Source organism: Notechis scutatus, chromosome 1 (genome assembly GCF_049901735.1).
Source record: "Notechis scutatus isolate UNSWTSFEM ecotype Mainland chromosome 1, rNotScu1.2, whole genome shotgun sequence".
Taxonomy (NCBI): domain Eukaryota; kingdom Metazoa; phylum Chordata; class Lepidosauria; order Squamata; family Elapidae; genus Notechis; species Notechis scutatus.
In genome coordinates, this window is record NC_142009.1 from 260,414,799 (window position 1) to 260,535,503 (window position 120,705).

The 120,705-nt window shown below is 37.6% G+C and overlaps 1 protein-coding gene across 12 annotated transcripts; it reads left to right on the plus strand.

Moving 5' to 3' along the window:
- The first annotated feature begins 44,434 nt into the window (after window positions 1-44,434).
- CD44 (CD44 molecule (IN blood group)) lies at window positions 44,435-120,413 on the plus strand. 12 transcript variants are annotated; one of them, XM_026664691.2, is made up of 19 exons: window positions 44,435-44,634; window positions 84,830-84,995; window positions 89,082-89,218; window positions 90,646-90,717; window positions 91,844-91,984; window positions 93,880-93,975; window positions 97,715-97,843; window positions 100,854-100,982; window positions 102,251-102,409; window positions 104,024-104,215; window positions 105,232-105,420; window positions 106,999-107,136; window positions 107,684-107,860; window positions 108,375-108,548; window positions 109,542-109,694; window positions 110,545-110,703; window positions 115,301-115,399; window positions 116,493-116,571; window positions 118,836-120,413. In XM_026664691.2, exons 1-19 carry the CDS (start codon window positions 44,565-44,567, stop codon window positions 119,050-119,052), a joined length of 2,676 nt encoding a protein of 891 aa, XP_026520476.2. In that variant the 5' UTR covers window positions 44,435-44,564; the 3' UTR covers window positions 119,053-120,413. The 12 variants fall into 12 exon arrangements, with proteins under 12 accessions (XP_026520476.2, XP_087807359.1, XP_087807361.1 ...); XM_087951233.1 differs by having other exon boundaries at window positions 107,002-107,136; XM_087951235.1 differs by having other exon boundaries at window positions 97,715-97,837.
- Window positions 120,414-120,705: the final 292 nt, after the last annotated feature.

A 120,705-nucleotide genomic window follows, 5' to 3' on the forward strand; every position in this document is an offset into this window, starting at 1 on the left:
AACCATAAGATATTATTAATAACATTAGTAACAAATAAATTATTTATTTATTGGAATAGAATGTACACTTAAAGCTGTTAGAGGCATCTCTTTGGTTAATTTTGATTTAAACCATTGAAATTCTTTTTTTTTTTACCATTACAGTTTTTTTAACAACTGTTTTCATTTTTAAATTATTTATGGAATAAATAGTTTATGGAATAAATAGTTTATGGAAAAATGTTTTCCCTCAGCTCCAGCTTTCAGCACTTTTTTTGTATGTGCTGCAAATTTGTTGATATTAAAAAAGCACCCATCCATCAAGAAAGCATTCTTCCAACATAACTACTCCAAAAAATAAAATCCTATGGTATCTCTGGACAACTGAATAACTGGATAGAAGCATTCCTGGCAAACAGACAACAAATGGTCAAAATTGGGAGCGTCCTATCAAATTCTGTACCTGTCAATAGTGGTGTCCCCCAAGGCAGTGTTCTAGGACCAACTCTCTTCATACTCTACATAAATGATCTCTGTGATCATATTAAGAGCAATTGCGTTCTTTTCGCTGATGATGTAAAGCTGTTCAATACCACAGACAATACTGCTACCCTACAAAAAGATCTTGACTATGTATCAGAATGGTCAAACAAATGGCAACTTCAAATCTCAACAAATAAATGCTCTGTCTTACATATTGGCAAAAAAAAATCAGAAAATAAAATACAAGCTGAATAGTCAAGATCTTGTTGATGACCCAAGCTCTGTAAAGGACCTTGGAATACTCACCTCTAATGATCTAAGTGCTAGAGCCCACTGCAACTACATAGCCAAAAAGGCATTAAGAGTTGTTAACCTAATCCTACGTAGCTTTTCTCTGGTAATATCACACTACTAACCAGAGCATACAAAACATTTGCTAGACCAATACTCGAATACAGTTCATCAGTCTGGAACCCACATTACGTATCTGATATTAGCACAATTGAGAAAGTCCAGAAATATTTCACAAGAAGAGTTCTCCACTCCTCTACTCATTGTAGAATACCTTATGCCACCAGACTTGAAATTCTAGAACTAGAAAACCTTGAATTACGCCGTCTTCGATCTGATTTAAGCATGGTATATAAAATCATACATTGCAATGTCCTACCTGTCAATGAATACTTCAGCTTCAACCATAACAACACAAGAGCACACAATAGATACAAACTCAAAGTTAACCGCACCAAACTTGATTGCAGGAAATACGACTTCAGCAATAGAGTGGTCAATGTCTGAAATACTCTACCCGACTCTGTAGTTTCTTCCCCAAACCCCAAAAACTTTAACCTTAGACTGTCTACTATTGACCTCACCCCTTTCCTAAGAGGTCTGTAGGGGCGTGCATAAGCGCACCAACGTGCCTACCGTCCCTGTCCTATTGTTTCTCTTATTCTTCTTTTATTTTTCTTATATGTACCCATTTCATGTATTCACAACTATGTATACACTTATACTTATTATCTTGTAAACAATTGGCAAATCAAATAAATAAATAAAAATAAATAAAATATCAATTTCTCAATTGTTGTGAAAGAATCCAGCTAGTCCAACCATTCATTTAGTGACTGTCCGAAATTACAATGGCAATGAATGAATGATAGTTTCAGCAGTTCCTCAAACTTTTGACTTCAACTTGTCCCAACTTGTCCCATCCCATTTCTGCCCATTGGTCTACCATGCTCTCTGCCACGTGCCTCTGCCACACCCATGCCAACCCTAGCTGGACTTTGCTAACTTCTTCCCACTGCTGAAAAGGACCACCTGGTTAAGGTAACTGGTGGCTCTTCAAGAGGCCCTTGTGGAGTCTCCCTGAAGCTTGTAGGTGCTTCATCACTGGAGGTTTTTAAGAAAAGACTGGAAGCCACTTGTCTGAAATAGCATAGGGTCTCCTGCTTGAACAGGGGATCAGACTAGAAGACTCCAAGCTCTATTCTGAATGATTGATTGATTCTGATTGAAGCCTTGTTTTGCACATCCACCAAGCATGATAAAATTACCCTTCTTGTTGTCCATATTTTCAGCATAAATTTGAAGTACCTTTATATATTCTAGATATTTTTTTCTTGGTTTGATTGGCCAAAGAAGATGCTGTGGCAGCCTTGTGTGAGAATGCCTTCAGATAATTTGGGAAAAAATCCATGGTCCAAAAAACAAGTAGGACACATTTCTGGAAGCAGCATAGCATTTTTGCATTCCATACTGGAGAACTATAAGTAAACAACCTTGGACCAAATACTTCTTGTCTGGGAGGTTCAAACTATAAAAACAACTTAAAGACATATTTAGATATGTGTAGATATGTGGATCTAAATCATTAGCAGATTTGGACTGCTGATATTATTTTGTCTCATTGGTTTAGGATTTTAAATAATTATTAATATCCACCATGGTTGTTAATTATATATTCTTATATGGTTGTTAATCATCTATTTTTTAAAGTGGCCACGTCTTCAAACACTTAGGTGACTGATCTTGATTAATCTGCATACTCTCATCTGTAAATTTTATTTCTCCTAGCTTTTCCATTTTTAAAAATTGAAGTAAGTGATATCTGTTCATTTATTAAAGCCAGGCACTGTTTTATTTCCACCAAAAACATTAAGTCTCTTTCCAGGTTAACTATTTGAGTTTCAATTTTTATTTTGTAATTCCTTATTAATATTCTGCCTTTATTCCAGGACATGAAGCTCAATTACCTTCAGTTTTAAAACCCCACAAGAGCCAGCCTAGATGTTAAGCTAAACTGAGAAATAGTGGCTGGCCACAATTACTAAATAACTTTGGCACCTGTACTGTGTGTTCCTGGTAATAGTCCAACTCTAGCCACTAAACCTGTTATGACCTAGGCTTCCCAAACCGCATGAAGCCGACCCTGCATCCCAATAAACCCCTTTTATTTAGTTTACAGTGAATTCCTCTCCAGCAAAGTCCCACCCAACAGTCTTTCAAGATATTTCACTATTACAGACCTTTATCAGGCTTGGAGAGTTGCCAGGCTGATATCTTTCAGATGCCACACTGTAGCAGACAATAAATGACAAGAATGCAGGAACAGATCTTCACCCAAATGAACTAATTGTCTCCTGCGAAACCCCACTCCCCTTTTGCTCCTCTTTTATTCCCTATGGGAGGGGCTATTTACCATCCACCTGTGGCTTTACTCCCAAGTTGACCCTTAGCTGTTCCCTTCTTTTGGCAGTTCTGCGTATGCACACACTGAGAACAGGCTCCAGCTGTTCTTCTGCCTCACTGATGTCTGACTCAGAAGGCAGCTGATAACTGTCAGATGGCCCTGGCCCCATTTCTGCCTCCGATGCAGAGCACTAGTCAGAGCCTTTCCCCGACTCCAGGATTGGGCCATGTTCCTCCCCAACCTCCTCACTGTCCAAATCTGCTGCCAGTTCTGCTGGCCTCTGGAGGGCCACAACAAAACCACATGTCTTTGATAATCTCAGTTCCCTGTATCTTACACAGTGTACATTTTTCTAAAGGACATTTGTGAATTGATATAATCCTTGTCAAAACAACTGCAGAAAATAAGTAATTGTCCTTAATTGAGATATTTAAGTTTTTATATTAGATTTGCCTTAGAGATGGCCATTTGTATGGTTCAGACCTGGTTCAGACCTTCCTTCCTCCAATCAAGAGGAAGGTATACTGCAATAGCGCTTAGACTTGTATACTGCTTCACAGTGCTTTATAGCACTCTCTGAGTGGTTTACAATGTCAGCACATTGCCTGCAACAATCCTCATTTTACCAACCTCAGAAGGATGGAAGGCTGAGTCAACCTTGAGTTGCTCAGGATCGAATTCCTGGCAATGGGCAGAGTTAGCATGCAATACTGCATCCTAACCATTCCACCACCATGGCTAATGTCAAAAGTAAGGAATGGCCACTGCGACTCTTAGTTTGGAGACAAGACCCATTCCAGTCCTTTTTGCCTGTTTGAAATTGTTTCTTTAAAAAGAGAAATGGGGGGGGGGACCATTTGAACTCAAGTCAGAAGTGACAGGTTTTGGTTTCTATATCACTGGCTCTTCTGGATGAGCCAAGTGACCAAAAGAAAACAAGCAACCATACCAAACCAAACCAAACCAAAACACAAACCAAATCACCTTCTCTTAAATAACTATCTGTTCATTTACCTACCCAGAGACCATCTGTTCAGCTATCCAGAGACCTGTTGGAGACACATGGCTACCAAATTGTACATTTTAAAATCACACCTGATTTTTAAAAGGATTTCTTGGAAAGGAAAGGGAAAGATACATGTAAACTCAATTAGTGCAAGCATTTGGTTCCTATAACACTGGGTGAGGCAAAATGACAAAGTTATGAGAGAAGAAATAATGCAACAATTACTAAGGTGGAATCTAATGAGTTGTGATCCAGTCCTGGCAAAACTGCCTACTCTGCTTCCAACGCTTGAACCATTTGGTTTTACAGGTTGGATCAGCATCTGAGGCAAATGTGGGAAGGAATCTCCAATGTTTTCTCAGTTGCAGAGAGCATTAATGGGAATGTCACATAGAAAATCAGTAAAATTTATGCTTAATTTGTTTGTATTTACACTAACATAATATGAAAAAGCTCATAAAGAGTTTATGAAGAAAAAAATATGAAGAAGTAAAAATATTGAAAAGCTCTTGTATCTTTCAGGATGAGTCCCAATTACATTACACAATTACACTAAAAATATAATTTAGATATGTCACATTGCTTTTAAGTTGTTTCAGATATATCTAATTACAATCCTTTGCTTTCAAGTTGAAATCAGCCAATGAAATCTAGAGATGTAACAAAGTCTCAGGAAGGGAAGTCTGGCTATATTTTGAATTTCAGACTCTATGCCAGGCCTTTACTAAACTTGCATGAGAGCCTTAAAACCAGCCGGACTGAAGCATAGCATTAGGCTATCTGTTAGGTCTATACAGTACTTTGCAACTGATCTCCCACAAGTTTTTCCACATTCTGGGACAGCTTCCCAGTCTTCAATTCCTCGCTTCCTTTTCAACCCATTCACTTGCCTGTTGGAAAGGGAAGGGAAGGGAAGGGAGGGAAGGGAGGAAGGAAGGAATATGAGTGAGTGGATGGGATGGGAGGGAGGGAGGGAGGGAGGGAGGAAGGAAGGAAGGAAGGAAGAAGGAAGGAAGGAAGGAAGGAAGGAAGGAAGGAAGGAAGGAAGGAAGGAAGGAAGGAAGGAAGGAAGGAAGAGGGAGGGAGGGAGGGAGGGAGGGAGGGAGGAAGGAAGGAAGGAAGGAAGGAAGGAAGGAAGGAAGGAAGGAAGGAAGGAAGGAAGGAAGGAAGGAAGGAAGGAAGATTAGTGAGTGGATGGGAGGAAGGAAGGAAGGAAAGAAGGAAGGAAGGAAGATGAGTGAGTGGATGGGAGGAAGGAAGGAAGGAAAGAAGGAAGGAAGGAAAATGAGTGAGTGGATGGAAGGAAGGAAGGAAGATGAGTGAGTGGATGGAAGGAAGGAAGGAAGGAAGGAAGGAAGGAAGGAAGGAAGGAAGGAAGGAAGGAAGGAAGACTTCCAATGTTCCCTGTCAGATTTCCACAAAGAAACTTAATGGGGAAGTTGGCAGGAAGTTGGAAGTAACTCCTGTTCTCATTGCTTTTTGCCAAACTTCAATCATTCTTTTTTCTGTTTAAGTAAGGAAATATCTCTGAAACAATGACCCAATGGGGCATATGTTGTCTAGAATACATCCATCCATCCATCCATCCATACATACATACATACATACATACATACATACATAAATGTCATTAGAGCATTATGCTTGAGTGCAAGGAGGCTAACATTTCTGTAATAGAAAGATTTCAGGCAGAATTGGAATAAAGCAGGCATTTGATCTTAGGTGTACACATTCATAGAAGAGTCCATGTGAGCTTTAGCTATCTGCCTTTCTGTTAGAGGTAAAGATAATTTTTGTTCCAATCCAGAGAAAATGAATAAAATGCTGTGCAGCCTACTTAATTTCATTTCTCCTGGGTAAAGATCCTATAATATTTTTTGTTATAAAAAAAATTGACTTGCTATCTGTAATTAAAGCCTGTTTGAAAATGCTTAATATTTGTTTAATGACAGAAGAAGTGGGGGGAATCACTGGTGGCTTCCAGGCAGAGCTAAATCTCTCCCAACTAACCAATTCTTCATTGACCTTATAAGCACCCCTGGGGGCTTTGGATGCTATATTGCTTCCAGAGCCTATATCTCAAAATCCAATAAAATGCTTTTAAAGGGGCTCTTACAATTAGTGTATCTGATTTGTTTCCACCTTCTTAAAAATGAAAATGTTACAGAACTGTATGCAACTGTTTTCCACTGAAAAAAAAGGCTACAAAAATCTCATGTGAAATTTGATAACCATTCAAGAATCTTTTGCATGTGTCAGAATGCTTCCTGTTCTCTTAATCATCACTAAAAACTTCCTCTTTCGGGCACAGATGTTTGTTGTTCTCAAGAAATGTGTCTCAACTTGAAAATGCAAAGTTTGGGCAGCATTGTCTATTATTATGTCATTTCTCAATTTGGGTAAGGGTATTTTTTTGGGGGGATGATGTTTTATGCAATTTTCTGTTCATAATTCTGAAGAACTCCACAACTTGCAATATACTGTTTTTGATTAGGATTAGATTGTGTATGACTAGAATGTTAACATTAGAAAATATATGTAGGATTACAGGACTATAAAACAGGTACCTATATGAGAAATATAGGGTGTTACTAAGAATGAACCTATTTGTTTGTTCCCACTTTGGAAAAATTGGATATATCTTCTATTTCTTCTGTGCTAATATACATTCAAGAAACACAGGAGGCAAAATCATACAATAAAGCCTTAAAATTAGAAAGTATTAACATGCAGCCTTAGAGCCTTTGATTGTTGTAAGCCATTTAAAGTCATTGAGATTCAGGCGGTATACAAGTATAACAACATTGTTGTTGTTGTTGTTGTTATTATTATTATTATTATTATTATTATTATTATTATTATTATTATTTCTACTTTGTTTTCAACATACCCTAATTTCATGGGGGTTGTGGCAGGGCCCTTTTAGCTGTGCCCAGATCCACCCAAGAAAGACGAAGAGAGCTCCCATCTTGCTCTTATTTACTGCTTGCTTACTATTTGGTATCATCAGATTAAATTATTATAACATTAAGATAAAATAAGAAGATAAAAAAGAATATTTGTAGCTCAGGACTGAACTGTAGGATAAAACTGAGAGAGCATCAAGGACCCCATAAAATACATCCCTCCACACAGACATACATAACCCAGGGTTTGTGGTAAAAGTTAGAGAAATGAAGATACTGGTGCAAAGTTCAAGAGAAGGCAAGGAAAATGTTTGGGTGCTTAGAAATTTGAGTGCTCAGGTTTTATACTCAGTTGAGCAGGAGCAAAGGATGATATGGAACCTGCAAGAAAATCTGAACTGGAATCTTTTGCTGGGAAGGGAAGTCTTCCACGAAGTTGAGAGAAAGAAATGAAATGTAGAGTTTGGACAAGATATTGTAAGCAATTGACAAAATAAAATAAAGTATAAATAAATAAATAAAATAAATAAAATAAAGTATAAAGTAACTACCTCAATTCCAACTACTGCCGGCCTTAAATGCAAACTACTCAATGCAAGAAGCCTCGTGAATAAAATACCTGAATTTCTCATCCTCCTAAATATGGCTAACTTTGACATTATATTTGTCTGTGAAACATGGCTCAATGCATCTCTCCCGACTCCATTACCACAGTAAGAGACTATCATGTTTACCGATCAGATCGTGAAAATCGTCGAGGAGGTGGTGTTGCTATCTTCTATAAAAATCCTTACATCTAAAAATATCCAAGTTACCCAGGAGCTTGCTCTTCCTGAGACCATCATCTGTGAACTATCCTTAAATATCACAATTCGATTCTTACTATGTTACAGAGCACCTGATTATGACATCGAACATGTAAACAAGCTAAATACATTACTAACATGGGCTGCATCCTGCCCATACCCTTTTATCTTTCTTGGTGATTTCAATCTACCTCATATTGACTGGACCCTAAATGATTGTACAACTGAAATCATACACACAACCTTCTACAATGCTACTACAAATCTGGGACTGGAACAACTAGTAACCAACAACACTAGACTAAACAACTGCCTCGATCTCATCTTCTGCAATAGTTTGAATTTAATTTATGGAATACAAACTAAAGAACCCTTTTCCAGTAGCGACCACAATATGATTGACTTTTGTCTCAACATACGTCCACACAAAAATCACCACAATGATGTAATTCCCAATTGTAACTTCAAAAAGGCAACTATGATCTTATACACAACGATCTCTCATCCCTTGATTGGCAATCTCTATTCACTGGATGCAATACTGTTGAAGACCATTACAACATATTTTTACTTGAAGTCAAAAGAGTCATCAAACTATATGTACCAACAACAACTCCCAAAACAAAACAAAAAAGCAGATTACCCATATCAATAAGGAAACTTCAATCCAAAAAGAGATCACTCTGGCGGAAAAACAAATCTGGTCACGTTGCCAATTTCAAAACCGATACAAAAATTTATGCCACCAGATAAAGACCGAATGCACCAATTATCACATTAAACAAGAGGAAAACCTTCTAAGCACCAATTCCACCTTGCTTTTTACAATTTTGTAAACAACAAACTAAAAGACTCAAGGTCCATCCCTCCCTTGATAGGACCTGATGGTAAAGACTGCAACAACGACACCATTAAAGCCAACATCTTTAACACATTCTTCGCTCAGTATTTGTAAACAGCAATGGATCATGCCCAGTATTTCCTAGCCGTACCACAGATAACAACAATGATCTAATACATATCGATTTCACAGAAGACAATGTTGAAAAAGCACTACGCAACCTAAAACCATCTCTATCTATTGGACCGGATGGAATATGTGCCTACTTCTTAAGAAAGCTATCCACTGCCATAGCCAAACCTCTAAGCATAATCTTTGAAAAATCTTTCAGAACCAGCTCCTTGCCTAACCTATGGTCACAAGCCACAGTCATCCCCATCTTCAAAAAGGGAGACCCAAGCCTAGTTGAAAATTACAGGCCAATCTCCTTATGCTGCGTCATCTGTAAAGTCATGGAATCAATTATTAACCAATCCATCATCCTTCACTTAGAGACAAATAACCTACTCTCCAATAAACAATTTGGTTTCAGAAAAAAACTATCCTGTAATCTGCAACTCTTACACTGCAAAAACATATGGACGACACAACTCGACCAGGGCAAAGCAATAGACGCAATCTACATAGACTTTTGTAAAGCCTTTGATTCAGTGGTACACGACAAACTACTCCTAAAAATAAAATCCTATGGTATCTCTGGACAACTGAATAACTGGATAGAAGCATTCCTGGCAAACAGACAACAAATGGTCAAAATCGGGCGTACTATCAAATCCAGTACCTGTCAATAGTGGTGTTCCCCAAGGCAGTGTTCTAGGACCAACTCTCTTCATACTCTACATAAACGACCTCTGTGATCATATTAAGAGCAATTGCGTTCTCTTCGCTGATGATGTAAAGCTGTTCAATACCACAGACAATACTGCTACCCTACAAAAGATCTTGACTATGTATCAGAGTGGTCAAACAAATGGCAACTTCAAATCTCAACAAATAAATGCTCTGTCTTACATATTGGCAAAAAAATCAGAAAATAAAATACAAGCTGAATAGTCAAGATCTTGTTGATGACTCAAGCTCTGTAAAGGACCTTGGAATACTCACCTCTAATGATCTAAGTGCTAGAGCCCACTGCAACTACATAGCCAAAAAGGCATTAAGAGTTGTTAACCTAATCCTACGTAGCTTTTTCTCTGGTAATATCACACTACTAACCAGAGCATACAAAACATTTGCTAGACCAATACTCGAATACAGTTCATCAGTCTGGAACCCACACTACGTATCTGATATTAGCACAATTGAGAAAGTCCAGAAATATTTCACAAGAAGAGTTCTCCACTCCTCTACTCGTTGTAGAATACCTCATGCCACCAGACTTGAAATTCTAGAACTTGAAAACCTTGAATTACGCCGTCTTCGGTCTGACTTAAGCATGGTATATAAAATCATACATTGCAATGTCCTACCTGTCAATGAATACTTCAGCTTCAACCATAACAACACAAGAGCACACAATAGATACAAACTCAAAGTAAACCGCACCAAACTTGATTGCAGGAAATACGACTTCAGCAATAGAGTGGTCAATGTCTGGAATACTCTACCCGACTCTGTAGTTTCTTCCCCAAACCCCAAAACTTTAACCTTAGACTGTCTACTATTGACCTCACCCCTTTCCTAAGAGGTCTGTAGGGGGCGTGCATAAGCGCACCAACGTGCCTACCGTCCCTGTCCTATTGTTTCTCTTATTCTTCTTTTTATTTTTCTTATATGTACCCATTTCATGTATTCACAACTATGTATACATTTATACTTATTATCTTGTAAACAATTGGCAAATCAAATAAATAAATAAATAAAATAAATAAATACATTATTACAAAGAACATGCATACATGCAAACCCAAGGCTTATGCTTCATAAAAATAAGGTTTAATCAAGACACAGACCAGATCTGGAAACAAACTTCAATTAGTGAAGCAATGTGAAGAAACTAAAATGAGCTAAAGATTTACAGAGATAAAAAAAGCTACTGACAACAGAGAGGGGATCACAATAAGCTTTTTCTCTGCTGAGCCTGCTTGCAGCTTGATTTTGAGGGAAGTAGCATGGCAGACAAGTCCTACCTGTGAAGGAATCCACCCAAGGTGAAAGCTGCAGAGGAGGCTGAGGTCAAGAGGTTGTGTAGTGCCCAGAATAAGATAGCTTGGAGAACAGTTCCTGAGAGGAAGAACTGATGAACAGCAGCCTGGAATTGGACTGAGGATTGAGGCCAGTGAGGTGGAACTGCTAGAGTAATTCAGAAAAGCCAAGATAAGGGAAGAAGAGAAGAAACTGTTCCATGAGACCTTTGCAAGGCAATTCAGGTTGCTGAATTGTATGAATAGCTGTAAGGGTTAAACTTGTGTTGGGGTTCAAAGAAGAGCCTACATGGTTGTTGAGTGATTGAAAGAGAGAAGACGCTGCCTTCCACAAACAAGTTCCTCAGGACTGGGGGAGGTATGGAGTAATTCCCACTGAATTAAGTAATTACTTGTAAAGTTATTGTTACATCTATGTAAAAGTGATTGTATATCTGCATCGAGGTTGTTTAATACAAGTAAAATTGTTCACAATCTTTAATTCTGAAAGCAATAAAGTAAGATATACTCTCTGTGGATAACCAGAAGATCCAGGGGTTTTACTTGATCTGAAATGGATGTGGGAGAATGCTCTCTTTGTAAGTAATAGCAAATTGATGAAAATACACAAGATGGGAACTAGAAGAGATTTTGTTATGTTGGAAGAAATATCCTTCTGGGTTCAGTTCCAAGTGGGGGAAAAGACACTGGAAACATGGAGGCTGTTTGGAAAGATGGTTTAATGGTGGACAGGATTACATGCCTGGGATGAAGAAAGAAGGAAGGGTTGATATGCTGAGAATGCCTGGGTTTTATACCCTCTGTTGGGATTTGAATTTGAGCTTGTATTCTGATTGGTTGTCAGACTCCCATGGGGCCATGCAGGGACAACTCTGAGTTCCAGGCTTGGTTAAGCCTTGCTGGATGATGATGTAATGAAAGGGCTTTTGAGCTCTACCTGGAGATCCTTGTTATGTAAAATAGGCTGGCCTAGGCCAGAGTAATGGCCTATTAACAAAGGTGGGGTGGGGCTGAGTTTCTGCTTCTGAGGTGAGTTTCTGTTTCTGAATTTCTACTCTTTTTAGGGGAAATATTCTGCCTTTTTAATATTTCCTAGGATATTCAATTTTTCTAGGAGAGGGGTGGGTTTTAACTTCCAACAGTTAGATTTAAGCTCTGGAATCCAGAACTGGCTTCTATGTAGCAGCATATTGTATTAAGTATAGAGTAAAATGACTATGGGAAATACTAAATTGAGGGCATGACTTATACTATCAGCAAACAAGCAATAAATAAATAGAAAAGAACAAAGTAGCTGCATGGTGTGACATTTTCTGGTTTAACAAATAAGGGTTATATACCATTTGAAGTTATCTGTAGTATCACTTATTTCTTATATGCAAGTCTTAGTGTCACTTTAGTTTAGTAATCTCAGTGCTGAGTAGTTAATACCTCTGAAGCTAATGCCTTCTGCCTTCTGCCTTCTACTGCATTTGTATGATGCCGGGGAGTTGTCTATAAATGTCTTTAGAAAAACCTTGGCATCTAAACTGCTTGGAAATTCCAGGACCATAAAGGGAGTAACTCTGTGTGGTGCCCTAGATCAAAAATATAGTTTTATAAGATAGGATCAGTGACAGCAATTGAGAAAATTTTGCCATCTACACATGTGACTCAACATTGCATTTACTTTGAACCAATTAGCTGGCAGTTGTCAGACCAACTGATTGACTCAGTAAATGACTAATATTGCTCAACTTGGATTGTCCTGAATTAACTGGTAAATATGATATTTCATGCATTTTTTTTAAAAAAAGTTAAAATTAAATGCAAGGAAATATTTGAAGACTTACAAAACAGAGTCTGCAAATCAGCACAGGTCAAAGAGCTTTAGCTGCCGAAAAATAACTTATGCACTACTTTTCTATACAATGCCTTGTGCAGAAAATGGTTTATTATTTATTTTATATCTCACCTTTGTCTTTATTCAAACTTTCAAAGTAGCTTACAGTAAACATTTTAGAACATAAAACAAAACAAAGTCAATACAAGCAAAACCCAAATGAAACAGTCATCAAAGCCATCAATAGTTCAAAGCTTGACAAAACAAACATATTTTTAGCATCTTCATAAATCCTGAAGAATGGGGAAATAAATCTAATTCCTTAGAAAATGCTTTAATATCAATTAGAGGAAAAGTTTCTGCCTTTCTATGCCATTTTATGTTCTTATATACAGTACCTGCCAATTTACACTCCATTTTTACAGTATGTAAATAATTCATTGGTCTGTGAGGTGTTCTGTTTTTCTTCTTCTTTATTTGAACTACTTTGTCAGAGTTAAACTCAAATGTAAAATTGATGTGTTGAATTGTACCAGAACCATGCATGAAACCTTCCATTTTATTCATGGGATGGCTACGAAATGGAATGGACCTCTCCTCTCAGATCTGCTGTTGGATAAAGGACTTTCTTACTAATAGACACCAAACTGTTAGGATTGGCAGCTATTTTTCCTCCACTCTTGCTCTCGGCACTGGCTCTCCACAGGGTAGTGTGCTGAGCCCCCTTTTGTATTCACTCTACACCTACGACTGCACTCCCTCTTGTCCCACTAACTCTATAATAAAATTTGCAGATGATACCACGTTGGTGGGACTCATATCAGGAGAAGACGAGACGGCCTATAGGTCAGAGGTTCTCAGACTGGTCTTGTGGTACAAGAGTCATAACCTCGCCCTGAACATCAAAAAGACCAAAGAATTGATTATAGACTTCAGATGATGCAAAGCAGAGCCTCTCCCACTATATATCAATAGAGATTGTGTGGAAAGAGTTCATAGTTTTAAATGTCTAGGAACTCATATTTCCGACAACCTTACTTGGTCGCTCCACACTATGGTCACTGCAAAGAAGGCCCAACAGCACCTGCACTTTCTGAGGCTGCTGAAAAAAGGTGGTCTGGGTGAGAAGTTGCTGGTTGTTTTTTACTGTTCTACAATCAAGAGCATTTTGGCATACTGTGTAATGGTGTGGTATTCTGGATGCTCTGTAGTGGATAAGAAGATGCTCCAGAAAGTTATAAACACAGCACAAAAAATCATTGGTTGCTTTCTTTCTTCTTTGGAAGAGATTGCGAAGACCAAACTCCTCTCTAGAGCTCTAAAAATCTCCACAGACTGTTCTCATTCTGGTCATTCATATTTCAAACTGTTACCATCAGGGAGACGCTATAGGTGTCTTAAAATGAGGACTAATAGACTGAGAAACAGTTTCTTTTCCAAGGCAATAATTGTCTTGAATCAAACAATGCATATGTGATTTAGCCCTATGTATATAGTGGCATTTTTAAACTAAACTTACTATATGTTTTAGATAGATTTTAGACTAGGTTTTATTATTATTACTATAATAATAATAATAATAATAATAATAATAATAATAATAATAATAATAATAATAATAATAATATAATAATTATTATTATTATTATTATTATTATTATTATTATTATTATTATTATTATTATTATTATTAAATTGTAGTGTGTGATGTGGTGTTTGGGGCACTGTGCTGGAGTAGTTTCATTGTATTTGTAGAATGCAATGACAATAAAGGCTATTCTATTCTATTCTATTCTATTCTATTCTATTCTATTCTACTCTACTCTACTCTACTCTACTCTACTCTACTCTACTCTATTCTATTCTATTCTATATTCTATTCTATTCTATTCTATTCTAGCTAGCTACTTAGAAAAGACAATCCAATCGTGACCTTCAGGATACAATGCCAGGCATCTCTTGTTTCCATGGGAAAGAGTTAATCACTGTATTTCTCCTTCAGGGCTGATGAGAGAATTTGTTGGATGCACTGTTCATTTAAAAATACAACTTTGGCATAGAGAACAGGAATCTGGAGAGGTACAAGTCTGAAGTATTGTTTGGCAAAATTTATTTTGTATATTTAAACTATTAAACAGCTATTAATTAATTAATACCAGTTCTGAGTAACAGCTATTTAATACAATATAAATACATCAATTAATTAAAATTAATCAATTTGGTTTATTAACTCACTGCCAACCAAAAACATTTTTTTCTGTTTGAACTGGAGTTAAACTTTTCCTTTCTATCCCATTATAGCCAAGGCATTTAAAGTCTTTTTGTGTTGTTTCAGTGCCTGATTTAGCTACCATTCCTCTCAACATCATCCTTCTAAAATAGGTCACTTCATCCTGTTGCCTAACTGGGCTTTGTTTCCTTACACAATGATTTTCACCATGGCACTTATTTTGTATAGTAAAAACAATATATCATTGTAATTATATTGTTATATCTTTCACAACCTGCTTGCAATCTTCATGTCACCTAGGAGTTAAAATTGTGTAATAAGACTTGATGTCAGAGACAAAAGCAAGGAACTGAACAAAAAATTAAGGTTTGTAGTTATTTACATGTCCTTAGTACCTAATTGGGCAAAATGTTGGTTTATAGATCTGCTTCCAATTGAATTAACTTTATGAATTGGATTTTTGGTTCAGATTGAATGGTCAATCAAGATGGTTGCCTCCAAATTAAATCAAAGCCTTTTCCTCATATTTCAAAAATCCCATTCCCCCCACTGATTCAGCCTTCTAATTAGTTTAGCTTTATTAAACTATTTAGACTCAAAATCCAAATTGTATTGATGAGCTGAGTAAAATCATTTTTAACAATACAAATTGAATCGATGATTCAAATTGGATGTGATCCAATTTGTACATCCCTACCTACTTTGAATAGCCTGCTAGTAGGTCTTTTTTTGTCATCAGGATTACTGTAGCAATTATATCAACATATAATCAACATATATATCATCTATATCTATATCTATATCTATGATATATATGTTCAGCTTTGTTCGGGTATTTTCCCACATCATTATAGTTGTGCTTTTAAAGTTGTAGCAACGTTTTGGCAGAATCTCATCTGCCATCATCAGGATTCTGTATAGTGTACATTATACAGAGTGAACACTATACAGAGTAGTGTATATATATATATAGCATTCAGCTTTGTTCAGGTATTTTCCCACGTCATAGTAGTGGTGCTTTTAAAGTTGTAGCAACGTTTCAGCAGAATCTCATCTGCCATCATCAGGCTTTTGTATACAAAAGCCTGATGATGGCAGATGAGATTCTGCTGAAACGTTGCTACAACTTTAAAAGCACCACTACTATGACGTGAAACCCGAACAAAGCTGAATGCCATATATAGTACCATGAAAACTTAAGAATATATATATATATATATATATATATATATATATATATATATATATATATATATATATATATATATATATATATTTGTTTTCTGAGGTTCTCTGGTATTTGTATGTGGATCTTTGGTTATTCGGGTTTTCCCCGCGTAAGATTGGAAGTATCTAGGCAACGTTTCGATGAAGTCTCATTCATCATCTTCAGGCTTCTGTCTTCAGCTCTGTGCTTCTCAGAGTGATGTGAGCTTGCAGCTGCTTCTTCCTTTTAACTGCTAGTGGGGTGTGACTTGATTGGGTGGGGGCTTGGCTGTGTTCTGATTGGGTGGGGGTGTGTTCTGATTGGTTGGGGTTTGGCTGTGTTCTGATTGGTTGGGGGTTGGCCATGTTCTGATTGGCTGGAGGTGTGTTCTGTTCAGGTGGGGGCTTGGTTGTGCTCAGGTTGGTCTCAGTTACTGGGGATTTGAGCTGGTGAGCTGTGATCTTGCTGTTTGGCCCGAGTTCATGGTCGTGCTGCATCTTCATGGTGGGGGTCAGTTCGCTTCATGTATGGCTCAGAGGGGTTTGAAGTGGGTAGTGATGCAGCTGCAGTGCGGCTTCTGGTCTGTGGTCGTGTCTCATCTTCTGTGTGGGTGTGAGTCTGCTTTTTACGTGGAATTGTGGTGGTGGCATCTTGTGTGACCCTCGTGGGTGTGGGTCTGGTGTCATTCATCATGTTAGGTACTCGTCTGTTCATGAGGCGGGTTTCCAAATGGCTGGTAAGCGGGAGGTGTCATCTCTTTTATTCATGCTGTGTGGGCGTTTTTCTATCTCTATGGCTTCTCTGATTATTCTGTTGTTGAAGTGTTCGGTTTTGGCGATAGTTCTGGTATTTTTAAAGTCAATCTCATGTCCTGTGGCTTTGAGGTGTTGGACCAGGGAAGAGGTCGGTTCTTCTTTTTTGATTGAGTTCTTATGTTCTTCAACGCGTGCACTTATGGTCTCCCCAAGATACACAAAGAAGGAACTCCACTTAGACCAATAGTCAGCTCCATAGACTCACCTCTACAAAACCTAGCCAAATTTCTCGCCAAACAACTACAGCCCTATGCAGAATCCATCAACTCACATGTAAGAACCTCATTCCAGTTCATCGAGATCATAAAGAAACAAAACTTACAACCCAGCAACCTACTAGTGAGCTTCGATGTCATATCCCTCTTCACCCAAGTGCCAATAAAAGAAGCCTTGACAGCCATCCAAAACAAATACAACCCTCCCCAGCACATCCTAGATCTGACCAACCACTGTCTATCCAATACATACTTCACCTACAACGGACAAAAATACAAACAAATAGAAGGAGCACCCATGGGATCACCCTCTCACCTGTCATCGCAAACCTCTACATGGAACACTTTGAAACACAAGCTCTAGAAAAATATGATCACAAACCCAAACTCTGGCTCAGATACGTAGATGACACTTTCATAATCTGGCCACACGGGAAAGAAAAACTGAACAACTTCCTCACACACCTCAACAGCCTACACCCCAAAATACAATTCACCATGGAAACAGAAGCTAACAATCAACTTCCCTTCCTAGATGTCTTGGTATACAAAAACCCAATGGCTCCCTAGGACACACCATCTACCAGAAGAAAACACATACAAACCGCTATCTACATGCACTCTCACACCACCACCCAGCACAGATCAATTCCGTAGCTGAGACACTCATCTCCAGAACAAAATGCTTAGCTGATGAACAACACCTAAAAACCGAATTAAACACTCTCACCAACGTACTCACAGCCAATGGATTCCAAAGAAAGAAGATTACCCACCTAATCCAAAAAGAAACCCCAACCAAAATCCAAGACAGACAACAAGAGAATGGCAAAGCCCTCCTCCCATATATAAAAGGCACTACAGACAAAATCAGCAAGATCCTCTAAAAACACAACATTAAAACAGCATTCTGCACAAACAGAAAAATATCCACCATCCTAAGAAACCCTAAAGACAAAATCGAGTTAGAAAACCAAGGAGTATACGAAATCCCTTGCACCGCCTGCCCCACCACATACATTGGACAAACTAACAGAAGAATAAGTGCACGCGTTGAAGAACATAAGAACTCAATCAAAAAGAAGAACCAACCTCTTCCTGGTCCAACACCTCAAAGCCACAGGACATGAGATTGACTTTAAAAATACCAGAACTATCGCCAAAACCGAACACTTCAACAACAGAATAATCAGAGAAGCCATAGAGATAGAAAAACGCCCACACAGCATGAATAAAAGAGATGACACCTCCCGCTTACCAGCCATTTGGAAACCCGCCCTCATGAACAGACGAGTACCTAACATGATGAATGACACCAGACCCACACCCACGAGGGTCACACAAGATGCCACCACCACACTTCCACGTAAAAAGCAGACTCACACCCACACAGAAGATGAGACACGACCACAGACCAGAAGCCGCACTGCAGCTGCATCACTACCCACTTCAAACCCCTCTGAGCCATACATGAAGCGAACTGACCCCCACCATGAAGATGCAGCACGACCACGAACTCGAAGCCAAACAGCAAGATCACAGCTCACCAGCTCAAATCCCCCAGTAACTGAGACCAACCTGAGCACAACCAAGCCCCCACCTGAACAGAACACACCTCCAGCCAATCAGAACATGGCCAACCCCCAACCAATCAGAACACAGCCAAACCCCAACCAATCAGAACACACCCCCACCCAATCAGAACACAGCCAAGCCCCCACCCAATCAAGTCACACCCCCACTAGCAGTTAAAAGGAAGAAGCAGCTGCAAGCTCACATCACTCTGAGAAGCACAGAGCTGAAGACAGAAGCCTGAAGATGATGAATGAGACTTCATCAAACGTTGCCTAGATACTTCCAATCTTACGCGGGGAAAACCCGAATAACCAAAGATCCACATATATATATATATATATATATATATATATATATATATATATATATATATATATATATATATATATATATATATATATTGAACACTATACAGAAGCCTGATGATGGCAGATGAGATTCTGCCAAAACGTTGCTACAACTTTAAAAGTACAACTATAATGACATCGGAAAATACCTGAACAAAGCTGAATACCATACATCCACGAAAACTTAAGAAAATACACACACGCACACACACACACACACACACAGAGAGAGAGAGAGAGAGAGAGAGAGAGAGAGAGAGAGAGAGAGAGATGCAATCCTATGCATATACATCAGAGAAACCCTTCTGCTGAGTGTAATTAAAATGTGCCTCTAATAGCAGAATGCAGTGTTTGGATTGTTTTGCATGAAGATTCCGTAACTGTGCAGCATCTTGTATGACAAGATTATGCAAATTAGATAAGTTGCTACAGCTTTATAGAAAGAAGCTCTGAAAGTTACACCTGCAGATTAGCCCATTAACTATTGATGTTGAAGCTTATGATGATGAGTCACAGATTATTGTCCAGGTTATCAGATGTTTACTGGGTAATCTGCTTTTTTGTTTTGTTTTGGGAGTTGTTGTTGGTACATATAGTTTGATGACTCTTTTGACTTCAAGTAAAAATATGTTATAATGGTCTTCAACGGTATTGCATCCAGTGAATAGAGATTGCCAATCAAGGGATGAGAGATCGTTGTCTATAAGATCATAGTTGCCTTTTTTTGAAGTTACAATAGGGGATTACATCATTGTGGTGATTTTTGTGTGGATGTATGTTGAGACAAAAGTTTATCACTACATCTTTGAGTCTTTCAAACTGCAGAAGATGAGAAGTATGTGGGTTACTAGTTGTTCCAGTCCCAGATTTGTAATAGTTGTTTGTGTATGATTTCAGTTGTACAATCATTTAGGGTCCAGTTAATATGAGGTAGATTGAAATAACCAAGAAGGATAAAAGGGTATGGGCAGGATGCAGCCCATGTTAGTAATGTATTTAGCTTGTTTACATGTTCGATGTCATAATCAGGTGCTCTGTAACATAGTAAGAATCGAATTGTGATATTTGAGGATAGTTCACAGATGATGGTTTCAGGAAGGGCAAACTCCTGGGTAACTTGGATATTTTTAGATGTAAGGATTTTTATAGAATATAGCAACTCCACCTCCTCGACGATTTTCACGATCTGATCTGTAAACATGATAGTCTCTTACTGTGGTAATGGAGTCGGGAGAGATGCATTGAGCCATGTTTCACAGACAAATATAATGTCGAAGTTAGCCATATTTAGGAGGAAGAGAAATTCAGGTATTTTATTCACGAGGCTTCTTGCATTGAGTAGTTTGCATTTAAGGCCGGCAGTAGTTGGAATTGAGGTAGTTGGGGCGTGCGTGCCTAGTCTTGGGTGATGGTTACTGGCGGATTTGAGCTGGTGAGCTGTGATCTTGCTGTTTGGCTTCGAGTTCGTGGTCGTGCTGCATCTTCATGGTGGGGGTCAGTTCGCTTCATGTATGGCTCAGAGGGGTTTGAAGTGGGTAGTGATGCAGCTGCAATGCGGCTTCTGGTCTGTGGTCGTGTCTCATCTTCTGTGTGGGTGTGAGTCTGCTTTTTACATGGAAGTGTGGTGGTGGCATCTTGTGTGACCCTCGTGGGTGTGGGTCTGGTGTCATTCATCATGTTCAAAGTGTTCCATGTAGAGGTTTGCGATGACAGGTGAGAGGGGTGATCCCATGGGTGCTCCTTCTATTTGTTTGTATTTTTGTCCGTTGTAGGTGAAGTATGTATTGGATAGACAGTGGTTGGTCAGATCTAGGATGTGCTGGGGAGGGTTGTATTTGTTTTGGATGGCTGTCAAGGCTTCTTTTATTGGCACTTGGGTGAAGAGGGATATGACATCGAAGCTCACTAGTAGGTCGCTGGGTTGTAAGTTTTGTTTCTTTATGATCTCGATGAACTGGAATGAGTTTCTTACATGTGAGTTGATGGATTCTGCATAGGGCTGTAGTTGTTTGGGGAGACCATAAGTGCACGCGTTGAAGAACATAAGAACTCAATCAAAGAAGAAGAACCGACCTCTTCCCTGGTCCAACACCTCAAAGCCACAGGACATGAGATTGACTTTAAAAATACCAGAACTATCACCAAAACCGAACACTTCAACAACAGAATAATCAGAGAAGCCATAGAGATAGAAAAACGCCCACACAGCATGAACAAAAGAGATGACACCTCCCGCTTACCAGCCATTTGGAAACCCGCCCTCATGAACAGACGAGTACCTAACATGATGAATGACACCAGACCCACACCCACGAGGGTCACACAAGATGCCACCACCACACTTCCACGTAAAAAGCAGACTCACACCCACACAGAAGATGAGACACGACCACAGACCAGAAGCCGCACTGCAGCTGCATCACTACCCACTTCAAACCCCTCTGAGCCATACATGAAGCGAACTGACCCCCACCATGAAGATGCAGCACGACCACGAACTCGAAGCCAAACAGCAAGATCACAGCTCACCAGCTCAAATCCCCCAGTAACTGAGACCAACCTGAGCACAACCAAGCCCCCACCTGAACAGAACACACCTCCAGCCAATCAGAACATGGCCAACCCCCAACCAATCAGAACACAGCCAAACCCCCAACCAATCAGAACACACCCCCACCCAATCAGAACACAGCCAAGCCCCCACCCAATCAAGTCACACCCCCACTAGCAGTTAAAAGGAAGAAGCAGCTGCAAGCTCACATCACTCTGAGAAGCACAGAGCTGAAGACAGAAGCCTGAAGATGATGAATGAGACTTCATCGAAACGTTGCCTAGATACTTCCAATCTTACGCGGGGAAAACCCGAATAACCAAAGATCCACATATATATATATATATATATATATATATATATATATATATATATATATATATATATATATATATATATATATATATATATTGAACACTATACAGAAGCCTGATGATGGCAGATGAGATTCTGCCAAAACGTTGCTACAACTTTAAAAGTACAACTATAATGACATCGGAAAATACCTGAACAAAGCTGAATACCATACATCCACGAAAACTTAAGAAAATACACACGCACACACACACACACACACACACACACACACAGAGAGAGAGAGAGAGAGAGAGAGATGCAATCCTATGCATATACGTCAGAGAAACCCTTCTGCTGAGTGTAATTAAAATGTGCCTCTAATAGCAGAATGCAGTGTTTGGATTGTTTTGCATGAAGATTCCCGTAACTGTGCAGCATCTTGTATGACAAGATTATGCAAATTAGATAAGTTGCTACAGCTTTATAGAAAGAAGCTCTGAAAGTTACACCTGCAGATTAGCCCATTAACTATTGATGTTGAAGCTTATGATGATGAGTCAGATTATTGTCCAGTCAAATGTTTACTGGATTTGGCATTTTTATCCATCTTTGAGTCTTTCCTAAGTATGTGGGATAGGTAGATTTTGTTGTTTGACAATGTTTAATAATAATAATAATAATAATAATAATAATAATAATAATAATAATAATAATAATAATATAATAATAATAATTTACACAAAAATGTGAAATCACATCTACCGGTTCTTTAGCTGGTATGATTTTCCCAAGAACCTAGGTTGTTGTAATGTATTGATGTAATATATGTAGGGATTGAAGCAAGGTGGACTTTTGTAATTGACAGATGAAAATTTTGTCAATGCATCTAAGGGCTGTCCAATATTTTTTGATATGGCACCAGTGTGCTGATAACCACTGACACCACTACAACCAGTTGATGCCTTCATCTTTTGATCTTGATTTCCACATCTTGATACTTTGTGATCTTCTCCAATTTTTAATCTGAATTCTTAATTATTTTCTTATTAATTAATTATTCCTATCCAATCTACCATTGTCATCATTATGGTTGGTTGCACAGACAGCCAAATATTTAGATTGGATTTGGCACTTCTATTCATTTATCAAGTCTTTCCCAAGAACCTGGGGCAGGCAGATGTTGCTGTTTGAGGTGTTAATCTTATTTTACAGAATGTATGCTGATGGTGATTTTGGGGGATTGCATCCAAAGTGCCTATTATTATTGGTATTATTTTTGCTTTCCTTTGCCACAGTCATTCTATTTCTATTTGCAGATCCTTATATTTTGTTATTTTTCTCTAGTTCTTTATCTTCTCTTCTGCTGTCTCCAGGTACTGCCAAATCCACTATTTAGACTTCTATGTCTTTCTTATTGATATTAAGCCTGATGTGTTATGTGGTAGGAATTTGTTTGTTGAATTCTAAAATCCCAGATAATTTCAGCTTCATTTTCTAGTTTTGTCTTTATTATATACTTTATTCATTAAACATGAAAATCAGCAACTGAACATTCAAAAATGCCTCACATTTATACAAAAATGAATAATGTTAATACAATCAGTATATCGCGGTTATAAAACTGAAGCTGTGATACAAAATGAAGAAAACGTATAACAAAACTTTATTTTTTAAAAAAGCATCACAAGTACCATTGACTGATGCTAATGGTTGATATGGGTTGCTGCCAGCGCACTACTGTAAGTATCAACCATGTACCTTCTTAAGATGTATGAAGTTCCGAGTAGTGCAGTTTTTTGCAGTTCTGCTGCAATTTGTTGTTGTTGTTGTTGTTGTTGTTATTGTTGTTGCTGTTGTTGCTATTATTATTACTATTGGTTGCAGTAGAAAATCTATGGTTTGGACATGGAAATCCTAATTTCAAAGCCTTGCTTCACTATGCAGGAAAATTAGTTGTGGATGTTTTTATCTATTATTTTTACAAAGCTTGATAATAACATGCTTCAAATTGGGGGGGGGGGGCATATGGAACAAACAAGGATATATTACCATAGTTTAAATAAATCATTATAAACTAATATTGAATTACCAATTATGACTTCCTGTGTTGTATTTTGTGTTTAATCTTCAGTGTGATGTTAGCCATAAATGTTGGTGTTTCTAGCAATTTACAGTATGTTTATCCTCACAAATATCCCTTTCCTCCTCATAAATTAATTTAAGACAAAGTGAATTTCAAATTACCCACTGAAATTAAGGAATCCGCACCTACATGTTGCTACGTTAATTTTGCCTATTCTAGTAAACATTGCCTACAAGAAAATGGTAGCTCCTTTGTTAACAGATGCATTCACAACAGCCATTTGTTATTGTGAGGTGGAGGAAGTTTTCTGAAGTCTATATCAGAGGTGGTATTCAGCAGGTTCTGACCAGTTCTGGAGAACCGGTAGCGGACATTTTCAGTAGTTCGGAGAACCAGCAAATACCACCTCTGACTGAAGATTTTACAGTATCCTTCCTCTGCCACGCCCACCAAGCCACGCCCACAGAACCGGTAGTAAAAAAAAATGAATCCCACCACTGGTCTATATATACCACACAAATACCCACACAAAATGTGTACTTTAATGTTCTTAATACGCACAGCAAATAGTGGGAACATTGATAGATACTGATAGCAAATCAAGCACCCCCCCTCCCTTTTCTGAAACTTTTCGAATCTGCAGCAGTACGTTAGAGATTGCTTTAGAAACTACTGTATATACTCGAGTATAAGCCGAGTTTTTCAGCCCATTTTTTTGTGCTGAAAAAATCCCCCTCGGCTTATACTCGAGTCAGATTCCCCTCTGAAAAAAAAATGGTGTGGAGCTCCGGAGCTGGGCAGGCGCTTCCCTGCTTCCGTGTTTCCTTTGCAACTTTTAAGCATGGGGGTAATTGGAAGCAGAAAAGTTCTTGCATGAGGATATATTTTTTCTTTTTTTAACTGTTTTTTTGGGGGGGAAAGACCCACTGTCATGTGAGAATGCTCAGACACAAAATCTATCCGCCCGAAAATAAGTGTGTGTGTGTGTGGGGGGAATTTTAACAGAGGGAAGATGTAGGGAGAAGGCAAAAGCGACGGAAGATCCTTCAGGGGAAACTGAGGGGAGACTCACCCTTGGTCCAGATGAGCCCCCTTCCCCACCCCTAAGGAAGCAGAGGCAGCCAGCAAGGGCAGGCAAGCCCCACTTCACAGACTCTGTCCGTCCTCGCTCCCACCCAAAGCCACGAAGTCCCCCAATCGCGCAGGCCAGAATTGCCCTCCCCTCAGGGGGCAGCAACGACGGCCGGTTTTCCCGAGACAAGAAGCTCCGCCATGCAATGAAAGCGCCCTGGCTCTAGGCTCGCGGGCTCAGAAAACAACGCGAGCCGAGGTGGCTTCGGCCCGCTCGGCTTCTCCAACATCCGGCACCGCCCTGTTCTATGTGCTGGGCCCAGCAAGTCCGAGCAGCCAGCGCATGGAGCAGCCAGCGCCGGACATCGTTGGCTGCCTCTTTCACAGCACGGGAGGCCTCCCGGCTGGCCAGCTGCTCTCCTCCTTCTCTGCCTGTTTGTTCTGTGTGGCCGAGGAGGAGGAGACCGCCTGCTGCTGGTTGGGGAGGCTTTCTGCGCCCGAGGAGGCGGCTGCTGGTCTCCGGCTTTGCTCCGCTTCTCCGATGGTCCGGCGCCGTCATGTTCGAGACTTGGGCAGCCGGGCCCCCTCGGTGCCCACGGCGGCAACAGGCAGTTCCGTCGGCTCCTCCTCAGGTCACACAGAACAAACAGGCAGAGAAGGAGGAGCAGCTGCCGCCGGTGAGGCCCAGTCCCGTCGCCTGCGGAAAGGGCCAAAGGCAAAAGCGCTGGCTGCTCGGACTTGCCGGGCCCGGCACATAGAACAGGGTGCGGCCGGATGTTGGAGAAGCCGAGCGGAGCCGGGATCATTAGCCACCTCTTTTGCAGCACAAGAAGCCTCCCCAGGCAGAGAAGGAGGAGAGCAGCTGGCCAGCCGGGGGAGGCCTCCCGTGCTGCGAAAGAGGCAGCCAATGATCTCCGGGCGCCATCCTGCTCCACGCGCTGGCTGCTCGGACTTGCCGGGCCCGGCACATAGAACAGGGCGGTGCTGGATGTTGGAGAAGCCGAGCGGAGCCGAAGCCACCTCGGCTCGCGTTGTTTTCTGAGCCCGTGAGCCTAGAGCCAGGGCGCTTTCATTGCACGGCAGAGCTTCTTGTCTCAGGAAAAACCGGGCGTCGTTGCTGCCCCCTGAGGGGAGGGCAATTCTGGGCTGCGCGATTGGGGGACTTCGTGGCTTTGGATGGGTGGGTGGGTGGGAGTGAGGACGGACGGAGTCTGTGAAGTGGGGCTTGCCTGCCCTTGCTGGCTGCCTCTGCTTCCTTAGGGGCGGGAAGGGGCTCATCTGGACCAAGGGTGAGTCTCCCCTCAGTTTGCCCTGAAGGATCTTCCGTCGCTTTTGCCTTCTCCCTACATCTCTGCTCAGGTGTCCGGCTGGGGCTGTCGGGAGTTGCTGCCGCCAGTGCAGCTCCGGTCCCGCGTTGCCTTGGGAAGGGTGGGGCAAAACCAGGAGCCGCTGAGCCTGAGCCTCCGGTCCGCTGCTGCTGTTGCAAAGCGCTGCCGCGGCTCTTCCTTTTTGCCTTCCCTTCCCGAGGCGACGGGACTGGGGCCGCGCCGGCGGTAGCGACTCCTGACTCAGGGGGCCTCCGAGGGAGGGGAAGAGAGTGACTCTTGCCTCCCGCTGTCATCATCATCTTCTTCTTTTGGGTTAGTGAATCAATTAAACCTTTCATGATAGTGAGATCGTTTCCCAAATTAATTATTTTTATTTTTGAAATTTACCAGTAGCTGCTGCATTTCCCACCCTCGGCTTATACTCGAGTCAATAAGTTTTCCCAGTTTTTTGTGTAAAATTAGGTGCCTCGACTTATATTCGGGTCGACTTATACTCGAGTATATACGGTATTTGAAGCCACACAGAAAGGAAAAGTAGAATACATTCCTATTGAATGAACAGATATTATTTTGCTCATTTTGTCCATATGCAATCATTTATTTTATACAATCATTCCTAGTGCTAACCAATAATTTGGCTTCTTTTTGTATCAATAAGAAAGGAAAGTAGAGATGTTTACTGGACCACACTTAGAATATTAGATCCAGTTTTGGTCGCCATGATATAAAAAAGATATTGAGACTCTAGAAAGACTGCAGAGAAGAGATCATTAGGGGACTGGAGTATAAAACATAAGCAACAAAGATGATTATGGAACTAGAGACTAAAACATATGAAGAACGGTTGCAAGAATTGGATATGTTTAGTTTAATGAAAAGAAGAATTAGAGCAGTGGTGGCTAACCTTTCCGTCTTCGCGCGCCAAAAGTGCCCGCGCACACATGCCAGCACCCATAAGGCAATGCACGTGGGAGCCCCCACGCCCCCTATGCATGTGTGCATGAAACCACATGTCCACTGCACTTCTCTGTGCATGCGCGCACAACCCCCCCATGTGCAATGTGCATTTCTGCACATGCGTGTGCATCTTCTGCGCATATACTGCACGGCAGCTACCTGATGATCAGCTGGTGGGTGGGCGGCAGGCGCGGCCTGCACAGTAGACCTGCTCTGGGGCGATGGCTCACGCGTGCCATAGATTCGTCATCACAGGACATGATAGCAGTGTTCCAACATTTAAGGGGCTGCCACAAAGAAGAGAGGATCTCTTATTCTCCAAAGTTCCTAAAGGCAGAAGAAACAATGGATGGAAACTAATCAAGGAGAGAACCAACTTAGACCTAAGGATAAATTTTCTGACAATTAAACAATGGAACAACTTTCCTCCAGAAGTTATGGATACTCAAATACCAGGGGTGGGTTTCTACCGGTTCTGTCCACCTCTGTAGAACCGGTAGCTCTGAAGAGCAGCAGACATAGAACCAGTTCTATGTCTGCTGATGTTTTTGCCCACCTGCCCACCCGGGCTCTTACTTGATCTTTATTTCCTGATTTTTCAACTTCAGCTGCCAAACAAGACACAGCTGCAGTTGAAAAAACAAGAAAAGAGGGCTGTTTCAAAGGCTGTTTCTCGGCAAGCAGCGTGCTAGGCTCACAGCTCACAGCGGGCAGGGAAGCTCGTAAATCCTGAACTGGTAGTTAACCCTTTCGTATCCCACCCTTGTCGAATACTAGAGGTTTTCAAGAAGAGATTGGATAACCATTTGTCTGAAACGGTCCAGGGTTTCTTGCCTGAGCAGAAGGTTGGGCTAAAAGATCTCCAAAGTCCCTACCAATTTTGTTATTTTGATATGACTTGGGATGACTTAGGCATGCCTTTCTTTTTAAGTAGGTTTGTGTGCTGGCTTGTAGCTTAAAAACAAAATATATTATATTGTAAATACAATTCTACCATATCAGCAAGCTGAACACAGATGACTTAATGAAATTCACTACTTTATTTTACTTTTTATTTTGATTAATTCAGGCCATTTAAAATTGCAGATTGGTTCCTTAAAATTGTGGTTTGCATCTCAGAACTCCTCAGTCATGCTGAACTACAGTATAAATAATGTCCATTGCCCGGCCAGGCTTTAAATATTTCACCATATCTAAAGAGTAGTAAGATGGGCAAAGCTGCCTTATGGTATATTTTATTATACCAGAATTATCTTTATAATAACAAAAGATTATTCCCAGTGACGTCTATGAGATTTAATCCCGAATAAGCATGCCTATGATTGCCACACAGAGCCATTATAAAAATATGTATTGGGTATTTCATATCACATTTATAATTTGAACATAAAAGCTGTATTTTAGCATGTACAATTGATTTTAAAATGTTCTCTTCATGAATACTATTTTATATTAACCATATTTACAAAGTCATTTTGCTGGCTTGGATATGAATACAGTAAATTTAATTTTTTAAAACTTCTTGGAATTTTACATAGCCCAGCCACTTTTATACACTTGAAATTGATTCTTTAAACTTTATACAATTAATACAATTGCAATTTTCCCTTCTTTGTTTGTATTTAATTAAAGCTCTGCTATTCTCATCTGATGTGCGATAAGTTGACTATAATAGAATACACTGACTTCCAAACTCTTGGCAAGGTTATTTATTTCCTTCCCGGACTTGTCATGTAATTACATGCACTTGAAAGACAGGATTGAGCTAGGAGGAGATTTGAAATGTGTGCTGTTCATTTGAAAATCGGATTGCTGTTTGTAATCCCTGAAGCAAGTTTAAGTTAAATTGTCAAAGGATACACTGTGTGTATATTTGTGTGCATGTGTGTACATACACACACACACACACACATATTTCAACCATAACACAGTCATTTCTTGAAACGTTGCCATTTTTCATTGACTTTATGGCACTTGATACTTCCTCCACTAGGATATCTGGCATTTTTTCTTTCGTGAGTGTTGTTACTTTTGAGTAATCTTGATCTTTGTACTAGCATTGTGGGCCCAATCAGCAAAAGAAAGTTCAGGACCATATTGGTTGGAAACATGTGGAAGAGGCCTTCATCCTGCAGTGGATAGACAATGGCTGAAATAATTAGACAGATAGACAGACAGATAGAGATTAGAGATGATGGATGGATGGATGGATAGATAGATAGATGGTCAGTCAGTCTTTTACATAACAAATTTGAGGAACTGCAGTCATCATTGAGTCATCATTGATACTTTGGAGCATTTCGGGTATGTAGCTATGCAGTTTTAGGATAAAGACTCATTGAAGCAACTACTGTTTTAAAAAGCTTGACCCACTCCTTTTAGTTCAATGAACTTATTTGCAAGGTGGCTCTTTAAATATGTGTGCATACGATAAGAGGGACTGATAATCAGATACTAAGAATCAAGAAGGCCATAATTTCATCCACCATGCTAAAATAATATGATTTCTATGTTCCTAATTGCATAAGATATTTCATTTGGAATATTGCATCCATTTTTGGTCGCCAAGACATAAAAAAAAGATGTTGAGACTCTAGAAAAAGGGACTATCTACTTGTTCTTATTACAAGAGTCAAATGTATTCCCGTGGTTTTACAAATAAAATTTATATCAATGCTACCAAATATTGAGAATATGCTAAGTATCACCTGTTGCAAAGCATATCTTTATGTGGTGTATTATGTATCTCAAATAGCAGATATAAAACTGCTTAAATCCTAAATGTGAATTTTAGGTATCCATCAAACACAGGAACAAGATATTCTATTTGGGAAAGCCTATGATAATTTTAGTTTGTTTGTTTGATAAAACTAATCTTATAGAAATAATTTCACATATAAGGGACTTAAATAAATAGGGACTTAAATGGGGATATCCTTTAAGTTATTTTTCTAGAGTCTCAACATCTTTTAAGTTATCACTAGTTAATTTTTTAGTTTGTTCCTGGAATTAAATAGGCAAACCAAAGAAGAAACTGAAGAAATAAGCTATGATTTATTTTTTATTATAAAATTCTGACAGCTGAGTTTTGGGCAACTGCAGTTCTAAACAGGGGTGGCATTCTACTGGTTCGGACCGGTTCTATAGAACTGGTTGTTATGATTCTGTGCAGTTCGGCGAACTGGAAAATCATGCCCTTGGCTGGCCCCACCCTTCTCCACCCCCCTGGCCAGTCAGTCCTTATCGCGCATGCACAACATCGTGCTCATGCTCAACATCCCTCTTCCTGCTCTTAAGGTATTTCTTTTTTTCCCCTCCCGACAATCAGCTGTTCCTAGGATCAGGTGTGCCAGGATTCCCCTCACTGTCTTAATGCTTTGCCTAGGTGGCTTCCCTAAGGCTCAGAAGGTCCAAAACAAAGTGTGTGTGTGGGGGTGCCCCCTCCAGGCTGCATTTATTTCTTCTTGAGACCCAGGGAAGCCTTCTGGGAGAAAAAAATGCCCCCCCAGGAGGCTTCCCTGAGGCCCAGAAGGCCCCAAAATGGAGCATGGGGGGCTGCTGCACGCCCCTCCAGGCTCCATTTTTTTCTTCCTGAACCACAGGGAAGCCTCCTGGGAGCAAAAATGCCCCCCATGAGGCTTCCCTGAGGCCCAGAAGTCCCAAAAAATGGGGGGGGGGGTTGCTGCAAAAAACCCATGCCCACCCAGTCACATGGCCATGTCCACCTAGCCACGCCCACAGAACCAGTTGTTAAAAAATTTGAATCCCACCCCTGTTCTAAATTATAATATTGCCACATTGGATCTAGGTTAGCCAAGTCTAGTTCCTCAAGTGCATAGTCATAGGAAGAAAGGAAGCACAAACCAGAATCCAGCACTATCCCAACTTACATAATATATGGTATTTTTTCTGCTTGTTTTTGAAAGCACTAATACCATCAACTCATCCAAAGCAGGGGTCGCCAACCTTTTGGACCTCAGGGACCACCAAACTCATAATTTTAGATACCAGGGACCACTAACCGGTTCTGTGGGTGTGGCTTGGTGATTATGTGACTGGCTGGGCATGGCTTGTATGTAAATATTATAAATATTTATATAAATATTGAATTTTTTATAAAAAAGAGCAACTTTTACCCAAAATCAGGCAAAGCAGGCAGATTGAGTTGCTCACAGAATCACAGATTCATTCAGAGATCTATCTATCTGCCACTGGCTAGCTCAGTCTGTCACATAAAATTTGCTTGCAAGCAAACTCACAAAATTAACTCACAACACACCATGAATGTAAATATTGAATTTTTTAATAAAAAAGAGCAACTTTTACCCAAAATCAGGCAAAGCAGGCAGATTGAGTTGCTCACAGAATCATTCAGTGATCTATCTATCTGCCATCGACTAGCTCAGTCTCTCAAATTTGCTTGCGGTGAGTCTGCACTGAATTTGCTTGCAAGCAAACCTTCAGTCCTAAGGGAGGTTTGGCTGTGCTGAGCCGAAGATCTAAAGACTAGCTAGAAAGCAAGAAATCCAACCATTTTCTGCTTCCTAGCTAATCTAAATCTCCTGGCACCGCAGAACAGATGATGGTTGGAAAAAGGAAAAATAGCAATTTAGCAGGCAAGTTTACCAGGTAAGGAGTTCCATTGGGTCATGTGGGCGGCGCAGCCTTGTGTTTCTGAACAGCCTGGTTTAATTGCTTTGTGGGGGTGCTCTGGGGGTGAGATTTCTCTGCAGCCCACCAAAATTTTCTCATGGCCCACCAGTGGGCCGCGGCCCACCTGTTGGTGACTGCTGATCCAAAGTATTTTATTTTTTTCTGCATAAAATGAAACTATGGTTTAGATAATTTGCTAGCTTCTTTTTCACAAATGGTAATGTGACAGATTATGATTGGCCATGAACTTTTTCTAGCTACATTTGGAAAAATGAAATGAAATACAAGAATGCCAATTATCTGTCAATGGAATGACTTCGGCCTCAAAAATATAAAGGGTTGGATGCACTGCAATAATGTTTTTGTATAAACTGTCTGAGAATTGTAGGTATAGAGTTCACCTTTCAGCTTGAAATTGCTACCTGGGGATTCCATAAAGAACCTCTAAAAGGTCCAAAGCTGTTCTCTCTCACTTTATATTCTGAAACACATATATTTCTGCCAATAGAGATCACCTACTAACTATTGAAATAGAGAGACTTGCAATCATGTTGAAATTATTCAGTTCTATAACAAAATCTCTTAATTTTTAAGGTTTACAATAAATATCTGCTGAACAAAAATGCAATTAGCCAAACTGTCAAAGAGCCACTGTTCTGGCATTAATAAATACACTACCTCATTCCTTACAAATGTTGCACCTATTTAAGATGCAGAACAGTTTGATGAATAGAATGCCAATTTTTAACAAGTGATACCTGCTGCTAGGGTTTACAGTTTGTGATTCCACAGACAAGTACATAGATCACTTAAACATAAGATAGCTTGATTTGGCTTAGTGAAAGGCCAGCTATTCATGCCATAGGAAAATATTTTACTATTGAAGAATTGTGTTTATCTTCTACTTAAATTGACTCTGAGGCAGGTCTTCTGAAATATTTTTATTTAGAGATCTACAAGCAAGGATAGTTTATGTGCTTTGGATCCTTTAGAGGTGCTTTATGGAATCTACAGGTAGCGATTCCAAGCTGAAAAATGAACTTCTATACCCATAATTTTCAGAAAGTTTATACAAAAATATTATTGCGGTGCACTCAACCCTTTATATTTTTGAAGTCAAAGTCATTCCATTCCAACCTAATTTAGCCCATTTTTAAACTCAATCTTTATTTTGCTGGCTTCTTCCTCCCTCATACCAGATCTGGCTCATAGGTGCTCTTGCATATTGTTAGACTGAAACAAATTGAAAATATAAGCAACTTCTTTATTGCAGAAAGCAATGAATAAATCTTTCCAAAACCGGAAGGATTTTCTTAGACCTCCAAAACGTTTTTATGACAAGTCAAGGTCACAATAGTAAAACTGTTCCTTTGTGATAAGTGAAAGTGTTTTTCTTTGATCTTTGAAAGTGAGCTGTGCAGATGTTATCACAGGTGAGAATAGAGAACAAACATACTATCTATCTATCTATCTATCTATCTATCTATCTATCTATCTATCTATCTATCTATCATCTATCTATCTATCTATCATCTATCTATCTCTTTATAGCACTGTATATTCAGTTGCACCCCAGTCCCTTTTTACTGCTTTTTCACTTTCCACATTTAACTACTTCTTTTACTTTTGGACTGCACCCTAACTCCCACATAATTTTTTTTATCTAACATTAAGTTTTATTTATTCATATGGGTGTTTGCTTCCTCCCCCCTGCTACTGTCTCTGACTCAGCCTGACCTTTAGCCAGCCTTGCCTATACAATTTGCTTTGACGTTAGACATCCCTGTAAAAATGTAGAGCTAGACTATGGGCCCTGGGCCTAAGCAGTACAGTGGGTCTTTCCATGTCATATGAAATCAATAAGCTGGTGATATTTTTGGAGCTTCATGAATATTTATTTCAGACAATTATTTATTCATTAATTATCTAACTCCTTCAATCTAACAATATGCAAGAGAATCTATGAGCCACATCTGGTATGAGGGAGGAAGAAGCTAGTGAAAGAAAGACTGAGTTTAAAAAAATAGGCTGCATCAGGTAGGTGTTTATGGAGAAAAACGTTCCTGAAGAAGAAATTCCCAATGTATTCCAATGGGATAGACAGTTGGACAGAGGATTGGAATGTTGTCAACTACTAAATTCTATACCCCATTCTCTCCTGATCAAATAACTCAGAGTAGAATACATGTGCTTAACCATGTACACAAACTTGAGAGGAAAACACAAACATGTGTTTTTATAAATAAATCAAATATGTTAGTACCCTTTTGGATGCTGCTGGTACAGGCTTAGAAAAAAATTTCAAATGTTATGCTCTGTTTGTTTTTTCCTCTCTAAACCTAACCCAATTCTAACCCTAACCCTTGTCTAGCAAAATCAGTGAAATTAGTCAACCCAAAATATGATATTATATAACAATGATTACATTTTAATTTATTATTTTCACTGTCTTGGGTGAAAAATATAATATTGTATAATTTCAATTTATTTAGGGCTGCTTTAGATGGGTTTCCCTCCATGTATAGGTTTGGGAAAAATTAAGAAAGGCCTTGGATATAAATAGCAGCCTTTATTCATCTGAAGGCTGACACAGTTGTTCCTTGAGTCATATAAAATCCTTTCTGATTGCAAAAAAAGGCCTGTGCTATCTTCTTCCCTCAAAAATGGAAAAGAAAAAGAAACTGCCAAAAGTGTCTTTAGCCAAGGGATGGAGTTGAAAGAAAACAGACATTCTTCCTGTCCCTGAAAAATTAGGTATCATTTGACACCAGTTATATCTCCCACTAATTCTAAATTCATTCCACAAATTCCATTTTGGACCCACTTCAGGAGATGATGTAATTTTTAAAAAAATTGTTTTCCCAGAACCAAAACAGTTACAATTTTTTTTGTTTTTTTTAATATGGCTGGATATTTTCAGGTTATAATATAATTTGTACTATTTTAATGAGGACTGAAAAAGGAAATTATAGAAAGAACAGAATTATGATATAACTTTAGATAGAGAGGTTAAAATATATTTATAGAGTCACTCATTCTGTAAGATGGGTGGCTATATGAATTTGATAAATAAATGTACTTTTAACTTCTGTGAAGAATATTAGAATTTACTACGTGGTATCTTTTTTTTCTTTCTTTTCTATCTTTCTATTATTCCCCCCCTCCCCCCATATCTTAGTTTATATTATTTTTAATCATCCTTTTTAAAGGTGTGTATATGTATATATGTATAATATAGCATATATGTATAATATATTGTAGCATTTAGTAAAAGGTGTCAAACTGGATTTCCTTGAGGGCTGGATCAGGGATGGGGGGGGGGGGGAGATGAAACAGAAGCCTCCTGCAGCAGTTTGCCAGTCTTCTGCAGCACTCATGACCCCCCTGAGCCCTGTTTTGGCTGGCAGAGAGCTGCAGGAAACCCTCCAGGCCAAAAATGGGCCACAGGAGGCTGTGCATGACCCCCCCTATCCCATTTTGGCTGTCAGAGACACTGTGGACCAGTCCTTTGCTATTTCCAGGCCAGCCCCGTGGGTCAGATTTAAGCACCCCGTGAACCTTGAGTTTGACACCCCTGATATCATAGCATCAAGGTAATCTATTTTCTCCAGTCCTCCTTGAAGCTATATACAACCTTCTCAACAACCATCCCCCAAAATGGAGTTTGGTGAGCTGCCCAAAAGTTTTCCAGAATTTTTCAGTTCAGGGATAACTTCTTAAAGAGGGAGTATGTGTACTACTACTACCTTGGTGGCGTAAAAGGCCAAGATCATAAGGCTGGTGTTCAGTAGTTCTATAACCCTTGATGCCGATCATTCATTTTTAAAATTTGAAATCGGGAACATTCAAGAATGAGTATTGTTTCTTTCCCACTTACACATAGTTATTTGGTTATTATGTAAATAAAGCATTCCTTCTTTCTCTATATTTTAGAACTTCACAAGCAAAATTACTTCACGGTGCTTGATGACATCCCCAAAATTTTATGGGAGGAGGAGTTGGGAACTGGAAAGGAAGTGGAAAATGGGGAAAAAACTTGCATCACCTTCCAATAAAATATACCACAAGCATAGTTTAACTCAGAAGAAATGTGGACTATACTCTGCATGTTTTAAAACAGCTACCTAATCATTTTATCTAAAAACTTTCTCTCATTAAAAAGTTGCACATGCATCTATATTTTCCCACATCACTTGGCTAGTTTGTTTGAAATATATGAGGAAAAATACAACTTCATGTCTGATTTAAATTTCACATTAGTTTGAAATCTGGGAAAGAAAGGAATTTTAAAATTACATACAGTCCAGTATGAAAATGTTGATTTCTACTTTTATTTGAAGTGAATAAGGAGCATAGGGTTTTTATAACAGGATCTTAAATATGCTCACAGAGTTTCAATCATATATTTGTATCTTGCTATTATTCCAGTAGTAATAGGATATATAGTTCCCCTTCCCATTTCCCCCCAAAAACAATTGTCAGTTAAAACTATAAGAAAGTAATAATTTTAAAGTAAGTCCAAGAAGTCAGCTATACCACAGTCCTTTACTGATTCTTACTTCATCAATGAGCATGAAAGAAAAAAGTAAGATGATTTTTTTTTTAAATCAACATCTTGAATAAAAAAACTAAAGTCTTTAAAGTCTCTTTTTAACTCTTATTATATCCCTCATATGAGTCACTGGAATATGTTTTTAGTCAGCACTGCACATAACCAGTTATTACCTGAGTCAGTGGAAGCAAATGAATGCTTATTATTTTCCCTAAACATATAATGCACTAACCCCCCCATCTTTTTTTCTTTTTCTTTTTTTCTTTTTCTTTCTGCACTGGGTCACACACTGAATGCCAGCCACAGTGGCTGTTTATATATAACCTGTGAATGGTCTAATGAAAACAAAAGGCTTCAATTCTGTATTCCATATATTTGTTAATATAAACAAGCTGTATGGATTGGCTAGTAGAGGAACACAGGGTTCTCTTCTATATAAAAGTCATTTGAATCAGTTGAAACTGGCTTTTTCCCAGCAGTGAGGGAATGACAGTTGCAGTAGCTGTGCTGTATTTCTTTTCTTTTCTTTTATGAGTTCACACAGGTAGACAAGAGTTAGAGTCCGACTACCATCTTATCTGTTTTGAAAACACTGAATTGATACTGCACGGGATTTGGGCAGGTGAACAATGTTCATTTTAACTCCTCTACCTCTAAATGTTAGAAATAGGAAGGGTCTTTCTTAAGCAATGACCTTTACATTTTCCAATCCTTGATGGGTGCCTACTACAGAGAAGGACAACATTCCTTTGTTGTTCCTTATAGAATCTTCCTTTTTGTCTATTCAGAATGCCCCATTGCCTTGTAGCGTTGTAGAGGGGAATTATACAATATTGCGTATGAGGCAAAAAGGTTGGGAATTGTGGGGGACAGCCACCTGATTTAGTGCTCCATTTTCTTCTTAATCATGAAGAATAATGTAATAACAAATAGAATAGAATAAAAACTTTATTGTCACTTTAAATGTACACTTAAATGACACAGAGAAACATCACAGTCTAGCTCAGATGTATACATATACATGGCAAAAATTTTTACTGCGAGTTTACAAGAAGGATGGCTGTTACAGAGTCTAGTAGTCCTGCTATAGATTCTTTGAAATCTGGTCCCAGAGAGGAACAGAAACAGACCATGAAGTGAGTGTAGGAGGCTCTCTAACTTCAAGCTCTAAGCTCATAGCACTTATACTCAGTAACCTGAATAATGGGAAGTGAGTTTCCTATAATCTTCTCAGCTGTCCTTACCACTCTCTGTATGGATCTCCTATCTGAGGCACTGCTACCACAACCAAACAATGATGCAGTTTGTTAAAATGCTCTCAGTCGTACCTCTGTAAAAAGTGGCCAGGACAGAAGGAGAAAGATGTGCTCTCCTCATCCAAGGCAGGAAATGCAAATGCTGGTTTGCACACTTCACTAAAGATAACGTATGAAGAGACCAGGTCAGATTGTGAGGACAAAGGTGTTGGGACCTGAAATATAGTGATTATTTGATAGGGATGCCAAATAAGATTAAATACAGACTGTACAAAAACTTTGTGAAAAATCAGTCTCTTATCATTTTGAGTTGAATTTTGGTTATTTTCCAATTATTGTAAAACATAAGAATGGGCAATATGTGACCCTTGTAGAGCTGAAGATTATCCACTCATTTTAACATTTCATTGCCATTCATCCACACAACGCTTCGTCACATATGGAGTGAGGACAGCAAAATTTGCAACTGAGAAATTAGCTTTTTATTTAAAGTTGTGTTGATCAGCTTTCAATTCAATATTTTTCAGATGGCATATAAGTTATAACGTCCAAAGATAAATGATATCTTTGTCCATTTAAAACAGCTTGAAGGCCTGCATTTATTAAAATGTCTCATTAAGCCTTACCCCCTGTGCTGTCCTCAAGGGACATACATCCAGCACCCTCACACACACCAGTGGAATGAGAAAGACCCTGAAATACATTTTGGCTAAACTAAATGAAGATATATATGCGTAGAAACCATCCCATCCAAATTTAAAATTGCTTAAACTCACCAATATCTAAACTGTCATACTGTACATAGCTGAATTCACCAGAAATTAAAATATATCATTTCAGACTGTGACCTATTTTTTTTAAATTCCCAATCTAAACTTGTCATTACCATTTTCATCACATTTCTTTTAATAGAAAAGCAATAAAAACAGCAATGTAATTACAATAATGTATAACTAGGGCGATGTTCCTCAACATACTGTATATTAAATAGCAAATTCATTATTCACAGTCCTATAGGAATTACCTCCTATTGACAGGCATGGCAGACAACAGATTGTGTAAAATTGTATGGAATAAGCAGCCTCCAAATGCAATTCCCTTGATCTGCAAATATTTACCTATATGAGTTTAACTAACTTAGTATTTGCACACCCATGCTTGGTCTTAGTAAAACTTTAATGGAAGAAACTTTCTTTACTTGGCAACTATGAATAGATAAGCAGGTATGCACCTAACAGGGTAAGCAACAGAATCTAAAGGTAGTGATGACAGTCCTATTCTTCCTTCTCGAAAGAGAAGTACCGTTTTTCTCCAACAATACGGCCTCCACCAATAGGAAGACCCAGCATGTTTTCTAGGCATAAAATCAAATTAAGCCCCTCCCCCCAAATTTAGGCCTAGTTTAAAACATGCAAAATAGGGGGAAGGGTGGGGGGACTTGACATTTGGAGTGCCGTTGGAGCTGCCACCGCCGTTTGGAGTGCCTTTGGAGCTGCTGTCGCCGTTTGGAGCTGCCTCTGCCGTTTGGAGCCGCCGCCGCCGTTTGGAGTGCCGTTGGAGCTGCTGCCACCGTTTGGAGCTGCCTCTGCCCTTTGGAGCTGCCTTTGCCATTTGGAGCCGCCGCCGCCGCCGTTTGGAGCTGCCACTTCCGCGTTTGGAGCACTGCCGCTGTTTGGAGCACCACCGCCACTCCAAACACGGCGGCAGCTCCAAACATGGAAGCAGCGGCTCCAAACGGCAGAGGCAGCTCCAAACGGCAGAGGCAGCTCCAAATGGCGGCAGCAGCTCCAACGGCACTCCAAACGGCAGCGGAATGGGCAGAAGGGAAAGCAACAGCGGCAGGTGCCAAAGGTCTGGGGTCTGCAGCAAAGGTGTTTGGTGGGAGTAGGGAGCTCTCTGCGCTTCGCCATGATCGCCCGTTAGGAGCAGCTGGTGGCAAGGCTGCCGCGGGGTGCTCTAGATGAGGATGAAAGGGGGGAAATTAAGTTACCCCCGAAAAGACGGCCTAGCCGTTTTTTCGGGGCTCAAAAAAAAGTAAGGTTCGGCCTTATTATGTGAGAAACACGATAGTAGGAAAGAGGAATTTATGGTGTAGCGAATTTACTCATCGCTTAGTTACATAACACATTATTTTCCTGTCTACTCTAATAAAACCCATGGCTTTTGTGAAACTTTTCAGATTTTATCCGCTTGTCTTAATCAGCAATTGAAACAATGCAGAACTGTGTACATTGAACTCAGTGACCATGTATAACTGTGATTGTCTCCTTTCACAGCTTATTACCTTGTATTCTTTCCTCTCTTTCTTTGAAATCGTTGGTAATATCCAAATAATCCAAAAATGAAAAAGGTCTGGGTGGCTGTCAGTAAAAATAAAATGGCATAAAAATGACTAAAACCTTTAGTGGATAATATGTGTCAATATATGAATTAAAATACTGGGATTCTGTGCACTACAATCCCAACTTTAACAAAGCCTTAGGAACAATAAAGTACAAAATGGGATGAATGCAGCAGAATTCACAATGGTATTAAGATCCTTGCTTCTGTCTTGCTTAAGCGTGCACGGACATTTTTTTTTAAGCTTATGTTTCCTTGCAAATGTTATGTACATAGATGGTGTTATTTATCAATTAAAACCCCAAAAGTATATTCTAAGTTTAAATCAACTACCCATTCATATATGGGGATTTTTGGCAGCTCTGTAGCAATGGCTATTATATTTTACAATATTCTGTTAAATAGGCTAGACTGGAAAGTCAAATAACTTCCTGGAAAATGATCCCTTTTGTACTCAGTGCCAAGAAAACTATATGGATATATCTATGTAGTTACCAGGATAAGAGGTCAATTTAAGGGCATCTTTATCTTGATTTTTACAACTTTTATTGGAGGTATCTGGGATTGAATCAGAGATTTTTGTATTCTTAAGATTCATTGCTCTATCATGGAGCTTTTTTCAAGTAATACTGTATCCAAATAGAGTAACAGGTTGGAAAGTTTCCTGCTCCAATGCAATTGACAGATGAACATTTTGATTTATGTTGCAATTTAATGCATGTTTTCATAGTAATAGATCTTGCTGCATTGGGAAGCACTTATGTTCAAATCAGTATGAACATCAGAACTTAGACTTATAAATGCCATTCCTTATTCCACTTGTTTATATTCTGTAACATTTACAAGATATGAAATGGTCCATTGGGACTATGATTGTAGATAACTGAAGAGAATGATATAACTTTTTCCTTTCTTAAGCTGTGACGTAAACTTAATAAATTGGTCAGAGTTGCAACTCTTTTGAAATCTTGATTATATTGACAAATTATAATGGTGGAATGATCTTTGAAATAGTTTTCTCTGCATCATTTGATGAACAGGAACTCTGTACAAATGTAGACTGGAAGAGAAGGACATCTGAGGTTATTGCTGGTTTTCCCTTTTGAACATAAACTGCTCATCTCTTTAGTGCTCTGCAGGACTCAGGCCATAACTTACATGTCCGAACAAAGCAGCTGGCAGAAAAGAAAAGGGCATCCAGCATTCCAGCAGACTGTTTTCTTCTCAAACCAAGAAAATAGTTTCTGGCACTAACTAGATTGTAGATCTTATTATAGAAAGTGTTTGGCGCCACCAAATACAAAACTTTTGCACTATCTGCCATTAAAAAACTCAATGTTCTTCTTGAAAAAAAATAGAAAAGAAGTCTAAGTCAATAGCCCATCCTAATGTATCCAGCATCTATCTCCATAAAGGAGAGAAAAGATGGCATTGAGTAGCCGTGTTTGTCCATGATAATTTAGTTGTAAATTCTTGTCATAATATGGATATTAATGACCTGTGTTCCAAAGGAGCTTTTCAAAAGGCAATTGGACTTTCTTGGTATTTTTTTTCCCTTGAAAATGTTCCACTTCTCATCTACGAAGCTTCTTCAGTTCTGGCTAAATAATTGGTTGTTAACTCTCTGAGAGTCCTTAAGGCCACTTGGGCGTGTATCTGTACCCTTGGGGTCACCTGAATTGGGTGCAAATGGGAGTGAAACCTTTTTTGGGATTGCTGAAAGGACTGTGTTGTAGACAGGAAATATGTTTTATATCCCACCACCACCACCACTCTGTTGAGAGAAGGCTGTTCAATTTTAATACAGATGGCCTCTTTGACTAGTTTTTAGAGGTCGTCAGAGTGGACCACTGGTTTGAAAGAGGCTATGTATACTAAAATTGAATAGCCTTCTCTCAACAGAATGAGAGGGATAAACACCATCTATCTCCTGTCTACAACACAGTCTTTTCAGCAGTCCCAAGAAAGTTCCACTCCTATTTACATTCCAATTCAGATGACCCCGAGAGTACAGATAACTCCCAAGTGGCTCTCAGAGAGCTAAGGACTGATCTTCAGGGTGCTAACATCCAGATGACTGCTAAGGAATGATTCCCCACCATTCAGCCAGAACCAGGGGTGGGATTCAGCCGGTTCGGACCAGTTTGGGCAAATTGGATATTAAACTTACATCTGGTTCACCGAACTGGTAGTTGAACTGACTGGCTGGCCCCGCCCATCTCTCCCCTCCGCTCCCCGGAGTCTCCGTGTGGCCCGTTTTGGATGCAGGTAAATGCAGGGTCCCCGCGGAGGCTCTGGGAGAGTAAAAAATGGGCCTTCTGGAAGTCCGGAAACGGGCCTGTTTCCAGCTTCCAGAGGGCCTCCAGACACCGAGGGAGGCCATTTTTACCCCCCTAGAGGCTCGAGGGAAGCCTCCAGACCCTGGGGAAGGCAAAAAACATCCCTCCTGGAAGTCCTAGTAGGCCACGCCCACCATGGCCATGCCCACCCAGCAACTGGGAAGCAAACCAGTTGCTGGGATTTTTAAATCCCACTCCTGGCCAGAACTAAACAAATTTCTTCGATGAGAAGTGAAACATTTTCAAGGTAAAAAACAAACCAATCAAGAAAATCCAGTTGCCTTTTGAAAAGCATCTTTGGGACACCTATGACCTGGATGATTGAGAATCTCCATAGACATTAGTGACCTATGTACTTCTGGTACAGATACTAATGGTGGAATATCTAGCTTCCCCTTCTGCCCCTTTTTCCTCTAAGGTTATTTTTTCTTTGAAAACTGTTAAACTTTACTTAAAATAGGGGACAGCTTAACTGTAGGTCTATTCCCCATAAATGAAAATCATCAGGCACTCTCTTTTAATAGAGGGATATTTTTAGATGTACATAAAGCTTACAGAAGGAGTCTATGTCATAGTAACAAGAAAGTGGAACGAAGATTGTCTTCTGCTCAGTAGTTTTTGAGAATTTATCCTCAACAGCTCATCAGTTTAGGGAACTTGTACACATCAATGACAGAAAAGCCATTCAGTTTCCATCTTGTAGAATTGTTCTTGTTGTTTTCAAATTTCAGTCTTTTGTTATTTAAAATGTGGTTAGTCAGTTTTAGTCTTTCATTGAGCTGTCCTCATTCTTGAAATGTACATGAGCTTAGACTATGTAGTATCATCCAAAATTGTTATAACCCTTTGGAAATATGGACTATATACCTAAATAATAAAAAAAAATTCCTTCACATTGAGTGACATGTGGACACCTGGGGAGGTTGCAGAATGGGAAATTTAGAAGGTGGCTCTGGATTGAAGAGGCTATTTTAAACAGGCATTTAAATACCGTATTTAGAAAAACACTGGACTATTTCAAGTTGCAGGTTCAGAAAGGATGCGGTTAGGGAATGAAGTGTGTAATTTTATGGATACCAGATAACAATAGTAAAGAAGCTAAGAGAAGACAAGAGGGAGAAGAGCAACACCTGTGGTTACAGAAAGAAGAAATCCAACAGTGTTTGTTAGTTTCCTGCTTTCTTCTGCCTTAACAATCTGTTTTGAAATGAGTTTGTGGGCGGTAAATTCTGAGGGCAAAGCAGGGCAGAAAACACCGGGCCAAGGTTTTTTTTTTCTTTGCATTCTCGGTGTAATGTTTAAAGTCCATAATGGCACACGCAGAAGTGTTTCATTTATTAATCTAGGATTACACCAAGAAATCTTTGAAAAAAAATAAACAAAAACAAACCCCAGAGGTTCTCTCCTTGCCTTTTTGAAAAGCGCAAGCACCTCTCTGATGATGTTGCAGTTAAAAAAAAAAGCATTCTAAATTTAATCGGTTTATAAGGTCTGGCAAAAGAGGGCTGGGAGAATCCCGGAGGAGAGGGGGGGGGGAACATTCCTTGCTTAAACTCTCTGCCTTTCCAACGAATACACAAAAAGAGGGAGGAAAGCTGGGATTAGGAAGCCTTGCTAAAACTCAACAGTTGCAGCCCAGCCTGTCGCGCTCGTTTTTCGGGGGCCGCGTGCCGCGCCGAGCAACTCTTTCCACCCCGCCCCCAGCCACGAGGTGCTTTCCAGCCCAGCTGCCTCAGGGGGAGCGCGCAGCGTTGAGTCAAAGCCGTTTGGAGCCTGCATGAAATATTAGCGGCAATTGTGCTTACTCATAAGTAGTAGCCTTTTATCTCCTCCTCCCCTTTTTTGTTCCTTTTTCTTTTTCCAATGCCGTGTCATTTGTGTTCCAACAGGGGTGTGACTTCAGATTCTGCTCTCCTCCCTGTTTAGGTCCCTCATTACTTCAGGCGCGCTTCATATTGGAATAGAAGTGGTAGCAAAACTTAAGACGCCGGCTTTCTGGACAGATTTGTGTGAGCTGCGAGAGGAAACTCCTTCGTCCTTGGGTACAAGATCTGGAAGCGGGAGCAATGGCCAAGTTCTGGTTGTGTGCAGCCGTTGGATTTTACGTGTTGCTGCCGCTTTGTGCAGCCCGAATGGGTAAGTGGCGGGTGAATGGGAAATCTATCAGGAGCTGAGCTGAGTTAGAGGAAAATGGTTTGGAAAATGGAGATGAAGACTTCTCCTTGCCAGTGCCTCGAGTGTTAACACTGTTTAATCCCAGTGGCGTTTTACTGTTGGTTTGTCCGTGTGCGTTTTTTCCCCCTTTGGAGAGCTGAGGCGGTTGTTGGACCCCCGTACAGAGACGTCTGAAAAGTTAGCCCTGAATGGGAGAAATACTGATCGGTAAAGTGAACGGTAAAGTTTGGCAGAAGTTTTGCGCATCTGGTGCGCATTCAGCAGTGGCTAAGGCACTTATGGATTCATTTTCCCTCCCTTCGTTGTGTAAAGCAGATGGGAGAGGGAGAAAAGGGAGGGAGAGAGCGAGTGCAAACCCTCCTGGCTTGGACTTAGGTCTCTGCAGTGATGGGAAGCCAATTGTCCCCATAGGAGATGCAGGAAGCATTGTACCTCCAACGTAATGAAAACTGAGCAGTGTTCGTTTCTTTCAGACGAGACTGCTGCGACCTGGAAGCAGATTTTTAAGCCCAGTTAGCAGGAAAAGAGTAGCTTTTTTCAACTTCATCCTATTTTCTCTAGTATCCCCCCTTCGTCCTTTCTAGTTGTTCCGTGAATAATAAAATGAAATGCTTGTTTGTGAATGAAAGTGGTTTTTGTGTTTTTAAAAATCACATGCCCCAAATGTCAAAATGCTCTTAAAGTTTGATGTGATACAGAGCCATAAATAGTTGCAGTGAAATAACTGTGCCTTTAACAGAGACTCATTGTTAATAGTAATTGCCCTGAGCTGTTTTGAAGGGAATCTATTATCCTTTCACCCTTATTTCTTCTCCCCTTACTCAGCACCCTATACCTGTTCTTGGAGGCTGACAAAACACTTTTAACAACTGTGGCCTCCTCAGTACCTTTATATTATTTGAACATGAAGAAATGAATTAGGGAAAAGTTGCTTGGCTGATTTGTAAATGGGTGTGTCAAATTGCACATTTCTCAATAAATTTTGGAATCACCAAGATAAAATATCCAGGAAAGCATGAACAAATATTTCTCTAATGATTGTTATGAATTTAATTAAACACTCTATGAGTTTAATTAAAATAAATTCAAGGTGTTGAGTATGTCTTTTTAAGGTGGTAGAAAGTAATCCTTATACCTGTGAGATATTAAGTTTTACAATACATGTAACATATGCATGTGCACAAGTAAATAACATAATATTTCCAGTTTACTATCCACTCTCAACTAATACCTTATTTTATGAACTGTCAAATCTTTGATTCATAATAACAGCTTGCTATTAGTCTTGGTGCAACCTTTTGTAAGAAAGATAGAAGGGCAGCCTCGTCCTCCATGTATATACGCCATTCCTTGTTAAGGTTAAGGGAGAAAAAGAGATTTCATGTACATCTTAAGTAACTTTATATAATGTTTTAAGATGGTAGGCAGTGCAGTATATTCCAGATGAGTTTTGTGGGCGGAAATGACTGTGCAACTATGGATTATCCCTTTCCTATGTTCTGAGATGGCAATAGTCTAGGCAATAGAAATAGGGAATAGAATCCCTTCACTGGGAAGTAAGGCTGAATAAAGTATATAGTATCATGATTTGTGATAAACGTGTTCATTGACTAGTGAATAGTTTTGTAGGTTTCAAAACCCTACAAAACTTTATATTCAGATGCCAAAGTAGTACCAGAAATTCTTGTATAACAGATGCAAGGCATGCCTCTCCCAAGCCACTTTCAACCTAGTGGGAGTAAGTTAAAGGATTTTCCGGAGGATAGATGACATTTGCCTTGCATTTATATTGCTTCCCTAATAGGCACACTAATGGTTTATAGAATTTTAATCCTGATATTGTTGTTACGGGCCAATAAAACTTCACTATGAAATCTTGCTTACCCAGGAAACTTTACTAAACACCCATGGGCACATTACTTTCTTTAAATTTAATCTAGATTCTATGCTATAGGAGGCTGTTGTAGAATTAACACCCCCATGCTTACATAAGTTATCCTAAAATGAGTAGATTATGATGTGACAATCATAATGTAAAAAAAAAACTACAAACATCAGATCAGAATTTTATAAGTATTTGAAGATGCCAGTGATTGCAAAGTTCTTGCCATCTTAGAGGATAATAGCTATATGATGTAGGTAATACTGTATTGTACAAATTTCAGAAAGTCAGTCTAGTAAAATATAGCCACAGGGATCATTTCTTCCAGTTCTCCATTCTTAGTATTTATTGGAACATGTGTTTCATTCATGTGTTGAATTGAATTCACGTCCATGTATGATGGTGAATCTCCAATACTTAACTCATTTAAGATTTTTTCTGATAAGCTATTTAAGTTGACAGTTAGATTGAAGTTAACGTCCGTGAATGTTGGGCACATGTTTCTTAGCTTCTCTTTTTTCACTTTATTTCTGTATGAGGTTATGTCTTCCATTTCCTGAAACGTTTGATGTGTTTGAGCCAGAACTTACTTTTAGATTTTCCTTTAGATTCTGTGTACAATTACTTGATCCACTTTGTATTGTTAGCTTATAACTTAAGGTCTTTCACAGCTTGGGACAGGGTATCTAAGGGAGATAGATGATAGATGGATGGATGGATGGAGAGAGAGAGAGAGAGAGAGAGAGAGAGAGAGAGAGAAAGAGAGATGCATTACCAAGCTCTGATTCTGAAACATTTCTGTGGATTAACCCATTATGTGACAGTGATAGATAGCTAAAGGCAAAGAGACCTTCTGTTGATAGTAGTGCACTTACAAAGCACTTTCTCCAAAGCAATTCCTCTCAATCATATCCTATCATTTTATACCAGAAGATCTACTTTTATTCCTCCTTCAATACATAGTCAGTTTTTTTGTTTTCTGGTTGTTTTTCTGCCTCTTTTATATGTTTTTGGACAGCTTTAACATGTTCTTTGTATTTTGATCTTATTTTTATGCCTTGTCCCATAGAAATTTGACCATAACTGAGAGAACTAAAAGACTCAATACCCTCTAGTATCTTAGAAAAGAAAGTGCTGATCAGCAAAGGGCTCTGATCTCTTCAATCAGCTTCCGAAGTTTTACCTCAATATGCAGAGCTACTTAACTTAATGTATGACTTGTATACATTGTAGTTGTATTTCTATTATAGGTAAAGGTAAAAGCAGATGAAATCAGGGGGCCTGACAGAGATAGAGGAAGTGAGAAAATCTAGTCCAATTTGTGCTCAGTGAACAATAGGTAATGAGGAAGCCCCTTCAACATCTTCAACAGATGTCTGAGGATAGTTTGCAAAGTAGAATTTGTCAATTTCCATGGCATTTTGTTCAATTACATTTCACAGATGTAGGAATTTTTTGTTATGTTTAACCAGAGTTTATTCTTGCAATTTCTACCTATTGTTTTGAGCTCTGTTTTAGGAACAATAGAACAATTACGTTGCATCTTTTGCATGCCATGTTTTTAGTTATATAAATACAATTATTGACCTTTTTCTGGCATTCATCTGGATACATTAAGACTTGAAACAGATTTGACCTCCAAGCAGGCTTCAAAACACTTATAAGCAGATGTAAGCACAACTCTTCTTCAGACTTTATGGCTGAATGTATGCAGTTTGCAGAGCTGCCTTCATGGCACCATTTTACAAGCCTTCACGTGTTCAAGCTATAATCCAGCAGGCTAAACTTTTTCAAGTGTTTCCGTTAGAACTTGTTATTTATCCCCCACACCTTCCTGGTTGCTTTTCTGTGACGTGCTTCAGTATGTTTCTTGAAACATGTTGTCTAGGCTGAGCTTTTTATTTTTTAAAAAAAATAAGTGTGAAAGTATACTGAAATGCAATGTTTTTAATTTTATTTCAGTTGAATATTGTTTTGGTTTTGGCCTACCTTCTCAGAATCCTAAGAAATTTAATACAACTCAAGTCCAAAGGCAAAGTGTGAGACTGTTACAGGAGTTAACTGTGGGTTCAGAAACGGAAGGGGGGATGTGATAAATGTTTCTGAAGCAGAGTCAAGAAATACGAGAAAAGCATGAGTAGTGAACGAAGAAAGGGTAAAGATCCTCAGAGAGCAATGTAACATATAAACTTGGTTACTTATGAATGTCCATAAACAAAAAAGTGTAACATGCAATAAATTTGAAAAAGAAAAAAATGGAAAAGAGAGAATAGCAGAATGAAATGTATTATCACCACACTTTATCAGTAAAATACATAGCATACACAAGCATAGAAATCCAGATCAGATATAGCTGTTCCAGAGTTGAATAATAGCAGAAGAAAAATACTTGAGAGACATTTTAGAAATTTAAAATACTAGGATTATGAATCCAATATAATGAATAAATGAGAAGGGTTAATGTCCCCATTATCAAGGAATAGAGATCCAATAGTCATTCGGAACAGTTGCAAAGGATATTTCAAGGTCAGAGCCATTTGAATACTGATTTAAATGAAAAGGAAAATTAGGATATGTTCCATTCTATAAGACAGTTATAAACCTCAGATTCAAACATTTAATCAATTTATCTTTTGACTCAGTTCTAACAAAACAATATACGCTTAAATTATAGTATTTGGGTTTTTTTCTCCCCATTTCTGAATATATTTCATAAATCATATCAAATTATGATAAAGTGAACAAATTTGAAGATTTCAATTCTCTTACTCATTAACATTTGTCTTGTTCTTTAATGAGTTCTAGTTAAATAAAGAATGTAGCAAGAAAAGTATTTGCTTTACGTTGGAAAACAATATATTGTCAGGATATATCAGCTATATGAGATATTTTAAATACCAAGTATTATAGTAACTGGAAAACAAAAAGAAAAGGGGGTATGGTTTAGAGCAGGGGTGTCAAACTTGCGGCCCATGGACCATCATGCGCTAGCTATGTCTGGTTTAGTGAAGGAGGAAAAAGTCGTAATATGTAACGTGATGACGAAGTGATGCTGCAAGTTTGACAGCCCTGGTTTAGAAGGATGAATTGTAATATAATTCTGAAATATGTGAGGATATTGTTTTTACTAAGGTCAGTTTATTTCCAATGGATTCACTTTTTGACATTTTGATTATACCCTACTATATCCAGAATTCAGTAGAAGACAAACATTTTCAAAGTTACAGCTCATGCAAAGAATGTAATAGCAGGCTTAAACATAGGTTTCACAGTTTATAAATACACATACATTTGAATGATTTTCCATTCTGAAATATAATTTCTTAAGCATCATTCTGTAATATTTCTTGTCTCAGATTTTTCTATCTTGATGGGACAAAGTTTGCTGTACTTCTTCTCATGGAACTTTTTCTATGTGGTAATTTTTAATTATAAAGGTAGTCTAAATACCTTTAAAAACCAAAGGTGCAGATATAAAATTAAAATAGCATGCAACAAGGCATTTATATCTAAACAAATACAAATTAAATCTACTCTTTAATTTCATCTGTTTCAAAAGGAAAATGTTGAGAAGCAGAAAAGAAATTTAAGCATTCATTTAAAACATAATACAGTTGTACATGCTTTAAAAGAAGTGCCGGCCTATTTTTAGGCTTTTTCATGAGCCTTAAAAAATGAGAGATTGCATTAAGATTTGCACCAATCCCTGAGGAACCTCACAAAGCAGAGGCTAGGGTCAGACCTCTTGTTCTCAATCAACAATGACTGTAAATGGCCTTGAAAAAAGGGAGACAAACCAGGACAACACTGTGCCTCCAACTCCAGTTCCCAAAGTTGTTCCAGGATACCATGATCAATGGTATAGAAAGCTATTGAGAAGTCCGTTAGAATAAGGATGAACACCCCCCCCCAACACGTCCTTTTCACCAGAGATCATCAAAATCAATGCCATTTCTATTTCATATCCAGACCTGAATCCCAACTGAAAGGAATCCAGATAATCTGCTTTTTCAGGATCTTTTGGATCTGCAGCACAACCACCTTCCCAACATCCTTTCCCAGAAAGGGAAGATTGGAGATAGGAAGTTAACTGTCTGTCAGAGTGGGAATGGTTTCTTAAGAAGGCAAACATCATCTCTCAGGAAGCTTTTATAAGCTAGGGGGAATGCAGATCTAAAACATGTGGCTACGCTCACATTCCCTAGGATCCTGTCCATTTCATGAGGACCAACAGAGACAAACCATTCCCAAATAAATGGGAAAACATTTGTCCCAGGTATTTCTACCAGACCAATGGCTCCATCGACATCCAACTGTTTGAACTGGCATAACACTGATGATGGACAGTATCCTTCAGCCACTGCATCTGAAATCTAGTTGGAGACTGTAGTCGGGTGACACACAGCTCTTTCTCCCAATACTTGAGTGTTCTTCCCTTCATCTGCCTTGTCTTGAGAGTCATCACTGAGACAACTACCTGTAATATTCAAAGCAATATGTTAACTAAATATAGTTAAATAAAGAAAAGCAAAAGGAGAGAAATTATGTCATTTGAAATGTTTGTCTAATTCACACTATCACCCTTATAACTGTGATGGCGAACCTATGGCATGTGTGTCACAGGTGGCACGCAGAGCCATTTGTGCCAGCATGCGAGCTGCAGGTAAACTTACCTCACTGCGTATGTGCATGCCTCACAGCTGATTTTCTGCTGGTTTGAAGTCTTTTTCCGCCTCCTAAAAGCTTGAGGAAGGCTTCTGCAGGTTTCTGCAAGTTTTGTAGGCCGAAAACTAGCCCCGTTTCATCACGGTATTTTCGGAAAAACAGGAAGTGACGAACGGGGCTAGTTTTCGGCCTGCAAAGCTTGCAAAACCTTTCCTCAAGCCTTTGGGAGGCTGAAAAAAGCCCTCAAACCGGCTGAAAATCAGCCGTGAGGTGCAGTGCAGGCAAGGGGGCGGTGGGTGGGTGGGATTGCACACGCATGCGCAGGGTGCATGGGGGCACGCATTGCCTTCTGGGTGCTGGCACGCGAGTGTGCAAGCGTGCGCACAATTTTTGGCACAGGAGCCCAAAAAGGTTAGCCACCATTGCTCTATAATAATAGAAGTTTTTAAAACTATCTTTAAAATCAGCCTATAGGTAGTCTTCAATTTACAACCATTCATTTAATGACTGTTTGAAATTACAATGGCACTGAAAAAAGTGACTTATTTTTCACATAACGATTGCAGCATCCCCATAGTCACATAATCAACATTCAGATCAGAGGTGGTATTCAGCAGATTCTAACCAGTTCTGGAGAACCGGTAGTGGAAATTTTGAGTAGTTCAGAGAACTGGTAAATTCCACTTCTGACTGGCCCTGCCCCCATCTATTCTCTGCCTCCCGAGTCCCTGCTGATTGGCTGGGTATTCTGTGGTTGCCCTGCACAGGAGAACAGAGCTGGAAAGCAGGTTAGTGGGATGGGGAGAGAATGAGAGTTTGCAGTACCCTTGCCCCAGGAGTGGGGTGGGAATGGAGAGTTTACAGTATCCTTCCCCTGCCACACCCACCAAGTCACACCGACAGAACCGGTAGTAAAAATTTTTGAATCCCATCATTGATTCAGATGCATGGCAACTGGTATTTTTGTGACCTAGGCTTATGTGATCACCTTTTGTGACCTTCTGACAAGCAAAGTCAATGGGGAAGCCAGATTCATCTAACAACCATGTTACTAAGTTAACTACCGTGATTCACTTAACAACGGTGGCAAGAAAGATAATAAAATGGGGCAAAATTCACTTAACTGTCTTGCCTAGCAACAGAAATGTTGGGCTCAATTATGGTCATAAGTCAAGGGCAACCTGTGTGTATTTAGCAATATTAGTCTTATCTGAATTTAACCAGTGGTGAAACAACTTAGGGTAATCTGCCTTCTCAGGTCAGATCAAAATTGGCTTTTTAACCTAAGCTCATAAAAGACACTCTTCATCATTACTACCTGCACTACTACCTGTGACAATCTATTTTATCAAACCAGGATATTTTCCTGTTCCAGTACTAAGCACAACTTTTGTCTTTTAGAAAATTCTTTATTCAGTTAATCACCAAATCAAGTAGCAGTAGCTAACCAACTTGAGAATGAGGGAGTATCTAGAACAGGGGTCTCCAACCCCTTGGGCCGCAGCCTACTACCAGGCCTTGAACAGTTTGGAACTGGGCTGTAGAAGTAATGGGTTAGCGTGTGCGGCCTGTGCCCGGCGCTCATGTGGGACATTCCCTCCCCCTTCTGCGAAGCCGGAAAGCTTGGGGAGTTCTAGAACTTCAGTATTATTGCCAACTAAATAGATACATTGATTCATTTTCAGAAGTTGTGTTCAACTCAAGGAAGTCATTTTCCCTTTATCTGGATCTGAATTGTTTATTTGAGCATAAGGTAGTAATAAACCAGAGATCAAAGAATAGTATCATGTCTTTACAAACGATCCCAGCGAGCATTTTTTTTTTAATTTTACACCTTTTTGTTTTCCTAGCAACCATTACTGGGAGAGATTTTAACAGTGTAGTGCTAAGTTTGCAGTTTAAAAGGCAATTAGGAAAGTTCAAGGTACTATGGGTTGTTTAGTCATTGGCTCTTAGAAAGATAATGTATTACAGCCTGCAAAATTTCCATAACGGCTTACATCCTCTGCTGTAATAGAACTGTGAAACCACAAAAAAGGTGCGTTGTATATTTCCCAAGGCATATAGATAGACTTAAAATCGTATAGATAGACTTAAAATCATATAGATAGACTTAAAATCATTTGTTTAGTGACCATTAGAACCTAAAGCAATGCTGAATGAAGGGACTTGTAACCTGTGCCTGAAGTTAAGCCATTGCAACCTCTCTGGGGTCAGTCACATAAGCAAAATTCAGGCTGTTGGCAGCCCATCCACACTTAACTGCATGACTGAAGGAGGCCTTCAACTCCTCCCACACAGAGTTCTGGTTCTGCAAAGTAAATACTCTTCAGTGAAAGTACCATAAAAACCAGCAATGGTTCAGCTTTTCCAGTGAAATGGTTAGTGCATATGATTTCCCCAGCTGAGTAGGACAACACAGATAAGAATGCAACAAATAGGAAGGGCTGGAAACAGTTTTGCCCAGTGGGGAAATGCTGGAGGCTGGCTCAGGGAGCATGATAGGAATTGAATCTGCACTCAAGTGCAGCCTTTTAGGGACAAATGCTCTTCCATTGGGCCGTGAGGCAAAGAAGATGGGAGATTCCCCTTGCTCTGTTTATCCTGGAAAAAAATCCAACAGCAATTGTGAAGAGAGATGATAAAGCACAAGGAGGGCTGGGATGGCAAAATCAGATTCAATTAGCTCAAGTCCACTGGATTCTTTCATTGCAATTACTAGGTAATGTAGCTTTCAATATATCAAGGCTCTGGGGCTGCTTACCACCTCACAATGCATGGTGATTGATCAAAAGAGCAGAAATGGGGAAACATAGGCAGAGGGAGACAGCTGGATGCAGTTCTTTACCTTACTGAGGCTTTGAAACTGGGAGAGACTAAACCCAGAATGCCTTGGGTTTGGGTGGGTACTCGCTGAATGGGGTCTATGACAATTTGCCATGGTCAACTCACCACAGCCAACTCGCCATGGCCAACTCGCTATGGTCATCTCACCAAGGACAATTCACTGCAGGACAAGAGTTACACTAATATCAAAGAAATTGTGAAATAAAATCATTAAAGAAAGGATGCAAAAGGAGAGAGAATGAAATGTGAATGGAAAAAATTAAAATATTTTTATTTATTTTAAGTAATTAAATATAATTGTTAAATTGTTATGCAATGAGTTGTCTCACAATGAGTTGCCCGTGACGAGTTGTCCTATGCCAAGTTGCCCACAGTGAGTTTGCCACAGCGAGTTGGCTGTGGAAAGTTGCCCCATTCCTGCTGAATGTCCCGTGATTCTCAGTTGACAATTGCAATGAGAAGTACCGAAATAGCTGCTGTAAGTCATTATGGTCACGTGACATCTTGCTTTACAGCAGCATTGACTTAAGACAGCAGTCCTGTTCTCAATTGTAGTTGTAAGCCAAGGTTACCAGTATTCATTTGCTTACCATATGTACACACTCTGTGATGACCTGGGGCGTGGCACAAAGGCAACACCATCACATAAGTAAGAAGAGTCCCTTTAGCACCTCCAACTTTGCCCCCTATGTCCAGGTTACCTTCGGCTAGAGAAAAAGCTCTCCCAAGAACAGTCTTTAAGTGGAGGAAATTCAGTCTGAAAACAAAGTACATACAAACTCTAAATAAAAATCCACATAAACCACACTGCAGTAATTAACCTGACAGGGTCGGAGAAGGAATTGCAGACTTGAAAGGCCAGCAAAACACACAGTTGGAAAGATGCCAGGAACCCAGATAAGCCTCAACAATACCAGATAATTCATGATTTGCTCCCAACAGTTTGCTGTGTGCAATTTCCCTTTTTAAACACTGTGTTCCCAGCTGTAGCTAATGAAGGGAATCAGGGCCCTTTCCTCCCCCGTAAGCCACACAACTCACCTTGCTCCCTTCTCTGTTCCTCCCTGCATGCCCTAAGATGAAGAGGGGGTGGGCCTGGATCTTCCTCCGAATTCCTTCTCCCTTGCTCTACCTCTCCCCTGATCTGCCCAGCCAGACTTTGCCTTTCCCCAGTTTCTTCCACAGCCAGCGGAGCCACACTCCCACTCCGTCAGCCATTTAGCCTCCCCCTCCGAATCAGATTCGGATGGGCATGACACACTCTAGGAAAACACTTACTAGGAGACCAAAAGTGATTGTGGCTACTCTATGTGATTTTTACACACACCATATGGAATAATATTCATATCAAAAAGAGTAACAAAAAGCATTTCTGAATCAGAAAAAGACTAAACCTGCAGGTTTAGTCTTTTTCTGATTCAGAAATGCTTTTTGTTACTCTTTTTGATATGAATATGAATAGTCTTTTAAATTTCCTTAACCAACATCTTGCTCTACAGAGAGTTTAAAAAGAAACTTCACTGAGTGTAGGTCACCTTCTATTTGAAACCATATGACCTTTCTTACGAGATTCCACTATAAATTTCAAACAAACATCCTCTGGGCTGTAAAAAATTGGCAAACAGCCTGTGTTTTTTCAGTGATTTGCACATAGAATCCCAGTTGCAAAGAACAGAATGCCAAATCTGACGGCTTGTCTTCCCTGATTGTCAAACCACAATCAAGCTTTCTTGCAGTGATGAATTGGCTGTACCATCAGTAGCAGTTGGCTGTGAATTCCCTGCTTCTGCTTTTGATGACCCCACCCTCAGCATGAAAGGAATATTTGGAAGTCTATTAAATGGAGAAGAACAAAAGAAATGAAAAGATCAGAGAAAAGGAAAAAGGGGAACAAGCAAAGCAGTGTCTTTAAAATATTTTCTTTATCCTATGGATATTCCAATTAATTATAAGTACATTTATGCAGCTTTTTTCTCCCTCTTTTGGATGGATATATTTGGTGTTAACTTTTATTCACAAGGAAACGCTTTTCCAAAACATGTAAAAGCAAATAGGATTTGGTTGTGTTTCATATGTTTAAGCATGTTGCAATGCTTACTTCAACCCACACAACGGAACTTCTATTGCTTTGGTCAAAAGCTTTACCTTTGCCAGCTTATTTTATATTTTCTTCTGTTTTGTTTATTAAGATGATTCATTCTAAATAGTATTGTGGTGCTATGCAACCAAAGAGAAATTCTTTAAGATGTCATTGATTTGGGTGGAAAAAGTTAGTTCATGTTTAAATTTCAGCAACTGAAATCCAGTGGACTTTAAACATGCTTAATATTGGCTGAATCATGTTCAATAGCAATAGTGCTTTACAGCCCTCTCTAAGCAGTTTAAAGAGTCAACGTATTGCCCCCAACAATCTGGACCCTCATTTTACTGATCTCGGAATAATGGAAGGTTGAGTCAACCTTGGGTTTAAAACTTAACATTGAAAAATAGAAATACCAATATAACTGAAATAATTGTTTGGTCATGCAAAGTTTATGATGAAAGCTGACCTTTAATATTGGTCACAATACTTTTCTCTGGCATCAACTCTAATTTGGAGCAGAACGTGATTAAATGTTTATAGTTTTGGTGTCAATGCATGGTTTAGTAATGAAAAATTCCCAAGAAAGAAAATGATTAACAGTGGATTGCCTGGTTCTATTTTGGAAATAGCATTTGCTTTTGATTTGGGTGAATTGTAGCATGGGTAGAGAAAGAAGCCCTTCCTGCTGATTTTCCATCTCTAGCTTTGTTTTTCCATTTGTTTGCTACTGGCGATACTCTGAAAAATGGGTGTGGTATGCAGTGTCAGACATGTTAAGCATTAAAAGTGAATTTTTTATTAGTCATTTTGCTATGCAGAGAGTCCTTTTTTTCTACAAAGTGTTTTCCATATGGGCAGAGGAAGCTTGTGTTTGAGAGGGAGACAGAGGGACTGCCTTCCAATACTGCCAAGCAGCTTATACACAAATATATGTATATTTCGAATTGTTGGAAGACAGTTCAAGATACTAGGCATAGAATCTTTTATGACAGCTGAATAAATAATTTTGAAAATGGTTAAGTTAACAATTTCCCAATTCTATTTTCAAATAATACCTATTTACACAAAAACTTACCCAAATATTATAACTGTCATCTGTTCATGTTCTGAATTTCTATTTATAATTAGATGAACAGTGAATGGTGAAAGGTACAATTCAATGTCTTTGCATATAAAGTGAACACTTTTTATTAAGAATTTCCCTAGACATTTCAGCATATTGGATAATAGGTTGGATTGGTTGTGTCTACTCTCTGTTATGAGTACAGTGACATTGATAGTAAATTCACAGTAGTCATCCAATGACTGCCCATACATTGCTATACACATAAGTTTCAACATCAGTTGAAAAATGATAATGATATATTTCTGCAACAAAGAAATACTTACTCAAACAATCTTTGCAAGAGATTCTGCAACGAATGGCTAAAATAACATTGTGTACTGTTTAGATATATCTTCCTTGACACTCGAAGCGGTAAAAGAGGAAATAAAGAAGACGATGACTGATTGGATGGTTCTGCCGTGTTTCTCAAACAATACGGCCTCCACCAATAGGAAGACCCAGCATGTTTTCTAGGCATAAAATCAAATTAAGCCCCTCCCCCCAAATTTAGGCCTAATTTAAAACATGCAAAATGGGGGGAAGGGTGGGGGGACTTGCCATTAGGAGCGCCCCGCGGGCAGCAATTCCTCGCCACCAGCCGCTCCTAACGGGTGATCATGGCGAAGCGCAGAGAGCTCCCTACTCCCACCAAACACCTTTGCTGCAGAACCAAGACCTTTGGCACCTGCCGCTGTTGCTTTCCCTTCTGCCCATTTCGCCGCCACGTTTGGAGCTGCTGCTTCCGTGTTTGGAGCTGCCGCCGCCGTTTGGAGCACCGCCGCCACATTTGGAGCTGCCGCTTCCGTGTTTGGAGCTGCCGCCGTGTTTGGAGTGCCGCCGTCATTTGGAGCACCGCCGCCACGTTTGGAGCTGCCGCTTCTGTGTTTGGAGCTGCCGCCACCATTTGGAGTGCCGCCACCATTTGGAACACCGCCACCACATTTGGAGCTGCCGCTTCCGTGTTTGGAGCTGCCGCCGTGTTTGGAGTGCCTCCGCCATGTTTGGAGCTGCCGCTTCCGCGTTTGGAGCACCGCCACCATTTGGAGCGCCGCCGCCACTCCAAACACGGTGGCAGCTCCAAACACGGAAGCGGCAGCTCCAAATGTGGCGGCGGTGCTCCAAATGGCGGCACTCCAAACATAGCGGCAGCTCCAAACATGGAAGCGGCAGCTCCAAACGTGGCGGCGGTGCTCCAGATGGCGGTGGCACTCCAAACGGCGGCGGCAGCTCCAAACACGGAAGCGGCAGCTCCAAACATGGTGGCGGAATGGGCAGAAGGGAAAGCAACAGCGGCAGGTGCCAAAGGTCTTGGTTCTGCAGCAAAGGTGTTTGGTGGGAGTAGGGAGCTCTCTGCGCTTCGCCATGATCACCCGTTAGGAGCGGCTGGTGGCGAGGCTGCCCACGGGGCGCTCTAGATGAGGATGAAAGGGGGGGAATTAAGTCACCCCCGAAAAGACGGCCTAGCCGGTTTTTTGGGGCTCACAAAAATATAAGACCCGGCCTTATTTTATGAGAAACATGGTACTAGAATTAGAAAATCACCACTCAGCCATGAGACTTACTAAGTAATTTTGGTCTACTCCCTGTCTCTTAACATAATCTACCTTATAAAGCTGTTGTGGAGACAAAAGATGATGGCAGGCACTATCTATACTGCTCTGAGTTAATATAATATAAATAAGTAAATAAGAATATTTGTGCTGAATAACAAAAAGAATAACAATAAAAGCCCTGAAAATAATCCTGTAGTTCTCCAACTACAGGTAGTCCTCAACTTACAACAGTTCATTTAGTGACTGTTCAGTTACAACAACATTGAAAAAGCTGACTTATGACCATTTTTCACAGTTATGACCTTTAGCATCCCAATGTTCATGGCATAAAAATTCAGATGCTTGGCAACAGTTCCTATCGATGACTGTTGCTGTGTCTCAATGTCGTGATAATATTTTGCGACCCTCTGACAAGCAAAGTCAATGGGGAGTCCAGATTTACTGAACAAATGGGTTACTAACTTATCAACTTCAATGATTCATTTAACAACTGGGGCAAGAAAGGTCATAGTATGGGGCAAAACTAATTTAACAACAGAAATTTTGGGCTCAATTGTGATCATAAGTCAAGGACTACCTGTAATCCCATTCATTAGATTATGTCTAATGCATTTTCCCTTCCTTTTCCAACCCAATAATTTCTGTAATATTTCTGTAATAGTTTTAATCTTTGGTGGCATCCATTATTAACAAGAAGAATTAAGGGGAAATTGTTTCCTTGAAAATAATGCTAATAAAAAAAGGCAAGTGTGAATTATGTTTGCATCTTCTTTAATTTCTTTCTTCTGACTGCTTTTTGGCAAATGACTCAAATTAATTTGTTTACTTTTCTGCCCTGACTCTAGACCTCTAGATTTTGTGTTAAGACTTTACATATTGCCTGGTTATTGTAATAACTTCTATAAATGTTCCCTTTGTTGACGCTAAGGTTTCTTGAGTACACAATAAACTGAGCCCAGATCATGTTAACTTTCTATTTTCTGCAGCCTGATTTTCATTTTTAGCATTTCTGAATTAAGAAATTGATAAACTGCTTTCAAGAACTATAGAATAGTGCCAGCCTGTATGACTAAGTGGAACACACACATAAAACAAAATAATTATATTTGTTAAGATACATAAGCTATAATATTAACTGAATTCTAAAGGCTTAAAAAAAACTTAGCATGGGACAACAAAAATTGTTGCTATCTTCCTTTCGTGCAGTATGAATTTCAAAACTTCTAAAGCAGGGGTGTCCAACCTTGTCAACTTTAAGACTTGTGGACTTCAACTCCCAGAATTCCTCAGCCAGCTTTGCTGGCTGAGGAATTCTGGGAGTTGAAGTCCACAAGTCTTAAAGTTGACAAGGTTGGACACCCCTGTTCTAAAGCATTACTACAGGAAACCCCTGGTGGAAAACCTCATATAGCTACGTTTTACGTGTTGGTTTTCAGCAAAATTGTACCCATAGTGAACCATTGATTTGCTTAATGATTGTGGTATTCATTTAGTAAGCATGATGATTTGCTTAATGACTGCTGCAGAAAGGTCATAAAATTGGGTCAGTCACATGACCAATACATTTTATGACCATCATGAATTCAGACCATGATGGGAAGCTGCATCACAGTCATAAGTCCAGAATTACTTCCTGTATTGACTTTCATTGCTTTTCATTTCCAAGTTGAAATTTATTGATCTTTCCATGCAATACTTTTTAATTGTATCCCCTCAGTTTTTGTATATATTTATATAGAGCCCCTCTTTGTGGGAGGTTTAGAAATACAAACTATAAATAAATATCCTACTATTATTCTTATCTGTAGAGGATTGGTTTCCATTTAATAATAAAGTGCTGTTTTTTCAGTCTGTGTAAATGTGGATCAGCAACACATCAAGCCCTGGTTTTTATTTGTTTAGTGTATGGCATTTACAGAGGTCATGAAATCACTGATACGTGAAGGCCAGTGATATGACTAACAGTGACTGTGCCGACTTGAGAATGATGGAATTTATAGTCTAGTTTTCTTGAAAATTATTGGATTTTTATGAGAGAGAGAGAGAGAGAGAGAGAGAGAGAGAGAGAGAGAGACTTTTGGCTTCATGCAAGGAAAGCAGCAGAAGCAGCAGAAGTCTTTCTTTCTCTCCCCCAAACACCGTCAGAAATGAGTCTTTGTGAGACCTGTCGCGCCAGCGCAGCCTCTTGGAGCAGGATACCTTGCAGGGTCCCAAAGACTCATTTCTGGCGGAGTTTGGGGAGAGAAAGAAAGATTTTTGTTGCTTTCCTTGCGTGCAGCCAAAAGCAGAAGAAGAAAGAAGTGGAAAGAAGCAATCCGGTGGCCAGAGCAGGCGCAAGTAGGGCAAGTTCTCCTCCTCCGCCATTTCCCCCTTCCCCTCACTACCTCGTTCACAATGCAAGTGACGCAAGCCTTGTGTTCCCGCGGGTCAGGTGGGCGGTGCAGCCTTGTGTTCCTGCGCAGCCTGATTAATTGCTTTGGAGGGTGGTTTGGGGGTGAATAAAATGAGTTCCACACATATTTTGGCTTCCCAATGTGCATAAAAGTTATATTTACACTATACTGTAGTCTATTAAGTGTGCAATAGCATTATGTCTAAAAAATGTAGCTACCTTAATTAAAAAAATATTTCATTGCTAAAAAGTGCTAATCATCATTTGAGCCTTCAGCGAATCTTAATGTTTTTGCCGGAATATCTGCGAAGTGCATTAAACTGCAGCGCAATAAAACTAGGCATATCTGTACAAGTATAATTAGTACATGTAACTGTGTCCCTAAAGACAAATATATTCATATGTTATGCCCCAGTTATGTAGCAATTTCCTTTCCGACCCACTTTAAAATGTTGATTTTAGTCTTTAATATTGAGCGAATAGAAAGGAAGCCCATCTTTGGAAACCCAGAGAGAAGGAGGCACCAATTTGGCAATGTTGGCAGATTATTTGCCTTCTTATCAGGACATTGATACTGTAACTGGAGGTGGTATATTTATTATGACAGCCAGTTTGACATGATGGTTAAAGCATCTGGCTAGAAATAAGGAGTTCTGCCTTAGGCACAAAGCCACCTGAGTGACCTTGGTTCAATTACTCTCATTCACCTAGAGAGGAGGCAAGAGCAAACCACTTCTGTAACTTCTAGCTGAGAAAACTGCAGGCTAGTCCAACCAGTGTCCGGGAGTCAACACTGACTTGAAGGCACACACTCATGGGTGTGGACACTTCATGCAAAAGCTGGACTTATTTGGAAGGAATACCCATTCCTACTTTGAAACCCAAATATTTCATAGCTATTTTATTTGAAGGCCCAGTTCCATGCAGTTGGGCCGGTTTCTGAGGGTTTTGTTGTTTGGTGCTTTAATGGTCAATTAATACCAAAGCACTCTTTACCCAAGAAGTCCATAAGAATTTGTAGGAAAGTATTCTCTTTTTTCAGTGCTTGCTAGCTTCCGAATGATCATAGGATTCTGTTTATTCTTTGGTTATTTTATATTGTTGTTTGGTGGCCTTAGATTTTTAATCATTTATCTCTACCACTGGGAATTACGTTTCCTCTACATTGAAAAGTTCCAAGATAAAATAAAGTCAGTAGGGGAGAAAAGCTATGTGACAAAAATATTTTAGTTAGGAAGAATGATTAGGAATTATTTATTTGAGAAAGGAGACATTCATTCCAAAATTATATAAATGATATATCTAATACAGGAATAAGCAAAGAGAAAATTTAATAGATATCCAGATTATTTCATTAAATGGACTGTATAGCCATGAGCAGACCACAAATGTCTAATTTTCACATCTTCCTTATAAGAGGAAAACTTCATTTTTGATTATTCTACACATGCTGCTTTCTCCATTTGTAAGAACTATTTATTTATTTGTTAAATTTATTTGCCACCCATTTCACTGTGGGGCTACTCTCAGTAGTAAAAAGAAAGAAATTAAAGGAGTTTAAACAAAACAGAAAGAAAAATAATAAGACAATAAAATAAACAGTGAAAAAGAAAACAGCGAGAATACATCAATATGATAACAAAAAGATGGACAGGTGGAGACCAGAGAGCAAGGGGAGGAAGTGGATCCTCTCAGCCACTCCATAATGGAACTCCCCCATTTGGTCCCCAGGTCTTCAGGCTCTGCAGAAAAATAGGGTGGAGGCAGATCTTACCCTAGCGAGTAGGATGTTCAAAAGCAGGGGTGTCAAACATGCATTGTCACGGTAGCATCATGACATATCGTGACTTTTTTCCCCTTTGCTAAACCGGGCATGGGTGTGGCCAACGTGTGATGCATCTGGACTGCAGGCCATGAGTTTAACAGTCCTGTTCCAAAGGGTGGATTCTGTGGCAAAGAAGGCTCTTCTTCTGGATCCCAAAAGTCAAAGGCCCCCTCTTCTGGTACAAATAACATGGGCTTGTCCTAGCAGGATCAGATAGCTCATCAGGTATTCTGGACCTATGTCATTGAGGGCTTTAAAGTCATAATCAACATCTTTTTTTTTGTAAAAAAATTTATTTGGGTTTTCACAAAACATAATACAAATAAAATATCTTTTTGTGAGAATAGCATGATCCCAGGTTGTCACTTTTCCATACAGACACAAACTCAATTTCATATTCATCTTTGTATTCTATTCCATATCTGATTACTATTTTAGCATTTTCTCAGTGATTTTTCCCTTCCCTTAGTTTTCTCAACCTTGTTTTTGATTATCTCATTCCTTTCTAAGTTCAATTACATATCTTTTTCTAAGTTTCAATATCTTTCTAATCATTATGTTTATACTTTGTCTGTCCTGTTTCAATTTCATATTTCCTTTTCTCATTAAATAAGTTTTCCCCTGTAGTTATTGATTGGAGTATGACACCTTTGTATCTTTTAATTTTTGTCCATTCAGATCTTATTTAAACTTCAATTTATGCCTTTACAATTATAATGTTCAATCTCTAATCTCTATTTTATAACACATAACTTTTGCCAATCGAATTCTGCTTGGTACATTCTTAATATACACACTAAGTTCTTAAAGATAATATATATATAAAACACTAATACATAAAATATTCATTCTATTCCAATTCGGCTCAACCATTAATGTTAGTTATAATCTTCCATTAATATTAATTAACATCTTTAACATTTCTTTTCTATTAAATATCATACATCCTTAGGAACACTTGTAATATTTCCATATTTTTCCCATATTTCTTTTATATTTCTCTTCACTTAAATTTTTATAAATCATTAATAATTAAAATGTTCCCATCCTTTCCTAATTTCATTCTCTCATTCTCTTTATTTCATTTATTTATTAACAAACATTCCATTGCAATAAGTATTTTATCTATCACTAACCACAATCATATTTTCTAAATTCATTTCTATTTCTAATATAACAATGCTATCTTATGTACCCTTGCAGAATCCTTTCTTTCAACTAAATTTTCACCCATTATCTCTATGTCGTCTAAATAGGCTTATACCTTTAATCCTTGTATGTTTTCTCTGTTTCTCTATACCCTGTTTCTGTCCTTTATAACTTCTTTTCCTTTCCTTCTTCCTCCTCTTCTTTTCCCTCCCCCTTTTGACCGCTTGTCTCTCTAATTCTAATTCTCTCTTCTGTAATCCTCTCTTCTGTTTCTTCCTAATATTGTAACTGCTTTTCAAACTGTTCTTTTTTTTATTGTTTTTTCAAATCTTAAATTTTTCACTCTCTTTCCCCCCTTTCCTCCCCCCCCACATAGAATTACTTGATAATTAAAGATGGCATCTTCTTTGTCCCACCCTTCTTGTTCTTCAAGCATTTCTTGTTGTTTCTCATAGTTCAAGATCTCCATTTCTAATAATTGAAATACGAAGCCAAAAAAACCTCTTCCTTCTTGTGCATCTTCTTTCTGTTTTTTAAGTTCCATTTTCAGTTCTTCTAAGAGTGATGCCATTTTAAACACGTTTAAACAACCACCCAATTGATTTTAGTCATTTAAATCCAATAACCAAAAGTCCAAAAATCACCAAGTAATCCAAATAGTCCAAAGCTGTTTCTTGTTTCTTTTTTCCACTTTCTCTTCCTGGGGTTCTATTATCTTGTACAAAGTTTCAGTTGGAATGTATTTTTTAGGAATCTTGTTAAGGTTTCACTGTTAATTCCTTTTACTTCCAGGTGGTCTCCTCCATTTTTCCAGATCCCACCCTTTTGTTTTTTTCCTTCTTTTAAAAGTTTTTGAGAATCCAGAAATCTTTATTATCCCTTTGACATTTTATTTTCAGCTTAAATGCCTATTAATGTCAAAGTGAATTTTTTTCCAATTTCTTACTTAAGTCTCTTAACTGTCAGTATGGCGAAGGAAAGAAAACAAACCCAAATCTTTTCCCTTCTCTCTTTCCTTCGCCGCTTTAGAAATCTTTGGGAACAATGTTTTTATAGTTCAAATACCAGGGTACCTTATGTTGTTGCTTTTTCAGTTCAACCCGGTCAGTCAAAACTTTCTCTTTTTACCTTCCTCCTGCACAATCTTTTCCGGTCGGGTTCCTCTTTGAGGTGGCCATTTCTGACCACTGCTGCAACCGCCTTCAGGAAAGGGAGTACTGGCCAGCTGGGGAGGAGAGATGCGGCTCTCTACGGGGTGGCATAGCCCCAAATCCAGCTGGCTCGGGGCGCTCCGGCAGCAAGCATGGATCGAAACCACGCACGATCGTGGATTTCGGTCCGTCGCCGAAGAAGCCCAAACCAGAAGTCATAACCAACATCTTGAACTTCACTGAGAAGCAGACTGATAGCTAGTGAAGTTTGCAGAGCAAAGGAGTAATGTGAGTCATCCTAGGTGTCCCAAAAACTGCTCTTGCTGCTGCCCTTTGGACTAGCTAAATCTTCTGAATGGATTTCAAGGGTAACCCCACATAGAGCACATTGGAATAGTCCAGACAAGAGATGACTAGGACTTGAATAACTGAGTGTAGGCAGTCATGATCCAGGAAAGATTCCAACTGATGCATAAACCGAAGCTGTGTAACATCTCTCCTAGCCATGCCCATCACTTGCTCCTTGAGCAGGAGATGTGAGTCTTCAGTGGAAATCTCATGTACCCCAACCAGCTACCTACAGTTTCAAGGCATCGTGAGACAGCAGAGATATCATCACTCAAGTCACTAAGTATAGAGATGAAGAGCAGAGTACCATCAGCATATTGATGATATCTCAACCCATGGTGACAAATGATCTCACACAATGGCTTCATGTAGATGTTAAACAGAAGACGAGAGTACTGAGTGCTGTGGGATACTGCAAGTGAATGGTTGGGTGCTGGATCTCTCACTCCCTGTTAACACTGATTTGGCCCAACCTTGGAAAAAGGAATTGCAAACCTGCCAGTCAGTCCCAATTCACAGATCTAACCCAAAAGGATACCATGGTAAAAAATATCGAAAGCCACTGAGAGATAAAGGAGAATGAGAATGGTTGCACTATCTCCATCTCACTCCCAGTAGAGATCGTCCATGAGTGTGACCACATCTATTCCAAAGTCAAGCATGAATCTTGACCAAAGGGGGTCAGGAAACCTGTTTCATTCAGGACCTCCTGGAGCTGTTGAGCAATTGTTTTTTCCACTATCTCCCCCCAAAAGGAAGATGGGAGGCTAGACTAAAGTTGCCCAGGCAGGTGATGGTTTTTTAAGGTTTTTTAAGGAAACCGTCAAGTGATGGTTTTTTAAGGAAAGGACAAACCAGGACCTCATTAAAAAGTCCTGGGAATGTTCTCTCTTGCAGTGAGGAATTTCTCTCTGCATGAACCTACCTGCTGGTCACCATCCTGGAAGCTTTCATCAGCCAGGAAAGACAAGGATCTAATTGACATGTAGTTGCATTGACAGTGCAGAGGTCCCTGCCCACTTCCTTCAGCCCAACAGATTCAAATTGTTTCCAGATTACTGTGCAAGACATCTCCCTAGACATCTCATAAGCCCTCTGTGTGTAGCTAAATGGTTCAGAATGCTTGGTCTTCTTACACCAAAAAGTCATAAGCTTGTTTTTCATAAATGCTGTACTCATTGTTATGCCATGTTAAATATCAACAGGAAAAGGAAAATAGAAAACAAATTTTGATGGGGATGAATTGATTTGTGTGAGATTCTAAATGTTAGGTCTAGCGCCTTGTACAGTATTTGAATGAAGCTAGTTAGTCGAACAAGTACATTCCTGTTTTGTTGTGGAGTGGTTGTATTTTTCTGCATTTTGTTGTAGATTTCATTTGTAATTTAATCATTGTAGACTTTTCATGCATTTTAATTATTTGTAATTTCACAATGTTTAACTCTCCTTTTGGCAAAACTTAGTCATTTAGAAAGATTTATCATCTCTGTTTATTGCTCTCTTGGTGACTTGTAATAGATTTAATTGCTAGATAGAATCTTGTTCCTATTGTCAAAATTCTGTCTTCCAGGTGAAATGAATGTGTACAAAAGTGTGCCCTTGACTGTGCAGTGCTTCATATTACAAATGTGCACAAGGGTGCAAAGCAGCACCTGTTTGCAATTTTTTAAAACAGCTCTGTGAACACCTATGTAAAGGGATGGCTACTTTATAGAATGATAGGGTGGTGCTAGATTTGTGCCTCCCACACAATTCAAAGCATCCTTTTAGTCAAAATTTGGTGCATTGCTCAGTCCCAGTTACATAAGTTGAATGTTATATTAATTGAATTTTCTTTCTGGACATCCTCTGGATACATGCTTGGTTTAAATTGTTTAAAAAGCCACTAGGAACAAACTGATGACTTACTATGTAAGAATAATCTTTGCCCCCCCCCCCCCCAAATAATAAATAGTGTTTGAATTTTATAAGAATTCCATTCCTTGTTCTGAGATGTGATTGAAATTTAAACATTTTATATAGCTTCAATAGGGTTTAAAGATTACACAAAGTATAATTTGTCTCATTTAGCTCTCCTAATAAATTATAGTTTATGGTAAAGCAAGTGTACGTGTCTATGATCTCTTCTATTATTTACTTGTTCACCCTTCATTTTCTTAATCTCTACTCTCAATGCTCTTCCTCTTTTTTTGTGCTGGCAATAGAAGAAGAGCTGGATATACTGGGATTTATAGAGAGGCTGAAGAACAATTATGGAGATAGAAAGTTATTGAGACAGACAGAAGTTTGTATTTAATATAATTTAATCTATCTAATCTCCAATCTCATTCTCAAAGATTAGCTTACTTTATCCTTTTCATGAATGCTTCATCTTTTATATTCTTTTTGCCTAATTTGCTCCTGTTCAGACAATGCTGGCTCCTTCGGCCAAAAAATGGAGATGAGCACTATGCTCTAGAAAAGTCTTTAATTTTAACAGAAGGGAGGGATATGACATCATCTATCTCCAGTCTACAACATAGTCCTTTCAACAGTTCCAAGAAGGCTCCACACCCATTTGCACTACTCAGGTGACCCTGATTACACAGATGAACCTACAGGTGGCTTCAATGACTCTCTAAAAAAATGCAAATGACCAGCTGTCTGCAAGGAATATAAATCCTTCCAGCAAAAACTAAAGAAGATTCTTGGATGAAAAGTGAAACATCTTCAAAGAAAAACCAGAAAGTTTAGTGGCCTCTAGAAAAAGCACCTTTGGACAACTATGACTGGGATGACTGAAAATCTTCATAGACACCTTTACCTTTTTGTTCCAGTATACTTGGATTGTCTGGCTGGAGTTCATGATGTTTAAAAAGCAGCTCATCTTCCTGCTCTCTGCCACTTCACTCTTTTGTTTCGATTCTCTTGATACCGAAATGTTTATTTAACAACCGAAAAAGTCAGCAGATGTTTTTAACGTTTTTTTTTTTAAGTATTTGTCTACCGTCTGTTCCCTCTCCTCTGTAGCAATTTTTCCATGTGTGAGTTTAGAATTAAAATAATATTTACATTGCTTTGTGTACTAGAAATGAAAACTTTTTTTTTCATTTTGAACTGAGTTGAATTCTAGGAGTCTACAGAGGCCTTTTCTTTTCTTTTGGGATTAATAATTCATTATAGTGTACATTTATATTCATGGACTTCTGGTTTAATAGTGCAAAATGTGATGGGAAAAAATTGAAAACTATTGTTCAGGAATTAAGTTTCACAGAAAAGAGCCAAGGAGAAAAAAAAAGTTATGGCTTGCATAATAACTTTGGGATTAAACCAAAAGGTCTGTGTTCAGGCTGCATTACTTTCCAGTAAGAATGCTAGTGGGCTAGTAGGCTAGGCTTTTAATGATAGTTTTTTTTCCCTCAAGGGGCCACATTTAATCACTGTCAAAATCAATCATGATGATTTCACAGCCTAAACATTTCAGTTTTATTTCGCAGAAACTACACAGCTGCCCTCTATTCTCATGCAATCTGAAAACTCTTTAAATTCTATTTTTGGAGCTATTGTATAGAACATTAGCCAGGAAGAAAGTTTAGCTATCATTTTGACATTGTGGAGACCATCTCAGTATGTGTTTACCAGAGCGGTTGTCATACATATGAAACATATTTAAAACTCCGTTAGCAGCAGTTTGAACACAGAAATGAACTCCATTAGCAATGATTTTAACGAAGCAGCTTTACTTGAGGAAATGAAAGAAACATCTTGTTCTTACTTGTAGCTTCACAATGCGCCTATATTTGTCTGGTTCAGTCTTTTTCATTTGTCTTCATACGCAATAAGGCTGATGTAATGTAATGATACATAATGCCAGGTTAGATGTCTGTAGTTACTTGTTAATTCATGCACACATACATAGACACTAAATTATTAGATAGATGTAATAACAATATTGGGGAGATTGAGGTTCAGATGTTTAATGGTCCATCTCACTAAATTATCACGAACTGTCAGTATTTTTCAGACATACCTGCTTATGAGGGGTTTGTGAAAAAAATATTTGTGAAATTTGGTGTTGAAAGCCAGCTCATTTACCTTCTATGTATTTCTTATTATTACCTTTATTATCAGAGTACAACATGTGTACAATGAGATTGGCTGAGCCTCCCTTCATGCATTTCGTCTCTTTCTGTTAGGCAAAATCTAACACCATGTGACTTGTATGGTAGGTCCTTATTCTCCCATACAACCCCACATTTTATCTAAAAATTTGGTATGTCAAACAAAGCTCTGGCTGTATGTAATGAACAGAGTTCATTGGTGACAACCGATACTAAGATAAGTCAGAAGAGTGGTTGTTTTCACACTGAGTCACAGGAAGCTTCAGGTTCTTAAAGCATTTGTTACAAGGAATAAAAATGAAAATTAATAATATCTTGGAGAAAAATCATTTTCCCAGTCACTATTCAGTATGCACCAAATGCATTGGGTTTGTATTGGGAGATATTTAGGTTTTCCAGCTGCTAGACAGTGGACTTATTCAAACTTATTCAACCTATAAAGGCCCTCGGAAAGTTTTTCTTAATTTGCTATTGAGCAATATTAATAAATTGAGAAACCCATGAGTAACTTGAGGGGTTCATCATATCTCATTGTTTGCCTTGCAAGAAAGGAAATAGGTGACAGGCAGAAAGGATCCATATAATAGTCACAGCCATGCAACAGTTTATGAAGTTGGGCCATTTTGGGGAGTGTGTTGGCAAATGTGATAAAATTAAAGGCACTAGTTGTTGGGAGACCAATTCAGTAATTCAGTAGATAGATTAAAATACAAACTTGCTTTGACCAAATAGAGTATTTAATTTCATTGAAAGTATTAATCTTAAATGGGGGCCTGTTCACCTGTGCTGTTAGTAATTTAATTGGTGTGTGATAGGAAGAAATTCATCTGCTGCAGGGTGGGAATTTGACAATGAGAAGAATTTCACTTGATTATTCACAGCAACCATACCATCTTTCAAAGCAAGTAATCTTTCCAGGAAGAAAGACATTAATATTATGCGTAAGGGGCTGTATTACATCATTCTGTGATTAGATGCAGTGGAAATGTAGGGCTAATCCAAACATTTATTTCATTCACTTATTTCATTTCAATTATATATACATTCCTTTTTTTACTTCTAAGGAGTTCAAGGTGGTAGACAAGGTTCCTTTTTCCTCCCCTTTTATTCTCACAGCAATTGCTTTGTCAGACTGACAATTGAATGGCCACTAGTGATTCCATGAGGGGATTGAATCAAACCTCTTCATTTTTTTAAACAGTTATGCCACAAGTTCATCCCAGAGTGACGTGGTTCATATCCTCCCCTAAATTCCTAGTAGAATTTAGTGAACACATAATTAATCTCGATCTGTAGAAAACTAGATTCAACTCTTACAACATCTGTGCACACTGGGAATTTTTGCATGAATCAGCCTCTCTTGCTCTCAAGACCAGAAAATGAGAGTATTAGTGACATGGTTATTTCCAATTCACTTTTTATGGAAAATGCCCTAAATATCTCAGTCTTGTGAATACCCTTCAACATTTCTATAATGTTGAAGGGTAAAAGTGTAGGCTTTATAAAAAAGTACATGAAAGACAATCTGGTATAGTAGTTAAGGTGTTGGCTTAGAAATCAGGAGACTGACTTCTAGTTAATTTTTAGGCATGAAAGATATCTGGGTGACGAGGTCAATCTCAGCACAACCCACTTCACAGGGTTGTTGTGCAGAAAGTAGGAAGAGTTAGGAATATTACATATTGAGGTACTTATAAATTAATAAAGATGGTATTACAAAAAACTAAATATCTGGTTATGTTAAATCAGAGTGTACTAATTGCTACATGGTGGCATAATATAAACAAAATAGCAACAGCGCTTAGACTTATATGCTGCTTCACAGTGCTTTACAGCCCTCTCTAAGAGGTTTACTGAGTCAGCCAACAATCTGGGTTCTCATTTTTCCAACCTTGGAAGGATGGAAGGCTGAGTCAACCTTGAGCCTGGTGAGATTCGAACTGCTAATGGCAGTCAGCAGAAATACCTGTAGTACTCCATTCTAACCACTGCGCCACCACTGTGGTAAATAAATGTTATTGTAACCTCAGTATGTGTATATATTCTAGCAATCCTGTTACCTCTGTATGGTATAGGGATCCTCTCCTCATAGAAGTTGATGGTGTCTTTGAAAACAATATTTTTATAAGCAAAATATATGCCAGTTAAGTAGAGTAGTTCAGACCTTTAGAATAATCTGATTGGCTTAATGCTTCTATATGAACATTGAGAAACCTTGACTTTGCTGTGACTTCCATCTACATTTAGTAATTTAAAAGCGACCTACAACCATAATGGAGCCTGTCCATTAAGATCACAAATGGTAACAACCGCTAATTGAGGCAGCCTTGCTTAATGTCCCCATCCCTTCTTTTAGGAGCTTAGGCACAGAGATTGATTCATAGCAAGGAGGCTGATACAGCAGCAGTAGTCCTAATTGAGTAATCTTGAAGAGATTTTGCTATTTGAGATAGGCAGTGTCTCCCTATATTGTGTTTTTTCATATTTGTAGAAAAATTCACACATTATAAATCCCTTAACAGTCTGCATGCAAAGACTGATCTGTACTTTGCAGATCTGTTCACTAATAAACCCCATTAAATTGAGTAGCTGTTACCAAAATGTTACCGATTATAGGACTGCAACCTACAAAGCATTTTGATTTTCCAAAAAAAGCCTAGCCAGGGAAGGGTGCCTCTAAAATTCCACAATGGTTCATAACAGTAGAGTACATACAACAATATAGACATAGATATCAATTAAAGTATAATTGCTGGGAAAGTATAAATGGAGTACACAGCCCTTGACTTAACAACCATAATGGAAATTTCTGTTGTAGGTTAGGACAGACTAAGTCAAGGTATCCAAATGACTGACATGATTTTGTGACCATTTTGTGGCAGTTGTTAAATGAACATGGCAGGCATTAAGCATATACCACCATTGTTAAGTAAATGTTGTGGTCGTTGAGCAGGTCAGTATATTCCTATGGACATTTTTTGCTGAAAAAAAAAAGTACACTGGGCCATGTAACGTGGAACAATGCGGACCAGCTATAAATGTGAGCCAGTTGCCAAGTACCCAAAATGCAGTCATGGGACTTTGGGTGTGTGTGCCCCTGTTGGAACTCCGCAACTGGGATATTAAGTACCTTTTTTGGGGGGGGGGTGTCCATGGTAACCTTGGTTGCTAAGCAATGATTATCTGTAATTCCCAAGTACTCATGATTTGGCATAGGAATTAAAATAATCCATGAAAGCCATTTCCATCTATATAGAACTGGAATGCTTCTGTATCCACAGTGTTCTATAAAAATAAAATAATGTGTGATATACAATGTTTCCAAGTCAAGTAGAAGACAATGCAGACCTTGCTTGGCAATGTAGTAAGTAAACTTTTAGGTGATCTTCATTGATGAAATGTCTTCTGTTCAAAATCATGAAAAAATAATGCGGCACTGCAATTCAAATGTGAATTCATGGCAAATTAAAATAGGTTTTCATTTCTTCAAGATGTCGTAGGAGAATAGTTCCCAGAACATTGGCACAGTAGTAATAGTATGAGAGATGTATTCCTAACACAACTAGACAACATCAAGTTGAGAAGGCTGTTCTATACAGGACACAGATTGTTGGGGGCAATATGCTGACTGTGTAAACCGGCTTAGAGAGGGCTGTAAAGTACTGTAAAGGGCTGTAAACTGTAAAGTGATATATAAGCCTTAATGCTCTTGCTATACAGTGAAAAAGCCCAGCTTGGTTTCCTACATCCTGTCACTTTCTCAGCTACTCTGCTCTTAACCACATAAACCAAAAAGGAAAATCCCAAGTAGATGAGCACTCCCTGGTCTCCTTGGCAACAAACTGCAGTTGTTCATGTTTAAATACCAGTTCACTTTGCTTTTTTTTCCATGAAACAAAGCACTATTTTTTCAAACTCAGTTTTGGTGCAAAAATTTTGCCCGGCCTCTAAATCTTCAAATTATATGATACCCTTTTTCAGTTTTAAAACATCAACTAGTAGTACCCTGCCTGAGCATGAAACCTGCAGATGGATATTTAAACAGTAAAGGAATGTCCCCCATTATTATTAACATTTTACCTAACTTTATGGAACAGCTCTTCTAGCAACTGTAAATGATTAGTTCTGCATGATTGTGTTTGGACATAAACTCTTTAGCTGCTACCTTTGCCTTTATAGTCTCTGAAAACTGTGATTATTTCCTAAACAAATGCTTGAAGGAATAAAACTAGATTTTTTTTTAATCTTCTCTCTGAATTACACTAATTCAGAGTTTTTCATGTTTATACTTCTGTAATCTCAAGGACCCCACTCGTGCCACAAAGAAGGTTTTACTATTATTGAGATGCCCAGAAATTGTTTTGCAGATATTAAAACTGGAAGGGGGAAGCATAATCTAATAATGAAACGTCTAAGAGTTTTTCTGCACAACGATGCAATTGCAACATTAAATTGAAATAACATCCTGCTGATTAAAAGAAACTGACTCTGGGAATGATAACACCCACCCAGCATCTTACTGTGGAGTTCTGAAGCTTCCAGTTTCAAAGGTAACTTCAAAGTACAGAATTCTGGTAATGAGTCATAGCATAGCTAGGCTAGCCTCAACTTTTGGTATCCTGCTATGATGGGGAGATGGCAAGATTGCATAAAGAATCCAAATACAAAACCATCATAACAGGGAGTATGCTACTATAGCTAGCAGATGGAAATTAAATTTTAGTATGAAATAAGTTGAAAATGAGACATTCCTCTCTTTTTAAAAAATCAGGTTTATTAGATTTATATCACACATTTCTTCCAGGAGCTCAAGCAACACATATGGTGCTTCCTCCCCCCATTTCTCTCCACAACCAACACTCCTATGAGTTTTGCTTCACTGAAGTGGCTGGCTGAAAAAAGCTTCCATGGCTGAGGGAGGATTTGAATCTCATCCTGATCCTTACTGGCTGGCAGTTGAGCACTGACTAGTTGAGTGCTGTCTGCTTATCAGTTGGTTGGGAAAAGCAAGGTCTAGTTGATTGTGATTTCTTGTGACCAATATAGATTCATGAAGGAAAATTGCATGTATCTTAAAGTCCTAGTAACCTTAAATAGTCAAAGCAACCTACTCAAGCTCTGCTTCGTTCAAACTGCATTCAGAACAGTGATGGGATTCAAATTTTTTTACTACCGGTTCTGTGGGCGTGGTTTAGTGGGCGTGGCAGGGGAAGGATACTGTAAAATCTCCAGTCAGAGGTAGTATTTGCTGGTTCTCTGAACTATGCAAAATTTCCGCTACCGGTTCTCCAGAATTGGTCAGAACCTGCTGAATACCACCTCTGATTCAGAAGACTTGAAGGATGGAAAGTCTGGCCATCAGTATGTATCATTAGTTAGAACAAATATATCAGGAAGTGTTCTCTCTCTCGTTATCTCTCTCTCTCTCTCTCTCTCTCTCTCTCTCTCTCTCTCTCTCTCTCTCTCTGTGTGTGTGGGTGTGTGTATGGCAGTGTATGTGTGCATATAGTACATGTATATAAGTATACATGTTTATAAATATGCATATTAAAGCTGAGCATAGAATTCAATAAATTGAAGAATTATGTGTATGTGAGATTGGAGAAAAGTTTATGAGGAAGAGCTACACAGATGAGGTCAAATATATGTGTCCCAGGATAATGTTGCAGAATCGAATCTGGGTTGGTCACCGGGACCAGAGGTTCAGTCTTCTGAGATTTTGGATTCATGCTGGAGTCCTCGGAAGACTAAACCTCTGAGCCCAGTGACCAACCCAAATTGGATGCTGCAGAGCAACTACAGCTCAGTAGTATGGAATATGCCTAAACACAATGTTGATGGATAGAGGAGAGAAGTAAAGTAGCTGGAACATGGAGGATTAGGGTCAGAATGCATGACAAGAGGGTGAGACTTTGTAAAAATTGTGTCATTCAGCAGCATTAGTGATTAAGAAATAGCAATAGCAGGGAAACCGTACTTCAAACTTAAGTTTGTTTTATCCTCCCTTGTTTATTTATAGTCAACTCATCTACCATAGTGTTATAGACCATTATCTTTAAAAATTATTGCAGAGAGAATGTCATGCCCTTGTTAGAGTCGTACTCTGAGGGGGAGGAGGAACAGCCAATGGGGAGTAGAGGTGTGGTTCTGGAGGAGGCTGGGGAAGGGCAGAGGCTGGCTGGGCAGTCAGAGGAAGAACCAGGCCCATCACCTCTTCATCCTGGGATACGCAGGGAGGAACGGAGAAGGAAACAACTTGGCTTACGAGAGAGGAAGCGACCATGATCCCTCTCATTGGTTGCAGCTGGGAGAATAGTATATAAGAGAGACGGTTAAAACACAGCATTGCCAGAAGCAAAGCATGTTTTATTTTGGGCTGAAGTTATCTTGGTTGGCATTCTTCCAACAGACTGTGACTTGTTATCTCCTTGAAGTTGGTAATTACTTACTTTGGTCCGTTGTGGAATTTCCTTCATGGTGGTTTGTTTTGGGTTTTTTATTTCACTTCTATCTGCTCATTAAGTTCGGACTATATTGCTTTCTTTTGAAGACTATTTTTGAATAAGTTTTATCTCCAACTGAGAATTATTGAACAGTGGGGCCAAATTGGAGGCATTAAAGGACATTTATTTACATTTTGGATTTTGTTACGTTTGTGTTACACTCTGGGTCATCACGGAGAATAAGGAACCAAAGACAGGAAAAGGAGGGTGGCTTGTACTGGTGAGTTAAACATTTCTATGTTCATTAAAATTTAAACAAGCTCAGGGGCATTTCATGACTCACTAAAATCTCATGTTCTCAGTGAGATTAATGATTAGGACAATTACAAAAGTTATTCAAGTGTTGGCCTTTCTTAGGAACCATTATTTAAAAAAATATTGGCTTTCAGTTCTGGAACATCACATGGTGGCAGGGAGTAACTATCCTGTCAGTGCTTGCCAATTCTATGAAGGGCAGACTAAAAAAAAAATGAAGCCCAGTTTTGATCTCAGTGTAAATGAGTAGTCAGTAGTTTAGAATTGCCTGTTAAGCATACTGTACTCAATGGAGCTGTTGTTACAGGGTTACTATATAAATGAGGCAGATGAGAAAAAAAGTCGCCATATATTGCATATTTCTTCTTTATCAACAGCACAGAACTGGAGATCATAAAATTAAAAGTGTACTTAAATTGTTTTGCAGTTTTTGTTTTGAACACACAGGAAACTAAGCAGTATTAATTCTTGCTTGGATTGTTTTCAACCCTATTTCTGAAATTTATAACCAATTGTAAACTGCTGCTTTTTTAAGCTTTACCATCTTCCTCCTTCAACCCTTCTTATAATGGATTGCAGTCTTTGCAAATCAATTCAAAATACATTTTTGTTTTTTAGTTCTATAAGTCTGGTTGCTTTTCTGGTACACATGTGAGCAAAGTTCTGTGAAGTCAGCTTGTACATTTTAACACACTAGTGATCCTGTAGTATGATAATCATATATTAGTCAAATCCCCATTAGCTAATTTGATTATTCTGTAAAACAGATTTATTCATTCATTTACTTGGATTTGTACAGTATACTGTGGATTGTTGAAGTCTAAGCAGTTTACAGAATGAGATAAGATCAAGTTAAAACATAGTTTAACTTGATTTTATCTCTATAAAAACTGCTGAAAGACTCTTTGAAGAATTGTGTATCTATAGATTATTTTCTATTGGCAGAAATAATAAATTCAAGTCCATGTATAGCAACCATTCTGCAAAGTGCTTCATTGGAATTTATGAACTCCATTTACAAGTTCTGTGGTACAAAATCCTTTGCGTAAATTAAATTTAAGGTAGTTTTCTTTCCTGGTATCATTCAGATAAGCAGTTAACTTCATTAGGGAATCATTGCAGTATACTACACTGTACATTGTGTACAGTGCAGTAAAATATCAGCTGGTAACAATATTGGGTGCTTCAAGCTGGCAATCATTTAATCTAATTCACAGAATTTTACTTGAGAAGATTTCCAGATATGTTGTATTCTAGTTATAAATCCATTTCATAATGCTTTTCCAGTGATTTTTTTTAAGAACATGAGTCAACAAGGATGTGTCTTCTACTAAGTCACATTACTCCTGATTCAATATTATTGACATTATCAATGATTGACTGTCGATATTTGGGGTTCAATCTGGGTTATTCTGCTTCAAAGTTTTTGTTCTGCCAATCAGGTCTATTCTCCCTGAGATACTGGGAGGAAAAAGGTTCACAGTAATGTGAATATATTTTCTCTAGCAATAACAATTGTCATTTTATGGAAATACAGTTCTTAAAATACAAATTAAAAAACTTATTTAGAAAATTAATTTTGTCATTTTTATGTATTTATATTAAAAAACCAAGATTACAAAAAGAATTAATTTCTTGCAAGACCTGAAGAAGAAACCAGCAATATGATTTTTAATTATTTTATCACATACTGTACCTCTCTTCTCTTTGTTTGATAGAGCCATTGTGATCTGGTTGGATGTCATACTTAATAAGCCAAATGTGTTAGGGTTTAATTGCTTTTACTGTTAATGGAGCAGCTTAATAAGACAGAGAGCCTCCGTCATTTGGGAGTAGTGCTAATAAACAAGCAATCTTATTTTGGGCTTGTTCCCATTTTAAATTTAAAAGAGAAACAAAACGATGTCCAACAACAGTTTTCAAAATGAAAAAATAGCAATAGCATTTATACTTCACAGCTTTACAGCCCTCTCTAAGTGATTTATAGAGTCAGCATATTGCCCTCAACAATGTGGATTATTAATTTGGAAGAATGATCCATTTGTATCTAACCCTACAGCAGTGATTAGTGACAAATTCCATTGCCAAATACACAAAAATATTCTGCTAAGCCTATCCTTGTTATTACAGAGGCAGGAAATTTATCTTTAAAGGATAGTATGCAAATATATTTTAATTGAGTACAGGTCAGTTGATTTTTTGTTTTGCTTTTTAAGAAAATCTTTTTTCCTAGTAGCTTGTAGAGAAGAGTTGAAGTAATTAGTCCCTTTTCCACCAGGCCATTATAATAGTAATGTGGCACAAATGTTTATTTTCTTTTAGCATAGGAATAAGTTGAATGCCTTGTTCCACCTGTGCCAGTTACTCATTCAGCTGCATAGAGTTCCTCATCATTTATTTTATTTTATTTATTTATTTATTTGATTTGCCAATTGTTTACAAGATAATAAGTATAAGTGTATACATAGTTGTGAATACATGAAATGGGTACATATAAGAAAAATAAAAGAAGAATAAGAGAAACAATAGGACAGGGACGGTAGGCACGTTGGTGCGCTTATGCACGCCCCCTAAATACCTAAAATTCATGTATTTATATCTGACTTATTAAAAGGATGCCCATGGTAGCTAACAGTAAAATGAAATAAATAAATAAACAAGTTACAATAAACATCTTAAAATTCATTAACTATATTAGAAACAAATAACAGTGCCTGCCAAGATTAAAACCTAATTCCATTTCATGTTTTTGTGTCTGTATAAATCAGCTATTCTGGGATTATTTTAGATTACATGTGCCTCAGCTTTAGGCACCAGCTTTTTGCTTAGTACAGTACTTGCTGTGTATGTCTGAAAGAGAAATATCGTGGAACTGAAGTAATAATGTATTTGGGTCTAAAAGCAAATTACAACTCAAGAAGAAATCCACTGATACTGTATATAATGATCCATTTCAAAGGTCTGCCTTTTTGTCAACTTTAGCCGTTGAAATGCCCAAATCTGAGGGGTAAAATATATCATGGAAAATATTTTGAGAAGATTGGGCAGTAGTTCCTTCCATGTCATCTATTCAACTAAAAGTGACTCAATCTTGCAGGACCTAGGAAGTGTTCTTCCTCTGCCAGTGTCTGGAACAACATCTGCCCAGAGATATGAATAGTGTCCGAACTCCTGGAGTTCCAGAAAGTCCTTAAGACCCGGCTCTGTTTCTACCATGTTTCTCACAAAATAAGACCGGGCCTTATTTTTTTTTGACCCCCGAAAAAATGGCTAGGCTGTCTTTTTGGGGATGACTTAATTTCCTCCCCCACCTAGAGCAGCCCATGTGCACGTACCTCTCCACGAGGCCATTTCTATCGGCCGATGAAAGCTCCCCAAAGGCAGAGTCCCCAGCCGCTTTGGGGCGAGGTGTGGCTGCCTGTGTCCCCTCGCCATTAGGCAGTGTCTTTCGGGTGATGGAAGCTCCCCTAGGGCAGTCACCAGCCACTTCGATCGGCCAGTAGAAGCGGCCTCAGGGCGAGCACCCACGCACACTCCCCTCGCCCGAGGCTGCTTCTACCGGCCGATCGAAGTGGCTGGTCACTGCCCTGGGGAGCTTCCATCGCCCGAAAGACACTGCCTAATGGCGAAGGGACACGGCAGCCACGCCTCGCCCCGAAGTGGCTGGGAACTCTGCCTTCAGGGAGCTTTCATTGGCCGATAGAAATGGCCTTGTGGAGAGGGGATTGTGCGTGGGCGCTCACCCCAAGGCCGCTTCCACCGGCCGATCGAAGCGGCTGGTGACTCTGCCTTTGGGGAGCTTCTATCGGCTGATGTTCTATCAGTAGTAGATCAGGGTATTCTAGCCTAGGCTGCCTGCAGGGCACTCCTAAAGGCAAGTTTTCTCCCCACCCCCCGCCCTTCCCCCCCATTTCTCTTCCTACCTCGTGTAGTTCTAACGAACGATGTGAGAAATGGCGGGGAAATGCATGGTTTAAATAGGCCTAAATTTGGGGGGTGGGTGTTAGGGATAACATTGTTTTACCCTAACTGTTTTGGGTAAAGATAATAAAATGATGAATCATGGTTTGTCAGATAAAGTGTATGTGACTTTAAGCTAAAGGAATGTAATTAAGGGTGCAGCTGTAAAAGTACTATATAAGCAGCAAGGCACTCTCTGGCTCTTACTGGCTGGCTTATTGAAGACTGCATTCTTGCTGGATCGGGGAGGAGAAGAAGTGTTGGATTACTTTGAAGATATTTCTCAACGGAGAGAAGATAAGTTTTGGACAGATTTATTATATGTGTACTGACACTGGCTATTCGACACGGACTTTGCAATTAGAGTATCCTCGACAAGACTTGACTGAATTTGGTATTTGACTAATGGACTGTTTATAATGACTATGCTATAATTCTTAAATGGAATAAACTATATTTTTGATAGCACAAGCGTATCTGTATTTTTACTGCGTGTTAACTAGAAAACTTATCTCACACATTTACCTGTCTTCCTATCTGACTTCGCTGCACATTCTGTTTAGTTTGTTTTCCTTAACACCCGTTGGGGAATCCAGGCTTAACACTGGGGCTTAATTTCACCTCATGCCTAGAAATCATGCTGGGCCTTCCTATTGGTGGAGGCCGTATTGTTGGAGAAACACGGTATGCCTGAGATTCATTTGTTATTTTTTTATTGTTGTGGTTGTTTTTAGCCCAGGCTATCAGGTTTGAACTCTTTTAATTGTATATTTGGATGTAGTAAGGCACCAAAGGGATGCAGTGGCTCAATGGCTAAGACGCTGAAAGGTTGGCAGATCGGCGGTTCGAATACCTAACATCGCGTAACGGACTGAGCTTCCGTTACTTGTCCCAGCTTCTGCCAACCTAGCAGTTCGGAAGCATGTAAAAATGCAAGTAGAAAAATAGGGACCACTTTGATGTAACAATGTTCCGTGCACCTTCGGCGTTTAGTCATGCTGACCACATGACCACGGAGACATCTTCGGATAGCGCTGGCTCTTTGGCTTTATAATGGAGATGAGCACCGTCCCCGAAAGCCGGAAACGACTAGCACTATGTGCGAGGGGAACCTTTACCTTTACCTTAGGTCACCCAGAGTTATTTAGAATAGGTTGTAAAATTGAATAATAATAATGACATATAATGAGTGGAGCTTTCTTTTAGGTGTCATGTTTTTAAAGTAACTGTACCTTTGCTCAGTGACATTAATATGCATATGAGTAATATTCATGTTTCTATGTTATGAAAACTTTTTGTTATGTGTTTCCCACTGTGGTTAATGGCACAAGGCTGTTTTGTTTTGTTTTGCTTTCCCTTCTGGGAGTGACTACATTTCCTTTCTTTTCTTTTGTTTCAGTTAAGCAGTAAAGTACTTTTAGAGTAAATAACCAAAGACTTAGTTAATCTTCTCCCTTCCTTAGATGGTGGCATGTATTAAAACAGTTAAAGCTAGTTCTTTCCATTTTTGCTTGGTTGTTTTATGTACCTGACATCCTATTACAGGAGGAAAGACACATTAAAAATTAGAATCTGGTAGCACCTTTCCAAGTAACAAATTTTATTATAAGGCATGCGTTACAGCTCACTGCATCAGATGCAGAGGTGCTGGATTTACGTAGGAATTGGGAAGAAGGGAAAATAGGTTGGCTATGGAAACGAGGGTCACACATAGATCTTCACAATTAACAACTGTGATATGTTTAAAAAAAAACCTATTGTTTGTTGAGATTTGAGATTGCCTGAAACATTTAGATGTACCGTATTTGCCGGCGTATAAGACGACTTTTTTTGCCCTGAAAAACATGCCTCCAAGTGGGGGTCGTCTTATACGGCGAGTATATAACAAAGGTCGTCTTATACGCCGGCAAATACGTTGTTGTCACTCGGTGCAAGAGCGACGGGGCGGAGCTCCGCAACTTGCGAAGCCCCTTCAAGCCCAGCCGAGTCTCTCTTCCTCCTCCTCCTCCCCACCCACCCACCCACCCACTCCGCTCGTGCGAGCGGACAGGCAGGCTCCAGGCTTTGCCCCCATCCCTCACCTCCTTCCATCCCCTCCACCCCCCGTGGCAGAAACTTCGCCGCACGTGGGGACGAGTGGAGGGGTGGGAGAGCAGCGACGCAGCTCAAAGCTGAGAAAGCGCCATCCTTGCTTTTGTGCTTCGGGAAGAGTTCGTGTTTTTTTTTTTTGTTTTTCTCCCAGGAATGGGATGCTGCTCGTGCGATTTTCTTTGGGAATTTTCTCTTCCCGGTTTCAGCCTTTGCTCGAATCCTCCCCCCACCCCCGATTCACTTCTGGAAAGGATGCTTGTGTAACTCTTTTCCTAAGCGTTGCTGGGGTGGAGGGGGGCAGTGTGCAGTGTGAGCGAGAGGCTCTTTTCCTTTCTCCCTGAGCGCAAAACCGTCTGCCTTCTTCTCTCTTGGACGGACCGAGCAAGGCTAATAAGATAATAATAATATAATAAGATAAGATCCTAAGCGCGTTGTGGAAACAGATCTGGATCTCATTGGAGAAAGGTAGCAAATGAATGAACTGGACTTTTGGCAAGTCTCGGGTAGGAACTCGACGCTTTCTGGAAAGTTAGTGAGCAGGAAAATAGACATCCTTTCCGCTTTCTCCCAGCGTGGGTATTTCATTATCCCTCCTGTAAGAAGTAACAACCACAAAGCCAAGGGAAAAACGATGCGCAGGAAAAAGCCACAGTAGGAAGCAAAGATTTCTCCCTCCCCCACCCCTCTCTCTGAAATAATTAATGTCGCAATCAGTGTGGTGCACCCTTGGAGACAAATTGGTTGGGGAGGTGGAAAGATATTAAGAAACAACTCGACTGTTTTTCGTCAGTTTTATTTTTATTTATTTATTTTCCCTGAAAAAGCAGATCGCTCAACGGTGTCACAAAGAAAGGGAGAGGAATTGAGTGCCAGTCTGAGAAAGGCGAAGCTGCCTCTCTAAAGCATTTTGGTGGCTTTGTAAGTTTGGGGGAAAGGGGCGGGGTGTCAATCAAGAATTATATCCAGAATACCCCAAGTGTTACAACTTACCGTATTTGCCGGCGTATGACTTTTTGCCCTGAAAAACATGCTCCAAGTGGGGGGTCGTCTTATACGGCGAGTATATAACAAACTCTATATTTTGAGTGGAAATGTTGGGGGCTCGTCTTATACGCCCAGTCGTCTTATACGCCGGCAAATACGGTATGTGAGTGCAACAGTTTTCTTGCTGAATAGCTTTCTGATTTTTTCAAAACAGTGGCCTTGAGGTCTGCTATGGAAGTATTGACAAAAATTGAAATACTCTGATATGACTTTGTCCTTATTTTTTAGTGCTGATGTCAAACATGTCTATTAATTCTTTTGTGAAAAGTTTGTCCTGTTTCTTCTGTGTAGAATCTCCAGTTGATAATGACATATTTCACAGTGGAAGAAAAACATGTGAAGGTGCCTGTCTTGTGTGTATACTTGTTGGGGCCCAGTTTGAAGCTGTTTTTGTTGGAGTGACATGACATACTTGACACGTTGTAATTTTATTATATAGCAGTGATATGTAGAATCACTGTTGGACATCTATTTCTATCACATACTATGATTGGTTTATGCCTAAAATCTCTATAAAATTCTAAATTCATATACGGGCAAAAGAAATAGAAATCTGTAATTTCCAACCAGTGGAATGTTCAATATTTTGACCACAGCCTGATCCTTTATTCCATAAATAGAAATTTCTGTTTCTCTGGTTACATTGTCAGCAAGTCATTATTTGTTCCAATGTTGCAATTCAAGTGTAGTTTAATTCAGCTTGCTTGTTTTGTTCATTAGAAAAGAGCCTTGGTTAAAATGCATTAATGAGTTTAAAGCAGAACTAGTCCGGATAGAAGGCTTATGCTAATGGGAATTATTTTAGAAGATACATATAAAGAGGGACACAAATGAAATGGGTTGATAGCCTTAGTGGAAGACATGGAATTTTTTTTAATGACATGGATCATTTCTAAGACACTTTTGTGCATTGAAATGCACCTTGTGGCAGAGATAAATTACATTGTGTAAAATTGAGACTTTTATTATTAAAAAATAAATAAATGCCAGGTCAGAGCAGTTGCTTTTTTTCTGATATGTGGAATTGGTTAAAACCGGTTACCTCAAGGATTTAATAATAAATGATTAATTTATTTTTATTGAAATAAAATAGAAATTTAATAATAGTTCTGAAGCAGCCATTTCGGAAAATGTTTGTTGCAATGCTTTTTGCTATCTTTATCATGACTTCTCTTTTCTTCCTGTTCCCCCCCCAATGTACAGATTTGAATATAAGTTGTAGATATGCAGGTGTTTTCCATGTAGAGAAGAATCAACGCTACAGTCTTACGAGAGAAGAGGCTGTTCAGCTTTGCGAAGCACTTAATAGTACCATCCCAACATTTGAACAAATGAAAGAAGCCTTTACCCTCGGTTTTGAAACTTGCAGGTAGGTTACCTTTCCAAATATACAATGGACACGGATGTATTGTCAAAGAATAGATACAGATATTTTTTCCACCTGTTGTTTCCCTTACCTATCCTTTGCAGCTTGTTCCGTTTTTCTCCCCAAATGTGCAATATATTTATTTTTTCTAATTTTCCTTGGTGCTTTCTCTTCTTGAATTGAGTTTAACCATTAACTGTTATAACACACATATAGTTCTTCAGGCCAACTTACTTTTTGAAAACGTTCACAATCGGGATCTAACTTTTTAAAGTTAAACATAGCCTGAAGTATTATCTATTTTTAACTATGGACCTGCAGTTTCTCTTGGAAGATTTACATATGGAAAATTTAGCAGTCAGATGGTTCTGCGTAATTATTATACTCTTTTTAACAACTGATTTTGGACCTTATGTTGTTTTTCTGTCTCTTCCTTGTGCTGGTCTTTTTTGTAGTTTCAACTTTGTCTATCTAGTTTTTCTTTTTTACAAAAATAAAATGATGAGACTCCTCAAGATCTTTCTCTCCTTCAACCCTGTCACTAATTTGAGGTATTCACAAACTTCGAACTAAAGAGCAGCATGTTTAAAGCACATGTTTGAAGTCATTACTAAAATAATTATTAGTGCAAGCCTGCAAAATAGATTGATATAATTATCTCGGCTGAATTGTGGAGGCTAAGAGAATAGTGGCTTCTCTTAAGGCCACCCAGGTCAAGGTTTGAGCCTGAAACTTCCCAGCTTCTACGGCTAAGTACAATATTAGTCATTGTGCTGTAATAGCTTTCATCATCAGCCTTGCAAATATTTCTGTATCTTCCTGCCCACCTGGATAGATATCTATGCCAGAGGGCAGGTTGAACACTGGTCTAGCAATATCAACCCTGTAAAGATTACTGCGCATTAGTAACATTTGGCAATTGCTGGAGTAAAATTATAGCATAAGGTATGCCTAAATCCATTGGTGTATTCTAATCATTCATCTCTCTAACGATGATAGAGAAATGATATAATGTAGAAAATATTCTTACCCCATGTTCTGATGGAAAGTTGCCGAGCAATTGCTTCTGAATTTTTAAACTATAATTTCATGCGTTGTTCAGACTTGTATGAGAGTACTTTCAAAGTAGTAATAATAAATACAAATCTAGTGGTGTGTAAGGTAATTACCCTTATTAGCATAAAAAGTAGTTTGATTAGCAAGTTGCTGTTAATGCAGTTATTCAAAAATACTTAATTCCACTGAAAAAAATAAATAAAACCAGTATGTCCATTATTATCAGTATGTCAGAAAACATTTGACCTTTGGCCTGACTTATATCAATCATTGTTCCATTTTCAAAAGGAATCAAAATAATATGCAAAAAACCAATATTTTTAAATGCATGCTCAGCATTCAGTCTTGGGTAATGATTCACTGTTTTCCAACTCAAAATATACATTTATATATTGAATAGAGAAGCTCCCTCCTACATATAATTTGTTTTCTTTTGAGCTATGAAAATACTGTAAGGTTAAATGAATGCAGGAGTATAATGAAAGTAGGAAATTAGCATTTCAGCATCAAAGCTTTTCAGAAAACTTTCATACATGGTACATGTCATGTGAAGATTTGATATAATTTGATATAATGAACCAATGTAACGTAGGTGTTTCTGTTGGGATGTAATAACCTACTATACATTTCTCTGATTTTTTTTTAAACAAAGCTTTAAAAAGTTGCCAGTATATGCTGGATTTGCATAAAGTCCTAGGTTTGGTCAATATGTGTGCAAAGTTTTTGACCTCCCAACCCTGAACACATCAGATTAAAAAAGAATACCCTATCCATAAGTCAAGACAAAAGTTGAGCAGCCAGTTCCTTCCCTAACTTGATGGGGCTTCTACCTGTACAGTTAGTCCTTGACTTAAGACCACAATTGAGCCCCAAATGTTCGATGTTAAGTGAAACATTGGTTAAGTGAGTTTTGCTCCATTTTACGACCTAAGAGCTGTGGTGGTGCAGTGGTTAGAATGCAGTACTGTAGGCTAACTCACTGCTCACTCCAGGAGTTCAATTCTGATGGGCTCAAGGTTGACTCAGCTTCCATCCTTCTGAGGTCGGTAAAATGAGGATCCACTGTGAAGCTGTATATAAGTCTAAGTGCTATTGCTTTCTTGCCACTGTTGTTAAGTGAATCACAGTTGATAAGTTAGTAATCTGGCTTCCCCTTTGACTTTGCTTGTCAAAAGATTGCAAAAGGTGATCACATGACTTCATAAGTATGAACCAATTGTGAAGCATCTGAATTTTGATCCCATAATCTTGGGGATGATACAAGAGTTGTAACTGTGAAAAATTGTCATAAATCACTTTTTTCAGTACTGTTGTAAGATATGTATGTGTTTATGTGTTTAGCCAAATGTATAAGAATATCTTCATGTGAGCACTCATTAACTTTTTCCCCACTACCAGCATACAAACATGTTGGTTTATTCATCAATAGGCACTGTATTTCCAAGTTTAATTGAAATCTGTTTTCATTATAAATGCCCTTTATCTTTTGGAATCAGATTAGTTTACCTGTATCAACCTGCCCATATTAAAAGAATGTTTTTGCATGTACTGCTCACTTGGTTGTTATTTAGCTCCACTGGGCATGAAAAAAACATCCCTTTCAATTATGACTCCTTGCTTAATTCTGTAACAAAAACAGAAAGAGTAGTGGTCTGTACATCATCATAACACTTTGAAATTAGAAAACAATACATTGTGATTCTACATGTGTCCAGAATTCATTGAGACTTATTCCCATGTAAATGTTGCTAGGATTATAGCCTTTGTCATATTTAAAGTACATAAATGGAAAAGAAAATGAATATGAAAACTGTGTGAATAAAATCCACTATTAGTATGGAAATTTTAATATGAGGTTGGAAAGATGACTATAAGGTATTACTTAATTATACATGTATTTAACTGCATGTAAGATTAATATTTCTGCTTGACTTATGAGATTCCATAGATGCTTATATTCAATAGAGAATAACAAGAAGGATATTACATCTTTTACTTGCCTTCCATGGATACATTGTTCTTGCGTATCAGCATTTTTATCACAAAATCACAATGTTTAGAGAGGCGTGAGTTTTTTCTCACTCAGCAGATAAACTAGAACCTGGTTCTTTCTCCTCCTGCATCAGGGAAGACGGGTTCTGGATTCATGGAATCCTACAGCTGAAAGACATAAAGCTTCCTAAAGCTGCCTAATAATATCTCTTTGTATAAGAAGAGATAGTGTATTGTTTCATAGCAGAAGAGTATACTTATCCTTTCCTGAATGCGTGAACAGAATGTTTTTCTTCACATAATGAATATAAAAAGTTGTCCAATTCCACTGAGACTTTTTTGCTGAACAAAATGTTCATGCATGTATACTAGATGCATTTGTTTATTATTTATTAAACATGTGTAATTTAAATTATGATTATGATTATTATCCTTGCAGAAATAATCAGGGAAAAGTCTCAAGGCAACCTTGGATGCCTTCAATAAGGGTAACTGTTTCGGTGCTTTGAGGATGGCTGCTTCATTTTTGCAGATTTTCTCAGTACTAATTTGGACTTCTATGCTTAAATTTAAGGAAAATCAGTGGAGTAAATTGTTGTGAAAGACTTGCCCCAATCTTGTTGATCTTTCAGATTACTTAAAGTAGAATACTTTAGGACCTATTTTGAATTAGTTAGATCACAGCATGGGAATGATAATATGCTCTCCATTTCTTTAAGTTTTGTTTTTCTTATTCTTATTGTTGTATTCTGTTCTGTATTAATTTTATATAACATTCAATAGAATTCCCTGCATTTTACATTTTCTGTATCACTGAGAGTTATACTTTGTCATAATTTATGTTGCCACATTTCTGTAGTGCTTTAAGCCATATAGTTGTGGCAGTATAAAAATAAAATGAATGAATGAATGAATGAATGAATGAATGAGTATGGAACAAATACATTAGCAAATGAACTACCAATTACCAATAGAACTTACCAATTGTTGGCTATATAATTCCTTACATTAACTTAATGGTGTTTTTCCTTTTTTTTCTAGATATGGTTATATAGAAGACAAAATCGTACTTCCCCGGCATACTCCTTATTATCTCTGTGCAGCAAACAACACAGGAATTTATGTACTTTCCTCAAATATTTCTGACCGATACGATACATATTGCTTCAATTCATCAGGTGTGTTTTGGGTTGGTCACATATTTTCTACTGCTGGGAAAATTGTCTTTTTGACACAGAAGCACAATAGAATAAAGATAGGAGAGAACAATGGGTATGAAAAAACCATTTGCTCCTGGTCAGCATACTTCATGATCCATGAAATTCAACAAATTCAACAAAATGTACATTGTGATCTGATAGCTGTTTCATAGCACACTTAGTATTATGGTCTTCAGCAAGCAAAAACAAGAGTTAAAATAGAATATGGTATTGAAGTCTGCAGAACTCTTGACTCTGAAGCTGGCTTGTTTTCCCACATGCTGTTTCAGTCCTGTTGCAGACTTTTGATAGCAGAAGTTTGCAGAGGAGAAAGACTATGGAGATGTAAGTAACAGGTGTAATACAGATTCATCTCCCATATGCTGCTTTTGTTCCAAAACATGAACTTTATTTGGTGTTTATGTGGAGTTAGGGAAGGTGATTCTGTCATTGTTGTCTCTAAAAGTAAAAGTCCAATGTATCTCTCTCTCTCTCTCACACACACACACACATATCCATATCCATATATAATTAAAGAAAACACATCAGTGGTGGTATTCAGCCGGTTCGCACTGGATTGGGTGGATAGGTAGCAAGAATTTGGCGTGGGTGGCCGAATCGTTAGTAAGTTCTGGCTGGCCACGCCCCCAATATGGTCCCCCTCCCGCTCGATGCTTGCTTACCTGCCAGCCTGACATTCGTCTTAAGGTATTTCTTTTTTTTCCCCTCCTGACAATCAGCTGTGCATAGATCAGCTGTGCCGGGATTCCCCTTGCTGAAGCCCAGGAAGGCAAAAAATGGAGGGAGGAGCACAGCCCCCCCTCCATTTTTTCCTTCCAGACCCCAGAGGAGCCTTAGGGGAGCAAAAATGCCCCCACCCCAGAGGCTCCTCTGAGGCTAGGAAGCTTCCAAAATGGAGCTTGAAGGGGTGCTGTGTGCTTCTCCCATGCTCTGTTTTTTTCCTTCCTGAGCCCCAGAGGAGCCTTAGGGGAGCAACCCCCCCCGAGACTCCTCTGAGGCTAGGAAGCTTCCAAAACAGAGCTTGGAGGGGTGCTGCGCACCCCTCCCATGCTCTGTTTTTTTTCCTTCCTGAGCCTTAGAAGAGATTTAGGGAAGCAAAAATGCCCCCCGGAGGCTCCTCTGAGGCTAAGAAGCTCCCAAAAATGGGTGGGGGAGGCAAAAAAGCAAAAAAAAAAGCCACACCCATCCAGTCACATGGCCACGTCCACCAAGTCACGCCCACAGAACCGGTAGTAAAAAATTTTGAATCCCACAACTGGAACACATAGTGTTTCCCACATGTTTGTAGTCCTGGAGACCTTCACCACCTTTTGTTTCTTTTTACAAAAGTTAGCCAGTTTAATGTTGATTTTTTTTTTGTTTCCCATTTTTTCTCCCATTCTTAGAATCAAGAGATGTTGCTTGCGAGCCAGTGAAAAAGTTATATTCTGCTTTGCCTAATAATAACAGCAGTATTGGTAAGGATTGAATTTCATTTTTTTTTAACATATAAAGCCTTCCCCTGGTGAAGCCGAATGAACAGTGGGGAATGGTCACTAAACTTGGAATGAGACTTAGCTGGCTTCAAGTGATAACATAGTCTATTTAGACTAATTTATAATCAGGAAACAGTTGCAAAATTTAAAAAAAAACCATGAGATACATTTTTTTCTGGGAGTCTTTTGTGAGAATTTAACAAAGATAGTGATGTTGCAGATATTCTGCATAGAGTAGGATTGTAAATTCAGCAAGCGATGCTCAAAAGGTATTGAATAGACTTCTTTTCTAATCCAACAACTTTGCAAGTCTCACAAAAGTCAAACATTCCAGAGTGTTTTGTGGATAGTGCTTTGTGGAATGTTGTTTTGTGTTATTTTATTGGTATACTTTTTCTGGTAGGGAATACCATTTTGTGTGACTTACACAAAATATATTACGTTCCACTTTTCATAAAAAAGAAGTAGTTCTTGTAAATATGCATGCGAAGTGCATAGTCATTATTGTATGACAGAGATAATGGTTTATTAAGGAATTATTTCATAATAGTAGCCAAAAGAATTTACCCTGTTGTGGGGGAGGGATCCTTCTTAATTAGCAGAATCTTATAAAACTTTCCCAAATGTATTGAAAATTGGATTGATCTTTTATTCTCATGTTGACACATTTCTAGATTGATTCCTGCAGCCTCCATCCCAAAGTTTAGGAAGCAGAATTGTGATCCCTGAAATACTGTTCACTCTTAATCAAAATTATGGCTCATTGAAGCAAGCTAGGACCAAATTTTATATTTTTGAAGTACCTTATATAAATGAACAATTGTGTAGATTTAGTCAGAATGTCACATGTAATTACCCCAGAAAAAGACACATTCTGATTTTGATCATATCAAAGGAGGAGAGAGGAACTTAAAAGTTGAAGCCTTCTACCACTTAGGTTCATATTATTCAGTCAGAATCTAAACTGAGCAAACATTTGCATATTGTTTATGTTTGAGTAAGGATTTTAATAAGTTTTCACATTGTACTATGTAACTATTTCCTGCACCATTTGTCTAGCTTCAGTCAACAGGGTACTATTTAATACTGTATATCCTTTTTCATTCAGAAATTTTCAATGCTGATGGATCACGGTATTTTGAAGGAAAGAAGGTTACAGAAAGCCCACCAGTTACTGAAGATGACACCAGTGTGGGCAGTGGTTCTGCAATTGGCAGAGGAACTGTGGATCATAGTGACTTCACACCAGGTATTTGCATTGATCAGTCTTCTACAGAATGACATTTAAATAGTACCTTGGAAAGGTCACAGATATCCATTAGAAATTGTGTAGACCTTCTCAACTTAGGTGATCTCCAGATGAGTGGACTTCAGTTCTCAGAATTGCTCAGCAAGCATCAACATTTCTGAGGCTTCTAGGAGCTGAAGTAGATTGGGGAAACTTTTGCATTGGAAACTTTTGCATTGGAAACTTCAAACTTACAACAGTTCATTTAGTGATTATTTGAAGTTACAACAATTTCGGCCCGTTCCAGGCGATGGGGATCAGAATGGGCAAAAAATGTGGTGTGTGGAGGCAGAAAATGGGGTACGGAGGCCGAAACAGGATGCGGAGGTCAAAAATGGGGCACGCAGAGGCGGAAATAGGCAATGACGATCCCTGCAGCTTGAAACAGCTGACCGTTGGGAGGCCAATCCAGCTGACAATCAGCTGCTTGTGCTAATCAGGCTGTGCTGAAGCTGACCAGGCTATTTGTTGCAAGGAGGCAAATTGCTGGGAGGCGGAGGCTGAAGGGTCGGGGCGGGTGGGTGGATGGGTCCTCTGCAAAATTTGTTGTATAAGACTCACAGACAGTTTCACCCACTTTGGGAGTGGGTGTGCCTTATGCACTGAAAAATACGGTATTTATTTCCTCCATTTTATCTCCCATGCTACCTATAAAATATTTTTAATGATATGTTACAGAAAAAGACATCACTAAAGAGCACACAAAATTGTATCTAATTAATATTGCTTTGCCAATAGTTGGTTCTTTTTGCTAGCAGAAGCATTTATCAGTAAAACAAGGATTTTCAACAATTCTTTCTCCTCTTAGCAGTCACCCATGTTTTTTCAAATTTCAGAGACCTTGCCATTAACTAATCCTCAGGATTTTTTTTTGATAATTTTGCTGTTTGACAACAAAGATTCTTACTGTAATAATGAAAATTAAATGATTCTTTACAATAAAATCACACATTATTAGTTTATTTCATTGACTGCTAGTTGTAAAAACACAACCATATGACAATTATGTAATGATGGTTGCCTCATATCTATCTTCCAAAGGAATAAGGGGGAAATATCTCTTAACTTTCAGTTTTTTGGAAGGTATTGTAGCCTGAAGACACACTTGAACTTGACTCTAAATTAAGATGTTAAATGATGTTGCCCCCTAGCTGGATCTCTTGAATCTATTTTTACTAATTCAGAGTTCTCCCCACCCAGACTAGTGGCAAATAAAACATGCTACTGTAGGCCTATTTGGAGTTTACAATACAGTGCAGTATATATGATTTTCTCTAGGTATCCTACCTCAAACTAAAACACAATAAAACAGCCAAAAAATATTTTCATTATCCGTGTGACTTTTTCTGTGCCATCACTTCACCCAGTATAAAAAGAAACTTCTTCTGAGTATTACCTATTTATTTTTATAGCTGTTATTGTTAGCCCTATAATATATATAGACCTAATAAAACGAAGGGCTTAAGAGAAAATGTGGCTCCAGTAGGATTCTTGCTGATCAGTCCTGACTTTCATTAGGATTTCTGAAACTTGGAAGTGCAACATTTATTGTTGGAAAAATAAAACGAGACTTTCTTTCAAGTGTTAGGGAAACTGTATCTACCGTAATTGAATAACACATTAGTAAAAGTACATATAATAATTGTGCCTGGTAGTCCACATAAAGTATATAGTACAAGCTTTTTTTCTAACTAAAATATCATTTACGCTAAGAGAAAATGCCATACAATATTTTGTCCCCCCCCCCCCCAAAATCATGAATTCAAAACACAGTCATAGGACTTAGGAATGAAAATTGTATTGATGGTTGCTCACTAAGTGAAAAGAGTACAGCTCATCCATATTTTATGATACAGAGGAGGATACCACAACATTTACACCAGCATATGAAAGAGAAGACCACCATTATCTGCATCCAGGAAATCCTGAAGATCAAAATCCCCAGGATCCTAGTAAGTGCAGTAATTGTAGTATTTGTTGTAACTTGGTTTTAACCATGACAATGTATTTCTTCATTCTTTTGACATTGACTATATAGTCTATATATGGAGACTATATTCATTCATATTCCTCTGTTTTCGAATCATACATTTAAGCTCTTGTATCTTCTAAAGTAAAGAGTATCTTGAATAACAAGAAATAAACATTCTAGCATATGACAGGAGCATTTAGGTTTAGTATATCCAGTTTTTATACTGTGTAATTGCCTCCGATGGTATGCTATATTAATGAGCTCATAGGATTTGATATCTCTGTTGTAGAGCCATTAGGTATTTGCTTCAAAAATGAGGATCATGGATAAGGGCAGATCAGATAATTTTATATGCTCTAGTGATAGGCTCCATTTGTGCCTGGGTTTGCTCTATGAAATATTTCTGAATGCATATATTTATCCAGTAGAGTGCCTACAGTCTGTGACTAAAATTAAAATTTCTATCCAGTAGAGTGCCTACAGTCTGTGACTAAAATTAAAATTTCTGGCAATATCCATCCCGCCAAAAACCTGTTAAATTGTGATGGAATGTGTACCTGGAGAAGCAGTGGAAAGGAGTCTTGGTAGCACAGAGCTTTCCCAGGGAGAAAGCAGTTCCTTTCAGAGAAAAGCCCAAATTAACAGACTGTGGTCCCAGGTGTAGGGGGAGAGAGGGAAGAGACTTAGGATAGCCACACTGTAGAATCTGTCAGTGTATATTATTATTGTAGAGGGTTAGAGTGTCAGTAGGTAAGATTCTGCCCATTAGGTGTAAACAAATAAAAGATTGGACTCAACTGGATTTGTTGTCTTTGAGGTTGGACCTGATATAAATATGCAGACATATCCTTTGTGTAAGTCTTCTTGGAAGAAGTAATTGGATTTTTTTCTTAGTATTTCTAACAATTATGTTGGAAAGATGTCATTGTGGATCCTTCATCTAAAATGCTCATTGAAACCCTTTATGACTTTTTGTTTTATGACTATGTATACAAAATCAAAGAAAGTATTTACTTGGTTAAGATAACATTTCATATTTAGAGGAAGAACTTCAGTTTGAGATTTTGTCATCCAGCTTTGTCATGGGATTTCATCTTGCAGTTGATTTCACCTTGCATTTCTTCATATATTGAGTGTTTTTATATTTTTCTGCCAAGTGCTATTGCTATTCTCGGAAGTGGAGCCAAAGAGAATTTCATATTAATCCAAATAACAGTTTTATATGAATTGTTCTAATCTAATGGATCATTTCTTTCTTATTTATCATTTTACATACATACTAACTATTAACATGACTTTGGTATTGCAACAGTTTGTTTTCTCAGCATTGATTTTAGATTTCTTAAAGAAGTTGTGAGTTATACAACAGCCTAACTAATGGAAGATATTCTCAAGGTGATATGAATATAAACTTGTTTTCATTGTCTTCATAGAACTGATTGATCAATAATCTCCAATTTCCTAATGATTCCCTCCCCCCAATTCCTGATGTTTAAAAACATAGAAATAGGCACAAGATTATCTAGTGGAGATCTACCCATTAGAAAAACTTTTCATAGATTTTTTTTCCTTCCAAGATAGTGGTCACTCTGTCCAATATATGTATCTAATTATTCATAAGTGTGCATCTTTTTTCTATTTTGAAACATATTTAGCAGCAATGTGCAATGGTCTTTTCTCTGTAGAGAAAGATGGTTTAATTTATGCAATAGCATTCATTTTTTTCAGAGATCCTGCATTCATAATGAAAACCGTTGTTATTACTTTGGATATTTACCTGCAATTGCCAATTTTCAGGATTTGCTTTTGGCAATGCTTACTTTGAATGCAGCTTTTTTGTTTCAAGAATTTTCAGAAATTAGAAGCATAAACTTATTTTTGGTGAAAGTTGGCAAACTCAGAAGCCAATTTTCATCAATTCATGAAAAGGTAAGTTGGAAACAGGCATCAAAGTTCTGGTCAATAAAGCCATTTAAACTAGTGTTTTATTTTGTTTTGTTTTTAAATCTGGAACCATTCCTTGAATTCATGGAAAAGCTGATTTCTCAAATATCCAGGGATAAAGAATTTTTTATGCTAAATTATTGCAGCTATATGATTCAAAACCTATAAAAATATTTTGTCTCTGTGCTTTTCTACGTTGTGTGGTAAATAACATTAAGATAGAATTGACAGAACACTTATTATTTCAAATTATTCCAAACATTGCTGGTGGTGGTTGTGAATGGGAATGATTTTTGTGTAGTCTTCTGCTCTGTGCCTAGATCAAGGATTAATGTAATCCTATTGATCTGTGTCGGTTGCAATATTATACTCTGGGTTCCTTCCTCTCAGATGATTCATCCTGTCAAAAGCATCTCTCAATAGCTTGTATGTGTTTTTCTGCATTTGGGTGAGTGCATGGGTGATATGATGGAATTTCCCTGGTTTAAGTTTTCTAATTTGCAACTAACTTTTTGTTAGCTATAAATTATAATTGCACTGAATATTCTATTGTGGTGCACAGAATGTATATTCATGCAAAATTTGTTTGTATCATATAAAGCATTTTACACAAGAAACTTTGGTTTGGGGAGGGAACTTTGGTTACATTAATACTGCTACATTGATGTTGCTTTTTAGGAAGTGAATATACTTGAACTTTAGCTTTGATATTTCCACATAAATACAATATATGTATATTATATATTGAACAGATAAAAGTTACAGTTCTAAAACAACTGCGTACAATTATGATTGTATGTACTTCAGATTATGTGATTGACTGGCAGATAATGAAAATTGCATTGAGTAATAGGCAATCCAGAAAAATGTTTTACAGTTCAATCCCTATACCAAATAAGTTTCATTCCTGGTTTTGTTTGGAAACTCAAAACTGAGAGCTAAGTGTTTCCATTCTTAGACTATGTATAAAAACAAGCTACACTTGTGTGTGCAATATGTGATGGAATTTCAGCATATATTTCTTAACCATAATCACTTCTACTCTTTACTTCAATGGGTTCTTCTTCTTCATCTGCTTGAGAGCTTCTGTTCTTTGTATTGTTATTCTTTTCTCTTTTATCATTGAGAATTATCTCTTTAGATGTACTTCTTTGTATTCTACAATGGTGGAAATTACAATACTGTTCTCTATCTCTGCATTGCCACAAGGAAAGACTGAAACTTGACATTTGAACAAAAATAACTAGAAATGTGATCCTTGAACTAACTTCCTATTTGAAAATCCCATTGCAGCAAATTAAGGAGCTTCAGTTCAAGAATGCTGGGTATCCCAATTTATTTCCGAACTAACAATAGAAATACAAATTCTTATCATCCTTTAATATAACCATAATGAAACTAGATTTGTTTGAGAAGCAAAACATCTGGATTTAAAGATAACACAGCTCAACTTTCTACTACTATCAGTAATATTTTTTTTTCTTGGAGTGCTTCAGAAGTTTTCTGGTATTTTCTGGTTGTGACACTACCTTTATTACTCGGATTCCCTTTCCAACCCCCACATCTTTATTTTGTGTTCATAATGTTTTTGTTGTTAGTGTATAATTCACATTGACTTAGGGTACTCCCAAAATAAAATAAATATGAGTATATTATTTGAAAACCAACAACAGAAGAACATGGGAAGTGACCCTTTATCATCCTCTACGAGGAAGTTCTATTGATCGAAGATACAACACATATTCAACACTATAGTTATTCTGCCATCATTACAGCTGAAGAAAATTCAAATCATGGAAAGCATCATGGAAATTCTAGTCAAGATCAGCAAATCACTGAAGATTTTCCATTATGGTGGCCACCTGAAGAACATCAAGGAATGCAGAATGCAACCTCCAGTGAGGGTAAACTCTTGTAATATTTTAGTAAATCATAGTCTCTGCCTATCCTTTTTTTCAAAATTTCTGGCAAAAAGTTTAGCTTCCCTGGAAAAAAATTGTTGCATATATTTTTCATGAGTGCTGTTTGAATAGTTCTGGTATTGGTGCATTAAAAACATGAACTGTAATAGCCAAGTAACTACTTATGTCATGTAGAAATCTGTTGTTTGGACTTACGTGAAACTGTTGCTTTAAGAGCACACTACTTTAAGTATGCTTTAAGGGCATGCTATTTTAGGAATTAATCTATGTGCTGACATGTAGAAAAGCTAATGGATCTCTTGTACATATAATATGGAAAGACATATGCTTGCTTCAACTAAAATTATAGTGCAGGGCATTGCTTGTTAATAAACAAAGCCAATTACTAAACAGTTAATTGTTTTAGACAAATTTAAATCTTCCTTTCAGTTTACTTTTAAAAATAAAATGTGTCCCATAATTTACATTCAGATAAGACCTGCAAGCATTTTCTTTTTAATATGTACTGTAAGTCAAAATCCTCATTTTCTGTACCAATATTGTTTATCTAAGTGCCTTGTAAATCATTACTATTTCAAAGCAGCCCATTTCTGTAATAGTTACAATTTAAAGGGGAAAAAAGCTTGACAACATGTCAAAGAAAAGTCATATGAGCTGGTTCCTTAATGGATTTAAACTGGGCTGTGTAATTGGAGAAGAACAAAATATTTCTAAAATCCTGAATGGTGCCTCTCTCCATTTATTTTGTCATAAATTTCCCATAGTCATGCTGAGGTTCCAGTTATACCTCCATAGTCGTATATTCCTGAGCTTGATACATAAAGTTATTTTCTTGCCAAATATTTACCGTTTTAATTCTCCTTCGAATCCAGAAAGTTGTCATTTTGATTTCCTTTTTACTCTATTCAATATGGTTCCTTCAAACCATATTGTTAAATATGGGGAGTATGATCATGCTCTGCATATGGTCCAGCAGGATAAAACCCTTTTCAGAAAGATTCACTTTGGAAAAATTACCAGGCTATTCCCAGATTAGCTGGATCAGCATTATCTGGAGGAAGAAATGGACATTTTCCTGAACTATTCTATCTTCACAGAAAGAACAGTTTGTACATATTTTCTCCCTGATATAAAATTGTCTTTAGACACACAGTTAAGTTCTGACTTCTTTCCCAGGCCTTTGAATCTGAATGTCCTAATTGTAGAGTTATAGTATATTTTAATCTGGTTGCCATTTTATGATTTTAGTTGACTTTCAGTGTATTGTGAAGAGGTTTTGGTGGTGGTGGTGAATTGTACTTATAGTTGATTATTTGTATGCTGCTTGGGTTGATTTTGCTTGAGTTAAGCAGCCATATAAATGTTATAAAGACCTACACACCAGAAAAGAACTGAAATACATATTTTAAAAGTCAACATGGGGGCTTTAAGCAAGAGAAAGTTGGCTACAAGTGAGCCTTTTTATACTCTAATATGAATACCTGGTTGCAAAATACATGAACAGGATGCCAAAGATGAACAGTGCTTGCTTTTCATATTGTCCTATGTACTCAGAAAAACCAAATTACAGTTGTGCCTCTTAAGTTGTATCATTCATAACTGATATACAGCATGGATACTCATTGAAATAAAGTGTAAGAATAAATAAAGGCACCAGCATATAAATAAAGAAAAAAGGAAATAACTTACAGTTTTGAGGAAGATAATTTTTAATTTATATTATTATGAACATCATTTTTCTGATCTTCTTTCCATGACTTAATGTAACTTTGTTCTGACATGTATGTATAGGCTGTGCGTATTTTGATAATTAAGTCAAAACATGTAGTTGAAGTGGAAATGCCAGGTTGGTGATTACTTGAAATGAACTGCAAAGTCTGTAATATTCCTTTCTGCAGTTCAATCAGGCATTGTTAGTTTACTTAATAAAAATATTGCAAACTCATTTACCTAGTTTTCAGCCAGATATTTCCACAGTTAACATGTCAATTCAGCATCGGTTAACTCCTTTTGTATCTCCTATTCAATACTGATTTTTAAGGATTTTTAGGTAGCATAAGCTTTAGGACAACTATGTAATCTTAAAAAATATACATAATATTAATTTTTATAGTAGTACCAGAAGGAGTCTTTGATTGCTAAGACTATTCCAATTTTACTATCTCAGTTTAAAAGTAAAAAAGTTGTTCATTCAAACTCATTCAGAAAATTCAATTAAATCACCTCTTAGTATTTGGAATAAAATTACATTCCATATTATTGTATTAGTGCATTTAATGTAGTCATGGCTTTTTAATAACTTGTTAGTACATTCTCCTGATTGGATTTTTTGCAGGATTTTTTTCCCCTTTGGCTGTACATAGATTTTACTCCTTTCTCTGTGATTTTGCATAATTTTACCAAGCCCAGTGAATCTGGGAAATGTGTGTTCACTGAATATTGTCTTCAGTCAACTCAGAATGTAATATAATTCCTATTGTGCTCTCATTTCTATATATAAGAATGTTTCCATTCTATTCCATGCTTTCCAAATAAATTTATTCACGTCCCATTTACATTCTTCAAAACAACTCTCTTCCCCGCCCCATTTTATGGGGGGAGATTCTTTTAAGAGTTAGGATTAGAATTAGGTTTGTAATTAGAAACAGTCTCTCAAGTACCTCGTATCTCATTTAAATGTTGCAGTTGCTGAAGTAAAAATGATTCTGTATGTGTTTACTATAAAAATGTGTTTTGTCTCCATTAAATTACAATCAGGGCACAATCCAGATTCTATCATTCATTTAAAGTTAACTTTTTTTTTTTGCATGCATACACACACACACACACACACACACACACACACAGCGCAATGGAACTGAAATTAGATAATCTTATTGACTGTTCCAATCAGTGAAGCAAGAACATATTAATGATATAGACAACAGAGAAATGGATAACTGGATGAAATATATAAAAATCTTACCATAAGTTTACATCAATAAATCAATAGATCCTAGTTTTGAAGATGATGATGATGATGGTGGTGGTGATGAAGAAGAAGGGTCTGGGCAAAAAAATCCTGAAACAGTTCTTGAGTGGGACAACAGTGGTGATAAGGAACTTCAGACGTCAAATACCAGTAAGAACTAACCCCTATCGTGCATTGTATTATAGAAAATAATTAAGATATTTTAGATGTAGACTTAGATCTTCAGCAGTATAGTATTTGTATTGATCTACAAAAGATTATTTTATCTGAGATAGATAATAGTAAATAATAGCAGAATTTCAGTTGAAACCAGCAGATATTTTTTGCGCTGTATTTCTCTGCATGGTCTGTTTTGCATAACTGGCTTTTGCATTGGAAAATGTCTATCTTGGCTAATGCTGGAAATGGAAACCCAGCAATGCTGTCAAGGTTTGTGCCTAAAATCTGTGCTTATTTTGAATGGGAAGGGGCCAAATTCTGAGCTGCCTTATCTGCTTTCCATTGATGTTTGCATTCATTTGGAAAATCCAAAATTAAATGTCACAGTGGTAAATATCTATGTTCTTTGGCAGAGTTAGCTTTGGTTTTGGTGGTGGATATTATGATGCTGCAATGTTCTCTACGCATAAATCTGAATAAATTTCTTTCTTGTTAATAGCCACTTTGGTTAGTTAACAAGTGTGTTCAATTAATACCATTTTTGCTATCTTTTTTCTATTTTAATTTATTTTATTGTACCCATGCTAATGTTGGGGAGCAGATGGTGTTGGTGAAGGAACTATATGGTTAATGCAGATTAGCATTATATGAAGAATTTTAAAAAATATGATCACATATTGAAAAGGTGTTAGCTTTTATTCTTTTTATTCTACATTTCCCAACATGATTGATTCTGTTCCTATAGTAGCAAACTATTTGCCAGATGAAAACTTTCCTCTTATGTAGTTCCATGCCAAAAAAAATCTATACCTATACAGATGTTGTGCGCCATGAAGCTATTCAAAGTTCAGAAACTTTTTTTAATGCTAGTGTTACACTTAGATGCTTAGCGTTGTTGATTCAAACCTAATTTCCTATAATGTAGAACCAGTTTGATGTAGTGGTTAAGACATCAAACTAGAAACCACCCGCAGTGAATGCTTTCAACAAAGGGAGAGGATATTGCTGGTTCTTTTACATCTGATTATTTCATTTGTCTGTACCAGAAATAGTGCATTTCTGATGAGACAGTCATGCTTGGGGGCTCACGTATGCAAATTTTTCAAGTGCCTGAAAGTACATGTGTGATCTGTACTTATAAACCTTTGCCTTGACATATACATTTACATTATTCTCTAAAATAACTTAATCCGAAGTGCTAGTTGATAGTGCGATTCCAAATATTCAACCGATTGTCAATTGAACCATTGTCACAACAGCTGTGAACTCCAGCAAAGATATCAAACAAGAAGAATCAGCCCACAATATATTGCTACCTGCTGTACATTCTGGAAAGGAAAGTGAAGTCAGTTACTCAACAAATGACACAAGTGCGGATGTCCTACCTGGAATTGTTGAACAATATTCAACCACTACCGGTATGAGGAATTAAACATGATACTGAACATATTTTTCATTTATGTTGGTTATTCTTTCCACAATATCAAAACTCAGAATGTAGTTAGTAGTTGGAAGTATTGATAATTTTAACTGGAGTGTGCAGGTAATACATTGTGATTACTTTAAATAGGAAATAGACTCAAACATATAGAGCCGTTTTCCAAAAGTATTTGCTTTTATCCACCAAAACCATGATATTGAAGATGTAAATATTATGCAGCTTTGGTGAAGCCAGAGTCTCACAAGTAGCACTTTAAAATTATTTCAGGCTCCACAGTTTTGTGAAAGTTACTGAAATGCCAGATTGGTGCATTACTCTGTACAGGATACTACTAACAGATATTTAAAAATTGGCTTCAATCTATTGCTTTTTGAAAGTTGAAATAAAACATGAGATTGCTTTCTAGGTATTCCTTAATTTAAAGAGAACTGCATAAACCAGTGCTTTCCAAACCTGGGTAAATTATTCAGAAATGTGTAAAAGTAGACTTTATTTGGGTTAACAACCCGCAAACCCATTTCCCAATCACAATAGGGAAATCTCAGTTGACTTAGAGTGTTTTACCTACATTGGGTAAAAAGGACTTTTTCTAAGTGGTTTTGTATAATAAAGGAAAATGTTTTGGAAGCAGTGGCTTAAAGCATTTTACAAACAAATATTTGGGTAATAACAATTGCTTTTTATCTAAAGGCATTCTTTTGCCAACATTAGAACAAGAGAAATAGATTGTATATGTATGTTGATAGACAAACTTGATTGTAAAGTTGCAGCTTTATTTCTTATGAAAAGTATTGACATCTTCTCTTGAAGATGGGAAGATCTCTCTTACTGCACTGGGCTTTTTGTGGGCTTTCTTTCTTGAGTTATCAATTCCAATTTTTCTCACTATCTAAAGCTTTTTCTCTTACGTTTGGTGATCATAATGCGTGACACATTATGTTTTCTGCTAAATTATTTAATAAGTTGACAATGAAGGATAAATCTGGTATTTTCGCTTCAATATTTCATAGTGTTTCTACTTCAATTTCCTTGGATTTATACAGCAGCACCTTTAGAACTGAATAAGTTTAATTGTCTGAACTTCATCCTGGCAATGAATGCCATCCAAAATAAGTCTTTGGCTTGACAATATAAATCTGGACTATCTGAAGTGAGTGTCCAAAATATTTCAAGAAAGAAAATGTCCAAATAAAAGAAGAAAAGGAAGAAAAAGGAGAATGTTCTTGGACTAAGTTGCTACTGTGAATCCAGATGGTACAAAGCCTTTTGCATCTATCAGACACATTTGATAGATCAGATAAGGGTGCAAGCTGCTCTCACATCTTTTCTGCCTCTACTGCTGTTATATTCCTTCTACTATTGTTCCTGGTGTCTGGTGCATCTCTGGAAAATCAACCATTTCTGAAAATTGTGGTGATGATTTTGGGGCCTGTGAATTCAACAATACTTTCCAAAATTTTACCTACTTTCCTCTTCCTCTGCCTAACACACGTAATGAAAGTGCAAGCCATATATATATTTTAACAAGATAATCTGGAGGGTTGTTCAGGAAATACAATAATGGAATTGATTCAAAACATCATCATAACAGCTGTGTCCTCCAGTGATGATTTCTTCAAGCAGGAAGACTCAAAGCAGCCTCAACTGGAAGGTGCATCTTCTGAACTGGTAATTGAAGAAACAGTATCCCCCGCAATCAATACTTCAGATGTGTTACATCCAGTATTTCTCCCTTCTGAAGAAAAAGAAAATATCCTGGAAAAAGAATCTTTTCATCACCCAGGTAACAATATGAATACTACCATTAAAGGGCCAACTTTTTCTTTAAATTAGCTGCATTTGTTTTTTCATCCAAATTTCTAAACAAAATATTTTACTCTTCCACACAAGGTGTAAATTGTAAACAAGAACTGTGTTTTGCTTCCCCACCCCCCACTCAATTATTTTAGAGTTGATTTAGATAGCAGCTTACAGATTTAAATAATGACGCTCCAGAAAGACATTATGTGAAAAGTTATTTATATAGTTACTTTGCAAAGCCATTATGTCTTAAGATATACTAGAGATAAGAAGTCAATTTCCAAACAGAATTACTCTCACAGAATCTATATTCTTTATTTCTCTGTAAATTCACCTGTAATTTGCAAACGTCTTAGAACAGATTTGCAGTTCTAATTTATAAGGAGCAGTAAGGTTCATTCCAGGTAACAAGGCTCTTCCTTTGATATCTGACATGGAGAGTCACAGGGTAGATGAACCAGTGGTTTGATGTAATAAAAGGTTTCAGATGTAAGAATAGAAATTTATAGACTTTTTACTGTCTGAACAAACTAGAGGTCTCTGCTGCATCTGTCTGGCAGAGCAATGACTCATGCCCATTTACAATGATTTGTTATTGCATACTGCATATAATTTTATTAAAGTAAAATCTTGGATTTCAGGTGATTTGAACCTCCTGAAATTACTGGATGCCTAAATTTGATTCATAGAAAAAGCAAAACATTTGGCTTAGTTCTGTTTCCATATAACCTGGGGAATTATACTTCATGCGGTTACTTACTTTAATACTGGCAGGAAATTTGTGAACTATGCTGAACCCAAGACACCTAATAACTTGTTGATATTAGAGATCTAACACGCAAGGAAACTTTTGTATATGCTCCTTTTAAACTGAGTCAGAAAGCCTAAATACATATTTGTTTGTCAAAGCAACCTCAAATCTTTGAATCTGAGACACCATCAACTGAATACACAAATAGTTAAAATTTATTCCTGCCTTATTTACCATAACTGCAACAGTTACATTCTTCAATGGAAGTATTGAACATGAAGAAGAACATCAACATCAGCCATCAGCTGTTGATACAGTTGCACAAAGGAATCAAAGTTCTGTTGCAAACAGGACAATCCTACAAATCCTGCGTGATGTCCTAAAAGTACTTGTAACTTCAAGGGACAGCTATTATGAAAATGCATCTTCTCAGTCAGGTATTGGCAATATGACTGTTGAATATAAAATTTACTGTGTATATTATTTCTAACAGTGTGGCCATTAACAGCACCCATGGTTCTACTGTTGTAGGTGGACATCTTCTAAAATGTGCTCCGTGAAAGGAGCTGCTATAGTAACAAATGGAAATTTGAAATTTCCTTTATTTTGGTTCTGGCAGTTAGGGAAAGTGGGCCATGTTTAATCTATTTACTAAAATTGAGTTCCTTTTGGAAATTATCTGTGACAATTGATGTTCATTCTTCTGGATAAGTTATTTTCTTTTTTAATAATACTGATCTGCTTCCCAGAAATTTTTATACAGTAGGTAGAGCTAGGTGAAATAGACAGAAGAGAATTAAGAAGAAAGTTGTGCGAATATAGTCTTAACATAGATTCAAGTATTATTATAGAAGCTGATGATCTACAAAAATTTCTCATGACCTGTTGAGGCTGCATTAGGTGGTCAATGCTTGCCTGAATAGATGGATACTTTGCCTACATTTTAAATGCATAACTGGAAATCACCTGAAACAGCTTCCCAGATGAAAATAGAAATACTTTCAGTTTTGTTATTATTGTTATTGAAGGTCCATTATATTTTGCCAAGTACTTGTATAAGTATACTTTGTTTAATGACCACAAGGGGACTAGCAACTCAGTCACTAAGCAATGCAGTTGTTATGTGGGTCACCTGTGGTTAAGTGAGACATCGCATGATTGAATTGTGTCTTTACTTCTGGCTTCTCTGTTGACTCTGCTTGTTAGAAACTGGCTGTGAAGTGCTCAAATGGCAATCATGCAATTGTGGAACAAATGATTTTGTTCAATGCCTGCCAGTTATGATTGTTAATGCCTGCCAGTTATTAATTGCCCAGATAGCAATCCCATGATTGTAGGTATGAATACAGATCAAAAAGTTAGTTTTTCAACACTGTCATAATTTCAAACAATCATTAAATAGGGCAGATATTAATTGAGGACCACCTGTACAAAATAATAATCCTCTTTTTAATTTTAGCAGAAAAGGGACTTATTCCACAGCAGTATTTGTTCTTTCTTTGTAAAAGAAAATGCACTTATTTTTCACTATTTTTTCTAGCTGAATTAGGTCCTGTAGATATAGATCTAATAGACCCCTTTGGTTGAGAGCTGGACATGATTAAATGGCGACAACAATGCTTCACACTGAAAGCCAGTTTAATCTTGTGATTAAGGTTTCAGACTAGAAAGCAGGAAACTCTGACTTCTAGTCCCATATTAATCCCAAAGGCGGAAGGGTAACCTTGGGCCAGTCACTTTTTCTTAGCCCTAGGAAGCAGGCTTTGGCAAAACACTTCTGAAAAACCTTGTCAAGAAAAGCACAGAGGCTTGTTCAATCAGTTTCAGGAATCGGACATGATTGAATGGAAGGAAGAAAAAAAACTTATTTCATATGGCATGTAAACATTTTTACTCCACTAAAACAGTTTTAAGATATTCTTGGTTTTCTTTTTCTATTTATAACTATGTAAATGAGAAACTGGAAAAGTAGCTCCGAAAAGTATTTAAAACTGACCCAGCCATCTTTGTAACAGCAGTAGTTTCCAGTGTTAGCACTGACTCTGAAGTTCCGACTCGTGATTCATTATTACACTTAAAGAATAGTGAAGAAAGATATCACACAAACACATCTAGAGAGCAATTGCTGCCTGGAATTCTTCATCCAACTGCAAGTAAGCATGAAAATAATATTTCACATTTAGGTATTAGCAATGTTTTTTAAAAAATTTGTATTCTATTATTTTTCTGGTTGAATTGTGCTATAGCTTTAAATAGAATATGAAGCCATTAACTATTGTTCCAAATGAATTGTAAATTGTTATTAATAAAATTTGATCATATGTGATTAATACGTAATGTGACAATAAATCTTAGCTGTATAGGGATACGTTTTGTTTCATCCATAAAGATTGTATTTGTACATTAGTATAGAATATAATATTGTATTGACGATAGATAAATTCATAAATAAAATTTAGAAAAAAAAATCACAGAATTGATTTTCTCTCTGGGGAATTTCTCCAAAGAAATTTTAGTTGATATTAGGTGAAGAAATTTTTATTCATTTTCATATTTCTGAACTAGAAAAGAGATTACTTAATCTATTGTTGTAAATAATAAGTAATATGCAATCAAGGGAATTATATTTAAATTTGTATTAGAATATGGTTCAACAAATGTGGCATATGCAAACAAAACTTTTGAAATCAATTATTGCAGCAACTGTAGTCTCCAAGGAGAAAGGCAAAGGCAACGAAACCACACAAAATCCATTTTATGACATCCATCCAGGACTGGACAATAAAAAGGATCTCACTGAGAACAAAACTAGGGATGATGTTCAATCTGAAATTATTCAGATTGAGAGAAAGCCTGAATTGGAAACAACTCAGACAGGTATTTCTCAGAAGATATAATTTTAACCAGCTTATTCTGCCATGTTTGTGGTCTTTCTCAAAAAAGAAAAAAAAGATAAATATATGATATTTCAACATATAATCTGTATAAAAGTACAGCCAGAAAATATGTTTAAAATTATGTTGAATAGATAATTAAACTGATGGTTTAGCATCAATTCCTCAGGGTTTACAAGAAGACAATTTACGAACCAGTTTATGGAAGAATATTAATTCATTTCATTTGTTTAGGTGTTGAAAATAGTCACTTGAAAATGAATACTATGAATGTTTCACTAGCAATGTTCTATCATCATAATCCAAAATTAGGGAAATATTAATACTTTGAAATTAAAATATGTCTGCTCAATGAAAAATACCTACATTTGTCAAACCAGTGCAGTGATTTGCAGGTCAGAAAGACAGAAGCCATGCATTGTATATATGTTTTAGAAATTTATTTAGTGAAAGTCACTCCTATTTTATTTCAAATCAATCCATCCATATTATAATAGCTATGATTTCCACTGAACCTGATGATTATAAGGATTCTACCCAAGATCCATTGATTAAGGAAGATCCTGATTTGAAAGAAAAACTTCACCCTACAAATTCATCAATAAATGATTTCATACCTGGAATTAATAATCTCCCAGACAATGTGCAAGAGAACAAAACATCGCATACAGGTACTAGGGGGAAACAAGAATTAATTTTATCTGTATTGCCATTCTAGATCATTTACTATAATAGCCTAAATTAATTATGCTGAAACCTTCAGGACATGGAAGATATTTATTCAGTGGGTGGAAAGAAGTAGTTCCAAGTGGAATCAAATTTAGACAAAACTCTATTATTGAAACAGCTATAGTCTTTAATAATTGCTACATGAACCATTTATACATGTTAAATAGGCATGAAGTTTTGAAAATAGTCTACTTGCTTCTGTTGTAATGGTGTTGCATACAAAGTTCACATCTTTAGTATGAAAGAGTTTAAATAGAAAGGGAATCTACAGGTCTGCTAGATATCAAATTAGTAGTTCATTTTGTAGTTCATTTTGTAGTTCTGTTTCCCCTGTAACCTTGCTTTAGTCAAGGATTAAATTCATATTGCTGCATTTTTACAGTAGTTATCTAGTTAAATATTAATACAATGCCAAAAAAGTACCAACTACTGAAAAAAATGTAGGAAGTGATTGTGCAGCTGTTCCACAATATTTAAAGATTATCCAACCATCATTAGAATGATTGTGAGAATTAATGAGAATACCAGACATGAAGATACTACTCATCAAGTAATACGTAATGTATATGATGAATTGAATAAAGAACATAAAAATCTCACAACATCACAAAAGGCAAAGGAACACTGGATGTTATTCCATCAACTGGACAAAGTAGTGCAGCAAAACCTTTCATATAGATAGTATTGGTTAATATGCTTCCAATTACAGTGGTCCTTGGGGATATATTACATTGAGTGAATCATAAGATTATTTTTAGTCAATGAATATAATTGACCCGATGGCAAACATGCTCAAAAGCTCATTTTTTAAAAATACAGAAAATATGAAGTAGAAATTTTGAGCAATAATTATTTGGATGGGATTTCATTTGGACAATACACAGATTGAAATTTTAAATATCCAAATCTAAGTTCATCGTTGGTTCATCAAACAGTTGCCATACTCAAGGATCTTGAAGATTCAGCTCAATCACCATTGCCTCCTATTTACCAGCCAGACTGGATCAGTGAAGAAAAACCTACTAATACTTCCAGTAATGACATGGAAATCAGTAAACATCATGAAAATGAACGTGATTCTTATGAAGGTATTGCTGTGAATAATATTGTCCTTTCATAGTGATGGATGGATGAAGCATGGTTTCATAGTACCTACAGTGTGTGTGTGTGTGTGTGTGTGTGTGTGTGTGTGTGTTAAGTTTTCGCGGGTACTTACATATATGGTATTCAGCTTTGTTCGGGTATTTTCCCACGTCATAGTTGCGCTTTTAAAGTTGTAGCAACGTTTCGGCAGAATCTCATCTGCCATCATCAGGCTTCTGTATTGAGTTCATCTGTATTGAGTTCGACAAACACATTCTGAATCTTAGTGTTATAATCTACATTTTGATATATTTATCTTATTCAGTATATGGTGATCTGCATTTTTTCTAATTCTCCAAAGGCATCCAGTGATTATTTCTGGGATAACAAATTGATTGGAAACTTGCAGTGAGTGTGTGTGTAAAATTATGATTTTACACAATTATGATTTAGATTTAGGATATAATGTTACCAAAGCAAGAATGCATATAGTGATGGGGAAGAGAGGGAAAACCCTTTTAAAAGCCCAATTTTAAGCGGCAACCATTGTCTTTACTTGTGAATTATTTTGCTGTCTGTGCATAACAATAGATATCATGGAAAATCTGCGTACCAATTTTACTACCGGTAACCACTAATAATCTTTGGTGGACACAGGAAAGAAAACAGAGCACCCAACAAGAGTTAATTAGGATGGGACTTGCTGTAAGAATTATAGTGTGCTTTTTTGTATGCTTGAATTATAACCAATATTATATTGTTCTGCGGGGAAAAAAATTGGACCTGTGCTGCCAAGGGAATGAAAATGCAGCTAATAGTTTTGTTTCATTCTCCATTGCTTTATCGCTGCCATAGATATGGGCTTTTATGGGACCAAAGAAGATCCAACCTCAGAACCAGTGAGGCAATGGGTTAGTGAAGACAAGTATACTGCAAAACCCACAATGGATGTGTTATATCCCGGAATTGTTCCTCGAAGAGGAATAAATGAAAAAAATAAAACTGATCATACAGGTATCCACTAGAATGGTGGTGGGATCTTTTTTACCTTTCTATTAGGTGAGATATTCTTCTGTTTTTAATTTCGTGTCTATTTTAGGCATGTAAAAAATGCGCCTAAGAACACTTTATGAGTGAGGTATGTCACTTTCCATTGGATAGAATGAGAGCCTGGAAAGGAAATTTTTACTTTGTCCCAGGTTCACTCATAGTCTACATGGTTCTATTTATTTCTATCTATTATTCATCCAGCAATCTTTGTTTTATCTATTTCTAATGCTCAAATACATAAATAAAGCCAGATTCTTATATCCTCTTTCGATTTGTAAATTTCAGCCTACTGTATCATTAATGTTTTACAGGTTACTGGTGAAAATAATTGGTTGACAGGTCCTTGGTGCTCTCTGGTGCTCTGCTAGTACTACCTGGTTTGGGTAATGAAATATCTGCAAGAAAGCAATCAAGCTCAGAGAGCATCAAGGAGCCCACATTTCAACCCTGAGCTACAAATATTCTTTATTGGTAATTAATTGGTTGCATGATGATGATGATGATGATGATGATGATGATAAGAAAAATAACTATGGAATCAACATCTGAAACTAGTGAACTAATGGCTCTTTTTGACTGTAATTAGGATTTGAAATTACTAACAAAAAATCTTGAATAATATAGATGTTTATATAATTTATTGTTTCACTGAAATTGTTTCCTTGGATATGTGTGGAAGAATAGTGGGTGAATAAATAGGTTCATACCAGAATGCATGTGACTGCTATGAATGCAGTAGCCACGGTCATTCTGATGGCTTTTGGCCAATAAGATCATAAGAATCACATGTCTTTGAGGCATTCAAAGTTCAGTGCCCATTCTGGATTAAAATAATTTTACATTTGGCATCATGAGGAAATGAGCTACATTTTTGTGATATACACATTTTGAAAAGCATGTATTTTATGTACTTAAAACTAGTTTTTAAAACGCTTTAGGTTATTTTTATGCAGTATTGTATAGATCTGCATTTAATATTGGAATCTATAAATTTCATTTTCTAAGCCATTTATTTGCCATGTAGGTCTGTTTACATTTACAAATTTATTTTGTTTCAATTCTTTCTGTCTAGTGATATCTTTAAATGTTTTTTAAGTTAGCATGACCAGCAGATTTCATGTACAAGAGAATATTTGTTGACAATGTAATAATAAGATGTCAATAATTGCGTGTTTATAATTGGGTTGCTTCCTGCTATCATTACAGTTTTTTTTTAAAAGGGTATTTAGTTAATTAGAGAATGTACAACAACTAGTAGTGCTGATACATGGATTATCTATCTGTGGAGATAAAATGTTGAATGAAATATTGTGTTTACCTTTTTTTAAATGTACTGCAATAGCTGTCAGCATCACTTACTATAGTCTGGTGTTGTTATATTTATTACAAGTAAAAATATATGAACTTTCTTAATATATTTTCATGTCTGTGCATGCATAAAAGTAACTTTGCTTATTAGTGTAAGGTAAGAGATGGACTTCATGCTGACAGTTATTGGAAGCATTTCTTTCTTTTTTTCCCCTTGTCCCTCATCTGCTTCTTAATCTATCACCACAGGTAGACCTTGATTTACAGCCATTTGTTTAGTGACCTTCAAAGTGATAACGGCACTGAAAAAAGGGAGTTGTGACCGTTTTTCACACTTACGACCATTGCAGCATCCTCATGGTTATGTGAACAAAATTCAGATGCTTCGCAGCTGGTTCATATTTATGACCCTCGCAGTGTCCGGGAGTCAGCTTCTGACAAGCAAAGTCAATGGGGAAACCAAATTTACTTAACAACTGTGCTACTAATTTAAAACTGAAATGATTCACTTAACAACTGTGGCAAAAAAGGTCATAAAATGGGGCAAAACTCACAAAACTCATTTTCACTTAGCAACATAAATTTTGGGCTCAATTCTGGTTGTAGATTGAGGACTATCTGTACTGTGCACATATTGCAACAGGCCATAATATTTGGCAATAAGAAAGAGAATATCTCTTACATTTCATTTTCATTTTTCCATTTTTTAAACTTGAAGTAAGAATTTGGTAGGAAAAGTTTTGATCCTGCATATATCCTGCTCATAATTGATTTAATTCTTGTTACCCCAGTTGTGGCCTCCAGTGATGGAGACAAAAATGAAAAATCAGATCTTGGTCCAAAGTGGCATCCTACATGGACCAGTGATGATGAAAATGTTATAAATAACAGTCAAGATCCTATAAACAGACATCCACCTTCCACAGACAGTAAAACCTATAGTATATGTTCCTATAACTTTAATATTTAGTTCCTGTCTCATAATTTATGAATTTGGATGACCTATCAGTAAAAATAAGAAAAGATTAATATTTATGAGGAAAGCAATGTGGAACTCTTGATTTTCAAGGGAAATCTTACTACAAACAAACTTGTCTATGGTCTATAACTTCATATAAAGATATATATGGTTGGAATATTGCCCACTAGGAGGTGTGTGATTCTCTGTGAAATTTTGTGGCTAGGGCGATAATTTTTCTATCGTTTCTCGCTGTGGAGTATTCTTTTCTGATTTCTAAAGAATAAGTAATTACTGTTGTATCACTTTTGGACATAATGACATGCATGACACTAATTTCTAATGTGTTGCAATTGACTACTTTTTCTAAATCTGATTATAATTGATTTTGGCTGAAACCAGGGAATTTTCAGATTTTCATTTAAAATAATAAAATACTGTAATTTGCAGGTTTCGATAGTCTTGCACGAGAACACCAAAATCTCATAAAATTTTGCTATTGCTCCTTGAGCTTTGAGAAGAAGTAATGAAATTGCATGATATTTCATACATTTGATTTTGGGAAATGGGACATTAAGGGTTAGAATTTTTAGTCTAAAAGCTGTAGGAGAGAATAATTTGAAAAAACAGATTGTTTAAATATATTTGCTACCTTAATTAGAACTTTAAATGAACTGTCTGTTATTGTTTACCAATCTTTAGATTATGCCATGTTAATAAATGAAATCAGATGAAATCAAATAGGCCGGTCTTTATATCAGCAAGAGAGGTTGCAAATTGATAGCAGCATCTACATCTGATACTTCTCTGAGTAGCATCTGAGACTTGTTCTGCTCTTGGCTAAAGAGGAATTTGGGGCTTTCCAGATATTCCAGTTTAACACTTTAAAAACCTTATGGGCTTTTCTGGGCTTTTCATAAATACTTCAGATAAATCCTGTAGTATTTGCTCTACTATTTATTCTAGAATAAGTAGCAGTAATTTCTCCTGTAGAATGATTTTTCTATCAGAAATTTTGATTAAAGTACTGTGCCTCCTAGTAAAATTCCACAGCAAATCAACACTAAAACACTCCTTTTCCATCATGTGCCTGTCTCAGATGTCAGTGCAAGGAAGTGTTAGATCCCTTCAGTGCAAAGGAGGCTTTTTTGAGATATCCATTGTGACCGAGACATAAAAGGAGTCTGATCTGGTTCGAATCCTGAATGTTTATAATAGTATAAACATTAAAAGGCGCTACTTGTATATCTCATTTTGTTCTTTCCATTAGCACAGTATAGTATGTACCACTATATTATATAGTATAATATATAACATATCTAAAAATTTATATAATAATTTAAATTTGGTAGACTTCTAGCAACAGAATGTCAGCTTTAGAATTTTTAGTCTAAAAGCTGTAGGAGAGAATAATTTGAAAAAAACAAATTGTTTAAATATGTAGAAATAAACAGAATTATAGGCCTGTTTTTCAGAATGTAGCTATTGTGAACTAGGTGAATTTGTAATCATGAATTCTAGAGCAAACACTACTGTTTTCCTAATCTGATGTAGACTTTATTTTGCTGGATAAATTCTTTCCAAATTCACGAATCAGTTTAAGTAGGTTGTTTCTAACCTTTCTACTCAGTGCCCCGTGTATTCTCTGTGGATTCATTTTGATTTACTCATCATCTGGTAACCATTACGAATTATCTGAATTAGGTATATTGCAACATATGCTCACTGTCACAGTTACGATGTATTGAACTCTTGAATTCAAATGCTAATACTTTGTTTTTTATCCTTGGTATTCATTTAAATCACCATTTTTTATTGTTTCTAATACAAACCAGTGGGACTTACTGGAAAAGTGAGAGCAACCATAGTTGTATAATATTAGAAATATCAATTTTTGAAAGAAGTGTCTTTTACTTATTTGCACCTGGAATTTAGCTATGCTTTCCAATTCAAATCAGTCTGGATATTTCTGTCTACAAAAGACTTGCTGAAGTAAACTGAAACAGTAGTATGCTTTATTAAATTTCCCTGGCATAGTACAGCTCTCCCACATCTTCTGAAGAAAAAAAAGCAACCTTTTAGTGGTGTTTGTGTGTGTGTCTGTGTGAAATAAAGATTCCTATCTCCATAAGTGGTGATAGCTCATACTTATGGGAATTAAAGCTTTGTTATGAATGAAACACATCAGTCCACAGAGGCTGGTTAAATAATAGCGTGTTATTTTTCCTCTGAAGATACAAAAGCAGAAATTCCAGATATTGATAATGCAGAGTGTAATGCATGCCTTTTCTCTAGGTCCTGATCCAAACAAACACAGTGTAGTGAGAGACAAAAATGTGACACCTTTGCCGGAAGAGTCAGGAAACAATCAACCCCGAATGGCTCATATACCAGGTTTGCTTCTGTGCTTTTATTATTGGTATTTATCACGCAGTCATACTGTGATGTTCCTGTATTTTTTTGTTGTCATCTTTTGTGCCTAAAACATGCAAATGGCACCATTAGATATATACCTTCCAATGATGTCATGTTTTTGCACACTTTTCATTTCTCTCCACCTCCACAGGCCCTTGTCTTAGGATATATTGGAATTAAAGGTTCTCTAACACTAAGACCAGTGGCTTAAATCAGGAAAAGTACTGTCAACAGAAAAAAAAAAGTTGAATTATGTATATATTCAATAGTGTACAAACAAAGGGAAAGTTCTGTTGAAATTCATTACTTTGGATTATTTTTGGATTATAGAATGCCGATTATAGAATGTCACAATTTTACTGGCATGTACGAATATAGTATAATTTGGTAGTGTGGCATGGAATCAGTGACAGCTGTAATCTAGTATATTTCCATGGCTAAGAAGTGAGATCTTACGGTTCAACCATATAATTGCTTTATTTCTTATATAATTTTTATCTGTGATATATACACTTACCCAATAAGTGTTATCCTATTTATCATAGAAAATGAATAGCAATTTCAAAACTGCTTAACATAGCAATATTGATGCTAATCGTAATATTCAAAAGTGCTTTAATTGAAGAATCATACCTTAATTTAGAATCTCAGATCTCTAATTTGTAAACCATGTAATTTGACTTCTGGCTTTGAGCCAGATTAAAATACATTCTTTAGTTAATGTTTAGAATATTGTCTTTCTTATGGTGTGTTGTTCCCTCATCCCACCCATGACATTTGACTATTGGAAAATCTTACTGTGGCTAAAGTAGTATACAGAAACATGAGATTTTTATTTTTTTAACCAGAATCACATTTTGTTCCACTCTCACAACTGTGGAAGTAACATCAGCTGTCATTGTCTTCTACCACACATAGGATAATACAATAATGGATACAACTATCATTGCTTATATACAATTGTTGTTAAGAGTAGCTGGAACATAACTTTCACTTATGTAAAAACAAGATCATAAAGAATATTTCAATTCTCTGATCAAATGACAAAGGAATGTTTTTTTTCTATCTGCAGATTGGCTTATTGTAGTTGCTTCTCTTTTGGCCCTGGCATTGATTCTTGGTGTTTGCATTGCTGTAAACAGTCGAAGGAGGTAAGAAATGTTGTTGTAGTTTTCCATTTCTCAGTGCCAAGTCTTTTGCTGAAATATTTTTAGGACTGACAATTTTACAGCATTCAAAGGAGACAGCGTTATAGAGAATTTAATCAACAAGCACAAATGGAAGCCATAGACCACTGTTTTTAAACATATAAGACACCCTAACTTACTACTTTATCTCCTAGTTCAGTGTTCATTTTAAGATATGTCCTTTTCCGTGCCAATTCAAAAGTGGATTTTTCAGCCTCTCCATTGCCATATAATTTTTCTTCTTTTGAGTCAGAACAAAGAGCTATCTTGAAGCAAGTTGCTGGGATTTACCCCAGATTATTTTCTGAATAGTATTTGAAAATTAACAATTGTCTATAGTATGTATTAGTAATTAGTATTGATGTAATTAGATAACTGGATGCTATTGCTCATATAAATTATTTGCCTACATATTAATTAAACACTAACTTTGTAACTAGGTAAGAGCCAGCATTTCCTGCTTGTTCAGCATTTTTTGTAACATAATTTCTTATTTTGAATAAGAGTATTGTTCTTCACTAATTTATGTTAAATCTTGATGTTTGGATGCTATTATTGTACTAAAGCACACTTGGTTAATTTTTAAAAATATTTCTAAAGCTGACCAATGATAATCAAATGCAGATAGCATCTCCTGAAAATGTGCAAAATTATAAAAGAATAGTGTTTCCCAGTTGAAGAATTAGCTTTTCTTAGTATTAAAAGTCATTTACTAAATAAGTTCTCACAGTTTTAAAGCATAGTACAGATATAACTTGGAATATTTTGTAACTTATTGGTGAGCTTGGGCAATCTTTATTTCAGCAACAAAATTTAAAAATAAAATGCAGAGCTGTTCATGTTTTTCAGAAGCCCTACAAGATTAATTCAGATAAAGAATATGCAGTGAAAACCATACCTCCCCCTTTTCTATAGATGTTTTCTCCTTTCACAGTTCTGTCTTCTGTGATGAGCATTATTTTAGAAGAGAACAGAGTGATCAGGATTCTATAAACTTTGCTAGAAGTCATAAAGAGACTTCTAGCTCATTCATTGTTATACTTCACTCAGTTTGAAACATTTATTCAAGTCATCTTCCAGTGATTGAATAACAGCTCATGCAGGGAAATAGGGCCAAGCTGTAAGGAAAACTAGGAAGAGCAGTGTAGGTGTAACTCTCTTAACATCAAGCGAATAGAGAGACAGACTGCTTATTTGTTTAGATCTGTCTAAACTAATTCAGAAAGAAAGAACACATAAAACTTAGGTAACATATTTGACACTTCAAGTTGTAAGAGACATAAAAAGAGAGATATGAAACAAGAATACCTTGAAACCACAAAAGAAGCACAAAGATATTTCATTTTATGAAAAAAAAAAAACCTGGAAAAGCACATGTCATGAGAGGTCATTAAAAACAGCCTTAAGTTGAGCAGAAATGAGAAATGCAGTGCATTTAATGCGGTTGCTCTCAACTATTCTCTAAAGAGAAATTCAGATGAGTTCTGAATTTTAATTGTGAAATATATCCAGGAAATTTTCAATTAAGGATTCTAACGGATTTTAGTAGCAATTTTAATTTGTAATTTGCCCATTCCTTCCAGGACCATGTGGATGAATGAAAAAATGAAAAGGCATTTCCTTTTTGAGCATTGGTATATGAACTTGGTCATTCTTTGAAATAAATGACATAGTACAGTTGAGTTGTTTTTAATTAAAAACAACTTAATTTTAAATGTAGGCATTGATTCCTAGCTGTGGCCTTTCCTTTCCTTTCCTTATCTTTCCTTCCATTCCCTTCCTCAGATGATCCATTACTTCAATCTATGTGCAACTCAAGATCCATAGACATAGCCTTACCCTTAAGCCATCCAATCTAAGATTATCGGCTCAACTGAGTCAGAGAAGCTACCATGCTAACCAAAAGAACCACTGTAGCCATTATTCCAGGAAACATCTTTATCTGCCTTTTATCACCTTCTGAAGAATCCAAAGATATGTCCCATTCAGAATAAGAAATTTGTTAGAAGGTTATTTTGATAGGTTATGCTTCATTCCAATTATGTCAACGTACCAGAACCAGAAAAATCTGAAAAATAAAGATTAATCTGCCATAATTAAAGTTCTTACCTAAGAAATAAGCAAGAAATGGATTATTTTAATGTCTACTGCTCCAGACAAAATGAAGGCAGTATATAACATGTTCTCTTTAAATATTTTGACTTTACAATCTTTCCCTTTTCTGTTAGATGTGGGCAGAAGAAGAAGCTTGTGATTAACAATGGCAAAGGAGGCATAGATGAGAAAAAGAAAGATGGATTAAATGGAGAAGCCAGCAAATCTCAGGAAATGGTGCATTTGGTACAAAAAGAGAAATCAGAAGACCAAAAGGGCCCACATGATGAATTCCAGGCAATTGATGAAACACAGAACCAACAGTATGGGCCCTTGAAGAGTGACATGTAGGAAGGCTGGCCAATCAAATTGAATCAGAGTTGTGGGAAACAAAAAGCATCATACTGAACTGGGACTAGAACTCAGAAATGCAATGAGCTACTGATCTCTTTAAAGCATAATTAAGCATACATTTTCTTGGTTTTTTTTTCTTTTGTAATGGTCAGCTACAAAAATAATATGTCATTTTTGGTTTTGCCCAACATTGCATCACTTTGCCCAGTTTTAAATTAGTGATCATCATCTTATTGCTAGCATTTGTTCCCTAATTGCAGTCTGTTTGTTAAGGCAAAACACCAAAATTTATTTTGCCTGACCTACAGAATTTTTGGACTTTCCAGAATCTGCAGCCATTAAAGCATTATAGTAAAATGTATTCCCACGGAATTCACATTGATAGGCTATCTTGAGGTTTGACACATAGATTTTGGAATTCAATTTTTATTGGTCAGTTACAAATTTGTCAGATTTATTAAATCTCATTAATGTTTCAATATTTTGGAATTACATGTTGTAATAGTTAAATATGAAAAGCATGTTTTTACACATTCCACAGATCTTCACCATTGTTAAAATCACACTCACTAAAAAGGGTGGAAAAACCAAACCCAAAGCCCAAACCCAAAACTGATTTATAGCAAATAAATTTTTATTCTCTATAATCTAAATAGTGTGGTGATGTTATCTTTACATTTCAGTGTTCACGTTCCTTGCAGCCTGCTGTACTTCTGGTGTATTGTATTCCATTTATTAGGGATCCCATTCATTATCCTATGGGCTGTAAACTGACCCTAGAATATTTGGATGGAACCAAACCAAGACACATACCTTCCTCCTTGTCCCACTGTCTCTGAGTTTTTGTTTTCCCTTGAAATGCCCATTTCCTATTTGAATCTGCTTCAATAGGTCTAGTCTAATGTGAATGAGAGAGTTAAAGGATTCTTAAGAATATAACAGGAACCTCTTATCCTACACAGTTCCTGTTCTAGCAGAGTATGTTTATGTGAAATCTTTTCTATGCAGTTATGACTTACAATGAAAAAAACACATGAAACATATTTGAAATAAATAATTTCAGAAGTTCTGTTCTCTTGAAAACATGCCACTGTCTGAAATCCAGCCAGGATCATCTACACACAGAACAAGTGCCTTTAGTAGAATGTACTGTATCTGCCTCCCAGTTTTTGAGAAATACGATATGGAAGATTGGAGAACATTTTGGAGAATATTTGGGTTGTGTGTGCATTACTGAGTGTTTTCAGTCATATGCTTTTTAGTAAGTTAAATATAGAAAGTATAGACTAACTACCTTATTTTGGAATCCACTGTGATAAATTAGCTGATTAGATATAAAAAACAATTGTTTGAACTTTTATTGGATTGTTTTTTAGTCTGAAAGAATGCATGGAGTAGAACTGTCAGCCCATATGTGCTTAAGTTAAGGAAACAATTTATTGTCAGCTACCACATATTCCATTTAAGTTACAATATAATAATTGATGCCATTTATTTCTTTGCCAAAGATGTTGAATAAAGCTTTGAACCCTACTTTACCCAGTTTACATGGAAAACTAAATTTTCCTTTTAATCAGAAATGCTACTTCCTAGCACCATATTCTTCTGTGGGCTTTTGATATTTGATATTCTGTGGGAGTTTGATATTTT

Bases quoted from the DNA above. Each gene is read 5' to 3' on its own strand.
- CD44 (XM_026664691.2), top strand. From the start codon at position 44,565: ATGGCCAAGTTCTGGTTGTGTGCAGCCGTTGGATTTTACGTGTTGCTG. The intron at 93,976-97,714 runs GTAAGTGCAGTA...CCATCATTACAG, and splicing joins TCAAAATCCCCAGGATCCTA to CTGAAGAAAATTCAAATCAT. The intron at 105,421-106,998 runs GTATTGGCAATA...TCTTTGTAACAG, and splicing joins AAATGCATCTTCTCAGTCAG to CAGTAGTTTCCAGTGTTAGC.